General features: G+C 40.7%; 32 protein-coding genes and 1 pseudogene across 35 annotated transcripts; 10 read left to right on the top strand and 23 right to left on the bottom strand.

The window, feature by feature from the left end:
• The first annotated feature begins 8,342 nt into the window (after positions 1-8,342).
• LOC133022242 (uncharacterized protein C2orf80-like) lies at positions 8,343-11,124 on the top strand. The gene is made up of 8 exons (XM_061089277.1): positions 8,343-8,390; positions 8,471-8,552; positions 8,661-8,743; positions 9,040-9,130; positions 9,290-9,367; positions 10,271-10,358; positions 10,515-10,621; positions 10,924-11,124. Exons 1-8 carry the CDS (start codon positions 8,350-8,352, stop codon positions 10,990-10,992), a joined length of 639 nt encoding a protein of 212 aa, XP_060945260.1. The 5' UTR covers positions 8,343-8,349; the 3' UTR covers positions 10,993-11,124.
• Positions 11,125-11,611: 487 nt separating this feature from the next.
• Positions 11,612-13,259, top strand: LOC133021683 (gamma-crystallin M2-like). The gene is made up of 3 exons (XM_061088636.1): positions 11,612-11,623; positions 12,366-12,608; positions 12,984-13,259. The coding sequence occupies exons 1-3, from the start codon at positions 11,612-11,614 to the stop codon at positions 13,257-13,259; spliced, it is 531 nt and encodes a 176-aa protein (XP_060944619.1).
• Positions 13,260-14,603: 1,344 nt separating this feature from the next.
• Positions 14,604-16,023, top strand: LOC133022053 (gamma-crystallin M3-like). The gene is made up of 3 exons (XM_061089068.1): positions 14,604-14,612; positions 14,671-14,937; positions 15,751-16,023. Exons 1-3 carry the CDS (start codon positions 14,604-14,606, stop codon positions 16,021-16,023), a joined length of 549 nt encoding a protein of 182 aa, XP_060945051.1.
• A 1,053-nt stretch (positions 16,024-17,076) lies between these two features.
• LOC133021656 (gamma-crystallin M2-like) lies at positions 17,077-18,415 on the top strand. 3 transcript variants are annotated; one of them, XM_061088603.1, is made up of 3 exons: positions 17,077-17,085; positions 17,244-17,486; positions 18,146-18,415. In XM_061088603.1, exons 1-3 carry the CDS (start codon positions 17,077-17,079, stop codon positions 18,413-18,415), a joined length of 522 nt encoding a protein of 173 aa, XP_060944586.1. The 3 variants fall into 3 exon arrangements, with proteins under 3 accessions (XP_060944586.1, XP_060944584.1, XP_060944585.1); XM_061088601.1 differs by having other exon boundaries at positions 18,143-18,415; XM_061088602.1 differs by having other exon boundaries at positions 17,244-17,504; positions 18,161-18,415.
• Positions 18,416-19,100: 685 nt separating this feature from the next.
• LOC133021655 (gamma-crystallin S-1-like) lies at positions 19,101-20,043 on the top strand (annotated as a pseudogene).
• A 1,829-nt stretch (positions 20,044-21,872) lies between these two features.
• LOC133022133 (gamma-crystallin M2-like) lies at positions 21,873-22,597 on the top strand. Of its 2 annotated transcripts, none has more exons than XM_061089146.1 (3): positions 21,873-21,881; positions 21,997-22,236; positions 22,325-22,597. In XM_061089146.1, the coding sequence occupies exons 1-3, from the start codon at positions 21,873-21,875 to the stop codon at positions 22,595-22,597; spliced, it is 522 nt and encodes a 173-aa protein (XP_060945129.1). The 2 variants fall into 2 exon arrangements, with proteins under 2 accessions (XP_060945129.1, XP_060945128.1); XM_061089145.1 differs by having other exon boundaries at positions 21,997-22,239.
• Positions 22,598-25,152: 2,555 nt separating this feature from the next.
• LOC133022132 (gamma-crystallin M1-like) lies at positions 25,153-25,897 on the top strand. Its single transcript, XM_061089144.1, has 3 exons — positions 25,153-25,161; positions 25,267-25,515; positions 25,622-25,897. Exons 1-3 carry the CDS (start codon positions 25,153-25,155, stop codon positions 25,895-25,897), a joined length of 534 nt encoding a protein of 177 aa, XP_060945127.1.
• Positions 25,898-28,217: 2,320 nt separating this feature from the next.
• LOC133021958 (gamma-crystallin M3-like) lies at positions 28,218-28,978 on the bottom strand. Its single transcript, XM_061088970.1, has 3 exons — positions 28,952-28,978; positions 28,589-28,828; positions 28,218-28,496 (listed from the first exon to the last, which is right to left on the bottom strand). The coding sequence occupies exons 1-3, from the start codon at positions 28,961-28,963 to the stop codon at positions 28,218-28,220; spliced, it is 531 nt and encodes a 176-aa protein (XP_060944953.1). The 5' UTR covers positions 28,964-28,978.
• Positions 28,979-31,593: 2,615 nt separating this feature from the next.
• Positions 31,594-32,491, bottom strand: LOC133021957 (gamma-crystallin M3-like). Its single transcript, XM_061088969.1, has 3 exons — positions 32,480-32,491; positions 31,963-32,205; positions 31,594-31,869 (listed from the first exon to the last, which is right to left on the bottom strand). Exons 1-3 carry the CDS (start codon positions 32,489-32,491, stop codon positions 31,594-31,596), a joined length of 531 nt encoding a protein of 176 aa, XP_060944952.1.
• Positions 32,492-33,901: 1,410 nt separating this feature from the next.
• Positions 33,902-34,517, bottom strand: LOC133021645 (gamma-crystallin M3-like). Its single transcript, XM_061088578.1, has 2 exons — positions 34,263-34,517; positions 33,902-34,177 (listed from the first exon to the last, which is right to left on the bottom strand). The coding sequence occupies exons 1-2, from the start codon at positions 34,515-34,517 to the stop codon at positions 33,902-33,904; spliced, it is 531 nt and encodes a 176-aa protein (XP_060944561.1).
• A 1,848-nt stretch (positions 34,518-36,365) lies between these two features.
• On the bottom strand, positions 36,366-37,116 carry LOC133021902 (gamma-crystallin M2-like). Its single transcript, XM_061088907.1, has 3 exons — positions 37,072-37,116; positions 36,733-36,975; positions 36,366-36,644 (listed from the first exon to the last, which is right to left on the bottom strand). Exons 1-3 carry the CDS (start codon positions 37,102-37,104, stop codon positions 36,366-36,368), a joined length of 555 nt encoding a protein of 184 aa, XP_060944890.1. The 5' UTR covers positions 37,105-37,116.
• Positions 37,117-38,686: 1,570 nt separating this feature from the next.
• On the bottom strand, positions 38,687-39,442 carry LOC133021901 (gamma-crystallin M3-like). Its single transcript, XM_061088906.1, has 3 exons — positions 39,398-39,442; positions 39,054-39,296; positions 38,687-38,965 (listed from the first exon to the last, which is right to left on the bottom strand). Exons 1-3 carry the CDS (start codon positions 39,428-39,430, stop codon positions 38,687-38,689), a joined length of 555 nt encoding a protein of 184 aa, XP_060944889.1. The 5' UTR covers positions 39,431-39,442.
• Positions 39,443-43,270: 3,828 nt separating this feature from the next.
• LOC133021457 (gamma-crystallin M2-like) lies at positions 43,271-44,026 on the bottom strand. Its single transcript, XM_061088315.1, has 3 exons — positions 43,982-44,026; positions 43,637-43,879; positions 43,271-43,549 (listed from the first exon to the last, which is right to left on the bottom strand). Exons 1-3 carry the CDS (start codon positions 44,012-44,014, stop codon positions 43,271-43,273), a joined length of 555 nt encoding a protein of 184 aa, XP_060944298.1. The 5' UTR covers positions 44,015-44,026.
• Positions 44,027-46,235: 2,209 nt separating this feature from the next.
• LOC133021456 (gamma-crystallin M2-like) lies at positions 46,236-46,991 on the bottom strand. The gene is made up of 3 exons (XM_061088314.1): positions 46,947-46,991; positions 46,602-46,844; positions 46,236-46,514 (listed from the first exon to the last, which is right to left on the bottom strand). Exons 1-3 carry the CDS (start codon positions 46,977-46,979, stop codon positions 46,236-46,238), a joined length of 555 nt encoding a protein of 184 aa, XP_060944297.1. The 5' UTR covers positions 46,980-46,991.
• Positions 46,992-49,161: 2,170 nt separating this feature from the next.
• Positions 49,162-49,918, bottom strand: LOC133021455 (gamma-crystallin M3-like). Its single transcript, XM_061088313.1, has 3 exons — positions 49,874-49,918; positions 49,529-49,771; positions 49,162-49,440 (listed from the first exon to the last, which is right to left on the bottom strand). The coding sequence occupies exons 1-3, from the start codon at positions 49,904-49,906 to the stop codon at positions 49,162-49,164; spliced, it is 555 nt and encodes a 184-aa protein (XP_060944296.1). The 5' UTR covers positions 49,907-49,918.
• A 1,586-nt stretch (positions 49,919-51,504) lies between these two features.
• LOC133021458 (gamma-crystallin M2-like) lies at positions 51,505-52,260 on the bottom strand. The gene is made up of 3 exons (XM_061088317.1): positions 52,216-52,260; positions 51,871-52,113; positions 51,505-51,783 (listed from the first exon to the last, which is right to left on the bottom strand). The coding sequence occupies exons 1-3, from the start codon at positions 52,246-52,248 to the stop codon at positions 51,505-51,507; spliced, it is 555 nt and encodes a 184-aa protein (XP_060944300.1). The 5' UTR covers positions 52,249-52,260.
• A 2,204-nt stretch (positions 52,261-54,464) lies between these two features.
• On the bottom strand, positions 54,465-55,220 carry LOC133022013 (gamma-crystallin M3-like). The gene is made up of 3 exons (XM_061089027.1): positions 55,176-55,220; positions 54,831-55,073; positions 54,465-54,743 (listed from the first exon to the last, which is right to left on the bottom strand). The coding sequence occupies exons 1-3, from the start codon at positions 55,206-55,208 to the stop codon at positions 54,465-54,467; spliced, it is 555 nt and encodes a 184-aa protein (XP_060945010.1). The 5' UTR covers positions 55,209-55,220.
• Positions 55,221-57,456: 2,236 nt separating this feature from the next.
• On the bottom strand, positions 57,457-58,212 carry LOC133022014 (gamma-crystallin M3-like). The gene is made up of 3 exons (XM_061089028.1): positions 58,168-58,212; positions 57,823-58,065; positions 57,457-57,735 (listed from the first exon to the last, which is right to left on the bottom strand). The coding sequence occupies exons 1-3, from the start codon at positions 58,198-58,200 to the stop codon at positions 57,457-57,459; spliced, it is 555 nt and encodes a 184-aa protein (XP_060945011.1). The 5' UTR covers positions 58,201-58,212.
• A 1,597-nt stretch (positions 58,213-59,809) lies between these two features.
• LOC133022003 (gamma-crystallin M3-like) lies at positions 59,810-60,564 on the bottom strand. Its single transcript, XM_061089015.1, has 3 exons — positions 60,520-60,564; positions 60,176-60,418; positions 59,810-60,088 (listed from the first exon to the last, which is right to left on the bottom strand). Exons 1-3 carry the CDS (start codon positions 60,550-60,552, stop codon positions 59,810-59,812), a joined length of 555 nt encoding a protein of 184 aa, XP_060944998.1. The 5' UTR covers positions 60,553-60,564.
• Positions 60,565-62,146: 1,582 nt separating this feature from the next.
• LOC133022004 (gamma-crystallin M3-like) lies at positions 62,147-62,903 on the bottom strand. Its single transcript, XM_061089016.1, has 3 exons — positions 62,859-62,903; positions 62,514-62,756; positions 62,147-62,425 (listed from the first exon to the last, which is right to left on the bottom strand). Exons 1-3 carry the CDS (start codon positions 62,889-62,891, stop codon positions 62,147-62,149), a joined length of 555 nt encoding a protein of 184 aa, XP_060944999.1. The 5' UTR covers positions 62,892-62,903.
• Positions 62,904-79,922: 17,019 nt separating this feature from the next.
• LOC133022017 (gamma-crystallin M3-like) lies at positions 79,923-80,678 on the bottom strand. Its single transcript, XM_061089032.1, has 3 exons — positions 80,634-80,678; positions 80,289-80,531; positions 79,923-80,201 (listed from the first exon to the last, which is right to left on the bottom strand). The coding sequence occupies exons 1-3, from the start codon at positions 80,664-80,666 to the stop codon at positions 79,923-79,925; spliced, it is 555 nt and encodes a 184-aa protein (XP_060945015.1). The 5' UTR covers positions 80,667-80,678.
• Positions 80,679-82,234: 1,556 nt separating this feature from the next.
• On the bottom strand, positions 82,235-82,991 carry LOC133022018 (gamma-crystallin M3-like). Its single transcript, XM_061089033.1, has 3 exons — positions 82,947-82,991; positions 82,602-82,844; positions 82,235-82,513 (listed from the first exon to the last, which is right to left on the bottom strand). The coding sequence occupies exons 1-3, from the start codon at positions 82,977-82,979 to the stop codon at positions 82,235-82,237; spliced, it is 555 nt and encodes a 184-aa protein (XP_060945016.1). The 5' UTR covers positions 82,980-82,991.
• A 1,613-nt stretch (positions 82,992-84,604) lies between these two features.
• LOC133021876 (gamma-crystallin M3-like) lies at positions 84,605-85,361 on the bottom strand. The gene is made up of 3 exons (XM_061088880.1): positions 85,317-85,361; positions 84,972-85,214; positions 84,605-84,883 (listed from the first exon to the last, which is right to left on the bottom strand). The coding sequence occupies exons 1-3, from the start codon at positions 85,347-85,349 to the stop codon at positions 84,605-84,607; spliced, it is 555 nt and encodes a 184-aa protein (XP_060944863.1). The 5' UTR covers positions 85,350-85,361.
• A 1,613-nt stretch (positions 85,362-86,974) lies between these two features.
• On the bottom strand, positions 86,975-87,730 carry LOC133021877 (gamma-crystallin M3-like). The gene is made up of 3 exons (XM_061088881.1): positions 87,686-87,730; positions 87,342-87,584; positions 86,975-87,253 (listed from the first exon to the last, which is right to left on the bottom strand). Exons 1-3 carry the CDS (start codon positions 87,716-87,718, stop codon positions 86,975-86,977), a joined length of 555 nt encoding a protein of 184 aa, XP_060944864.1. The 5' UTR covers positions 87,719-87,730.
• Positions 87,731-89,452: 1,722 nt separating this feature from the next.
• LOC133021885 (gamma-crystallin M3-like) lies at positions 89,453-90,209 on the bottom strand. The gene is made up of 3 exons (XM_061088888.1): positions 90,165-90,209; positions 89,820-90,062; positions 89,453-89,731 (listed from the first exon to the last, which is right to left on the bottom strand). The coding sequence occupies exons 1-3, from the start codon at positions 90,195-90,197 to the stop codon at positions 89,453-89,455; spliced, it is 555 nt and encodes a 184-aa protein (XP_060944871.1). The 5' UTR covers positions 90,198-90,209.
• Positions 90,210-92,485: 2,276 nt separating this feature from the next.
• Positions 92,486-93,225, bottom strand: LOC133021886 (gamma-crystallin M2-like). The gene is made up of 3 exons (XM_061088890.1): positions 93,208-93,225; positions 92,856-93,098; positions 92,486-92,758 (listed from the first exon to the last, which is right to left on the bottom strand). Exons 1-3 carry the CDS (start codon positions 93,220-93,222, stop codon positions 92,486-92,488), a joined length of 531 nt encoding a protein of 176 aa, XP_060944873.1. The 5' UTR covers positions 93,223-93,225.
• Positions 93,226-95,803: 2,578 nt separating this feature from the next.
• Positions 95,804-96,525, bottom strand: LOC133021894 (gamma-crystallin M3-like). Its single transcript, XM_061088898.1, has 3 exons — positions 96,508-96,525; positions 96,168-96,410; positions 95,804-96,079 (listed from the first exon to the last, which is right to left on the bottom strand). Exons 1-3 carry the CDS (start codon positions 96,514-96,516, stop codon positions 95,804-95,806), a joined length of 528 nt encoding a protein of 175 aa, XP_060944881.1. The 5' UTR covers positions 96,517-96,525.
• A 2,544-nt stretch (positions 96,526-99,069) lies between these two features.
• LOC133021893 (gamma-crystallin M3-like) lies at positions 99,070-99,816 on the bottom strand. The gene is made up of 3 exons (XM_061088897.1): positions 99,802-99,816; positions 99,425-99,667; positions 99,070-99,348 (listed from the first exon to the last, which is right to left on the bottom strand). Exons 1-3 carry the CDS (start codon positions 99,814-99,816, stop codon positions 99,070-99,072), a joined length of 537 nt encoding a protein of 178 aa, XP_060944880.1.
• Positions 99,817-102,129: 2,313 nt separating this feature from the next.
• On the bottom strand, positions 102,130-102,895 carry LOC133022148 (gamma-crystallin M3-like). The gene is made up of 3 exons (XM_061089174.1): positions 102,887-102,895; positions 102,527-102,775; positions 102,130-102,411 (listed from the first exon to the last, which is right to left on the bottom strand). Exons 1-3 carry the CDS (start codon positions 102,893-102,895, stop codon positions 102,130-102,132), a joined length of 540 nt encoding a protein of 179 aa, XP_060945157.1.
• A 2,932-nt stretch (positions 102,896-105,827) lies between these two features.
• Positions 105,828-106,773, bottom strand: crygm3 (crystallin, gamma M3). Its single transcript, XM_061089175.1, has 3 exons — positions 106,765-106,773; positions 106,367-106,606; positions 105,828-106,103 (listed from the first exon to the last, which is right to left on the bottom strand). Exons 1-3 carry the CDS (start codon positions 106,771-106,773, stop codon positions 105,828-105,830), a joined length of 525 nt encoding a protein of 174 aa, XP_060945158.1.
• A 1,883-nt stretch (positions 106,774-108,656) lies between these two features.
• On the top strand, positions 108,657-109,795 carry LOC133021906 (gamma-crystallin M2-like). The gene is made up of 3 exons (XM_061088912.1): positions 108,657-108,665; positions 108,786-109,028; positions 109,520-109,795. Exons 1-3 carry the CDS (start codon positions 108,657-108,659, stop codon positions 109,793-109,795), a joined length of 528 nt encoding a protein of 175 aa, XP_060944895.1.
• Positions 109,796-112,790: 2,995 nt separating this feature from the next.
• On the top strand, positions 112,791-113,532 carry LOC133022051 (gamma-crystallin S-1-like). Its single transcript, XM_061089066.1, has 3 exons — positions 112,791-112,799; positions 112,931-113,179; positions 113,260-113,532. The coding sequence occupies exons 1-3, from the start codon at positions 112,791-112,793 to the stop codon at positions 113,530-113,532; spliced, it is 531 nt and encodes a 176-aa protein (XP_060945049.1).
• A 1,980-nt stretch (positions 113,533-115,512) lies between these two features.
• On the top strand, positions 115,513-116,557 carry LOC133021879 (gamma-crystallin M2-like). Its single transcript, XM_061088883.1, has 3 exons — positions 115,513-115,530; positions 115,626-115,868; positions 116,285-116,557. The coding sequence occupies exons 1-3, from the start codon at positions 115,513-115,515 to the stop codon at positions 116,555-116,557; spliced, it is 534 nt and encodes a 177-aa protein (XP_060944866.1).
• Positions 116,558-119,763: the final 3,206 nt, after the last annotated feature.

Here is a 119,763-nt window from a genome sequence, read left to right as displayed (position 1 = left end):
CCTAATAAGTATAAAACAAGTAAGTTACATGAGACAGTGCAACTTATAGTAAACAAAAGTGTCAGTAAGTCATATTGAGCATGATAGTGAAAATAATATGATTCAATTAAATATTATTATCGCACATAAGTAGTGATATTTAGCCCATGAAAAAATTTAAACTTTAATTATGTACTTTCACCTTCATGTAGTGTTTTCTGTTTGTGTCTTTGTGACTTTTTTACATTAACACACATAACAGTACATTGAACATTGCATATTGCACTTCCCATTTCTCCTGTTTTGCATTTTACTTTTTATTTTACTTTTTATATCTTGTGTATTTTTTATTTTATATATAATTTTTTTTCTTATGTGAAGTACTTATTGTGTTTTTTTGTTTTATGTTAATGTAGACACCTATATACCAAATCCAGGTATGTGTAAACCTACTTAGCAATAAGAACATTCTGATTCTGATTTAATCCTGTTTTGTTTAACACACGCCCCCTGTAGGCCACACCCCCTCGCACATGCGCAGATTCTCGGCGGACTTTTCAATTCTCTTTCAAACCTGGTGACGCGGATGCTCAGTGGAGTGATGTTGGTCTGTTAGAATCGAACCCGCGGTGTTTTCATCACAGAGGCACAGACCACAGACCGAGTCCCCCCCCCCCAGTGTGTCGGTAAGTTTGAGTCTGACTGGAGGAAGCTACGTGTTAGCATCATGCTACAGCGCCGGTTGCACCAGTTAGCATCAGATCCCAACAGTCAAAGACCTGAGCTAATGCTAACCGGGGCTAACTGGGGCTGACTCCAGTGAGAGCTACGTTTCTGGGATATTATTAAACATCCACACTCGGGATAAACTATTTATTTCAGCCATATATAGAGATTCAATTTCAATATGAATAATAATAAAGTCACATTTTATATAAATTATAGCAAACTGATGCTGTGTGTGTACTACATATTCCACACAAGTTGTTATTGTATTCTCAGTACGTGTATTGTGATTACACATTCAATTTCACATCACTATAAACTGATCCTCAATTAGTCTGTCTGTAAAATATGAGGAAATAGGGGAATATTTGAATATTTGCACTACTGCACAAATTGAACATTCATCTGTAAAGATATATATTTAGATGTATGTATTTTATTTTCTATTTAAAATTTTTGATATTCTATTTCATTGTTATTCTATTTTATTCTTTTTTATTCTATTTTATACTATTTCCATTTTATTTTTTTGGGTTGAAATAACTGAGCATTGCTTAAAGAGAGCCTGTGACCCAAGTATTTCATTGACAGTAACTACTTCATGTTATCTCTGTTCATTTGACAATAAAAAAATCTTGATTCTTGAATCTTAATCTTAAAAGTTGCATGCTTTTATTTTCCAAAGCCCAAAATGATGTATTCAAATCTGATGTTTGCCATAATTAAATCAGAAGATTGTTGCAGGTCCAACTCATGTTCAAGTTTTGTTACTCAAATCCAGACTTTGGTTGTATCAGAACTCGGTGGATCAATCTTCTCTTCATTAAGATGATTTATGTGACTTGCAGGACAAAAGCTAACAGGTGTTTTGTTTCTTAGGGTTCTTCATCTCTTCATCCGGGGCGACTCTTCATGTTCATCGATCATGTTCACTGCAATGCCGCCTTTGAAAGCGTCCAAGCAGACGTCAGCTGCAGCGTCAAAGATCAAGAACAAGATCCTCAGTGAGTCCACAGCAGTTTACAGAGATGAGATAAAGATGATTTTAGTATGTTCTGCCTCCTGCTGCTCGGCCCAGGTTCTGACCCGGAGAATGTCCTTCTGCTTCTTCATATGTGGAAGAAGAACTCTGGAAGACAAATGTTCCAGAAATCCTTCATTTGACCACATTTAAAAAAACAAACCATCTTTATGCAGATGACACAGTTCTGTATTGTAGTGCCTCCAACATTGACTCCGCTATAAATACACTGCAGCTCTCCTTCCACATGCTAGAGAAGCAATTAAGTGACTTGAAGCTAGTCCTGAATTGTGCCAAAACCAAATGGATTCTTTTTACTAAAGCTAGAAGCACTGATTTTAACAGTTTAAAAACTCTGCTCTAGAAATGGTACCACTCTGGAAAGGGTCACCAGCTATAAGTACCTAGGCATTTGGGTTGATGAGAAGCTCGATTTTAAACCACATGTGAGTCAACTCGTAAAAAAGCTAAAAACAAAAATGGGCTTTCTCTTTAGAAATAGGTTCTGTTTCACTTTCCAAGCCAGAAAACGCATTATTGAGTCTGTTTTTATATCAGTTTTAGATTATGGTGATGTTATTTATGGAAATACATCCCACAGCACACTGAAATCTCTGGATGCTGTATACCATTCTGCTCTGCGTTTTATCACAGGAGACCGCTATGGCACACACCACTGTACTCTCTATAACAAGGTTGGCTGGCCAGCCCTGTCTGAAAAAAGGGATGGTCATTGGAAGATTTATATTTACAAAACAATCATTGGGCTACTGCCACTCTATCTCTCCTCTCTCATCAGCTGGAATTGTAATACCCACAATACCCGCTCCCAGAGCTGGCTTTCATTACATCTGCCTCGTGTTAAGACCAACCTGGGGAAGACAGCTTTCTGCTATAAGGCACCCTACATTTGGAATGAGGTCCAAAAATCTTTAAAGTTGCACTCATTTGTTTCATTGACAGAGTTCTCGAGTCTGGTCTCATGTACAGCTGACTTCTCCTGCAGGGACTGTAACTGCTAGTTGACTTGGCCATAGAATTTTATTGACGAATTGTTTTATACCTTGTATTACTGTGTATATATATATATATATATATATATGCATATTTATTTCATTCCTATTTATTCAATGTATTAACTTTTAATGTATCAACTTTTTTATTGTACCCTCGGCACCATTGTAAATGAGGGTCTTATCCCTCAATGTGTCTTCCGAGGCTTAAATAAATATTCAATCAATCAATCAAAGATGAAGAATGTTTCATTATTCTCCGATTTAAGAACTGATTTTGTGATCCTTCTTCCTGACCACACCACCAGACACGTCGTCCTTCTTCAAGGTTTCTCTGAAGACCAACAACAAGGCCCTGGCTCTGGCTCTGGAGGCCCAGAAGGAGCGGAGCCGGCAGCTGGAGATGGAGATCGTGTATCTGCAGAAGCAAGTGGAGGCTCTGTGCTTCGAGTTGGCCACCAGGAAATACAAGGACAGGAAACTGGTGGGTTTGATAAGACGATTTAAGAAAAGCCAAACCATAGACTGACATAGGCTATAGAGAGAATACGTGAACAGGTTTGTTGTAGTTAACATAAAACCACCTCTGAGGGATCCAGGTGATGTTACAACACACAGACGGCCTGATAAATGTTCTGATTGTGTTCATCTTGTTTTCCTGTCACAGCTCCTCATCTTGAAAAACCTCCATACAAACACTCTGGAGCACTTCGACATGGTGTCCGACCTCTTCTCCGACAGTGTAAGGATTCCTCTCGATAAGTATTGAAATGTTCTTCTTCGCGTGACATGATCTGTGATTGTCTCTGTATTCACCGTCCACAGGATCTTCCCAGACTATCTCAGGAGAACAAGAACGGATTAAATGACGTCAACGAGGAAAATCCTGCAGTGGAAATGTGAGAATACTGAAAAATACTGTTGTACGAATAACCCTTTTGTGGTGTTTGCAGCTCTGTCTCGATTGTTTGCTTCACTCTTCTCCTCGTTCAGTCTCACAGATCAGTCTCCTCCTCGCCCGGAGATGGAAATGGATCTGTTGAGTCCCGGTGAAAACGTTACAGCGAATCTGCCGGAAAAAAGCATGCAGGAAAATCTCCACAACAAACCCAGAGAGTCCACAGACGCTAACAAAGGTAGAGGGATATTCATTTGAAAGCTTGAGTGGTTAATATTTTACAGTGATCTACCGTGTGATACTGACCAGAGTTTATTTTTAAAGACTGGGACTCTGATATTCTTTCACGTGTTTTCTGTGTTTTTACTGAACTTATCCATTTTTTCCCATCGATAATCCAGAAGCTGAGAAGAGGCGAGTGACTCAGCGTATTCAAGCCGTGGTGGCCGGAGCCTCCCGCCCGTCCAGCAGCCTGCGCGTGGAAGTCGAGCGGCTGTCGATGATGTTCTCTCAGTCGGCCTTCGACATGAAGTCCCTCCCGTGTCCTCAGAGCGGTCGAGCCTCCTCCTCACGTCCCAGCACATGTGAAGCATCCAAACCAGCCTCCACTGCCACGGCAACTGAACCAGAACGGAACCAGAGTAACAAACAAGAGAAAACCGTGCTCCTGAATGGGACCATGGAGATGACGCAGAGCGACGACCCGGAGATAGTCGTCGTGGAAACCAAGGCCAAGAAAAACCACGGCAGCTCCAGCAAAATGAAACGCAAGAAGAATAAGGAAGAAGCCTTTGGGTTGAGTGCGGCTGAAGATACTGGAGAGAAGAACTCTGCAGATTCTGGGATGAGTGAGGTTCAGCCTGTTTCCTCCGAGTTACACACCGACGACCACAGACCAGAGGAACTCAGAGTTCAGGGTGAGTCGCCCAAAAAGACAAGCACCTCTCGCATTCCCAAACTGAGCAAACTCGAAGCTGGCAGCTGTCGGAAAAAGTACAAATCAAAACCCTCACAAAACACAAAGTCCGGTGACACCGTCTCTTCGGATCTTGACGATTATTTCAGAGATCCCGACAACAAAGTGAGACACAGTGTAAAAGAACACGCAGAGAAAGATGCGGCAGAAAACACGGTGTCCAAAATCACGTGCAGGAGGTCGAGGACCAGAAGCAGGAGGGTGTCTTCCATCGTCAAGACGTCTTCCTCCGCTTTGCCTTTAGCGTCTCACACAGGTGAGAGCGGCTGGTCTGAATGGGAACAGCTTCATAAAGAAGTGGAGGACGTTCAGAGTGATGAAGAGCTTTGTGAAGATGAGGTCATTCTTCCTGTGTCGGACCCAAGCGTCGGGAAACCTCAGAGCAAAATCCAAACCCCGACAAACTCGGCACAGCGTGACAAATCGAAATGCAGAGGCACGTTTGTCGTCTCGATGGCGTCACCAGAAGCCGCTGAAGACGATGTCCTTCCTCCGACAGGATCCTTCACCCGCGAGGAAGAGGAACCGTCCACCGCCACAGACGCAGGCGTCGCTCGGCAACAGTCAGAATCAAATCCACCCGGGCACAGCGGCGAGGCCTTTGTGGAGGAAACACCAGGCTCCTGTAAGCGCCCCTGGTTGTCCACCCAGGAGTCTGAGAGCCATGGAGAGGACGTCAGCAGCGACGCCAACCACGATGCTTTGCTCCTGCACCAAGATGCTGCTCCAGACACGGCGTTTCAGAAACCTAAAAAAGCCAGGAGAGAAGAGGGGGGGCGATCCGGCAAGAAGAAGACCCCACGCAGGAAGGAGGGTGACGACCTTTTAAAGGAGAAGAGGAAGAAGAAGAAGAGGAAAAGCAGCCACAGCAACAAGGGATTCAGATCTGAGGACGAAGCGTTGGGTTTTCTCCCGGACGCCACCGACGACCCTGAGAGAAACAAAGAGCGATCAGAGCAAGAGGCCGACTCGCGTTGGAACATCAGCGAAGACGTGGACATCTTTGAACATTTCTATGGTTCAAAACCCACCGAGTCGAAGTCCAGGGCGGATTCCAAAATAAAAGAGCGCAGAGCGAAATCCAAGCTGCACGCGCTCACCGAAAATAGGAATCCAAGGGAGACGTTTGTCGTCTTCAGGCGGAAAACTAGAGACATCACGACCAAGTCTGACGTGTCGGACGCCAACGATCCCACGCTGGACGCCAGGGATGAGGCGGCTCGTCAGACTCTGGGAGACCTGCTGGTGGACGAGGTGCCGCCGTGGTTGGACATGGACGTCAGCACCCCAAACACTGAGGGGGGGTCTTTCCTGGATAGTCCGAAGAGGGAGACGCCAGGCGTGAGGGCGGAGTCGGCTGCTGTCATGATTGAAGCTCCTCCAGGTGTGGCATCAACTCTCCTCCTCATACAGTCATGTGCTTAGAGCTGCAATAAGTTGATTAATCAGTTTTATTTCAATAAGCGATGTGTTTTTATTAGGGCTGGGCAAGTTAACTAGTTAAAATCGAGTTAACTCATCACTTATTTAACTCAGACAATTATTTTAACTCGCATTAACTCAGGTTTGATTATTTATTGTTTTATTGTGAAAGTCAGGCTTTTATTTTATGAAAGTCTGTTGCTGACTGCTGCGGAACTGGAAAAAAGAAAATAATTGGCGGATAAACAACCATGGATAAGGGTACGGAGCTTTTACATGGCCATTTTCATTTTAAAGTTCTTCCAGACGGCGGAGTCGACAGAACCAAAGTTATTTGTAGCCACTGCCAAGGTGAATTTTCTTATCACCGGAGTACTTCCAGTCTAAAATATCACCTGAATGCAAAACACACAGTTGATATCAACAAATCACTCAACGAAACAGCGAGTGGAGTGAGGCTTCGGCAGACTACGTTAGACGCAGGGAGGAGTATACATTTTTCATAACGAAGAGGATAACATTAATGCCCTGGCAGTGGCATTGAGCTTTAATTTTGTATTTGCTTTGATAACATTGTTAAGTTGAGATTTACACTGAATATTTTATTTAACTGCTACTGTATTAAATGCTGATGTTAAAAGTGTTTGCACAACAAATGTTATGCGGTTTCGTTCATATGGCAGAACATTGAAAATAAAATTGCGCTATACACTACTTTTTCATTCATTATTGGATTTTGCGTATACAAATGCGATTAATCGTGATTAATCAGGGAAATAATGCGATTAATCGCGATTAAAACTTTTAATCGTTGCCCAGCCCTAGTTTTTATATGAACATTTCATATTTGCTGGTTCCATCTTCACAAATGTAAGAATTTGAGCCTTTTCCCTGTCGTAAATGAAAGTGAAATGAGAATCTTTGGATTTTAGACTGAAGGTTGAACCACTTTGCTCTGATTGATTGTGTGTTGCAGCAGGAAGAGTCTTATCATCTCTGATTAACACCATCATGACCCCAGACAGCGCAAACAGCGGCAGAACCAGGAGACGTCAGGGTGTCGTCAGCTACAAGGAGCCGTCCATCAACAGGTGAGGACGTCTGGAACCTCCTTTCACCCCCCCGATCACGACGGAAAACCACCGTGAGTAACTGTTAATGTTTATTCTTCAATTCTCAACAGCAAAATCCGACGTGGAGATAAATTCACCGACACCAAGTTTCTGAGTTCCCCGGTGTTTAAAGATGGAAAGAAGAAGAAGCAGAAGAGGACCACAGCAAAGCCGAAGCTAGAAGCATTAATCTTGGACGACTGATTATTTAATTTCTTTGATCTGGTTTCTTTTCTCATGAGAATTTTTAAACGCGTTTTTTAAAAGCGAGTTTCTTGGCAGCCGAACCCGATCCGTATCTGTGTCTCCACTTGCTCTCCAGTGTTGTGTGGTTGTTAGTGGGTCAGAGAGATTGACACGAGGTCGTTCATGAATGATTCAGCTGAGAAATCTGAGCCACGTCCCGGGGAAAGGCTCCAGTTCCTCAAACGTTTCCAGATTCACTTCTGCACGAGCGCAGCGTGTTCGGGGTTTTGTGTCGTCACGTGAGCTGAGGTATTGTTGTGCGTCGGTTTGTGGTCGTGCGGGACGGTGGTGAGTACAGACCGTTTGATTTGTTTTACATGATAATGTCTTTTCATCTAGAGTTGTTGTCCTGTTCTTTTCATTAAAGTTGTTCTTGCACAGAAGAGGAAGGATTCAGTTTTATTCTTTACTCAAGTGTTTTGTTGAGACTTCACTGACCAGTGTCAGGTTCACGTCTTGGCAACGTGACAACACAACCCAGCACTTAACTAACCCGTCTCACTGTTAACAATGTTGTGTTTAATGGCACCAACACACACACACACACATCAGTATCTGAGTCTATGTTTGCTGAAATAAAAACTTTAATTTGATCTAAATAAATGATGTAGAAAAGATGCACATTTATGTTGTGTTTATTTTCTTGTGGTGGTATTAATGTCTTCTTTTTTATTAATAGTAATTTTTAATAAAGTTTAGGGTTTACTGTAAAATATCAAACCTCAATTACATTTCTTCCACACAAGGGATTGATAACGACATCTCAGGAATCATTTTCATTTTCTAAATTAAATATAATCTAATGATTATGTACTGCACGATATTGTCTGGACTAGTTGTTTTCCACTTTCACATCCATTGTCTACTTAGTTATCACCATGGTAACGCGGAGGACTACATAGGTGAATCTTGTCCTGTCGTCTGCAGGAGTCACATGAAACGAGTTCATTCAGACAATGGGGGCTCGGCAGCTGAAGAGAGACGTTGAGGCTCTTATGTGAGTCGACAGAGGTTCAAGAAAAATAACATGAATCTTATTTCATAATAACAGGTTTTGATTTCCTCTGATTTGAACAGCGGTGATTACATCGGACAGAAACTCAGAGAGAAATCATTCGATCCCAAGGGGAAGGGCTCGTCCACCATGCTGGATGACCTGGTGGAAAACTGCACTCAGTTTAATTTAGTTAAACCAGCAATTATCTAATTAAAACAGATAATTCAACGTTTTACTCAAATCAACTTCTGTATTTTTTATTTGTTTCAGGCTCACTATGATCTTGCGATCAGTGTCGCCCTCTGGTGGTTGGACAAGGAAGAAGGAAGGGACGTGCTCCACAGTGACATCATGTAAACTGCTTTTGTTTTAAATTACTCTTAAAAACTAAAACTACTACTGCAGAATGAAGTTGTTTTTATTAAACCACAAAATTTGGCACAAATGTCCAGTTTTAATCAAAGATGAAATTTAAACTGCGCTTGTCAGAGGTTTATACCTGTTCATATGTTAAAACACAGCAGAAATGAACAAGGGTTTTATTCTCAGTTGTTTTAAGGCAGAAATATGAAAACGGTCTGTTATGATTCCAGCATCGAGTCTTTGATTTTTCCACTGATATGAACATTATATGACTTCTCTCTACCAGTGGAGCAACAAACAGCTCAGGAAGTTCCCAGTATCCTAATCGCTTGGAGCGCGAGGCCATGATCCTGTCGTCGTTTGCTGGCATTATTATGGTGAGTGTTTTTTATACATGAACGCAGTTTCTATTCAATCTTGACGTCCCAGTAAGGGTTCAATAATAAGAAATACATTTAAATGTCCCAAGAGGGAATGAGGAGGAAAGAAATGTGCAGATGTTTCTTCATCTTGAAGTTTCGAAACCTGTGTTTCAGAGCAGTTTGCCTGTGGAGGAAATCTTGGATCTGTACAAGTGTAAACCAGCAGCGTTGTATCCCAGCCAGCAATCCAAGGTACGAGTGTCACACATTATAAGAAACACACAAACTGTTTGTCTTATCGGCGTTGGACTTGTGGCAGAAACTTGGACTATGGGCAGAAAAGGTCTCTGGTTCGACTCCACGGAGAAACAACAAAAAGACGAACCTGGATTGATCTGTCCAAAAATCCAAGAGGATTCTCCCTACCCTGTCTAGTGCCCCTGAGCAAGGCACCTTACTCCCCCAACATCTGCTCCCGGGCGCCGTACATGGCTGCCCACTGCTCTGTGTGTCCTGCACCAGATGGGTTAAAAGCAGAGGTTAAATTTCCCTCCTTGCATGAGTGTGCCTGTGCATGTCTGTGCATGTGTTTGGGACAATTAATGTATCTTAATCTTAATCTTAAAGGGACTCTTACCTTTGTTGCATTTTTATGCACTTTTTTTGGATAAGGTTAAATTGGTATTAATAAGGTAATGACACTCTAAAATGCAAGACAGACCCACCAGGAGTAAAAACAAACAATTATTTCACTCTCATAATATTTAGTGAAAACTTCAACCAATAAAATTCTTCGGACCGAAGGACCTTATTGGCCGACAGACCTGTCTGTTTGCTGCATGGACATGCAGGTTTTCCGTCTGCTTCTTGTGGCGCATTCGGGCCCGTCATCATATGTGAATGTAAATGTATATAACTTACCGAATCCATTGCTTTGGTAAACAAAAACTCACGTGCGTGCGCGGAGGCAGTATATTGTAAGTCTGCTTGTAAATAAAGTTTCTTCAAAAAAACGCCGCGGATGGGAACGAGGGGGTGGGGCATTGGAGGAAGGCGGGATGATTTGAATGTGCTGTAATTCTCAAATGCAACAAAGGTAAGAGTCCCTTTAATCTAAACATTCGAGGAAGTGTTTCATATTTATTTTCCCCTCAGGGTTCGATCGTCTGTCCCTTCCCTCTCTCCTACCATCCCTTCGCCATGCTGGGTTCCTACAAGGCAGTGAACCACTCCAAGAAGCACAGTGAGTTTAAAGAAGGATTAGACACAGTTAATTAATACAGTGGAATGAAGTCTTTGTCAGCTTGTGCCCCCCTAGTGGCCAAACAGTGTCATACCACAACACTTCATCACAGTTTTATACTTAAAGTCTCATAGTTTTATACTCTACCTGTTGTAGACGAGAAGTTGAAACGATGGCTTTCTGAGAGGGCGAAGGCGAGCGCCACGCCTCGGCCAGTTTCAGCTCAGTCTTCCTCTTCCTCCTCGTCTCAGTCCTTCCTCAGTGTGAGTATCTTTGTCTTTTTATTATCTGTCTTCATTTCATCTGTCCATCCAGGGTCCGAGCCGAGATAAACCAAAGACAGTGATGAATGGATTGTCTGATTGATTAAATCCACAAACGATGGGAAAGCACTAGAGGATGTGGATCTAACGCCGCCTCCTCTTGTTTCCTCTCCTCTCCTCTCCTCTCCTCTCCTCTCCTCTCTTCCTCTCCTCCTCTCCTCCTCTTGTTTCTTCTCCTCTATTCTCCTCTCCTCCTCTCCTCCTCTTGTTTCTTCTCCTCTATTCTCCTCTCCTCCTCTCAGAACAGTAGTGATGGACCTGAGGAGGGGGCTGGGCCCTATGAGGGGTCACAGGAGTCCCTGCAGGATTGACCTCGCCCTCAGCAGCGCCTCCTGCAGTCTGGAAATCACATTTCACTTCTGAGGAAGTTTTCTCGGCTGTCTTGACTCTGAGTGTCTGATTTACACTGAAGTGACAAACTGGGATTTAAACCCTCAGATGCTTATTGACCAGTTGTTTCTTTGCTGTGATTGTGTTTGATAACCTGATAAATGATAATGATGTAAAATGTCATTGATCTCTCTCTTCTGTCGGGTTCTGCTTGTTGTCCAGTGCCCCCCCCCCCCCACCAGCTCCGGGCCGAGTTGTTTTGTGATGACCGCTGACATTCTGCTGCAAACTTTAATTCAGCTGATGATGGATTAGTGGATAAAAACGTGTGCATGTGACGTCCATATCAATAAAGAGGGCACGGCCGGTCAGTAATTTGCCTGGTTGGACTTTTGCTCTGATGACTCAGGGATTTTTGCTCTATGCCCAGGATCAAGACTTTTGGCAGCGATGCCAGAGATTTAAATCCCTGTTCATTGAAAAAACAGCTAAAGTGGGATCTGCTCAGCCTTTGATTGAGGTTTATATAGCGCGGCTCTGGTGCTGCTTTGTGAGACCACCGATATTCAGTAGGCGACTGGCTCCAGCACTCTTTGCATGATGAGTAGTAAGGTAAGAGACTCTCTCACTATAATCACTGGTCGTGATGGAGCATCGTCATGTTGAACCAGCACAGTGCAGCTTTTACTGCAGTTTCACTTAAGAACGAGGGAGATTTGCAAAGTTTCTGGAGTTTGGAATGAAACCTTTGTGGCTCTGGGCTTTAAAACGGCAACTTTAACTGGAATAACGTAACATAAACTGGTTCAAATGTAAGAGGAAGGATCAGCTAGTGGCTCAACCACAGTTTAAACTGTCTGTGATTCGTTTACCGGCTTCAAACAAATTCAATTCACCTCATTTCAATTTAATCAGAATCAGAAGGTATTTATTGCCAAGTAGGTTTACACCTACCTCGAATTTGCTCTGGTTATTGGTGCACACAATGAACAGAGAAACATAAAAACACAACAAATACAACACTCATAAGAAAAACTATGTATATTTACTCACTATTTACTTATAATTTACTCACTTTTTCTAACATTTATACAAAGTAACATTTATTTGGAAATAAACATATCCATATAAAAATATATAAAAGATATAAAAAGTGAAATGCAAAACAGTGAACAGTGTCAAATTGCAATATGCAATGTAATCCAGTATAATATATGTGTTAATATATATGTGTTAATATGTGTCCACAATGGCACTTGATGCTGCAGCAACTAAACTGTGGATTCAAATTGAAATGTTCATTGAACCGAGCTTTGAGTGTGAACCTGTGGTCCTCACTCCTCCCTGGACTCAGATCACCTTCTACGAGGACAGAAACTTCCAGGGCCGCTCCTATGAGTGCGACTCCGACTGCCCTGACATGCACCCCCACTTCAGCCGCTGCAACTCCATCAAGGTGGAGAGCGGCTGCTGGGTCCTGTACGAGAAGCCCAACTACACCGGCTACCAGTACGTCCTGACCAGAGGAGACTACCCTGACTACCAGCGCTGGATGGGCTACAACGACACCATCCGCTCCTGCCGCACCTTCTCTTATGTGAGTTCATGTTTGAGTTCATGATGAAGAGTGTGGACACTGATAGATGATGAAGAAGATGGAAGTGCCTCAATGTTATTCTGTATCTTTGTGTGTGCATGAGGCTGAGAATAATAAATATGTTCTTAGAAATTAAAGGAAAACTTTTACTTATCCTCCGACACAAACAATTGGAAAAGTATGATTAATTGTAAAATTTGCAAGAAATTTGACGTCTAAATGTGAAACTGTCACAAATGAATGAAGGATGATTGTTCGTAAATTTAGAACATAATAGAGCAGCCCTCACAGCCCCCCCTAGAGGGCGATGGAGGAGGGCTGCCTTTCTCTGATGGCGCCCAAATTTTTAAATTTTCCTCCGCCATGTTCCTGCAGACCAGCGAGGGGCCGTACCGCATGCGCATCTACGAGCGGCCCAACTTCCAGGGCCAGATGATGGAGTTCAGTGAGGACTGTGACTCGGTGCAGGATCACTTCCGCAGCCGCGACATCTACTCCTGCAACGTGATGGACGGCTACTGGACCCTGTACGAGCACCCCAACTTCCGCGGGCGCCAGTACTTCATGAGGCCCGGGGAGTACCGCAAGTTCAGTGACTGGGGCGCCACCTGCGCCGCCACCGGCTCCTTCCGCAGAATCACAGAGTTCTAATTTGATTTTATTTATATTTTAGATTCATTCAAAAAAACTACACCCAGTAACTTCTCTTAAGGTCTATTTGTGGAAACTGGTGATGAGATAATGTGGAGTGGGATGTTTCATTGAGATCAACATGATACTGTTTTAAAAAGCTGAATAAATGAATCTATTGTAAACTATTTGTTTCTGCTTGTGAATAAATATGTTGACTGATTTAACTCAAAGGTCGTTTTGGACGCAACATTTTATTATAGTTGATATTTTCTTTGGGTTTTTCATGACTTCACCAGAATGACTCAGTCGAGCTCATAATTCAAATGACTGAACACTTATAGATACAGAGACAAACAACCATTCACTCTCACATCACATCAATAGTCCAGTCTTAAATTAACCTGATTACAAACTGCATGTCTTTGGACAGTGGGAGGATTTTAATCTATTTAAATCCATGAGTTATTCTCTGGGGAAACAGTGAAAATGTCAAAAACTAAATATCCAATTTCCCAATGTTAAAGTAAAAGAAAATAAAATCCTGGATACGCCCCATGATACCAAAATGTAAAGACTTCTTTCCTGACACATCACAACCTTCCGCCAAGTTGTGTCTGTTACACAAACTATTTTATATAACATCAAATAAATAAAAACATGTGGCTGCTTATGTTTCATGCTCATCATACACCATGTGATCTTTTACTGAGTGAGACCAGTATCCAGGTCTTTAAGTTCCTCCATGAAGAAACTGGTTTGTCAGGCGATGAATGTTAAACCACAATTTGTGCTTTTCCTTATCAAACTCCTCCTCAGTAAAAAACACTTCTGTTGTTTGAATCAGATCATGAATCAGTCCTCATCTTTACTGCTGAACACAACCACACTTTCTAATAACAAGACGGATTCAGAATTTAGTGTTTAGGGAAATAAACAGTTTTGATGTATGAAATCCACATCGTGAGAATTCCACACATCATCACAGACTAGGTGTTTTACTACACACACACAATAAAAATCAGTTCTATATTCAGGAGGCATTTATCTGGAGTTATGAATTCATATATCTGTGTCAGGGTCTTGAATGAAGTGAATTGTCCCTTTGGAAAACCAGATGGAGAAAGAGTTGATTGGCTGATGGTTCCAGTTCCTGTCTGTGCGGTGGCTGTTGCTGGAAGCTGAGCTCAGACAGAGGACGTGACAAACAGGAGTAGGACGCCTCCTGTAGGGTCGGTGCTGACACCAGGCCTCGTCACAATAACAACACACACACACACAGCTCGCACACAGGGGAAGGTATATAAACATGGAGGCTGCGTTCAGAGGACAAAACCAGAGGATTGACCCACAGCAGCATCCAACATGGGGAAGGTTTGTGTTCTGATGTCCAACCGGTGTTTGTGTCTGTGGGACTCGTCGAGTGAGACAGATTCTCTTTCCTCTGCTCCACCAGATCATCTTCTACGAGGACAGGAACTTCGGAGGCCCTCACTATGAGTGCATGAGCGACTGCTCCGACCTGAACTCCATGTTCAGCCGCTGCCGCTCCATCCGGGTGGAGAGCGGCATGTTCATGATCTACGACCGCCAGGGCTTCACCGGGAACCAGTTCTTTATGAGGAGGGGCGACTACTCCGACTACCTGGGTACGAGCGGCATGAACGACTGTGTCAGGTCCTGTCGCATGATTCCCACGGTGAGGAGCTTGGTGACATAACATGCTTATTAAACATCTCAAATCTAAAATCATTACATGCATTTAACGTTTCAGACTGAATCCGATCACTGTACTTTAAGGTTTTAATAACTTCGAGTGACATAAGCTACAAGTAGAAGACGCCCACAAAGACGTCGACTTATAAAGACGACGAGATCTCTGGCTAATGTCTGCACATAGATATAATGTCTGAAAACGGATTATGGGTATTTATAACTGTACATAAAAATGTGTCATATATAAGAATATCCAGCCATAGCTGTGAAAGACGATCACACAGGAAGTTGAACTTCAGAATAAGTGTCGGGTCGGGGGTTGTGGTTTGAAAGGTCTCTACCGACTACTTAAACACACGTTTTTAGTTCCATCCAAGTTATAAAGAGTACACTTTGCCTAACTTGTATTAGCATGTTGGTTTAAAGAGTTTTAAATGTACACTTTCTAGTTTGGAGTTAGAGCAGCTAGTTAACTTAGCTTAGCATAACGACAACAAAACATGAGTCCCAGCACCTCTAAAGCTAATTTACAAGTTTACTTATTATTTTAACTAAACTAAGTGTGAAAATGTCCACTAACGAATAGATTCTAGGGGTTTTCAAGTATTTCAAGGTTTGGACACATTTATAACACTTAATTAGTTAATTAGTCTTAATTCTAAGCTAAGATAACCAGCCCCTCCATGTATGGAATCAATCTTCTTGCAAAATGTTGACCTATTTCTTAGGCACAAAGATCTTTTAGGGAACACTTTCCCGGGTTGTGACCCTTTGACCTCCCCCCCCCCCCCCACAGCACCGCGGCAGCTACAAGATGAAGCTGTACGAGCACTTCGACATGAGAGGTCAGATGATGGAGCTGACGGACGACTGCCCGAACCTCATGGACCGTTTCCGTCTGTCCAACTTCAACTCCTGCAACGTGATGGACGGCCACTGGCTGCTGTACGAGCACCCCCACTACAGGGGGCGCCACTACTACCTGAGTCCCGGCGAGTACAAGGGCTTCAGCGAGTGGAACGGCAACAGCTCCAGGATCAGCTCCGTCCGGCGCCTCGCGGATCTCTAAAGACGGAAAAACGGTTCTTGTGAAGTGTCTCCTCTTTGCCTTGTTTCACACGCTGAATAAAATGGCGTCAGTGCTCAAGTGTTTTCAGTTCTGTTCTTGCTCTCTGCGTCTGGAGGGCTTGTTTTCCCAGGAGGACGTGACGGGACCCGACGTCCTGACCCTCCTCAGCGGACTGAATAAAATACTCCAAGCACTGACACTCAGCCACAGTTCGACTCCAGCGTCATCTCTTCAGGGATGAAGCAAAGTCTCTCTGCACATTTCACTCAGTCACGTTCCACCGACACAAAGACAACAATCAGATCTTCAGGTTTATTCATAATCGTCCATTTAGTCGATGTCCCGGAGCTTTGATCACATCACATGATGAAAGCAACACAACAGAGATTCATTGGACGAAGGGTTTTAATTTGTTTCAACATAAGTGAGCAAATCAAAATGTATAAATTATTACTTTTTACATGCAAACATTCATATTGTGCAAATACTGTTTATTTACCTGGACAAAAGCATACATCTCCACCAGGGGGCAGTGGTTGAGAGTTGGAACACATAAGAGTGTTTGTACTACACTGTAAAACAAAGATTATATCTGCTATAACATGATAATAATAAAACAATACATAAGGTAAAGTCACTGTAAAATATGTTATTAACAAAAACATGATATATTAGACACATTTAAAACGATTATTTTGGAAATAAAAACAAAAATCACTGTAAAAATAAAACTGAAATTTTGAATTATTGAGTAAAAACAGTTAGAGGTGAATAATATCCAGTGATGCCAGTAACGTTGAAATTAAAAGTCCATGCTGTAATTTAAGAAGTGCGAAAAAAAAACACCAGCCATTGTTTCATAATTAAAAAAATCACAAGACCGAGCGACACACTCCGGCTCTCACTTGCACAAACATCGGTGGGTTCCTCCTCTTCAGGAACAACTCCCAGTTATTACAATATGAATGACACGTGCAGAGTCTGCACTACACATTCACTATATATGTGACAGGTGGGAGTCTTCAAAGAGCTGGATGATCACAGCACAGCAACATGGGGAAGGTAAACACCACAGCTCAGGATGGGAGGCAAACCGGGTTTCACTCTGCACAGTTTGACTGAAAGGAAGTGGAATAATTTGGCCCAGAGGAGAAGTCGATTAAGCTAAAAAATTATGAATTATTTCATCGCTCTCTTAACGTTATGATTTCCACGTCTAGATCATCTTCTATGAGGACGAGAACTTCTCCGGGCGTCAGTTCGAGTGCAGCGATGACTGCTCGGACCTGATGTGCCTCCTCAGCTGCTGCAGCTCGGTCCGGGTGGAGAGCGGCTGCTTCATGATCTACGAGGAACCCAACTACTCTGGAAACCAGTACTACCTGCGGAGGGGGGAGTATCCCGACTTCCATCACTGGATGGGCATCGGCGACTCCGTCAGCTCCTGTCGCCTCATCCTCATGGTGAGACACAGTTTCAACATAACCACAATAACGTACACGTATACGTTAGCTACTTACGCTAAGGAGATTACGTTTTCGTTAGCATTTGTTTGTTACTTAGCAGGATCACGCAAAAATGTTAAAAACAATATCACAACGTTTTGTGGAGAGGTGGCAAAATACACATATATCATATCATGCTGCCGTTGACGTGATGAAGATTCCCCTTCTCCAACCAGAATAATGATTGTAGTTATAAATCTAGTTTAGTACAATATATTACAAAATGTTGCATTATTAAATTATTAGAGTTTCTTACGACAATTGATGAGAGCTACCTCCGTGTTTGAGTCTGAGTTTCAGTGTCGGATGTTTCTTTATTTTTGGTGAAAAAACTGTTTTGATATGCTAAAGACAAAATACATTGGTAATTGTAACTCAATGCTTAAAGCTACAAGGTCGTCAACAATGCTGTATAACATCAGACTTAGGTGCTAACATCAGCGTTATGCTAACAATTCCGCTACTAGCAATGATTAGGTTCAACGTTTAATAAAATCTTCATCCTTCTTTCAGAAACTCAAATGACAGAAGACAGTTTATACGAAATAACATGTGATCGCATACAAATAAAATCCGATTGATTGGTTGATTAACTGATTCCCGTCTCTAACCAGGAGCCCTGCTTGTTCAACTTGCGCCTGTACGAGCGAATCGAGTTCGGAGGCCAGATGATGGACCTGGTGGACGACTGCCCGTGCGTCAGGGACCGATTCCACGTCAACAACATCTTCTCCTGCAACGTCGCCAACGGCAACTGGCTCTTCTACGAGCAGCCGCACTACAGGGGGCGGATGTACCTGATCCGGCCCGGGGACTACAAGAGGTTCAGCGAGTGGGGGGGCAGGAACGCCAGGGTCGGCTCCATCAGACGCATCATGGACTACTGATCCCAGATCTGTGTGGAGGCTTCTGAAATACCTCATGATCAGATAGTTGTGTCCAAGACGATAGGAAGTACAAAATACTGCAACTAACAGATGCAGTAATACTCTGTCTTTGTACTTTCAGGACTGAAACAACACTCCTGTGTCCTGAGAGACTTTCAAAATCAGAATGAGAACGATTGATATTAGGACGGACTCATGGAAAAGACTCATTGCAAAGAACTCACCTGAAACCAAGAGCAACAACAACAACAGCAGAACATTTCAGATACCTTCATAATAAAGAAATCAAAAGAGTTGTCATAATCAATTTAGATCTGAGAAAAAACTCAGTGGAAACGGTGGAAACCAAGATTGAAAATAATTTATATTATATGTCTGATGTGTTGGAAAATGTACGTTGTTCATCTGAAGTAAAATCACAACCTGTTCAAGTTGCTTCATGTCCGTTCCAGATTATTTTATAGAACGAGTTCTCTCTAATTGATGGTGCAGATGATCATGTGTCGGCCTTTGTTAAATATCAGTTTGATCTTGCTGATGCAGGTCGCCCTCCGTCCATCACTCTATTGTACGCTGGCATTTTCGGGATGAAATTGTGATGAACATGGAGGAAAGAACAAAAACTCATCACACTCCCCCCCCCCCCACCAGCCCGATTCATCATCACTGAGAGGGATATATTTGAATGACAATACTTTATGCTGTGCAATCACACGGCCACCCTTTCTTTCTTCTGTTTTTATAAAGCACGGTGGCTCGGCTCAGGCACAGCAGTCACCGGCGATGCAGTCTGATGCCAACACAGCCATGGGCAAGGTAGAGGGAATCAAACGCCGGGGCTTCACCCACGCCTTCTACTCGCTGCCTGGTTTATTGTGTTTATTCATCCTGTGCAACCGTTCCTTCCGCAGATCATCTTTTACGAGGACAGGAACTTTCAAGGTCGCTCTCACGAGTGCAGCAGCGACAGCGCCGACCTTCACTCCCTCTTCAACAAATGTAACTCCATCAGGGTGGAGAGCGGCTGCTTCATGGTCTACGAGCGTCCCAACTACATGGGCAACCAGTACTACCTGAGGAGAGGGGAGTACTCCGACAACCAGCGCACCATTGGCATCAACGACTGCGTCAGATCTTGCCGTATGATTCCCCAGGTAGGTCACAACTCTGGTTTTCAGGTTTTCTTTTGAAAGTTATGGTAGAATATAGATAAACGATTGATAAATGTAGTGTTTTTTAGGATGTTAAGAGCTTGTTCTTTGTAGATTAAGACTTTAAGTATGAGTCACGATTCCTGGACAACAATAAGAAACGTTTTTGTACCATTGTAACAGTTTTCTGTCCTGTGGCAGCACCGAGGTTCCTACAGGGTGAGGCTCTACGAACGCTTCGACATGTCCGGCCAGATGCACGAGCTGGTGGACGACTGCCCCAACGTGCAGGACCACCTCAGCATGTCCGACTTCAACTCCTGCAACGTGATGGACGGCCACTGGCTGCTGTACGATCAGCCCAACTACAAGGGCAGGACGCACTACCTGCGGCCCGGGGAGTACAGGAGATACAGCGACTGGGGGGGCGTCAGCCCGCGGGTCGGTTCCCTCAGAAGAATCACTGACTCCAACTGAACGTGTTTCAATGCATCTCTGACCCGAGTTCAACTGTCCTGTTCCCTCAATAAACTTTAGCTGCTTAATAAAACGTCAATGTTGTACTTTGGGTTTTTTGCCAGTTCTCAGCTTTGGTTTGTCGACTCTCGTCTGAACCTCAGATCACAAGAATTTACAGTGACCAGAATTATTATCTATCTTCTCCTCCTGAAAGCTGTTAATGCACATCCCTCCTATTCAGTCACAACACAGAGAATATCACTTTCACATGCATCTACCATGGCTTCTGTTTATCTGTAGTTTAATCTCCTCCACGTATTCATAAAGGAAACATTGACCTCTACATTTGCCCCCTGATGGGATTCAGCCTGTTTCTGTGGCGGAAGAATTTATCAGCACAATTAATGTTGAACACAAAACACAACAAAGAAAATGTGAGAGAGGAAAGTGAAATATAGAAATGAATATGAAGTAAATAGTAGAAGATGAGGATGATTTGTTGAGGACAGACACAGGTGAAGTAAGTAATAATACAACAAACAGTATGAGAATAATTATTGTCCTATCTTAAATATGTGAAAATAAAACTATGAAATATGAGAATCATACACATTCAGGTTATGGTTGTCCTTACAAAACATACATTTTAATCATAAAATGTTCAAAATTAATAAAGTAAATTAAAATTTTATGTTTGCAAATCAGCTTCTTTTAAATATCCTCCATTAAATGACAAATGTCAGTTATTTGTCATAAAATAAATGAAATACTGATTAAAAAACATTATTGACAACCTCAGTACCATTTAAACAGTGAAATGCATTTACATGTTAAGACTTTTATAACGTACAGTACTAATAAATTAAGTAGTTTAAAGTAAAACTAATACTTAGTGGCAGAATTGTAACATAATCGATGCTCATGCTACATAAACTAGCACAGAAATCATCCAGTTGAGATTTGCATTGTATATGTATATATCTATATCTCTATCTATTTTATTATATATATGTGTATTTATAATAAGACACAATAAAAAAACATTTCATTGTAAGTATATATGAGAAATTAAATATAGATAAGAGATGAGTTATATAACTAGTGGAGGATTCTAGTGGAATTAAACAAAATAAAAATGTAAAATAAAGTAAAATAGGGTTTAAGTTATAATGTATAATTATAATACTATATATAATAGCATATCTTGACCTGATATCGGGACAACATGCAGATTTCATAAAGTGTTTAAAAAGGGGAAAGATGCCTGAAGGAGTGAAACATGGCGGCTCAAGGAGAATTCAGAACTGTCACTTGACACTTAAACAAAAAAAACATGCAGCTCATCTGAGAATTAAAGGTCGTTAAATGAAATAAAAGTTGACACGAGCATCTGATAAACACGCAGATATCACAGAGTTCATCACAAGACTGTGCAGTGGATAATAAAAGCTTCATGTCCGGAGCAGCCCACGGAGGAACAGCACAGAACACACTTATTCATCAGCAGTGGAGCTGCTCAGGTAGAGCCGCGCCACACTGAATGGCTTCCTGTGCGGTTACGCAACATATTTAATGCCAGAGGGCTTTTCCATATTGTTCTGCAGCCATTGTTCACTGGATGTGTGGATACCATACTAGTCTTTTCCTTTGTCCATGCATGTCAAAACACTAAACCGCTTAATTATTTATCCCCCTTTTTTTTCCAATACAAATCCATATTTCTCACCCAATGTTGGGCTGCAACAAAAAGGTAAACATGTACCGGAGAATTTGAATAACAATACTTTGTTTGTGGAGAGGTGGTATAAAAAGCCCTGAAAACATGGGGAATCTCTCCAACGGAGACCATGGGCAAGGTGAGTCCTGTTTTTCCTCTCTGCTCAGATTATATGTCATATCATTTCACGTGGAACAAACGTCCTCATGTCATCAGACCCATTGCGTGACACTTGGAACTTCCTCTGCTCACAGATCATCTTTTACGAGGACAAGAACTTCCAGGGTCGGAGCTATGAGTGTGGCAACGACTGCACGGACCTTCACTCGTACTTCAGCCGATGTAACTCCATCAGGGTGGAGAGCGGCTGCTTCATGATCTACGAGCGACCCAACTTCATGGGCCACCAGTACTTCATGAGGAGGGGCGAGTATCCAGACTACCAGAGGTGGATGGGCTTCAGCAGCTGCATCCGCTCGTGCAGGATGATTCCAGTGGTGAGTCCGTCTACACGTTTTACGTTTGAACGTATTCTGAGTAAGTCTGTTGACCGCACGATCTCTCTCTCCCGTTGCGCCGCAGTATCGAGGCTCCTACAGATTGCGTATCTACGAGAAGCCGGACTTCAGCGGCCACATGATGGAGTTCATGGATGACTGTCCCTGTGTGTCTGACCGTTTCCACCACCGCCACGTCTACTCCTGTAATTTAATGAACGGCTACTGGATCTTCTACGAGTACCCCAACTACAGAGGCAGGCAGTACTTCCTCAGACAAGGGGAGTACAGGAGGTACCGCGACTGGTGCGCCACCTGCGCCATCGTCGGCTCCTTCAGGAGGGTCACCGAATTTTAGCCATCAAGCGAACACCTTGCTGTAAATATGAAACTCTTTGTTTATTAAAGATGTTGGAAATTTTTAAGCCTCCTTGTGAAAGTGTTTTTATTGGTTTCTCTCAAGCCGGCGCTGAACGGCCGGGGGGGATTTGGTTGCGGGGCCTGGAGTTGAGTAGAAGCAGCCTTGAACCAGCTGCTCACACTTTGTGGTTAGAACGTGTTGTATTAACTCTGTGATGAATGTGAATGCTAAAATGCACTTTAAAAAATGATTATGAATAAAAATAAATACCCAACAACGATCCAATCAATTCCTCTGTAGTACTTGTACCTCTGTTCTCTGTGGAGTATAAATCATTAATCATTATATAGATTTCTTTATTACACACTTACATACTATAAATAACTATAAATCCTTAAATAATTAGCGCCATATTTCCTCTCGATAAATCAGTGAGGTCCTTAATTTATTGCTAATAAGAAGAATACAATAATTGTTTTTTAATTCCTCTAAATTTTAAAATTTAAATACTTTTAACATGCTATTAAACTATGTTCATGTTTTTTTCGAACAAAAAGTCACATATTAACTGCAGTTTTCTGTTAACATTATATTGAAAATGTTCTACTATTGATATTCAATCAATTACAACAATATATTTGAATCCATTACAAAAGCACGAATCACAGTTTCAGTTCCCGATTCTTTTTCTTCTTGATTTCCAGTCACAGCAGATCTAAGTTTTCCTTTTCAATATGATTATTATATGATTGCATTAGTGTTTTGTTTCATTCATTCTTCATGAGCCACGAGTGTTTAGTGAAAGTGGAGTAAACAAGTTTCCATCAACAAAAAAGGAAAAATCTATTAATAAAATAAAATTGATGCATGTTTCCTCTCAGTAAATCTGAATATCATGTATTTGGTATATAAACATTAAATCAAACCTGAACCTGAATGATAGAAAAATCTATTGAAAAGATTTCATATATGTGGAATTTATATGTTTCATCTCCGCTCACAAACATGTTTGTTTGTTTCATGCACATGTTTTGAGCCACAGCTTTTTTTATACATGATTTCTCAATGGGTCACTTATTCAAATTAATAATGCATAATAAAATGTTTTTATGGACCATCACTAGCCTTCAGTGGTTTGTATTTATTTACAGGGACCTTTTTCAAGCCAGATTTCTCAGATAGATTTTACCAGCGAATTTGATATTTTTACCATTTCCTTTGTTTATATTTATTATGCTTTATATTCAATTTCCTGATGGATTTAATTAAAGCCAGAAGATGAAAGAACAAACCAACAAAAGATTTTAAACAAGCACTTAATGTAAATCTTTATCAACTCGTGTACAAAGTTCACAACCTGCAGCAGCTGCACAGCAATGACCAAAAGACACATGATCACATCCACATAATTTTTCATTTGAGTTCACATCCAATCTATCAGAACAATATTTGATGGATTTTTGTTTTCACATTCGATATTTTCATTAAATCTCTGCAGTCACATGCATCAGTTTTAATAAAGTAGAGTTCAGTGTATAGATCTGACAAACTCTGGTTTAGTTATAAACTTATAAAACAGCTCATATGTTCATGTTAATACATTTTTACTGTCACTTCACAGGCTCTCATGCAACTTGTTTTCACTCTCAATCAACATCAGTTAATAAATACACACATATTTATTATAAATATATAGAATTTCGATGTGATGCCAAAACATTTGGGATTAAGAGAGACACCTGATTTACTAAAACACAAAAAATGTACTTTAACTGAACTCATTGCAAACAGTACTATGACATATCTATAAATCCTCTTTCCCGACCTTTGTGCATCATCCATACTTAAAAAGTTGGTTTCTTTTTTTGGATTTGTATTGTTTTCACATAGTAAACAATAAAATCAACATATTTAAATCATTTAAAAAGCACATTGGACACATTAGCATTTAAATATATATATTGTCCAGTTACCAAAGACAGATATTCAGTTATTTAACATCATCAATGCAGTTTTGAGACAGTATCTTCAGCTGATGATCTTCATTCTGGGGAAACACAGATTCTCTAAACACATGTTGACCTGTTTACTATCAAATCTTTTAATCTGCAGGATTTAAAAGTTTTTTCTCACCGATAGAGGGAAACTTGTGAAAATGGAAAAATACAAAGTCAGTATATTTATTTCTTGGTACTAACTGGGTATCCGTGCAGGTTCTGGGTGTCTCATGGTTTGTCAGAGACGTGGCCCCGATGTCACCCCGATGGATCAGACGATACGTGCAGAACCTTCTGACTGAGAATGGACCACACATAAAGCTTTTGCTTATAATAGACAATGCACTTGGCCGCTGCCAGAAATGTATGGATGGAGCACAATTGACGCACATTCATAGGCCCCGTTCAGCAAAAGTCGTACTGCTAACTCAGCAGCTTTCTACATTTGAATAACAACACGTTGCGGGCCCTGGGACTTTGTATAAAAAGGCCCTGGAATCATGGAGTTAGCACAGCAAGTTGAACCATCCACCAGGAACAACCTAAACCACCATCATGGGCAAGGTAATGAGATGTTTACTAATCTTTTCACATATTTCTCAGTTTTCCTCCAGGGAAATCAAACTGAATCCTCATTTAAACCTTCACGATCCTTTCCCCGTGTTTCAGATCACTTTCTACGAGGAGAGGAACTTCCAGGGCCGCACCTATGAGTGCATGAGCGACTGCCCTGACATGACCTCCTACCTGAACAGGTGCCAGTCCTGCAGGGTGGAGAGCGGCTGCTTCATGGTCTACGAGCGTCCCAACTTCATGGGCATGCAGTACTTCATGAGGAGGGGCGAGTACACCGACATGCAGCGCATGATGAGCCAGGGGATGATCGACTCCATCAGATCCTGCAGAATGATTCCCTTCGTAAGAGACCTCACACACATTCCTTTGGTTTTCCTCATGATTCTAAACTTTGTGCGTTTCGGCTGCACCACAACCTCACTCACATTTCCCCTGTATCCTCCTACAGCACCGTGGACAGTTCAGGATGAAGATCTACGAGAGGGAGAACTTCGGCGGTCAGAGCAACGAGATGATGGAGGACTGCGAGAACATCCAGGAGCGTTACCGCATGTCCGAGTGCCAGTCCAGCAACGTGCAGGACGGCCACTGGCTGATGTACGAGCAGCCCAACTACAGAGGCAAGATGATGTACCTGAGGCCCGGAGAGTACAGGAGCTTCAGGGACATGGGCATGAGCGGCACCAGGTTCATGAGCATGAAGCGTATCACCGACATGTGCTAGACATCTGTATTTGACTTCAGTAAATAAAAATGATCTGTAATTCACAACCATGTTTGTCAAGAGCTTCTTTCTCCAAGTGGTTTATCTTAAAACATCGCAATAACTAGGCTTAGCCAAATAGTCTCTTAAATCCAATCAAGCTGCACCAAATTGCACAAACGCAAAGAAATCAGCTCCCTAAATATGCCTGGTTAAAAAAAATCATCAAGATCCATGAATTAAACTCCAGATTATTAGTAAAAAACATCAAAACACCCTACTTTAGAAATTTTAATAAAAGTGTAAAAAGGAAATTCCTAAATTCAGCCTCTCATCTGAATCCTCAGTAAAATGTAATGAGCTCTTTCCTGGACCAAAAAGCTCCTTCTAAAATGTTTGGTAGTAATTTGTCCAGGAGTTTTTACTGATAAACAACAAACAAACAACCAAACACTGTTTTAAACAGAACCTTCTTGGTGGAGTACACTACCAACACTGAGGAAAAATACAAATTCTAATTCAAAACATTGAAATGTACAATATATTGTATAGATGTACACGATACATATCATCAACAATATGAAATCTAATATACAATTTAGATAAAATATTGAATTGACATATTAAATTGTAAAAAGAAGGTTCGTTCGTCCGTTCGTCCAGTTCCCCGTTCTCATAGTTCCTCCATGGAGAAGATGGTTTGTTATAACAGTTCTTAATATTAGATTTGTTAGAGTTGTAATGTCATGTGACTGTTGCAGTTTAACAGTATTCCATTTGTAGTATTTTTTTCAGTTAACCTGCAGTTGACATTTGTGGTATCTCAACGTTAAATCAGAACTTTCCTCATGACGACTGCATAATTTGATTAAATTCTAAATATTCCTCGTTCTGAACTTGGCTCCAGGATGTTTGCTTGTTGGTACCAATGGTTTATAGACAAACTCAACCTTTGTTAAACCTTAGCAAAGATATTAGAATTCATCCAGCAGCTTCTTTCCACTTCGATATTCTACATTAATAAAAAGAAAAATATCATGTTAAATATTTAGCTCTGTAACAAAACCACAACAGCAAAGGTTTTTTCTACAACAGCAAATGGTTCAGAAGATTCTTGTGACTCCAACTGAAAGTTCATTGTTCTATTGACAGAAGGACAAAAGATAAAATGCTGTATGTTTCTCTTTGTGACTCACAAAGTGTTTCAGGTTCATTCTGATGGAAATTAGTTGTTTTTCAATGTCTTTTTGAGAAGCTTTTAAATAATACTTAATATGTTTTAAACTTACAAAAAGAGAGACAGACTTTAAACTATTATATTGATTGAGTTGCAGAGTTTACAGAGTATTAGTTTAATTAATTGTGATTCAACAGTATAACTAAAGCCTTTCGTTGAATCAGAACAAAGGTTATAATTTAATAATAATGTGATAAATACTTGTGAACTATCCAAAGAGTTAAAGACTAAATCGAACAAAATATATTTGTATATATAACACATTTATATACTGTATAGAGTACACAGCATTTACATGTATAAATATGTAATCTGAATAAATGCAACTATATTTAGTTTATATATATCTTTGAAATCTTAAATATTATTTCTGTTTAATTGGCTGATCAGTGATTTCTCCTCTGTGGTCCACCTGAAACTTAAATATTTTACCAATAGGAACATGTTTTGTTTTTCTGTTTGTCATATAAACGTAATATGTACATTAAAGTGCATTTTTAAGTCTTTGCTCAACTGTTTGTACTAAGATTTGAAGCCTTTCTTTATTTTTCCAAATTTTCTAATGATTCATTGATTCATTGGATTCTCTCTTGACATACTCTGGTTTTCACAACACAAACATGTGTAGTCTCAGTGCACAGGAGACTGTTGTTTGTCTCTGTACATGTTTCATTAAGGAAAAGCACCATGTTCAATGAACTCTTTCTTTCTACCTGGTCTATTATATTGATGCACGAATAAAATGCAGCTATTGCATTAATCATATTTGTTCCTAAACATGGAACAAATAAACGATTTCTTCTGAAGTATCATTGCCTCAATAGCTAAAAACTGAATTAATCAGTATATGTATAAAACTAATAACTAAGTCAACATACTATTTGTACAAATCATTTAAAAGACAGGTCAGGTTTATGGGATGTTGCTGCCATGATGGTTTGAGCTTCATGTTCCGATGTTAAGTTTCTGTTGCGTTAGATTCTCCCTCTTGTGTTTCCAGTGAGTTCAGGTTGTAAACTATCGTTGTTAAGTAACAGATTCATGCAAAAGAGAATTTTTCTTTTTTAGATTTTATTTAAAACCTTGCTTTTATGCACGGGTGCTTCAATAACAGGAATCCATGATGCGCTTCATGCTCATGAACTTGGTGCCGCTCATGCCCATGTCCCTGAAGCTCCTGTACTCTCCGGGCCTCATGTACATCATCTTGCCTCTGTAGTTGGGCTGCTCGTACATCAGCCAGTGGCCGTCCTGCACCTGGCAGGACTGGCACTCGGACATGCGGTAACGCTCCTGCATGTTCTCGCAGTCCTCCATCAGCTCGTTGCTCTGACCGCCGAAGTTCTCCCTCTCGTAGATCTTCATCCTGAACTGGCCACGGTGCTGAGAACGAAAACGAGTGCAAATTAGAAATCACAGAAATCATTCTTCAAAAACAAGCTTCCTCTGGTCAAGTTATTTTAAAGTGTCAGTACCATGGGGATCATGCGGCAGGACCTGATGCAGTCGCTCATGCCCATGCGCTGGTAGTCGGAGTACTCGCCCCTCCTCACAAAGAACTGGTTTCCTGTGTAGTTGGTGCGGTCGTAGACCATGAAGCAGCCGCTCTCCACCCTGCAGGAGTGACACCTGTTCAGGTAGGAGGACATGTCACTCATGTCGCTGCTGGACTCATAGGAACGACCCTGGAAGTTCCTGTCCTCGTAGAAGATGATCTGGAGGGGAATAAAAAACAAACAAGAAACCATTAGACCCAGCTCGCTGAAAAAATACAAATATCACAATTTGTTTTTATTTAGATAAATGTCAAATTCTAAGAAGTGAGGAGCCGTTCACACCTTTCCCATCATGGTTACAGTTTGTGATGTTTTGGCTCTAATGGACTGCACGCTCTTCTCCACGTCCCCCTGCTGCTTTTATATCCGACCTCACAGCCGAGAGAATACACAACTCTATTGTCCAAACTCCTGACAGAGCAGCATGGAGCAGAGGCTCACGTGCACGCCGCCGTTCAAAGTGATTTTCGACATGCGCTGATTTGCGGTGGTTGCAGGTTGTGAGAAGAGGCCCCGCTGTGCATTGTCCACCGCTGCTGGACAACAGAGCAGGTTCTCCACAAACTTACCTTTATTTCAACGGATGCGTTAAACATGTTACCTCTGATCTAATGCTTTAAATCTGTAAAAACAATAAACCATGAACATTCCTTTAATATAAATCAGATGGTTTCCTGCATGTGAGCGTTTTAATTTATAAATGTGAACACTGGGAACAATAAAGCATCGAAAAAGCAGTAAACAAATAAATTCACACAATAAATTAAATAACTCAAGGACATTAAACTTTGTAATAGACTTTTAATAATTAAAATTATAAACAAATAATGTGTTGCTGTCTTTTTCCAAATCTTTCGTATCTAATTTGTTCACATAAGCACATTCAAAATCTGACTACATTTAGTTTTACAAATCTTTTGTGTCTCAGTCTGTTTCTGAATTTCATGGATATGAACAAACTATATTCTTTCTCAACTCAATCTTCAATCAATTGATGAATTTTATTGATATAAATAGCTGAAAGCTGAAGTTGTTTAAGCTGCATTTAAAAAGCTGAATAATAATAAACTCATAAAGAGTGGAAAGACCTTTATAGACATGATAATGTGAAATATTATCAATTTTACAAACTATTTAAAGTCAAACAAGCTCTTTATGGTTGTTAATAAATGTGTTATTGTTTAATTCTTTCTTTCAAATCTGTGCCATAGTATTAAGTCAATTGGTTTGGATTTTAGCTGGAAACATGTTCATATTTACTCACAACCACAAGTCATGTGATCCTAAACAATTCAACACATTTTTGTAAGTATCTACATAAAATTTTATTCTTCATAACACGCTTGATTTCACTGTAAAACCAGTTAATAATTGAGCAACAACAAAACAGTCAGATACAGCATCTTTTATTAAACACATACAAATCAATGTCAAAATTATAAGTTGAGATGCATTTTTCCATAAAACATTGAATTTCCTGACCTTAAAATGTCATGAATGTAACTTAACGCCTGAATTGACTCAGTAAACATATAGACCTCTGTTGTTTGTTTTGCTTCTGTACGATAACTGTATGATACCTATACGATAACTGTATAATACCTGTACGATAACTGTATGATAACTGTATGACACCTGTACGATAACTCTGGGATACCTGTACAATAACCGTAAGATAACTGTATGATACTTATACGATAACTGTTTCGTTTCTGTACGATAACTGTACAAGAACTGTACGATAACTGTATGATAACTTTATGATAACTGTACGATAACTACAAGAACTGTACGATATTTGTATGATAATTGTAGGATAACCATACGAGAATTAAAGTGGAGCGTACTGGCCTACGAGTCGATGTATCACAACCACAATTTTACGTATAGCTATATTAGAAAAAGTAACAATGTAATCAAACAGCTCTTCGTGTTGCTAACATTAGATTAATTTTGGAACCGATCCAACGTAGCTTCCTCAGCTGCTCTACTGACAGAAACGAGTCGTATCTGTAAGTCGACAGGATTGTTTTTTGGTTTCCAACACTTTTGACACCTTCAGTGTTTGTGTGGGTTTGTGTTGTATCATATTAAATACGGGGTTAAAAACGTGATATTCAGATGTTAAAGAAACACAATGTAGCTACTGAGCAGCAGCGCCCCCTGCAGCCACATATGGTGACTGATTCTGTTGGGCTGTGTCTGAGCGATGAAGTGGTTTATATGCAGATAAAAAACAGAGTTTATCAACATGTTGAGCTCTGACTGAGTCGTCCCAGTGAACTGAAACACAACTGAACACTGGATATAACCCATGATCCTCTGCTTCCTGAACAAATCCACCAATATCTGGTAAGAATTCTTCATATTTTTAAAGTTTCATGGTTAATATTGGAGATAAACTCTGGTTTTTAACGACTTACAGTATTTTTAGCTGATCTACAGTTCAGCTTCACTCTTCAAATTGCTTATTATTTTCTTTAACCTGGTACAATATGTGATATTTATCTATGTGTATCTCAACCTTTCGTTTTTACACTCAAAGCTCAGAGCTACTATTCAAATGTTTGCAATAACCTTCACTAGGTTACTTCATCTTCAACTTAAAGTATAAAAATACTTATTTGATCATTTACAATAACTTTTACTTCTTAAAAATATGAAAGACCTGTTTGTCCATTTGTATCTTTAAATACCTGCGTACTTTATAAATAATGTTAGAGAAAATTACACTATGAGAATTTACGGGCCTAACGTAGGTGCTGCTGTCGAAGATAAAACCAGCAGCAAGTGTGTTTCTAATGATACAATATACAAACAATAAAATCAAATTAATAAAAGCCCAGCATTCGATATTGTGTATGCATGTTAAATTTGGAAAAAAAACCATTTTATTTGTTTAAAAAAAAGATGAATGTTTGAAGTTAACAGGAGTCATTGATGCGTCTGATGGAGCTGAACTTCATTCCATCGTATCCCATGTCCCTGAAGCTCCTGTACTCTCCGGGCCTCAGGTACATCATCCTGCCTTTGTAGCGTGGCTGCTCGTACATCAGCCAGTGGCCGTCCATCACGTTGCAGGACTGGCAGTCGGACATGCGGTAGCGGTCCTGGAAGTTGTCGCAGTCTTCCTGCATCTCGTTCTTCTGGCCTCCGAAGTTCTCCATCTCGTAGAGCCTAATTTTGTAGGAGCCCTTGTGCTGTTGCAAAACAAAAACAACGTACAAGTGGGTTAGTGGTTTCGACTGGAACCTGTGGACGTGTAGTTCTTTGTGTGTCTTTTAGCGTCGCACCATCGGGATCATGCGACAGGACCTGACGCAGTCGCCGAAGCCCATCATGCGCTGGTAGTCGGAGTACTCGCCCCTCCTCAGGAAGTACTGCTGGCCCATGTAGTTGGGACGGTCGTAGACCATGAAGCAGCCGCTCTCCACCTTGCAGGAGTGACACCTGCTCAGGTGGGAGGACATGTCGGCGCAGTCGCTGCTGGTCTCATAGGAGCGACCCTGGAAGTTCTTGTCCTCGTAGAAGATGATCTGAAAAACAGGACCATTGTGTATTTAGTTTATTCATCTAAACTGAAATCTAAATACTGCAGAGAGACTGCGTAAGTCCTGGGTTCTCTGGATTCTGTAGACCAAAGCTATCGTTCAATTCTTTATCTCATGCTTATAAAAGTGTGTAAATCCATCGACAGGTGCTGATCTAAACGTACAGGAAAACTGTTGATTCTAATTTCAAGAACATAACCTGAACGTGTTTAAAGATCGTAAAATAACCAGAAACATGAGGTATTGATGAAGAACTCACCTTGCCGTGCATGATGGCTGGTGCTTTGACTGATGCTATAGCAATCCTATCAAGGATTTAAGCCTTTTTTATACTAAACGCTTCACCCGAACAATTGATGGACGGATTACATAGAAGCCATGAGTCAGCAGCGTGCGGTGCAGGTCCCTGTGTTTGTGAATGCTGATGGGAGAAGCTCATTATGCCTCCTCTCACATGCTCCACCGTTCTAGATTGAACTGTTTCCGTCATTTGCAATTTTTCATTCGCATTAATATCTAGATTCTGTCTCAAATAGAGGCTGAAATATATCTGAAACATGTTTGCAGATATGCCAGAGAAAAAAGACAAAAGTACACGTGTACATCGTTAGTTTTCAAAAATTTTATTGCTGGAGTGACATTAGAAACTTTCACAGTGAACGTATGTTATCTTTATACAAAAGTGTTGACAAATTCTGTGAAGGTTACTACAAATACATGTGTTAATCTTAAATTCAAAAAGTACTTGCTTTATTAAATATTCAGACAAACAATATCTCTATTGTCAGATCATTTATTTGCACAATTACAATATTTGACAATGTGTTCAAAGTTTCTTACAATTAAAAATGTAAACCAATGAGGTTTTCACATCATTGTTATTTACATTGTGAAAAAAACTTGAGTGTATTATAGATTATAGTCATTTTCAGGGAGGTCAATGCCACAGAAAAACAGATTGAGAAGACGTGAACTTTATTTTTGAAATGTATTAACATATGTCTCATTTCATGATGCCTTCTTGTCCAGGTCTGTTTGGGCAAAATGGTTTTAAACCACAATGATCAAATGACATGAAAATGAAAAAGTTCATATTGAAAAGTATTGAACGTCACTTGAATCAAAACATTGCAGTTTTTGGCAGCGACTTCATGAACATGATTTATATGAGATGATGGTATATTATCTGTCTCACACGTTTTATATATATATATTTGTTTTCATTCATAAATTGAAGACTATATTGGCTGGAAAGGTCTATTCCAGTTGTATGTTACAAGTCATTAGACTTTATGTCATTTATCTGATGCTTTTATTCAAAGTGACTTACATTTAGTTTATCAACATCCATGAGAGGCCATGTGTGCATTTACTAAAACAGCTTCATGATCATAATTGTATTACTTGATGTAATATATATGATTATTATTCATTATTGTATTCATGTTGCACAGGAATAATTATTATTATTCATATTTTATCTCAATGTGTCAATGTGCTTGATTTACACTGAATTGGTTTTGGTATTTGTTTTCATATGTTGGGAACATGCTTGTTTTCACAGCTCTTGATCAATGTTCAGAATCCTCATTGCATTGATTCAATGTGTAAAATCAAACCACAGTAAAATAGCAGAAACAAGTGTTTATCGTTCAGTTTTTTTATTTCAAGATGGAAATGTCTAGCACATGTCGTTGATGCGCTTCATGCTCATGAACTTGCTGCTGCTCATGCCCATGTCCCTGAAGCTCCTGTACTCTCCGGGCCTCAGGTACATCATCTTGCCTCTGTAGTTGGGCTGCTCGTACATCAGCCAGTGGCCGTCCTGCACCTGGCTGGACATGCAGTCAGACATGCGGTAACGCTCCATGATGTTCTCACAGTCGTCCTGCAGGTCGTTGCTCTGACCACCGAAGTTCTCCCTCTCGTAGATCTTCATCCTGAACTGGCCACGGTGCTGTTGAAGTCACAGAATCATTAATTTAGTTCAAAAACTTTATCAATCGGATATCAGAAGTTTTATTGCTGTGAGTGGAACCTACCATGGGGATCATACGGCAAGACTTGATACCACCGCTCATTCCCATCATGCTCATGTAGTCGGCGTACTCGCCCCTCCTCATGTAGTACTGGTTTCCCATGTAGTTGGTGCGGTCGTAGACCATGAAGCAGCCGCTCTCCACCCTGCAGGACTGGCACTTGTTCAGGTAGGAGGACATGTCGGAGCAGTCGCTCATGCACTCATAGGTGCGGCCCTGGAAGTTCCTCTCCTCGTAGAAGATGATCTGTAGCAACATGAATTTGGATTCAGAATTGAGTTTGATAATCCTGCATGAGCTGTTGTTATTTCTCCTACAAAAACCCAGAAGCTTACCTTGCCCATGCTCATGTCGGTGGTGGTCATGCTTGTAGGTGAGCTGCTGCTATTGCTTCGGCTACTGCTGCACTGCTGTCCTCTTTGGTTTAACCCTTGCTTTTATACAGGAAGCAGACCACCGGTGTCAGTGGGCCCCCTTTGTTAAAAGCCCTGACCCAGCAGCCTGCACCAGAGAACTGTACAGGCCTGTGTTGCTGTGTGTTGGAGGATCACATGACCAGGCCCTCGAAGACTTTAGAAACTCTCTCTTTTGATGAAATGACACAAAGCTTTTTTACAATTCTGAGTTCATTGTGTCCGAAGGCATCACGAACGTCAGACGCAGTTCATGGACGGTTACTGCAAAAATCTGTGTTGAGCTCAACAAAGCCATTTTGTCCTTTAGTTCATCTTCAGCTCGTTGTTCCTGAAAAGGAATTATCATAGTTTTAGCCTTTTAATCTTTGAGAGTTCTCAGCTAGACAATGAGGTGAAATGATAACATTTATTGTCTAAAATGTTGATGGTCGTATTGACAGCAAACATCAGCTCACTTCACAGTAGCTCCCGTTAGCTTCCATCAGAGACACAGTGAATGCTGTCAACAAAAAGAGCTCAGATAAATGGAGCTTTAATGCCTTTTACTTCATCTTTAGCTTGCGCTCGCTGTGCCTGGAAATTAATTTTAATAGTTTTATACTTTTTATGGCACAAATTATCAGCCGGACAAGAATAAATCAGAGTAATGTTTATTGTTTAAAATCTTGATGAGTCGCTTCAAAAGCTCCCACTAGCTCACTTCATTAGCGGCTCATATTAGCTTCCGTCAGATGCACGATTTACGCATCACTGTTGGTAAATAGCTCATTAATACGCTTATTCGTCTCTTAGTTCAAATATGTGCTCAATGTTCAAGGAGCATGAAACTGAATTTTCGCAGTTTTCGCTTCATCATCTTACAAACGCACATGTTTACACATGTAATATTTATACATTTGCATGTTTACCGATATTTTATTTATACATTTAAATCTTTACATAATTACAACGGGAAAACAGTTGTAATGATTTGTTGAATCTGCCTCTCGGGCCTTTCTGGCTTCTTATTGGTCAGTTCAGTCACATGAGTCAGAAGCAGGAAGTGAGTGCTTGTTTGGAGAAAAGTGAGTTCGGCCAAAAGACGTCATCTGTCTTCATCCTGTTGTTTATTCAGGTGAAGAGTGATCCAACCACCCAGCATCGAACCCTCTTGTCAAACCGACAACAGCTAGTTTCGTAAGTGGCTCCCTTTTGCTTCAGTGTTTTGTGTTGTAGTTCATCTTTGATCATTGTTTCTGAAACAGAATTTTTATGGTTTCCGCTTTTTAATCGTACAAATCATCAGGTAGATCTAATGAGAGTAATGTTTATTGTCTATGATGCATCGACACCAAACTAACATCAGCATCATGCTTCCATTGGCTCGAGAACAAAAGTTCAACAGGGTAAGTTAAGCCATTTTATCTTTTAGTTTATGTTTATATATGTATTATATTTATCATGTCCTTTCTATTAATGTTGTGTGAACCTGTAGTTGTAGCTTGTTAATCGTATAAATTGTAAAGACAAATGTGTCATGGAATTTAAAACACAGCACAATAAATATGTTGAGTTCAATGACCCATCATTTATTACTGTGTGGTAGTGAACATTCTTGTGACAAGGCAGTAAGCTCCATACGAAACCATTTAGTGCAGCAATTTCTTTATTTAGTGGCATTTGCTACAGACATTGAACATTGAGTGAACTTTTAGTACCAGGAATCCCCGATGCGCCTCATGCTCATGAACCTGGTGCCGCTCATGCCCATGTCCCTGAAGCTCCTGTACTCTCCGGGCCTCATGTACATCATCTTGCCTCTGTAGTTGGGCTGCTCGTACATCAGCCAGTGGCCGTCCTGCACCTGGCAGGACTGGCACTCGGACATGCGGTAGCGGTCCTGGATGTTGTCGCAGTCGTCCATCAGCTCGTTGCTCTGACCGCTGAAGTTCTCCCTCTCGTAGATCTTCATCCTGAACTGGCCACGGTGCTGGAGAGCCGAAAGAAAGATGCGCGTCAGAAAAATGTCAGAGCTGTTGAAGTTCTAGTTAGTAATATTCAGTGGACGGAGTAGGTACCATGGGGATCATGCGACAAGACTTGATGCAGTCCCTCATTCCCATCATGCTCATGTAGTCGGAGTACTCGCCCCTCTTCATGAAGAACTGGTTTCCCATGTAGTTGGTGCGGTCGTAGACCATGAAGCAGCCGCTCTCCACCCTGCAGGAGTTGGACCTGTTCAGGTAGGAGGTCATGTCGGAGGAGTCGCTCATGCACTCGTAGTTGCGACCCTGGAAGTTCTTCTCCTCGTAGAAGATGATCTGGAAAAAAAGAAGTCATAAAAGTTAGATGGTAAAAAACAGGAGATAGGTGAAATTAAAATAAGTAATTTTCAGCTAAAAGCTGATCAGAATCACCTTTCCCCTCATGTTCATGCCGGTGTTGCTCATGTTGGCTGTGGATGTGTTCACTCTGCGCTACTGACTGACTACCATGGTTTAACCCTTTCCTTTTATACCTGACTGGATGGACAGAACAAGTGGCCCCCCTCAGAGAACCCCTTACTCATCAACTCATTATTGAAGCCTCTAGAACACAGGTTTGAGTAAAAAGCGGGTGAAAGGGCTCATATTAGCTTCCGTCAGATGCACGACTTACGCATCACGGTCATTAAATAGCTCATTAATACACTTATTTGTCTCTTAGTTCAAATATGTGCTCGATGTTCAAGGAGCGTGAAACTGAATTTTTTTAGTTTTCGCTTCATCATCTTACAAACGCAGAAAGACAAGAAGTAATGAGAGAAATGTTTATTGGATAATAGTTGCATCGACAACAAACATGAGTTAATGAAACTTAACAGTGAGGTTATTTACATATGTATGTTTACACATATATTATTTATATATTTACATGTTTACATCAAAACAACAGTTGTAATGATTTGTTGAATCTGCCTCTGGGGCCTTTCTGTCTTCTTATTAGTCAGTTCAGTCACATGAGAGTCAGAAGCAGGAAGTGAGTGCTTGTGTGGAGAAAAGTGATGTTCAGCCGAAAGGCGTCATCTGTCTTCATCCTGTTGTTTATTCAGGTTCAGAGTGATCCAACCGCCCGGCATCGAACCGTCACATTCGATCGACAATAGCTAGTTTCGTTAGTGTCTCTCTTTTGCTTTAGTGTATTATCTTGAAGTTCATCTTTGCTTATTGTTTCCGAAACAGAATTTTTATAGTTTCCGCTTTTTAATCGTACAAATCGTCAGATAGATCTAATGAGAGTAATGTTTATTGTCTATGATGCATCGACACCATACTAACATCAGCTTGCTTCATGCTTCCATTGGCTTGAGAACAAAAGCTCAACAGAGTAAGGTAAGCCATTTTCTTTTTTAGTTTATGTTTATATATGTATATATATTCATCATGTCCTTTCTATTAATGTTGTGTAAACCTGTAGTTGTAGCTTGTTAATCGTATAAATGACTAAAAGGCTCCTCCTGTTCACAGCTCAACCACAATGTCGCCTCTGAAATCACAGTTTTCCAAAGTGTCTCAGATGCTGTAGATGTTCATCCAGGTTTTGAAACCAGGAACAAGACGTCACTAGCTTGAACCAATATATTGTAGCATGTTTGTCAAAGCTAGCTGTGTATTCATTCGCTATTTGTGCTATTAATTTGTACAACTAATAATTTAGATGCCCCACACTAAAGCAGTCAATTGTGTCAGACTTGTACTTTGACAAATTAAAAGCCTTTCTCTCTGATAATCAGAATCTTGCCAATTCCAAAAATATCATATGAAGGTTTATGGTTCCTTTGTCTCTTGAGTTGATCTTTAAATTGTAAAGACAAATGTGTCATGGAATCAAAAACAGCACAATGAATATGTTGAGTTCAATGACCCATCATTTATTACTGTGTGGTAGTGAACAATCTTGTGACAAGGCAGTAAGCTCCATAGGAAATCATTTAGTGCAGCAATTTCTTTATTTAGTGGCATTTGCTACAGACATTGAACATTGAGTGAACTTTTAGTTGCAGGAATCCGTGATGCGCCTCATGCTCATGAACCTGGTGCCACTCATGCCCATGTCCCTGAAGCTCCTGTACTCTCCGGGCCTCATGTACATCATCTTGCCTCTGTAGTTGGGCTGCTCGTACATCAGCCAGTGGCCGTCCTGCACCTGGCAGGACTGGCACTCGGACATGCGGTAGCGATCCTGGATGTTGTCGCAGTCGTCCATCATCTCGTTGCTCTGACCGCTGAAGTTCTCCCTCTCGTAGATCTTCATCCTGAACTGGCCACGGTGCTGGAGAGCCAAAAGAAAGATGCGCGTCAGAAAAATGTCAGAGCTGTAGAAGTACTAGTTAATTATATTCAGTGGACGGAGTAGTTACCATGGGGATCATGCGACAAGACTTGATGCAGTCCCTCATTCCCATCATGCTCATGTAGTCGGAGTACTCGCCCCTCCTCATGAAGTACTGGTTTCCCATGTAGTTGGTGCGGTCGTAGACCATGAAGCAGCCGCTCTCCACCCTGCAGGACTGGCACCTGTTCAGGTAGGAGGTCATGTCGGAGCAGTCGCTCATGCACTCGTAGGTGCGACCCTGGAAGTTCTTCTCCTCGTAGAAGATGATCTGGAAAAAAATAAGTCATAAAAGTTAGATCGTAAAAACAGTAGATAGGTTATATTAAAATAAGTAATTTTTAGCTGATTAAAAAAGCTGATCAGAAGCACCTTTCCCCTCATGTTCATGCCGGTGTTGGTCATGTTGGCTGTGGATGTGTTCACTCTGCGCTACTGACTGACTACCATGGTTTAACCCTTTCCTTTTATACTTGACTGGATGGACAGAACAGGTGGCCCCCCTCAGAGAACCCCTTACTCATCAACTCATTATTGAAGCCTCTAGAACACAGGTTTGAGTAAAAAGCGGGTGAAAGGGCTCATATTTATGGGGTGCCGTTTGTCAAGCAGCTCACGCTGAAAATAACAGCAACATTTTGTCACATTTAGCTTCAAACCATGTTTAAAAAACTGGTGTGAATTTTTGAGTCACTTTTTTTGCACATTTACAGCAATATTTGTCAACTTAGAGATATTTTAAATATTTAAATCCAAATGTTAAATGTTACAATTAAATGTTAAATCTAAATGCTAAATCTAAATGTTAAATTTAAATCTAAATTTTAAATCTGAATTTAAATCTAAATGTTAAATCTAAATGTTAAATCTAAATGTTAAATTTAAATCTAATTGTTAAATTTAAATCTAAATGTTAAATCTGAATCTAAATATAAATGTTAAATCTAAATGTTAAATCTAAATATAAATGTTAAATCTAAATGTTTAATCTAAATGTTAAATTTAAATCTAAATGTTAAATCTAAATCTAAATGTTAAATCTAAATGTTTCGGGTGAAACTAAATATTTAGCTAATATGCAAATTCAAATGCCGGTTACGGGAAGTAGTAACAAAATTAAAGCTCGAGGAAGTCAGAGTGTGTTTATTACGGAGCCCCCCAGGGGACACGGGGGAAATGAGGACAGCAAAATGACTTTTGCCAGATCCCGAGAAAGTTTAGGACAATGTACATCCGGGTATCTCATAATAATGACATATTAAGTCATTATTATGAGATACGGGTTGTGGGCGGGGCGCCACAGAGCAGGGAAGCCGAGGCTGAGTGGCTGCGGGGACAGTCGCTGAAGTGGGCGACTGTGCATCGATACAGAGACATAACAGGATCGATCCATGTTTTCTGCTCCGTTCATTGTCTTAGCGAAGTCCTGCGTGTGTCTGTGTCTGCTTCCGCCTCACTTCCCTCTGTCCCGCGCTCGCTTTACACTTTAACAATAAACACCAGCGCTGATCACAAGTTATTAGGACACCTACAGGACTGATGTTATGATCTCATACTATCTAATAATAATGAGATACTGACTGCAGGGTCTGTCATGGGAGACTGTGTGTGTGGGCTGTGTGCGTGTGTGTGTGTGTGTGTGTTGGGGGGTGTATGCTTGTCTCTGTTCCTCTTCACTAAAACTGATAATCACATGTATTTTTTAGTTATTATCCGATGATGACCGATCATGACTTCGGATCGCTCCGTCACTTTAACGCTGACAGTCCTGACTGTGCGCGTCACGTTCTGCTCGTGTTGTGTGGAGCGGGGGACTACGTGCACACGGTGTTTAAACATGTGTTTCGTGAGCTCAAACAAACACAAAGTAAACATCAGTCCTGTAGGTGTCCTAATAACTTGTGATCAGCGCTGGTGTTTATTGTTAAAGTGTAAAGCGAGCGCGGGACAGAGGGAAGTGAGGCGGAAGCAGACACAGACACACACAGGGCGACCGGACTTTTAATGAGCGTCTGTTCTGATGCTGGAGCAGCGCTGGTTATAATGATTCAGCGGCAGCACATCGCTAAGACAATGAACGGAGCAGAAAACATGGATCGATCCTGTTATGTCTCTGTATCGAGGCACAGTCGCCCACTTCCACGAGTAGGGCTCTGTGGCGCCCTGCCCACAACCCGTATCTCATAATAATGACTTAATATGTCATTATTATGAGATACCCGGATGTACATTGTCCTAAACTTTCTCGGGATCTCGCAAAAGTCATTTTGCTGTCCTCATTTTCCCCCGTGTCCCCTGGGGGGCTCCGTAATAAACACACTCTGACTTCCTCGAGCTTTTATTTTGTTACTACTTCCTGTAACCGGCATTTGAATTTGCATATTAGCTAAATATTTAGTTTCACCCGAAACATTTAGATTTAACATTTAGATTTAACATTTAGATTTAAATTTAACATTTAGATTAAACATTTAGATTTAAATTTAAATTTAACAATTAGATTTAAATTTAACATTTAGATTTAACATTTAGATTTAAATTTAACATTTAGATTTAGATTTAACATTTAGATTTAAATTTAACATTTAGATTTAAATTTAACATTTAGCATTTAGATTTAACATTTAACATTTAAGTGTTACATTTAACATTTGGATTTAAATATTTAAAATATCTCCAAGTTGACAAATATTGTTGTAAATGTGCAAAAAAGTGACTCAAAAATTCACACCAGTTTTTTAAACATGGTTTGAAGCTAAATGTGACAAAATGTTGCTGTTATTTTCAGCGTGAGCTGCTTGACAAACGGCACCCCATACATATTAACTTCCGTCAGATGCACAACTTACGCATCACGGTTGGTAAATAGCTCATTAATACGCTTATTCGTCTCTTAGTTAAAGTATGTGCTCGATGTTCAAGGAGCGTGAACCTGAATTTTCGTAGTTTTCGATTCATCTTACAAACGCAGAAAGACAAGAAGTAATGAGAGAAATGTTTATTGAATAAAATGTTGCATTGACAACAAACATGAGTTAATGAAACTTTACAGTGAAGTTATTTACATATGTTTGTTTACATGTATTATTTATACATTTACATGTTTACAAATATATCATTTATACATTTACATGTTTACATCAAAACAACAGTTGTAATGATTTGTTGAATCTGCCTCTGTGGCCTTTCTGGCTTCTTATTGGTCAGTTCAGTCACATGAGAGTCAGAAGCAGGAAGTAAGTGCTTGTGTGGAGAAAGGTGATGTTTGGCCAAAAGACGTCATCTGTCTTCATCGTGTTGTTTATTCAGGTTCAGAGTGACCCAACTGCCCGGCATTGAACCTTCACATTCAACTGACAATAGCTAGTTTCCTAGGTGGCTCTCGTTTGCTTCAGTGTATTATCTTGTAGTTCATCTTTGCTTATTGTTTTCGAAACAGAATTGTTATAGTTTCAGCTTTTAAATGGTACAAATCGTCAGATAGATCGAATGAGAGTAATGTTTATTGTCTATGATGCATCGACACCATACTAACATCAGATTGCTTCATGCTTCCATTGGCTCAAGAACAAAAGCTCAACAGGGTAAGTTAAGCCATTTTATCTTTTAGTTTATGTTTATATATGTATTTATATTTATCATGTCATTTCTATTAATGTTGTATTAAACTGTAGTTGTAGCCTGTTAATCATATAATAGACTTAAAGGCTCCTCCTGTTCAAGGCTCAACCACAACGTCAGCTCTGAAATCACAGTTTTCCAAAGTGTCTCAGAAACTGTAGATGTCCATCCAGGTTTTGAAACCAGAAACAAGACGTCACTAGCTTGAACCAATATATTGTAGCATAGTTGTCAAAGCTTACTGTGTATTCATTCACGATTTGTGATATTAATTTGTACAACTAATAGTTTAGATGCCTCACATTAAAGCAGTCAAATGTGTCAGACATGTAAACTTTTTTTTTACTTCGACAAATTAAAAGCCTACATTTCACTTAATTTTTCATTTCTGAAGGTTTATGGTTTCTTTGGCTGTTGAGTTGATCTTTAAATTGTAAAGACAAATGTGTCATGGATTTTAAAACACAGCACAATGAATATGTTGAGTTCAATGAGCCATCATTTATTACTGTGTGGTAGTGAACAATCTTGTGACAAGGCAGTAAGCTCCATACGAAATCATTTAGTGCAGCAATTTCTTTATTTAGTGGCATTTGCTACAGACATTGAACATTGAGTGAACTTTTAGTACCAGGAATCCCCAATGCGCCTCATGCTCATGAACCTGGTGCCGCTCATGCCCATGTCCCTGAAGCTCCTGTACTCTCCGGGCCTCATGTACATCATCTTGCCTCTGTAGTTGGGCTGCTCGTACATCAGCCAGTGGCCATCCTGCACCTGGCAGGACTGGCACTCGGACATGCGGTAGCGGCCCTGGATGTTGTCGCAGTCGTCCATCAGCTCGTTGCTCTGACCGCTGAAGTTCTCCCTCTCGTAGATCTTCATCCTGAACTGGCCACGGTGCTGGAGAGCCGAAAGAAAGATGCGCGTCAGAAAATGTCAGAGCTGTAGAAGTACTAGTTAATTATATTCAGTGGACGGAGTAGTTACCATGGGGATCATGCGACAAGACTTGATGCAGTCCCTCATTCCCATCATGCTCATGTAGTCGGAGTACTCGCCCCTCCTCATGAAGTGCTGGTTTCCCATGTAGTTGGTGCGGTCGTAAACCATGAAGCAGCCGCTCTCCACCCTGCAGGACTGGCACCTGTTCAGGTAGGAGGTCATGTCGGAGGAGTCGCTCATGCACTCATAGGTGCGACCCTGGAAGTTCTTCTCCTCGTAGAAGATGATCTGGAAAAAAATGAGTCATAAAAGTTAGATTGTAAAAAACCGGAGATAGGTGAAATCAAAATAAGTAATTTTCAGCTTTAAAAAAAAGCTTATCGGAAGCACCTTTCCCCTCATGTTCATGCCGGTGTTGCTCATGTTGGCTGTGGATGTGTTCACTCTGTGCTACTGACTGACTACCATGGTTTAACCCTTTCCTTTTATACCTGACTGGATGGACAGAACAAGTGGCCCCCCTCAGAGAACCCCTTACTCATCAACTCATTATTGAAGCCTCTAGAACCGAGGTCTTCAACGTTTTTCAGGCCAAGGACCCACAAACTGATGGAGAGATGGAGCAGAGACCCCATACTATATATAGTGTTAAAATTGTGTTTAATATTGACTTGGGCCTAGTGCCATGTATAAACATAGCTACCCTGTTATTGTACATTCAATACTAAACTATTCAAATATTACAGTTTCATATATTCATGTTTTTAATTTAAACATGTGGAAGGTACAGGGTGGCCATGCCACTGCCTTTTATAAACCTACGTCTTGCATACAACACTGAGGTATTACAATAATTCACAGATTAATGTTTTTATTTTAAACCTACATGCAGAAGAGACAGTGAATCATCAAACAATCTGTGGATGGCACACATACTCTCACATTAGTTAGATGTCGGACCTTGATGGGTAACACACAACTTATCTAACCTTGGACGGATGGCAGTTGTCAGGCAGAGGGTCAAATCAGCCTCACAATGTGTTGGATGCATGTGATTGTGTATTTTAAGACATTGAAATTTGTGGGAAAAAAATAAAAAATAATTTAAAAAAAAATAAAAATTGTCTCAACCAAAAATTTCGCCACCCCCCTGCAGTACTTCCTGTTGAAGAACTCTGCTCTAGAACAGAGATATGTGTAAAAAGCGGGTGAAAGGGCTCATATTAGCTTCCCTCAGATGCACGATTTACGCATCACGGTCAGTAAATAGCTCATAAATACGCTTATTCTTCTCTTAGTTCAAATATGTGCTCGATGTTCAAGGAGTGTGAAACTGAATTTTCGTAGTTTTCGCTTCATCATCTTACAAACGCAGAAAGACAAGAAGTAATGAGAGAAATGTTTATTGGATAAAATGTTGCATCGACAACAAACATGAGTTAATGAAACTTTACAGTGAAGTTATTTACGTAAGAATGTTTACACGTATTATTTATACATTTACATGTTTACAAATATATTATTTATACATTTTCATATTTACATCAGGACAACAGTTGTAATGATCTGTTGAATCTGCCTCTGTGGCCTTTCTGGCTTCTTATTGGTCAGTTCAGTCACATGAGAGTCAGAAGCAGGAAGTGAGTGCTTGTGTGGAGAAAGGTGACGTTCGGCCAAAAGACGTCATCTGTCTTCATCGTGTTGTTTATTCAGGTTCAGAGTGACCCAACCGCCCGGCATTGAACCGTCACATTCAACTGACAATAGCTAGTTTCGTAAGTGGCTCTCTTTTGCTTCAGTGTATTATCTTGAAGTTCATCTTTGCTTATTGTTTTCGAAACAGAATTTTTATAGTTTCAGCTTTTAAATGGTACAAATCGTCAGATAGATCGAATGAGAGTAATGTTTATTGTCTATGATGCATCGACACCATACTAACATCAGCTTGCTTCATGCTTCCATTGGCTTGAGAACAAAAGCTCAACAGGGTAAGTTAAGCCATTTTATCTTTTAGTTTATGTTTAAATATGTATTTATATTTATCATGTCATTTCTATTAATGTTGTATTAAACTGTAGTTGTAGCCTGTTAATCATATAATAGACTTAAAGGCTCCTGTTCAAGGCTCAACCACAACGTCGCCTCTGAAATCACAGTTTTCCAAAGTGTCTCAGATGCTGTAGATGTTCATCCAGGTTTTGAAACCAGAAACAAGACGTCACTAGCTTGAACCAATATATTGTAGTGTGTTTGTCAAAGCTTACTGTGTATTCATTCACGATTTGTGATATTAATTTGTACAACCAATAGTTTAGATGCCTCACATTAAAGCAGTCAAATTTGTCAGACATGTAAACTTTTTTTACTTCGACAAATTAAAAGCCTACATTTCACTTAATTTTTCATTTCTGAAGGTTTATGGTTTCTTTGGCTGTTGAGTTGATCTTTAAATTGTAAAGACAAATGTGTCATGGAATTAAAAACACAGCACAATGAATATGTTGAGTTCAATGAGCCATCATTTATTACTGTGTGGTAGTGAACAATCTTGTGACAAGGCAGTAAGCTCCATACGAAATCATTTAGTGCAGCAATTTCTTTATTTAGTGGCATTTGCTACAGACATTGAACATTGAGTGAACTTTTAGTACCAGGAATCCCCGATGCGCCTCATGCTCATGAACCTGGTGCCGCTCATGCCCATGTCCCTGAAGCTCCTGTACTCTCCGGGCCTCATGTACATCATCTTGCCTCTGTAGTTGGGCTGCTCGTACATCAGCCAGTGGCCGTCCTGCACCTGGCAGGACTGGCACTCGGACATGCGGTAGCGGTCCTGGATGTTGTCGCAGTCGTCCATCAGCTCGTTGCTCTGACCGCCGAAGTTCTCCCTCTCGTAGATCTTCATCCTGAACTGGCCACGGTGCTGGAGAGCCGAAAGAAAGATGCGCGTCAGAAAATGTCAGAGCTGTAGAAGTACTAGTTAATTATATTCAGTGGACGGAGTAGTTACCATGGGGATCATGCGACAAGACTTGATGCAGTCCCTCATTCCCATCATGCTCATGTAGTCGGAGTACTCGCCCCTCCTCATGAAGTGCTGGTTTCCCATGTAGTTGGTGCGGTCGTAGACCATGAAGCAGCCGCTCTCCACCCTGCAGGACTGGCACCTGTTCAGGTAGGAGGTCATGTCGGAGGAGTCGCTCATGCACTCATAGGTGCGACCCTGGAAGTTCTTCTCCTCGTAGAAGATGATCTGGAAAAAAATGAGTCATAAAAGTTAGATGGTAAAAAAACGGAGATAGGTGAAATTAAAATAAGTAATTTTCAGCTGATTAAAAAAGCTGATCAGAAGTACCTTTCCCCTCATGTTCATGTCGGTGTTGCTCATGTTGGCTGTGGATGTGTTCACTCTGTGCTACTGACTGACTACCATGGTTTAACCCTTTCCTTTTATACCTGACTGGATGGACAGAACAAGTGGCCTCCCTCAGAGAACCCCTTACTCATCAACTCATTATTGAAGCCTCTAGAACAGAGGTCTTCAACGTTTTTCAGGCCAAGGACCCACAAACTGATGGAGAGATGGAGCAGGGTCCCCATACTATATATAGTGTTAAAATTGTGTTTAATATTGACTTGGGCCTAGTGCCATGTATAAACATAGCTACCCTGTTATTGTACATTCAATACTAAACTATTCAAATATTACAGTTTCATATATTCATGTTTTTATTTTAAACATGTGGAAGGTACAGGGTGGCCATGCCACTGCCTTTTATAAACCTACGTCTTGCATACAACACTGAGGTATTACAATAATTCACAGATTAATGTTTTTATTTTAAACATACATGCAGAAGAGACAGTGAATCATCAAACAATCTGTGGATGGCACACATACTCTCACATTAGTGAGATGTCGGACCTTGATGGGTAACACACAACTTATCTAACCTTGGACGGATGGCAGTTGTCAGGCAGAGGGTCAAATCAGCCTCACAATGTGTTGGATGCATGTTAATGTGTATTTTAAGACATTTAAATTTGTGGGAAAAAAATAAAAAATTGTCTCAACCAAACATTTTGCCACCCCCCTGCAGTACTTCCTGTTGAAGAACTCTGCTCTAGAACAGAGATATGAGTAAAAAGCGGGTGAAAGGGCTCATATTAGCTTCCGTCAGATGCAAGACTTACGCATCACGGTCAGTAAATAGCTCATTAATACACTTATTTGTCTCTTAGTTCAAATATGTGCTCGATGTTCAAGGAGCGTGAAACTGAATTTTTGTAGTTTTCGTTTTATCATCTTACAAACGCAGAAAGACAAGAAGTAATGAGAGAAATGTTTATTGGATAAAATGTTGCATCGACAACAAACATGAGTTAATGAAACTTTACAGTGAAGTTATTTACATATGTATGTTTACACATATATTATTTATATATTTACATGTTTACATCGAAACAACAGTTGTAATGATTTGTTGAATCTGCCTCTGGGGCCGTTCTGTCTTCTTATTAGTCAGTTCAGTCACATGAGAGTCAGAAGCAGGAAGTGAGTGCTTGTGTGGAGAAAACTGATGTTCAGCCGAAAGACGTCATCTGTCTTCATCCTGTTGTTTATTCAGGTTCAGAGTGATCCAACCGCCCGGCATCGAACCGTCACATTCGATCGACAATAGCTAGTTTCGTTAGTGTCTCTCTTTTGCTTTAGTGTATTATCTTGAAGTTCATCTTTGCTTATTGTTTCCGAAACAGAATTTTTATAGTTTCAGCTTTTTAATCGTACAAATCTTCAGATAGATCTAATGAGAGTAATGTTTATTGTCTATGATGCATCGACGCCAAACTAACATCAGCTTGCTTCATGCTTCCATTGGCTCGAGAACAAAAGCTCAACCGAGTAAGTTAAGCCATTTTATCTTTTAGTTTATGTTTATATATGTATTATATTTATCATGTCCTTTCTATTAATGTTGTGTGAACCTGTAGATGTAGCTTGTTAATCGTATAAATGACTAAAAGGCTCCTCCTGTTCACAGCTCAACCACAACGCCGCCTCTGAAATCACAGTTTTCCAAAGTGTCTCCGATGCTGTAGATGTTCATCCAGGATTTGAAACCAGGAACAAGACGTCACTAGCTTGAACCAATATATTGTAGCATGTTTGTCAAAGCTAGCTGTGTATTCTTTCACTATTTGTGCTATTAATTTGTACAACTAATAATTTAGATGCCCCACACTAAAGCAGTCAATTGTGTCAGACTTGTACTTTGACAAATTAAAAGCCTTTCTCTCTGATAATCATAATCTTGCCAATTCCAAAAATATCATATAAAGGTTTATGGTTCCTTTGTCTGTTGAGTTGATCTGTAAATTGTAAAGACAAATGTGTCATGGAATTAAAAACACAGCACATTGAATATGTTAAGTTCAATGACCCATCATTTATTACTGTGTGGTAGTGAACAATCTTGTGACAAGGCAGTAAGCTCCATACAAAATCATTGAGTGCAGCAATTTCTTTATTTAGTGGCATTTGCTACAGACATTGAACATTGAGTGAACTTTTAGTTGCAGGAATCCGTGATGCGCCTCATGCTCATGAACCTGGTGCCGCTCATGCCCATGTCCCTGAAGCTCCTGTACTCTCCGGGCCTCATGTACATCATCTGGCCTCTGTAATGGGGCTGCTCGTACATCAGCCAGTGGCCGTCCTGCACCTGGCAGGACTGGCACTCGGACATGCGGTAGCGATCCTGGATGTTCTCACAGTCGTCCATCAGCTCGTTGCTCTGACCGCCGAAGTTCTCCCTCTCGTAGATCTTCATCCTGAACTGGCCACGGTGCTGGAGAGCCGAAAAAAAGATGCGCGTCAGAAAAATTTCAGAGCTGTAGAAGTACTAGTTAATTATATTCAGTGGACGGAGTAGTTACCATGGGGATCATGCGACAAGACTTGATGCAGTCCCTCATTCCCATCATGCTCATGTAGTCGGAGTACTCGCCCCTCCTCATGAAGAACTGGTTTCCCATGTAGTTGGTGCGGTCGTAGACCATGAAGCAGCCGCTCTCCACCCTGCAGGACTGGCACCTGTTCAGGTAGGAGGTCATGTCGGAGCAGTCGCTCATGCACTCGTAGGTGCGACCCTGGAAGTTCTTCTCCTCGTAGAAGATGATCTGGAAAAAAATAAGTCATAAAAGTTAGATCGTAAAAAACAGTAGATAGGTTAAATTAAAATAAGTAATTTTCAGCTGATTAAAAAAGCTGATCAGAATCACCTTTCCCCTCATGTTCATGCCGGTGTTGCTCATGTTGGCTGTGGATGTGTTCACTCTGTGCTACTGACTGAATACCATGGTTTAACCCTTTCCTTTTATACCTGACTGGATGGACAGAACAGGTGGCCCCCCTCAGAGAACCCCTTACTCATCAACTCATTATTGAAGCCTCTAGAACACAGGTTTGAGTAAAAAGCGGGTGAAAGGGCTCATATTAGCTTACGTCAGATGCACAACTTACGCATCACGGTCAGTTAATAGCTCATTAATATGCTTATTTGTCTCTTAGTTCAAATATGTGCTCGATGTTCAAGGAGCGTGAACCTGAATTTTCGTAGTTTTCGCTTCATCTTACAAACGCAGAAAGACAAGAAGTAATGAGAGAAACGTTGATTGAATAAAATGTTGCATTGACAACAAACATGAGTTAATGAAACTTTACAGTGAAGTTATTTACATATGTTTGTTTACATGTATTATTTATACATTTACATGTTTACAAATATATTATTTATACGTTTACATCAAAACAACAGTTGTAATGATTTGTTGAATCTGCCTCTGTGGCCTTTCTGGCTTCTTATTGGTCAGTTCAGTCACATGAGAGTCAGAAGCAGGAAGTGAGTGCTTGTGTGGAGAAAAGTGATGTTTGGCCGAAAGACGTCATCTGTCTTCATCGTGTTGTTTATTCAGGTTCAGAGTGACCCAACCGCCCGGCATTGAACCTTCACATTCAACTGACAATAGCTAGTTTCGTAAGTGGCTCTCTTTTGCTTCAGTGTATTATCTTGTAGTTCATCTTTGCTTATTGTTTTCGAAACAGAATTTTTATAGTTTCAGCTTTTAAATGGTACAAATCGTCAGATAGATCTAATGAGAGTAATATTTATTGTCTATGATGCATCGACACCATACTAACATCAGCTTGCTTCATGCTTCCATTGGCTCAAGAACAAAAGCTCAACAGGGTAAGTTAAGCCATTTTATCTTTTAGTTTATGTTTATATATGTATTTATATTTATCATGTCATTTCTATTAATGTTGTATTAAACTGTAGTTGTAGCCTGTTAATCATATAATAGACTTAAAGGCTCCTCCTGTTCAAGGCTCAACCACAACGTCGCCTCTGAAATCACAGTTTTCCAAAGTGTCTCAGATGCTGTAGATGTCCATCCATGTTTTGAAACCAGAAACAAGACGTCACTAGCTTGAACCAATAAATTGTAGCATAGTTGTCAAAGCTAGCTGTGTAATCATTCACTATTTGTGCTATTAATTTGTACAAATAATAGTTTAGATGCCTCACATTAAAGCAGTAAAATGTGTCAGACACGTTATATATTTTTTTTTACTTCGACAAATTAAAAGCCTACATTTCACTAAATTTTTCATTTCTGAAGGTTTATGGTTTCTTTGGCTGTTGAGTTGATCTTTAAATTGTAAAGACAAATGTGTCATGGAATTAAAAACACAGCACAATGAATATGTTGAGTTCAATGACCCATCATTTATTACTGTGTGGTAGTGAACAATCTTGTGATAAGGCAGTAAGCTCCATACGAAACCATTTAGTGCAGCAATTTCTTTATTTAGTGGCATTTGCTACAGACATTGAACATTGAGTGAACTTTTAGTACCAGGAATCCCCAATGCGCCTCATGCTCATGAACCTGGTGCCGCTCATGCCCATGTCCCTGAAGCTCCTGTACTCTCCGGGCCTCATGTACATCATCTTGCCTCTGTAGTTGGGCTGCTCATACATCAGCCAGTGGCCGTCCTGCACCTGGCAGGACTGGCACTCGGACATGCGGTAGCGGTCCTGGATGTTGTCGCAGTCGTCCATAAACTCGTTGCTCTGACCGCCGAAGTTCTCCCTCTCGTAGATCTTCATCCTGAACTGGCCACGGTGCTGGAGAGCCGAAAAAAAGATGCGCGTCAGAAAATGTCAGAGCTGTAGAAGTACTAGTTAGTAATATTCGGTGGACGGAGTAGTTACCATGGGGATCATGCGACAAGACTTGATGCAGTCCCTCATTCCCATCATGCTCATGTAGTCGGAGTACTCGCCCCTCCTCATGAAGTACTGGTTTCCCATGTAGTTGGTGCGGTCGTAGACCATGAAGCAGCCGCTCTCCACCCTGCAGGACTGGCACCTGTTCAGGTAGGAGGTCATGTCGGAGCAGTCGCTCATGCACTCGTAGGTGCGACCCTGGAAGTTCTTCTCCTCGTAGAAGATGATCTGGAAAAAAATGAGTCATAAAAGTTAGATGGTAAAAAACAGGAGATAGGTGAAATTAAAATAAGAAATTTTCAGCTGATTAAAAAAGCTGATCAGAAGTACCTTTCCCCTCATGTTCATGCCGGTGTTGCTCATGTTGGCTGTGGATGTGTTCACTCTGTGCTACTGACTGACTACCATGGTTTAACCCTTTCCTTTTATACCTGACTGGATGGACAGAACAGGTGGCCCCCCTCAGAGAACCCCTTACTCATCAACTCATTATTGAAGCCTCTAGAACAGAGGTCTTCAACGTTTTTCAGGCCAAAGACCCACAAACTGATGGAGAGATGGAGCAGGGACCCCATACTATATATAGTGTTAAAATTGTGTTTAATATTGACTTGGGCCTAGTGCCATGTATAAACATAGCTACCCTGTTATTGTACATTCAATACTAAACTATTCAAATATTACACAGTTTCATATATTCATGTTTTTATTTTAAACATGTGGAAGGTACAGGGTGGCCATGCCACTGCCTTTTATAAACCTACGTCTTGCATACAACACTGAGGTATTACAATAATTCACAGATTAATGTTTTTATTTTAAACCTACATGCAGAAGAGACAGTGAATCATCAAACAATCTGTGGATGGCACACATACTCTCACATTAGTGAGATGTCGGACCTTGATGGGTAACACACAACTTATCTAACCTTGGACGGATGGCAGTTGTCAGGCAGAGGGTCAAATCAGCCTCACAATGTGTTGGATGCATGTGAATGTGTATTTTAAGACATTGAAATTTGTGGAAAAAAAATAATTAAAAAAAAAAAAAAAATTGTCTCAACCAAAAATTTCGCCACCCCCCTGCAGTACTTCCTGTTGAAGAACTCTGCTCTAGAGATATGAGTAAAAAGCGGGTGAAAGGGCTCATATTAGCTTCCGTCAGATGCACAACTTACGCATCACGGTCAGTAAATAGCTCATAAATACGCTTATTCTTCTCTTAGTTCAAATATGTGCTCGATGTTCAAGTAGCGTGAAACTGAATTTTCGTAGTTTTCGCTTCATCTTACAAACGCAGAAAGACAAGAAGTAATGAGAGAAATGTTTATTGGATTAAATGTTGCATCGACAACAAACATGAGTTAATGAAACTTTACAGTGAAGTTATTTACATATGAATGTTTACACGTATTATTTATACATTTACATGTTTACAAATATATTATTCATACATTTTCATTTTAACATCAGTACAACAGTTAATGATTTGTTGAATCTTCCTCTGTGGCCTTTCTGGCTTCTTATTGGTCAGTTCAGTCACATGAGAGACAGAAGCAGGAAGTGAGCGCTTGTGTGGAGAAAAGTGAGTTCGGCCGAAAGACGTCATCTGTCTTCATCGTGTTGTTTATTCAGGTTCAGAGTGATCCATCCACCCGGCATCGAACCTTCACATTCAACCGACAATAGCTAGTTTTGTAAGTGGCTCTCTTTTGCTTCAGTGTTTTGTCTTGTAGTTCATCTTTGCTTATTGTTTCTGAAACAGAATTTTTATAGTGTCAGCTTTTAAATGGTACAAATTGTCAGGTATACCTAATGAGAGTAATGTTTATTGTCTATGATGCATCGACACCAAACTAACATCAGCTTGCTTCATGCTTCCATTGGCTTGAGAACAAAAGCTCAACAGGGTAAGTTAAGCCATTTTCTTTTTTATTTTATGTTTATATATGTATATATATTTATCATGTCCTTTCTATTAATGTTGTGTGAACCTGTAGTTGTAGCTTGTTAATCGTATAAATGACTAAAAGGCTCCTCCTGTTCACGGCTCAACCACAACGCCGCCTCTGAAATCACAGTTTTCCAAAGTGTCTCAGATGCTGTAGATGTTCATCCAGGTTTTGAAACCAGGAACAAGACGTCACTAGCTTGAACCAATATATTGTAGTATGTTTGACAAAGCTAGCTGTGTAATCATTCACTATTTGTGCTATTAATTTGTACAACTAATAATTTAGATGCCCCACACTAAAGCAGTCAAATGTGTCAGACTTTAATTTGACAAATTAAAAGCCTTTCTCTCTGATAATCAGAATCTTGCCAATTCCAAAAATATCATATGAAGGTTTATGGTTCCTTTGTGAGTTGATTTGATTTTTAAATTTTACAGACAAATGTGTCATGGAATTAAAAACACAGCACATTGAATATGTTGAGTTCAATCACCCATAATTTATTACTGTGTGGTAGTGAACAATCTTGTGACAAGGCAGTAAGCTCCATACGAAATCATTTAGTGCAGCAATTTCTTTATTTAGTGGCATTTGCTACAGACATTGAACATTGAGTGAACTTTTAGTTGCAGGAATCCGTGATGCGCCTCATGCTCATGAACCTGGTGCCGCTCATGCCCATGTCCCTGAAGCTCCTGTACTCTCCGGGCCTCATGTACATCATCTTGCCTCTGTAGTTGGGCTGCTCGTACATCAGCCAGTGGCCGTCCTGCACCTGGCAGGACTGGCACTCGGACATGCGGTAGCGGTCCTGGATGTTGTCGCAGTCGTCCATCAGCTCGTTGCTCTGACCGCTGAAGTTCTCCCTCTCGTAGATCTTCATCCTGAACTGGCCACGGTGCTGGAGAGCCGAAAGAAAGATGCGCGTCAGAAAATGTCAGAGCTGTTGAAGTTCTAGTTAGTAATATTCAGTGGACGGAGTAGTTACCATGGGGATCATGCGACAAGACTTGATGCAGTCCCTCATTCCCATCATGCTCATGTAGTCGGAGTACTCGCCCCTCCTCATGAAGTACTGGTTTCCCATGTAGTTGGTGCGGTCGTAGACCATGAAGCAGCCGCTCTCCACCCTGCAGGACTGGCACCTGTTCAGGTAGGAGGTCATGTCGGAGCAGTCGCTCATGCACTCGTAGGTGCGACCCTGGAAGTTCTTCTCCTCGTAGAAGATGATCTGGAAAAAAATTTGTTATAAAAGTTATATGGTAAAAAACAGGAGATAGGTGAAATCAAAATAAGTAATTTTCAGCTTTAAAAAAAAGCTTATCGGAAGCACCTTTCCCCTCATGTTCATGCCGGTGTTGCTCATGTTGACTGTGGATGTGTTCACTCTGCGCTACTGACTGACTACCATGGTTTAACCCTTTCCTTTTATACCTGACTGGATGGACAGAACAGGTGGCCCCCCTCAGAGAACCCCTTACTCATCAACTCATTATTGAAGCCTCTAGAACAGGGGTCTTCAACGTTTTTTCAGGCCAAGGACCCACAAACTAATGGAGAGATGGAGCAGGGACCCCATACTATATATAGTGTTAAAATTGTGTTTAATATTGACTTGGGCCTAGTGCCATGTATAAACATAGCTACCCTGTTATTGTACATTCAATACTAAACTATTCAAATATTACCGTTTCATATATTCATGTTTTTATTTTAAACATGTGGAAGGTACAGGGTGGCCATGCCACTGCCTTTTATAAACCTACGTCTTGCATACAACACTGAGGTATAACAATAATTCACAGATTAATGTTTTTATTTTAAACATACATGCAGAAGAGACAGTGAATGATCAAACAATCTGTGGATGGCACACATACTCTCACATTAGTGAGATGTCGGACCTTGATGGGTAACACACAACTTATCTAACCTTGGACGGATGGCAGTTGTCAGGCAGAGGGTCAAATCAGCCTCACAATGTGTTGGATGCATGTGAATGTGTATTTTAAGACATTTAAATTTGTGGGAAAAAAATTCCAAAAAAATTCAAAATTGTCTCAACCAAAAATTTCGCGACCCCCTGCAGTACTTCCACAGACCCCCTAGGGGTCGCGGACCCCCTGTTGAAGAACTCTGCTCTAGAGATATGAGTAAAAAGCGGGTGAAAGGGCTCATATTAGCTTCCCTCAGATGCACAACTTACGCATCACGGTCAGTAAATAGCTCGTTAATATGCTTATTCGTCTCTTAGTTCAAATATGTGCTTGATGTTCAAGGAGCGTGAAACTGAATTTTTCGTAGTTTTCGCTTCATCATCTTACAAACGCAGAAAGACAAGAAGTAATGATAGAAATGTTTATTGGATAAAATGTTGCATCGACAACAAACATGAGTTAATGAAACTTTATAGTGAAGTTATTTACGTAAGAATGTTTACAGATATTATTTATACATTTACATGTTTACAAATATATTATTTATACATTTTCATATTTACATCAGGACAACAGTTGTAATGATTTGTTGAATCTGCCTCTGTGGCCTTTCTGGCTTCTTATTGGTCAGTTCAGACACATAAGAGACAGAAGCAGGAAGTGAGTGCTTGTGTGGAGAAAAGTGACGTTTGGCCGAAAGACGTCATCTGTCTTCATCGTCTTGTTTATTCATGTTAAGAGTGATCCATCCACCCGGCATCGAACCTTCACATTCAACCGACAATAGCTAGTTTCGTAAGTGGCTCTCTTTTGCTTCAGTGTTTTGTCTTGTAGTTCATCTTTGCTTATTATTTCTGAAACAGAATTTTTATAGTGTCAGCTTTTTAATCGTACAAATCGTCAGGTAGATCTAATGAGAGTAATGTTTATTGTCTATGATGCATCGACACCAAACTAACATCAGCTTGCTTCATGCTTCCATTGGCTTGAGAACAAAGAAGCTGAACCGGGTAAGTTAAGCCATTTTCTTTTTTAGTTTATGTTTCTATATGTATTTATATTGATCATGTCCTTTCTATTAATGTTGTGTGAACCTGTAGTTGTAGCTTGTTAATCGTATAAATGACTAAAATGCTCCTCCTGTTCACGGCTCAACCACAACGCCGCCTCTGAAATCACAGTTTTCCAAAGTGTCTCAGATGCTGTAGATGTTCATCCAGGTTCTGAAACCAGGAACAAGACGTCACTAGCTTGAACCAATATATTATAGCATGTTTGTCAAAGCTAGCTGTGTATTCATTCACAATTTGTGATATTAATTTGTACAACTAATAATTCAGATGCCCCACACTAAAGCAGTCAAATGTGTCAGACTTGTATTTTGACAAATTAAAAGCCTTTCTCTCTGATAATCAGAATCTTGCAAATTCCAAAAATATCATATGAAGGTTTATGGTTCATTTGTCTGTTGAGTTGATCTGTAAATTGTAAAGACAAATGTTTCATGGAATTAAAAACACAGCACAATAAATATGTTGAGTTCAATGACCCATCATTTATTACTGTGTGGTAGTGAACAATCTTGTGACAAGGCAGTAAGCTCCATACGAAATCATTTAGTGCAGCAATTTCTTTATTTAGTGGCATTTGCTACAGACATTGACATTGAGTGAACTTTTAGTTGCAGGAATCCGTGATGCGCCTCATGCTCATGAACCTGGTGCCGCTCATGCCCATGTCCCTGAAGCTCCTGTACTCTCCGGGCCTCATGTACATCATCTTGCCTCTGTAGTTGGGCTGCTCGTACATCAGCCAGTGGCCGTCCTGCACCTGGCAGGACTGGCACTCGGACATGCGGTAGCGATCCTGGATGTTGTCGCAGTCGTCCATCAGCTCGTTGCTCTGACCGCCGAAGTTCTCCCTCTCATAGATCTTCATCCTGAACTGGCCACGGTGCTGGAGCGCCGAAAGAAAGATGCGCGTCAGAAAATGTCAGAGCTGTTGAAGTTCTAGTTAGTAATATTCAGTGGACGGAGTAGTTACCATGGGGATCATGCGACAAGACTTGATGCAGTCCCTCATTCCCATCATGCTCATGTAGTCGGAGTACTCGCCCCTCCTCATGAAGTACTGGTTTCCCATGTAGTTGGTGCGGTCGTAGACCATGAAGCAGCCGCTCTCCACCCTGCAGGACTGGCACCTGTTCAGGTAGGAGGTCATGTCGGAGCAGTCGCTCATGCACTCGTAGGTGCGACCCTGGAAGTTCTTCTCCTCGTAGAAGATGATCTGGAAAAAAATGAGTCATAAAAGTTAGATGGTAAAAAACAGAAGATAGGTGAAATTAAAATACGTAATTTTCAGCTGATTAAAAAAGCTGATCAGAAGCACCTTTCCCCTCATGTTCATGCCGGTGTTGCTCATGTTGGCTGTGGATGTGTTCACTCTGCGCTACTGACTGACTACCATGGTTTAACCCTTTCCTTTTATACCTGACTGGATGGACAGAACAAGTGGCCCCCCTCAGAGAACCCCTTACTCATCAACTCATTATTGAAGCCTCTAGAACACAGATTTGAGTAAAAAGCGGGTGAAAGGGCTCATATTAGCTTCGGTCAGATGCACGACTTGAGCATCACGGTTGGTAAATAGCTCATTAATACGCTTATTTGTCTCTTAGTTCAAGTATGTGCTCGATGTTCAAGGAGCGTGAACCTGAATTTTCGTAGTTTTCGCTTCATCATCTTACAAACACAGAAAGACAAGAAGTAATGAGTGAAATGTTTATTGGATAAAATGTTGCATCGACAACAAACATGAGTTAATGAAACTTTATAGTGAAGTTATTTACGTAAGAATGTTTACAGATATTATTTATACATTTACATGTTTACAAATATATTATTTATACATTTTCATATTTACATCAGGACAACAGTTGTAATGATTTGTTGAATCTGCCTCTGTGGCCTTTCTGGCTTCTTATTGGTCAGTTCAGACAAATGAGAGACAGAAGCAGGAAGTGAGTGCTTGTGTGGAGAAAAGTGACATTCGGCCAAAAGAAGTCATCTTTCTTCATCCTGTTGTTTATTCATGTTAAGAGTGATCCAACCGCCCGGCATCGAACAGTCACATTCGATCGACAATAGCTAGTTTTGTAAGTGGCTCTCTTTTGCTTCAGTGTTTTGTCTTGTAGTTCATCTTTGCTTATTGTTTCCGAAACAGAATTTTTATAGTTTCCGCTTTTAGATCGTACAATTCGTCAGGTGGACCTAATGAGAGTAAAATTTATTGTCTGTGATGCATCGACACCAAACTAACATCAGCTTGCTTCATGCTTCCATTGGCTTGAGAACAAAGAAGCTGAACCGGGTAAGTTAAGCCATTTTCTTTTTTAGTTTATGTTTCTATATGTATTTATATTGATCATGTCCTTTCTATTAATGTTGTGTGAACCTGTAGTTGTAGCTTGTTAATCGTATAAATGACTAAAATGCTCCTCCTGTTCACGGCTCAACCACAACGCCGCCTCTGAAATCACAGTTTTCCAAAGTGTCTCAGATGCTGTAGATGTTCATCCAGGTTCTGAAACCAGGAACAAGACGTCACTAGCTTGAACCAATATATTATAGCATGTTTGTCAAAGCTAGCTGTGTATTCATTCACAATTTGTGATATTAATTTGTACAACTAATAGTTTAGATGCCTCACACTAAAGCAGTAAAATGTGTCAGACACGTAAACTTTTTTTTTATTTTGACAAATTAAAATCCTACATTTCACTTAATTTTTAATTTCTGAAGGTTTATAGTTTCTTTGGCTGTTGAGTTGCTCTTTAAATTGTAAAGACAAATGTGTCATGGAATTAAAAACACAGCACAATGAATATGTTGAGTTCAATGACCCATCATTTATTTCTGTGTGGTAGTGAACAATCTTGTGACAAGGCAGTAAGCTCCATACGAAATCATTGAGTGCAGCAATTTCTTTATTTAGTGGCATTTGCTACAGACATTGGACATTGAGTGAACTTTTAGTTGCAGGAATCCGTGATGCGCCTCATGCTCATGAACCTGGTGCCGCTCATGCCCATGTCCCTGAAGCTCCTGTACTCTCCGGGCCTCATGTACATCATCTTGCCTCTGTAGTGGGGCTGCTCGTACATCAGCCAGTGGCCGTCCTGCACCTGGCAGGACTGGCACTCGGACATGCGGTAGCGGTCCTGGATGTTGTCGCAGTCGTCCATCAGCTCGTTGCTCTGACCGCCGAAGTTCTCCCTCTCGTAGATCTTCATCCTGAACTGGCCACGGTGCTGGAGAGACGAAAGAAAGATGCGCGTCAGAAAATGTCAGAGCTGTAGAAGTACTAGTTAGTAATATTCCGTGGACGGAGTAGTTACCATGGGGATCATGCGACAAGACTTGATGCAGTCCCTCATTCCCATCATGCTCATGTAGTCGGAGTACTCGCCCCTCCTCATGAAGTACTGGTTTCCCATGTAGTTGGTGCGGTCGTAGACCATGAAGCAGCCGCTCTCCACCCTGCAGGACTGGCACCTGTTCAGGTAGGAGGTCATGTCGGAGCAGTCGCTCATGCACTCGTAGGTGCGACCCTGGAAGTTCTTCTCCTCGTAGAAGATGATCTGGAAAAAAATAAGTCATAAAAGTTAGATCGTAAAAACAGTAGATAGGTTAAATTAAAATAAGTAATTTTCAGCTGATTAAAAAAGCTGATCAGAAGCACCTTTCCCCTCATGTTCATGCCGGTGTTGCTCATGTTGGCTGTGGATGTGTTCACTCTGTGCTACTGACTGACTACCAGGGTTTAACCCTTTCCTTTTATACCTGACTGGATGGACAGAGCAAGTGGCCCCCCTCAGAGAACCCCTTACTCATCAACTCATTATTGAAGGCTCGAGAACACAGATTAGAGTAAAAAGCGGGTGAAAGGGCTCATATTAGCTTCCATCAGATGCACAACTTACGAATCACGGTCAGTAAATAGCTCGTTAATATGCTTATTTGTCTCTTAGTTCAAATATGTGCCCGAAGTTCAAGGAGCGTGAATCTGAATTTTCTTAGTTTTCGCTTCATCATCTTTCAAAAGCAGAAAGACAAGAATTAATGAGAGAAATGTTTATTGGATAAATTGTTGCATCGACAACAAACATGAGTTAATGAAACTTTACAGTGAAGTTATTTACATATGTTTGTTAACACATTATTTTTACATTTTCATGTTTACAAATATATTATTAATACATTTACATTGAAACAACTGTTTGAATGATTTGTTGAATCTGCCTCTGTGGCCTTTATGGCTTATTATTGGTCAGTTTAGTCACATGAGAGACAGAGGCAGGAAGTGAGTGCTTGTGTGGAGAAAAGTGACGTTCGGCCAAAAGAAGTCATCTTTCTTCATCCTGTTGTTTATTCAGGTTCAGAGTGATCCAACCGCCCGGCATCGAACCGTCACATTCAACTGACAATTGCTAGTTTCCTAAGTGGCTCTCTTTTGCTTCAGTGTTTTGTCTTATAGTTGGTCTTTGATAATTTTTTCCGAAACAGAACTTTTATAGTTTTCGCTTTTAGATCATACAATTCGTCAGGTGGACCTAATGAGAGTTATGTTTATTGTCTGTGATGCATCGACACCAAACTAACATCAGATTGCTTCATGCTTCCATTGGCTCGAGAACATAGAAGCTCAACAGGGTAATTTGAGCCATTTTCATTTTTAGTTTATGTTTATATATGTATTTATATTTATCATGTCCTTTCTATTAATATTGTGTGAACCTGTAGTTGTAGCCTGTTAATTGTATAAATTACTAAAAGGCTCCTCCTGTTCAAGGCTCAACCACAACGTCGCCTCTGAAATCATAGTTTTCCAAAGTGTCACAGATGCTGTAGATGTTCATCCAGGTTTTGAAACCAGAAACAAGACGTCACTAGCTTGAACCAATATATTGTAGCATAGTTGTCAAAGCTGTGTATTCATTCACGATTTGTGCTATTAATTTGTACAACTAATAATTTAGATGCCTCACATTAAAGCAGTAAAATGTGTCAGACACGTAAACTTTTTTGTACTTTGACAAATTAAAAGCCTACATTTCACTTAAATTTCCATTTCTGAAGGTTTATGGTTTCTTTGGCTGTTGAGTTGATCTTTAAATTGTAAAGAAAAATGTATCATGGAATTAAAAACAAAGCACAATGAATATGTTGAGTTCAATGACCCATCATTTATTACTGTGTGGTAGTGAACAATCTTGTGACAAGGCAGTAAGCTCCATACGAAATCATCTAGTGCAGCAAATTCTTTATTTAGTGACATATGCTACAGACATTGAACATTGAGTGAACTTTTAGTAGCAGGAATCCCCGATGCGCTTCATGCTCATGAACCTGGTGCCGCTCATGCCCATGTCCCTGAAGCTCCTGTACTCTCCGGGCCTCATGTACATCATCTTGCCTCTGTAGTTGGGTTGTTCGTACATCAGCCAGTGGCCATCCTGCACCTGGCAGGACTGGCACTCGGACATGCGGTAGCGGCCCTGGATGTTGTCGCAGTCGTCCATCAGCTCGTTGCTCTGACCGCCGAAGTTCTCCCTCTCGTAGATCTTCATCCTGAACTGGCCACGGTGCTGGAGAGCCGGAAGAAAGATGAGCGTCAGAAAAATGTCAGAGCTGTAGAAGTACTAGTTAGTAATTATCAGTGGACGGAGTAGTTACCATGGGGATCATGCGACAAGACTTGATGCAGTCCCTCATTCCCATCATGCTCATGTAGTCGGAGTACTCGCCCCTCCTCATGAAGAACTGGTTTCCCATGTAGTTGGTGCGGTCGTAGACCATGAAGCAGCCGCTCTCCACCCTGCAGGACTGGCACCTGTTCAGGTAGGAGGTCATGTCGGAGGAGTCGCTCATGCACTCATAGTTGCGACCCTGGAAGTTCTTCTCCTCGTAGAAGATGATCTGGAAAAAAATGAGTCATAAAAGTTAGATGGTAAAAAACAGGAGATAGGTGAAATTAAAATAAGTAATTTTCAGCTGATTAAAAAAGCTGATCAGAAATACCTTTCCCCTCATGTTCATGCCGGTGTTGCTCATGTTGGCTGTGGATGTGTTCACTCTGCGCTACTGACTGACTACCATGGTTTAACCCTTTCCTTTTATACCTGACTGGTTGGACAGAACAAGTGGCCCCCCTCAGAGAACCCCTTACTCATCAACTCATTATTGAAGCATCTAGTCTAGAACACAGATTTGAGTAAAAAGCGGGTGAAAGGGCTCATATTTTCTTCCGTCAGAAGCACAACTTACGCTCATGGTCGGTAAATAGCTCAATAATACGCTTATTTGTCTCTTAGTTCAAGTATGTGCTCGATGTTCAAGGAGCGTGAAACTAAATTTTCTTAGTTTTCGCCTCATCACCTAACAAACGCATAAAGACAAGAAGTAATGAGAGAAATGTTTATTGGATAAAATGTTGCATCAACAACAAACATGAGTTAATGAAACTTTACAGTGAAATTATTTACATATGTATGTTTTCACATATTATTTATACATTGACATGTTTACACATATTTATACATCTACATAATTTGTTGAATCTGCCTCTGGGGCCTTTCTGGCTTCTTATTGTTCAGTTCAGTCACATGAGAGTCAGAAGCAGGAAGTGAGTGCTTGTGTGGAGACAAGTGGCGTTCGGCCAAAAGATGTTATCTGTCTTCATCCTGTTGTTTATTCAGGTGAAGAGTGATCCAACCGTGATCCGACCCCCCTTCGAGACTAAACAAAGTCTCGAGATAACCAAAAGAATAAAACATACAGGTATATGATCATGACAAAAATAACAATCCGTCTACAGCATAATTTTAACAACATAGCAACAGTTATGGATTTTGAGGAGAGTGAAAAACCTGTCAGGCAGCTATCTTTCCTGAAGTATCCATCAAACAAACTAGACAGGAAAATTCTCACAGCCCCTCTGCCCAGGCGACAATAAATTGTAATCCGTTCCACTGAAATGAGGCATTTAAGCAAAGTGTGTAAGGAAATTACTTTAAAGGGGACATATTATGAAAATTCCACTTTTGTAGTGCTTCTACACGTTAATTTGGTATCTGGCATGTCCTAAAAACTCTGGAAAAAAACAACTCCCGCGATTTGTTGTGGTCCCTCTGTCAGAAACTATACTCTAGATGGCGTCGAATGGGATTACCCCAAACTAATACGTAATAGATAAAAATGCCCAGTTAGTACGCCCCCCAACACCACTCGACCCACCCACTTTTTCAGTCCATCGGAGTCCGGCCGGCAGCCATTAAATTCTTGCAAGCGTTGGAAGCAGCTGGATGAGCAAGCTAGCAGCATGAGTCGATTTCCACACCCAACATGCTCAGTGCTCGGCTGCACAAATCAGCACAAATGTCTTCATGTGACTCCAGCTTGAGACACAAGAATGAGATAGATCGAGTTCATATATGATGGCAACGTTGTTAAATAATGTAATAGTCGAACATGAAAACTCCTGTAAAGTCTCATCCCTGTCCCCAACCACTACATACTAGCCCCCAACCCCCCTTACACACACGCCACAACATAAACGTCAATAGCCTCCACACAAAATGTCTAAAAGAAGCAAATACCAGAATTATTTTTAAAAAATACTTACATTTCCCTCGTCTTCAGTATTGCGACGGAAAGATGCCAACCTTTCCACGAATTTAGTGTTATATGGTAAAACTTTCTGAGTTACCTTTGTGCTCCCCATCCCTTTATAAATAAACTCCTAAGTAAAATTCACCACAACCCCTGCTTTCGACTGCTCTTCTCCAGTTTGTGTACCCACTGTTTACCCTTGCAAGGCCAGGCTCCCACAGAGTAGGGATGTCACGAGAACCGATACTTACGATACCTGTCGATACTAAGATAACAAAACACAGACGATGCCCATTTTTTGAAGCACCGTAGGCACCGTGAGCTTCGATGCCAGCAGCTGTTAGCAACTTAGCATTAGCATCGGTGCTGCGCCAGTCAACGTTTACATTCAGAAAACCAGGACGGCAACTGTGGCTGCAGCGATCTCCCCACCTCGACTTGTTTATTAAAAAGGCACAAAGAGTCGTGTATGGAAGTACTTTGCGTTTGACGCCGGGTTTACACCGGACACGGAAGCAACGCCGCCGCGCTAATCCTTAGCACGCCGGCACTTGGTTATTTACTTGGTTATTAACACTTAAAGTTTAGTGCAGTGTAATTGTTTGCCGTGATAATTAAATGCCAGTGTGATAATAAATGACAATTTCAAACCATACAAACTGTCATGTTGTACTGTACTTAATAGAGGTTTACTTTACTGTAAAGTAAGTGTAAATGTAAAGTGAAAATAACAAAACCAGTCATTATGAATATAATTCACGTCTTTCTATACTTAAAACACAGAGTGTTCATTTCTCCGGGAGACAGTGAACTTCCCTCGCATCTCCAGCGCTCCTCTACTGAGCCAATGCAGGTCTCGTGAGAAATGATCCAAAGACTCGTACCCGAAGACCCAGTCGGGAAATTAACGAATCATTTCTGCTTCCTTGACTGAGCCTATGGAACAGTCCCGATGTGCAGTGAACCTGAGTGACTGAGAGACAGAGATCTGTTCTGTGAGTGAGTGAGCAGAGCCGTGTGTGACGGGAGGACCGCTGTGACGCTGTGTGAGGATTTTCATTCAGTCCGAGCACAGATAATGACTCCGATTACTCGTATAATAATCGTACTCGGCAAAAGTACTTTATCCGTACCGGATACTCGTTTCAGCCGAGTATCCGGCTCATCTCTAGTGGATAGCATAGAAATATTGCACGGACTCGAAAAGTGATTGAAGTTATGAGAGCCGTGCTGCTTTCAGCAGGGGACGAAGCGGGGGCAGCAGAAAAAGCAGCTTAATAAAGACAGCAGTCAATTGATATGTTATTTATGTTTCACATATTGTTTGTTCATAGTTTGACTTTGTGGAATTTTAAATAAAGCCTGTGAGACTCACGGAAGGTTGCATCTGCTTTCACCGGCTTTGCTGTGCACTCGCCCTTCTTATCTTTTGGGAAGCTCACTCTAAATAGCGGCTCACCAGTTGAACTTGTTGCTTGGGGACGGCCAGCATTTTCATTGTAATGCAGGGCTGCCAGGTAGAGTCTTTGGGGAGAAAATGAAGAAAAGGAATGACGACATTTTTGGGTGCAAAACGCAGAATGACGCTATAGAAAGACTCCAACGACGAGGTCTGGTAGTGAGGGCTCAGCTTCCCCACATCTTTCAGAACCCTCTTGTTAGTCAACACCTTCTCCAATCTGCAGAAGGCTGGTGTCCCTGAAAAAAAAAGGGGAAAAACAGTACAGTATAAATTCAAAGTGATTATGGCATTTGTTATGTGGTTTGTTTTATATAAACACAAGCGTTACATTTTCAATGCAAATTTGGTGAACATACCTGCTGTCAACCATTTGCTCTTGTCCCTAGAAGTGTGTTGCGGGTGCAAACACTGGGGGGAAAACAGGGTCTTCATGGGAGTGGATGTCTTGGACATGGTTGAGGATGGAGGTCCACTCTGCCACTCTCTCTGGCCCTGATGTTGACATAGCGGCTGTCCAGTAGATGTGGTTTTTTATGCTGCGAAGCCACTTCTTCAGTTTCACACAATCTTTGTCCTGGGAAATCTTCACCAGTTTCTTGTACAGTCCTAAAAATAAAAATAAAATTTTAGTCATGCACAGACACATTATCATCATCATCCTTATTTATTCAGGGAGAATTGACTGAGCACACGGCTCTTTTGCAGCTGTGCACGATTGCAGGCTCGATGTACGACCGGGCGTGCCTTCGAATGTGTCATAATGAAACATCCTCAACTGCATTGCCCGGAAGATCTGAGTTCAAAAAAGACACAGGACTCTTTGCTTTAGTACTGCTTTTCGGATTGTGTGTGTATATACTAATGAACTAATATATATAATTTCCCTCCACAAATTCAGATGATAATATTCTATGTTCAATTAATTACTTCAAGTGAATTAAGTTGTGAATTAAGGTAAAGTCAATTAACAATTACCTTTTCCAGTTTGAAGAAAGATGCACCAGTGGCATACGCTGCAGCTGACAGTTGGATGTTCCCAACAGGAGTGCTACCAAGAAGAGGCTGACTATTCCATTTTCTGTAGAACTCAGTGTGGGCACTTTTGTTCTACAGAGAGGAATGTCCCAACCCTTCTTGTTTGCACATCTGTCCCCCGCCGACACACAGGACACACCTCAAACAGTCCAAACTTGAAAAACTTGGGTTGTCCTCTTCCTCCTCCAAGCGAGGTCTTTTACCAGGCCTCTTCATTGTGGTCGATGTTAGGAATGGCTGTGATGCTTTGAAGGCCACAGATGAGGTCCCAACACCGACATCAGTGCAGGGCACAGATTTCTGTGTGGCTATGATAAAACAGACATTCAGTATTCGTGGAGTCACAACAAATTAAAAAATGAGATGCTGTTACAACTTTAACACGGAGACACAATCAATGACATGACGAAGTAACTTGAGGGTAAACAAACCTGTACTTTTGCTGTGAGGTCCCAGTGTTTTCACAGAAAGCTGCGTGCCAACTGTGCACATCTTTGGTGGGTCCGTCTGGCAAGCTACGTGACGTACCCTAGCACCGTGAACAGATGTGCTTGCCTAAACACCAAAAACAGCAATGTTATTCATGTTTGTACTACTCTCATGCATACAGGGAATGCAATAATCGTTCTAGTCCCGTGCATTATGAGAACAACATCCTCCGGTATCTTGCGCGAGCGCGACTTCCTACAGCAGATGAGTGTAACGGGTGCTAAGTCCCCATAGCAGTAGCTGTAGCTTGAAGTTAGCTACAGCTGTGTAGCGAACTTCAAGCCCAGTGACGCCGTGGAGAAAGTTAGCGGCACAGTACAGATACACAGCGATGCCATGGAGAAAGTTAGCGGCACAGTACAGATACACAGCAAACTTCAAGCACAGCAACACCGTGGAGAAAGTTCTCAGTTGTAGTATCAATGACGTTTTGAATCTGGATATTGTATCGTTGTTCAGAATTCTTCAGTCCATTCATATCGTTCATGTTTGAAGTGTCTGAATCCATTCAACACATCGGAGTCCCTGAACAATCAATCTCCTTCACAGTGATCTTCCCCCAATATGTTCTTGATCAGACTGGAGATAGGAGCTGCGCATGCAGATGTCAGCAAGCCTCAGTCCATGTGATGCACCTGCCAGTTGCCTTCTCGTCTGTCCACCTCAATTCCCACTCATCGTAAGGGAAAAGAAAACAGACAATGATTTAGTATCTTATGAACCCATTAGGTCCTTTTAACAGCATCAAAGGCGATTCAATATGATTATCAGTCTTACGCCGGGTTTACACCGGGCGCTGAAGCGTCGCGTAAGCGCAGCGCCCTAGGGCCGGCGCTGGGCTGGACACACAGGACGCTGAAGCCTCGCGTAAGCGCCGCGTAGATCCCTAGTGCGCAGGCGCCAGGCTGGTCACAAGAGACACGCTTTTCTCCGCGGCGGTCATCCTGCGATTCCTCTCCGTGATCACACATACAGCTGATATTTGTCATTAACTGCAACGGCGTCCCAGCATTTGTCCTTTTTAATGTTGTCTTTATACAACATGTGCCGAGGATCATACAGCTCACTGTACTACTTCTCCACTTCAATTATTAATTTAATGTCATCCATCTTCAAGAACTTCTCCGCTGTTTGCTCCGTTCAATGTCGGGTGTCGAGTGTAAATTACGTATTCTCCACTCAAGCCTGTGTGGAGAGTACGTAGACACGAACACACACACACACACCCCTCTCTCTTTTTATCTTTATGACTGCTTATGTGTCTGTATGGATGGGCAGAGGGGGACATTTAATAATGTGATCGGTAAAATTGGTAAACTTAAAACTCCAGGACAACAGAAGGGGAATACAAACCATGGGATGCATATTTGATCATTTATATCATATAAAATATGTCATCAATATCGTTTAAAATCATTTTTCAGTGTGTTTCCTGCAGCGATACGCTCGCGTCAAGCGCAAAAAATAGACTCGACGCCGAAACGATCGCTGCACGGCGCGAGGCAGCCTTGGCGCAGCGCTGCACTTCAGCGTCCTGTGCGACCGGCACAAAGGATTAACATGGGGGTGGATGGGAGTCAGCTGTTATTTAAGGCATGGCGCTGCGCTTACGCGACGCTTCAGCGCCCGGTGTAAACCCGGCGTTAGTGTCGTATTAGGTCCTTCACATGCAGTGCTTATTAGGACTATTCAGATCAGTTCCATTGTCAAAATCTTATATTTTTAATTTACTTATCTAAAGAAATTCTTAATTTTAAGCAATAAAAAAAATAAAACATTAATATTTAAAATATTAATAATAAATCATAACTTTAGTTTGACTAAGTTCTCGCGGGGCACCACCCTTCACAGAAGGGAAAAGATAGCCAATTTATTGATTAAGATCAGTCTCATTTAGATCTAGTTCAATTAGAAATCTTAATATTTACTATTAAAGATTATATAATGAACAGTTAAGGTTTGTAGAGTTCTTGATAGTGTAACGGTTGGCAAACTTCACTTATGCAACATTAATGACAGGACAAGGTTAAAAGAAAACATTTATTATGAACATAATAAGAATGAAAACACCAATTACTAACGATATACTAACTAACAAAGATGTGTATGTGAGTGTGAGAGGGGATCTCTGGTAGTTAAACAAAGGGAGTCACACCTTCCTGTGATCTTTTAAGATGGCCTCCAAGAGAGCAAACCCCCCCCCCTCCTTCTGGTCGGGGGACGTAGTTAAGTAGGTGAAGAGATATGCGGGGTCTGTGAAAATGCTAATCAGAAAATGGCAGGGTCTGTGTTGAGCCCAACTTACATTAACCTTGATTTAACTTGTAACACAATATCACCACATATATCAAACTTATAAACACCACACAGAATCAAATAAACACTCTTGCTTAGCCTAGAAAAAATATTAAGCCCAGATTATGTTACCAGTCCAAGGACAGGGAGAAAGTTGCTGTGCAGTTCGGTTAGCAGTTCTGGCTTTTGAAGTCTCTGGTTCTTGTGGTCTCTGCTTCCGCGGTTCTGTTGAGCTGTGCAGTTCAGGTGCTTATTGAATCTATAGTTCTTACCTGCAGGACACCGAGTCACTGCAAGGAGTTTAGAAGAAGCTTGAGATGCGGGGAGGTTTTCTTCAGAAGATGAGCTGGAAGCTCGACCTTTGCCCTCCGGTTGTTGGATAGAGAAGATTTGAGCAGGAGGAATCCGGTTCCTCCACTCGCCGATGCAGGAGGAAAGGCCGGCTGCCTGCTGTCCTCAGTGGGGATGAGGAAAGAGAAAGACTCTGGAGGAGGCCTGCTCTTAAATAGGACCAGTGGCCTCCAGGTCATGTGGCCAGATTGACCATAAGTATTCAATCAATTTCCAAAACGCTATCGTAAGGAGCAAAATAGGAAACTTAGTAATATAAACATCATCAAAATAATGTAATAGCCCCTATCTAATAATCCATTCAGTTCTTTGGAGGGAGAATAAGCAATAAAAAGGATCTAACAGCTTTCAGGTCATACACAGCTCAGACCATTAAAACAGTCCGGGTCATAAACTATTTGGACAATTTGTATATGGATACAGATCATAAAACCTACTTTTCAACTACGACATAGGTTTCAACTATACTCAGTTAATTTTTCTATAAGAATTCCCCCCTTTTGTCATTAATTGACAACTTAGGGGAATACACTACAGTAAAATACATCAAGTCACATGTATTAAAAAATTAAAAAAACTATAATACTGTAGGATATATCTGCTGTTGTGGACACAGGTATGCGTCTTTGTTAACCAGCGCCGTAAAATTTCAGCCAACATCCTTTCTAAACATGATTAATCCCATGCATTAACTTTTATTATCAGAGAATGTGTGAGACAGATAGTGGCTGGCGAGTTGCTCTGGGCCATTATTAAAAGTGTGAGCATCACACGTTATCTGCCAGCACTCAGGTCAACAGATGTTTTTCTTAAAAAGTCCCTGCTTAAAATTTGGTTTATTTCACTCTAATAATATCTTTAAAGTTCTCAATAGTTTATTTATTCATGGCTGTATTAATAACTCAACAGTCCTTTCGTAAACAAATATATATTTATGATTCTCCGTCTGTGCATCGCACGTGTCACTCCCAGTGAGGAAAAACAGACTTGTTTTTCTTATTTATATCAACCCTTAGTGAAGATATGGACACTCTAAATAAAAGCATATTGGTAGTCTAATCAATGCAAACAATCTCCTCACATTATCAACTTAAAAAAAAATTCTGACTATCTCTCCTTCTATCAAAATTATCTTTATCAATTATTTAAAGTCCAAAATGTCAAATTAAACTCTTAACTAAGTATTGTTGAATTCAGTGAAAACCAAATTAAACAAAAAAGTTCCAGCAGTGAAAGATTTGTCTAGAACTACAGACATATCCAATCTAGCTGAATTAAACAAGCAATTTTATTTCCTAATACTGTCAGCACAGTCTCGCTTTACCACAAAGAAATAAACAAACAAATTGTCTATTTTAGCTTAAACTAAAACCCCATTAAAGAATTGTTTTTAAAAACTATGTGAGCCTGTCCCTGTTTCTCACAGAAGGTTTGTTAATTACAGTGCAAATCCCCCTCACGTTTCTAAACTCCCCTCCCTGCTCCTAACAGGAGCGGTGCAGAGGAATGTTCATTCACGAGAGTCACAGACACACCAAAAAGATGGGGGCTTGTGGAGACAAAGGAATACAGATTCATGCAATAGTCCCCCAAATCGGGCCGTTTGCTTTGTAATACAGAGAACAAAATATCTGTCCTTATAAGTTATCAAATTTCCCATCCACAAGCCCAATATATATATTTAATCATCATAAAACCTTTTGTTATTAACTTTAGGTCACACAAACCTGCTGCATTTCCCCCCCCCTTTTTTCTCACACAGCAATGTCCACATTCATCATACACGCACACCAGCACATGGAGAAAATCGGAACCAGTGGAGGGAATTAGTGGTATATGTATTAAGTCCTCCTAAGGAGATTCATTGTTTCATTACATCTGCGTTATAAGAGCAGCTCATGGCATTAGTCCCCTTAAATAGGGGCTTATAATATTATAACGAGGCTTATATTTAGTAGGGATGAGCGAGTACAGCATGTTGTGCAAAAGGACTTGACGTTGGCTAATTATTAATAATCATGAAATATGATTATTAAAATAATAAAAGATTATTTATTAAAAACAATTAAAAAATTTATAAGGCCATAACTTATCGTAGAGGGGCACCACCCTGGTTACAGGGACCAACGAGTCAAACTATAATTATCAGTCTCATAATGATAAATGTCAAATTAATAATCTCAATATTTTAATATTAACGATTACTTAATAAACAGTGAAGGCTTCTAAGTTCGAGCACAGGCAATCATAATCCAGCTGTATTCACACACTTATGCACAAATAATCACAGACTACAGATACTTTAATTACAAAAGCATTTATTAAAAAGGGGAAATACCGTTAATGTTATTTAATGATTCATCGTTTTAACAGACTCCAATATTTCAAAGATAAACACAGCAGCAGCACTTATCACAATTCAGAAAATACATGTAAAACTGCGGTCTACCTATGTATGTCTGTCTCTGTGTGTGTGTGTCTGTGTCAAAGTGTCTCTGTGTGTGTGTGTGTCTATGTGTGTGCATGTGAAATAAAGTTAGTGTTATTTAATGATTCATCTTTTTAACAAACTCCGATATTTCAAAGATAACAACAGCAACTTATCACCATTTAGAAAACACATGTATTCATCTATGTGTATCTGTGTGTGTGTATCTGTCTGTGTCTATCAATGTGTCTGTGTGGGTGTGTGTGTGTGTGAGAGAGAGCGAGAGAAAAAGAAGGGGGCGTGGCGATGACGCAGTCACGTCGTGACGTCACATCTAAGATGGCGGCCGATCATGATTCGTGGAATCAAGGCCTAAAAACTCTCAAAATGGTTGTGACTACAAAACAAGATGGCTGAACCGTTATGAATTTAGAGCCAGAATGGAGGGCGGGTCTAGAGATGAATTATCTCCAATGGCCGCCGGACCACGTGTGAGACACAAGGAGGAGGCAGAACAAAAGGGTTCTTTGTTCTAGCTTAGTTTTGGCTTCAAAATGGCGGCCAGATGCGTTCAGGCCCTTTAAATATAGATTTAACTATGTTACGTGAACTGTATTCTAAATACAGATCGGAACGGGTGTATAGGTCGGCTAAGAAGGAGAGAGAGAGAGCGCATGCAAGGAGAGAACAAAGCTCTTAAAAATATGCCATAGATAAGTTAACAGTGGTTCACCCCTCAGCCCTCAAGCAAACGTTGTGGGCTGAGGTTCTGATCGGTAAAATCACTGCAGACTCACACAGACGTTAACAGCGCGGCCGGAGGCTTTTCTCGCGGCGCTTATGCACTGTAACACAAAACATTGCCGTGAAACCGGAAACCGGAAGTAGCGGCTCGGAGTAGCCGGCTCGTCACGGCTAAAACAATGAAGAAACACGGAGGTTCCGCAAGCAAATAACAAAACGCTACGTATTAAAACTAACATCTGCCCAGACAGTTTAAGCCTCTCTTACTGTAACCATAGTTTCGTGGGGTGCATGCGCGTTCCGCGCCAATATCCCGGAAGTCCAGTGAACAGCTTGTGGTCTCTCAGGCGGGCTCCCGTGAGCACCGCAGCTGGGCAGGAGCGGATCAGTCATGCTCCGTGACGGGATAAAGCGTGGTCTTCTTCTTCAGGGATGTGCGGCTGCGTGGAGCCGGTTGAAGATCGTGTTGGAAAAAGAAAGTCTGTGGAAAGTGCCGGAGTCCGTCCCGCGGGTGCACTTTCCTGTTTCGGTCCTTCAAGTTAAAACAGCAAAAAGTCCTATCAGAATAAAACTTTGACTGAGATAAAAGAAATAAATGAAATGAGTTAAAATAAACGTCTTATCGCCTCCATTAGATTGCTGGGTTAATTAGGAAGACCCCCGGGGGGGGGTCTAGTACAACGTCAGCATCGGAGTAGAAGAGAATGATTTCTGTGAGTTCAGCACCTTTTGTACCTTCTCAAAGAGTACCGGCCCCCTGGAGGAGGGGTCAAGGGTTAGTGTGGCCCTCGGCCAATTGAAAGGTCAGAAGTCAAGTCTCAGGGAGCGGCTTACTTCGAAGGATCCAGGAAGTGATTTGCTTCCACATGGAGATAAGATCTCCATGCTGGAATTTTATGTGAGGGGTACCCGAGGCTGGTCTCAAGTTTTATGACCCATTGTCTGATGGTCAGCACACTGGGAGTCTCCCCCAACAAGCATTATCTGTATCTGTATCTGTTAACCATATGAATTATCCGTATCCGTACTCTGAGTGGGCGGGGCCCAACCCGGAAGTGGGTGTGATTTAACCCGGAAGTGGGCTGGTTCAACATAACTTTCTTTTTAACTTTGAAATTTTTTTATGATTTTTTTATTTTTATTTTTTTAAATTTATTTCCACACCAGGTGTGTGTGTGTGTGGGTGTTTGTGTGTGTGTGTGAGTGAGATGCGAGGGACGCTGTCTTCCGGAGAGATGAGCACTCTGTGTTTTTGGTGTGGAAAGACGTGAATTGTATTCGTTCGCAAGTCATACAGACTGGTTTTGTTATTTTCACTTTACATTAACACTTAAAGTTTAGTGCAGTGTAATTGTTTGCCGTGATAATTAAATGCCAGTGTAATAATAAATGACAATTTCAAACCATACAAACTGTCGTGTTGTACTGTATTTAATAGAGGTTTACTTTACTGTAAAGTAGGTGTGAATGTAAAGTGAAAATAACGGGGCCAGTCATTGTGACTTGTGGACGGATGTGGTTCGCGTCTTTCTGTGCTGGAAACACGGAGTGTTAATTTCTCCGGGAGACAGTGAACGTCCCTCGCTACATCTGCAGCGCTCCTCTACTGAGCCAATGCAGGTCTCGTGAAAAATTTTCCAAAGACTCGTACCCGAAGACCCAGTCGGGAAATGAACGAATCATTTCTGCTGCCTTGACTGAGCCTATGGAACAGTCCCGATGCGCAGTGAACCTGAGTGACTGAGAGACAGAGAGCTGTTCTGTGAGTGAATGAGCAGAGCCGTGTGTGAATGGGAGCGCTGTGACGCTGTGTGAGGATTTTCATTCAGTCCGAGCACAGATAATGACTCTGATTACTCGTATAATAATCGTACTCGGCAAAAGTGCTTTATCCGTACCGGATACTCGTTTCAGCCGAGTATCCGGCTCATCTCTAATATTTAGTCCTCTCATATGTTTTTATTCAGTTATATTGATTCAATCCTGGCACACACATCCATAAAACAGTGCAGATTCAACTCAAGAACATAAACAGCACTCCCAAAAACCACTCATTCATATCACAGTCACACAGCATGCCTCTCGCCGCTTTTTCGCTCTATTTCTATTTTAAAATTTCTACTACCGCATGAGATTTAGATATAATTCAATGAGAGGCTTCATCAGACACTTGTTCGTCGACAAATGTTCACAGTGGGACCATGCAATCAAATTTTTTTTAAATTCTACAATCTTGGGGGATTTACTATTGTTGCGGGTGGAAATCAAAGGCAGGAGGCGTCGTTCTCAAGTTAAAATTAAGCAGGTTTATTCAGAGGTCACAGGTCAGGAAACTGCGGTGTCTAGCAAATGATCATGCATGGTCCACTGATCCTGTACAGGAAAAAATGGCGTTTAGTCAGAGTGCGTACAAAGCTTATATATCGATACTGGGCTTGACAGAGGTTCTTCTTGGATTGGGATTGGTCGGATCTCGTCGGGTCGTCCTCCTGGCGTCGTTTGGTCCTCCTCCTGGCGTTGCGTGATGACGTGCAAGCGGTGTCGGTTACTAGAGTTCATGATCATATTGCCTCGCGTGTGTGCTTATTTTATGTGTGTGTGAAGTGAAGTGAGGTCATAGAAAACTGTGAGAAAGGCATGAAAACCTCTAGTCTAATCTGTCCGCTGTGTGTGTGTGAGGGAGTCTCAGAACTAATATAATGAAGTGATTCATGAAGCCAGAGGTTTGAAAACCTGTTATCTGTCCGCTAAGGCAGACTCCCTTTTTAAGGAGTATGAACCATTCTGAGGTTGAGAAGCAGGAGAAGAACTATGTGTTATGTTTGTGTGTTTACGCTATGTGTATCTGACTACACGTTAAAGTGTGTGTATGTGTGTGAACAGTGGTGTATTGTCAATACTATCGAAATTCTACGTCTTATTCCATGATCATTTCACTTAATCTTATTTTTCTCTCTTATTATTCTGTCACTTAACACTTTACATGTATTTATTTATTCAAATTCCCTGGATCCAGGTTTTCCCCAATTTGTTACCTTAGCAAACTGAAATGCAGTGACTAATACACACATGTCTTACTGTTAAGAAATTGAGGTACCATTTTCTTAATCTTGCACAATATCATTTAACTCACCTTATCATTGAAATTAAGCTATTCTAAACTATGTCCTGTACCTTTAGTACTTTTCTTTCCTTTTCCCTTTGTATACCTTTTCTATAATATGCCCCTTTTGTATTTGCGATGTGCACTTCGCAAATAAAATCCAATTTAGCACGGAGCTTCACTTCAAACACCAACACAACAAGACATGTCCCCCAAAACAGGTACTTAAACGGTGTGACCTTGCAGCAAACACAGAACCGCCTAGAGAGAAATGCTCACCATGGTCGAAGTTGTCTGAAGATGCCGCAGGCCACAGCTCGACCAAGTTCGTGACGCCAAGTTCTATGGTATATTCTGGGCAGCCGAGATGTTGATGTTGTTGTTGAAGTTGATGATGATGAAGGAATCTCAGCAGACCCCATTCTTGTTTGTATAATATGTTTATTATACAGAAGATTTGCAGGTCAGGACGGGCACCATGGTTATATCCGGAGAAATCACACGCTAATAGTGAAGTCTGCTTTGCCTCTGCCAGACGTAGACTCTTATAGGGGAGGTGTTGACAACAAAAATATAGATAAAATGACGTGGCACATAGAGTGCCACTTCATTTTAGTCCTCATTTGTTTTTATTCAGTTAAATTGATTCAATCCTGGCACACACATCCAAAAAACACTGCAAATTTAACTCAAGAACATAAACAGCACTCCCAAAAACCACTCATTCAAATCACGGTCACACAGCATGCCTCTCGCCGCTTTTTCGCTCTATTTCTATTTAAAAATGTCTACTACCGTATGAGATTTAGATATTATTCGATGAGAGGCTTCATCAGACACTTGTTCGTCAACAAATGTTCACAGTTAAAACATGTAATCGAATTTTTATTAAATTTTACAATCTTCAGTTATTAAACTGACCTGTGGTGAGGTCTCACGGCCCAATCTAACAGCTCCTCTCTGAGGGCTTTACTATCGAAATTCTCCGGCTTATTCCAAGATCATTTCCCTTAATCTTATATTTCTCTCTTATTACTCTGTCACTTATCACTTTACATGTATTTATTTATTCAAAATCCCTGGATCCAGGTTTTCCCCAATTTGTTACCTTAGCAAACTGACACGCAGTGACTAATACACACATGTCTTACTGTTAAGAAATTGAGGTACCATTTTCTTAATCTTGCACAATGTCATTTAACACACCTTATCGTTAAAATTAAGCTACTCTAAACTATGTCCTGTACCTTTAGTACTTTTCTTTCCTTTTCCCTTTGTATACCTTTTCTATAATATGCCCCTTTTGTATTTGCGATGTGCACTTCGCAACTAAAATCAAATTTAGCACGGAGCTTCACTTCAAACACCAACACAACAAGACATGTCCCCCAAAACAGGTACGTAAACGGTGTGACCTTGCACCAAACACTGAACCGCCTAGAGAGAAATGCTCACCATGGTCGAAGTTGTCTGAAGATGCCGCAGGCCACAGCTCGACCAAGTTCGTGACGCCAAGTTCTATGGTATATTCTGGGCAGCCGAGATGTCGATGTTGTTGTTGAAGTTGATGATGATGAAGGAATCTCAGCAGACCACATTCTTGTTTGTATAATATGTTTATTATACAGACGATTTACAGGTCAGGACGGGCACCATGGTTATACCCGGAGAAATCACACGCCAATAGTAAATTCTGCTTTGCCTCTGCAAGACGAAGACTCTTATAGAGGAGGTGTTGACAACAAAACTATAGATAAAATTACGTGACACATAGGGTCTCTTCCTAATTATGGACATGTTTTGGTACCTTAAGTTGAAGTTGCCTGCTAAATCTTTACCCATCCCTTAGCAGGTCAGAGACTATTCCCTTGGTCAAAGATCATTCCAAGAAGGGGGATAACTAACCTAAACATATGGAATAGTACTTAAAAAGCCTGAGAATTTCAGAATCAACACACCTAAAATGGTAACATGTCATCATGGTTTAAAACCATGTTAGAAAGATCCATTAACTGGTCCTTCCAAAAAGGTAGAGAACTTCTAAAACAAACATCTATTGTCTATGATGCATCGACACCAAACTAAGCTTGCTTCATGCTTCCATTGGCTCGAGGACAAAGAAGCTCAACCGGGTAAGTTAAGTGTTGCGGGTGGAAATCAAAGGCAGGAGTCGTCGTTCTCAAGTTAAAATTAAGCAGGTTTATTCAGAGGTCACAGGTCAGGAAACTGCTGTGTCCAGCAAATGATGATGCATGGACCACTGATCCTACACAGTAAGCTGCAAAGGAAAAATGGCGCTTACACAAAGTCCGTACATAGCTTATATATTGATATACTGAGCGTGACAGAGGTTCTTGTACGCGCGGCACTGCCTCGTTGGCTGGTTCACAAGGCAGTCCTGCCCTCCTGGCTCGTTGGTCCTCCTCCTGGCGTTGCGTGTTGATGATGCTGTAGGTGCGCGCCATTGCTATGGTTACCAGAGGTCATAGTGTTCTGGCCTCAAAGCATTCTAAGACTGATGATCTCACAGGAGAGAGGACGTCTTAGAAATTAATATAATGAAGTGATTCATGGAAAACTGAGAAAGGCATGAAAACCTCTAGTCTAATCTGTCCGCTGTGTGTGTGTGAGGGAGGGTTTTGGCCTTGTCTGCTCATTATCTGCCTCACCTCCCTCAGATGTTGGCCTTGTGTGTGTGTGTCTGTGTGTGTGTGTGTGTGAACATGATGTGTAGCTGACCACATGTTAAAGTGTGTGTATGTCAATATAAGTCATTTGTTAAGCCGATGTGTGAGTGGTCTCAAGTCCTGTTCACTGACGGAGATTAGCCTGTTAGCTCAGGTGAAGCCAAGCAGGCAGCAGGATAGGAAGCGGCAGTCGGCGCTCAGACTGTGACGTCACATGAATTTCAAACCTCTATATCGCTTAAATGAGGGAGTTACAAAAAGATTCATCCTAAATTGAAACTAAAACCAATTTTTTAACCAGGCTGTAAACTGGTTTAAGTCTGCTCTTAAGTCGGGCATTTAAACATGGGAGTCAATGGGGATTTGCTCCCTCTTGGAGCCAGGCAAAGCAGTCACCCAGTGAACGGCAGCTTTTTACACTTCCGTATCGGCCTCATCAGCCAAGGATGTTGCCCCTTGGCTTGAACCAATATATTGTAGCATGGTTGTCAAAGCTAGCTGTGTATTCATTCACGATTTGTGATATTCATTTGTACAACTAATAGTTTAGATGCCTCACACTAAAGCAGTCAAATGTGTCAGAAACGTGAACTTTTTTTTACTTTGACAAATTAAAAGCCTACATTTTATTTAATTTTTTATTTCTGAAGGTTTATGGTTTCTTTGGCTGTTGAGTTGATCTTTAAATTGTAAAGACAAATGTGTCACGGAATTAAAAACACAGCACAATGAATATGTTGAGTTCAATGACCCATCATTTATTACTGTGTGGTAGTGAACAATCTTGTGACAAGGCAGTAAGCTCCATACGAAATCATTTAGTGCAGCAATTTCTTTATTTAGTGGCATTTGCTACAGACATTGAACATTGAGTGAACTTTTAGTTGCAGGAATCTGTGATGCGCCTCATGCTCATGAACCTGGTGCCGCTCATGCCCATGTCCCTGAAGCTCCTGTACTCTCCGGGCCTCATGTACATCATCTTGCCTCTGTAGTTGGGCTGCTCGTACATCAGCCAGTGGCCGTCCTGCACCTGGCAGGACTGGCACTCGGACATGCGGTAGCGATCCTGGATGTTGTCGCAGTCGTCCATCAGCTCGTTGCTCTGACCGCTGAAGTTCTCCCTCTCGTAGATCTTCATCCTGAACTGGCCACGGTGCTGGAGAGCCAAAAGAAAGATGCGCGTCAGAAAATGTCAGAGCTGTAGAAGTACTAGTTAGTAATATTCAGTGGACGGAGTAGTTACCATGGGGATCATGCGACAAGACTTGATGCAGTCCCTCATTCCCATCATGCTCATGTAGTCGGAGTACTCGCCCCTCCTCATGAAGTACTGGTTTCCCATGTAGTTGGTGCGGTCGTAGACCATGAAGCAGCCGCTCTCCACCCTGCAGGACTGGCACCTGTTCAGGTAGGAGGTCATATCGGAGCAGTCGCTCATGCACTCGTAGGTGCGACCCTGGAAGTTCTTCTCCTCATAGAAGATGATCTGGAAAAAAATGAGTCATAAAAGTTAGATGGTAAAAAACAGGAGATAGTTGAAATTAAAATATGTAATTTTCAGCTGATTAAAAAAGCTGATCAGAAGCACCTTTCCCCTCATGTTCATGCCGGTGTTGCTCATGTTGGCTGTGGATGTGTTCACTCTGTGCTACTGACTGACTACCATGGTTTGACCCTTTCCTTTTATACCTGACTGGATGGACAGAGCTAGTGGCCCCCCTCAGAGAACCCCTTACTCATCAACTCATTATTGAAGCCTCTAGAACACAGATTTGAGTAAAAAGCGGGTGAAAGGGCTCATATTAGCTTCCGTCAGATGCACAACTTACGCATCACAGTTGGTAAATAGCTCAATAATATGCTTATTCGTCTCTTAGTTCAAATATGTGCTCGATGTTCAAGGAGCGTGAAACTGAATTTCTGTAGTTTTCGCTTCATCATCTTACAAACGCAGAAGGACAAGAAGTAATGAGGGAAATGTTTATTGGATAAAATGTTGCATCGACAACAAACATGAGACAATGAAACTTTACAGTGAAGTTATTACATATGTATGTTTACACATTATTTATACATTTACATGTTTACATCGGGACAACAGTTGTAGTGATTTGTTGAATCTGCCTCTTGGGCCTTTCTGGCTTCTAATTGGTCAGCTCAGTCACATGAGAGTCAGAAGCAGGAAGTAAGTGCTTGTGTGGAGAAAAGTGATATTCGGCCGAAAGACGTCATCTGTCTTCATCCTGTTGTTCTTTCAGGTTCAGAGTGATCCAACCGCCCGGCATCGAACCGTCACGTTCAACGGACAACAGCTAGTTTCGTAAGTGGCTCCCTTTTGCTTCAGTTTTTTGTCTTATAGCTGGTCTTTGATCATTTTTTCCAAAACAGAATTTTAATAGTTTTAGCTTTTTAATCGTAGAAATCGTCAGGTAGACCTAATGAGAGTTATGTTTATTGTCTATGATGCATCGACACCAAACTAACATCAGCTTGCTTCATGCTTCCATTGGCTCAAGAGCAAAGAAGCTCAACAGGGCCAAGCCATTTTATCTTTTAGTTTATGTTTATATATGTATATATATTTATCATGTTCTTTCTATTAATGTTGTGTGATACTGTAGTTGTAGCTTGTTAATCGTATAAATGACTAAAAGGCTCCTCCTGTTCACGGCTCAACCACAACGCCGCCTCTGAAATCACAGTTTTCCAAAGTGTCTCAGATGCTGTAGATGTTCATCCAGGTTTTGAAACCCGGAACAAGACGTCACTAGCTTGAACCAATATATTGTAGCATGGTTGTCAAAGCTAGCTGTGTATTCATTCACGATTTGTGATATTAATTTGTACGACTTATAACTTAGATACCTCACCTTAAAGAAGTCAAATTTGTCAGACACGTTAATTTTTTTACTTTGACAAATTAAAAACCTACGTTTTAATTAATTTTTCATTTCTGAAGGTCTATGGTTCCTTTGTCTGTTGAGTTGATCTTTAAATTGTAAAGACAAATGTGTCATGGAATTAAAAACACAGCACATTGAATATGTTGAGTTCAATGACCCATCATTTATTTCTGTGTGGTAGTGAACAATCTTGTGATAAGGCAGTAAGCTCCATACAAAATCATTTAGTGCAGCAATTTCTTTATTTAGTGGCATTTGCTACAGACATTGGACATTGAGTGAACTTTTAGTTGCAGGAATCCGTGATGCGCCTCATGCTCATGAACCTGGTGCCGCTCATGCCCATGTCCCTGAAGCTCCTGTACTCTCCGGGCCTCATGTACATCATCTTGCCTCTGTAGTGGGGCTGCTCGTACATCAGCCAGTGGCCGTCCTGCACCTGGCAGGACTGGCACTCGGACATGCGGTAGCGGTCCTGGATGTTCTCACAATCGTCCATCAGCTCGTTGCTCTGACCGCTGAAGTTCTCCCTCTCGTAGATCTTCATCCTGAACTGGCCACGGTGCTGGAGCGCCGAATAAAAGATGCACGTCAGAAAAATTTCAGAGCTGTAGAAGTACTAGTTAATTATATTCAGCGGACAGAGTAGTTACCATGGGGATCATGCGACAAGACTTGATGCAGTCCCTCATTCCCATCATGCTCATGTAGTCAGAGTACTCGCCCCTCCTCATGAAGTACTGGTTTCCCATGTAGTTGGTGCGGTCGTAGACCATGAAGCAGCCGCTCTCCACCCTGCAGGAGTTGGACCTGTTCAGGTAGGAGGTCATGTCGGAGGAGTCGCTCATGCACTCGTAGTTGCGACCCTGGAAGTTCTTCTCCTCGTAGAAGATGATCTGGAAAAAAAGAAGTCATATATGATAGATGGTGAAAGACAGAAGATAGGTGAAATTAAAATAAGTAATTTTCTGCTTATTAAAAAAGCTGATCAGAATCACCTTTCCCCTCATGTTCATGCCGGTGTTGCTCATGTTGGCTGTGGATGTGTTCACTCTGCGCTACTGACTGACTACCATGGTTTAACCCTTTCCTTTTATACCTGACTGGATGGACAAAACAAGTGGCCCCCCTCAGAGAACCCCTTACTCATCAACTCATTATTGAAGCCTCTAGAACACAGGTTTGAGTAAAAAGCGGGTGAAAGGGATCATATTAGCTTCCGTCAGATGCACAACTTACGCATCACGGTCATTAAATAGCTCATTAATACGCTTATTTGTCTCTTAGTTCAAATATGTGCTCGATGTTCAAGGAGCGTGAAACTGAATTTTCGTAGTTTTTGCTTCGTCATCTTACAAATGCAGAAAGACAAGAAGTAATGAGAGAAATGTTTATTGGATAAAATGTTGCATCGACAACAAACATGAGTTAATGAAACTTTACAGTGAAGTTATTGACATATATATGTTCACTCATATAATATTTATACATTTAAATGTTTAGAATTAATTATTATACATTTAAATGTTTACACTTAATATTTATACATTTACATGTTTACATCGGAACAACAGTTAATGATTTGTTGAATCTGCCTCCGGGGTTTTTCTGGCTTCTTATTGGTCAGTTCAGTCACGTGAGAGTCAGAAGCAGGAAGTGAGTGCTTGTGTGGTGAAAAGTGACGTTCGGCCGAAAGACGTCATCTGTCTTCATCCTGTTGTTTATTCAGGTTCAGAGTGATCAAACCGCCCGGCATCGAACCTTCACATTCAACTGACAATAGCTAGTTTTGTAAGTGGCTCTCTTTTGCTTCAGTGTTTTGTCTTGTAGTTCATCTTTGATCATTGTTTCCGAATGGAATTTTTATATTTTCAGCTTTTTAATCATACAAATCGTCAGCTAGACCTAATGAGAGTAATGTTTATTGTCTAGGATGCATCAACACCAAACTAGCATTAGCTTGCTTCATGCTTCCATTGGCTCGAGAGCAAAGAAGCTCAACAGGGTAAGTAAGCCATTTTCATTTTTCGTTTATATTTATATATGTATTTATATTTATCATGTCCTTTCTATTAATATTGTGTGAACCTGTAGTTGTAGCCTGTTAATTGTATAAATTACTAAAAGGCTCCTCCTGTTCAAGGCTCAACCACAACGCCCCCTCTGAAATCACAGTTTTCCAAAGTGTCTCAGATGCTGTAGATGTTCATCCAGGTTTTGAAACCAGGAACAAAATGTCACTAGCTTGAACCAATATATTGTGGCATAGTTGTCAAAGCTGTCTGTTCATTTACGATTTGTGATATTAATTTGTACGACTTATAATTTAGATGCCTCACTTTAAAGCAGTCAAATGTGTCAGACTTGTAAATTTTTTTCTTTGACAAATTAAAAGCCTACATTTCATTTAATTTTTCATTTTGAAGGTTTATGGTTCCTCTGTCTGTTGAGTTGATCTTTAAATTGTAAAGACAAATGTGTCATGGAATTTAAAACACAGCACATTGAATATGTTGAGTTCAATGACCCATCATTTATTACTGTGTGGTAGTGAACAATCTTGTGACAAGGCAGTAAGCTCCATAGGAAATCATTGAGTGCAGCAAATTCTTTATTTAGTGGCATTTGCTACAGACATTGGACATTGAGTGAACTTTTAGTTGCAGGATTCCCCGATGCGCCTCATGCTCATGAACCTGGTGCCGCTCATGCCCATGTCCCTGAAGCTCCTGTACTCTCCGGGCCTCATGTACATCATCTTGCCTCTGTAGTTGGGCTGCTCGTACATCAGCCAGTGGCCGTCCTGCACCTGGCAGGACTGGCACTCGGACATGCGGTAGCGGTCCTGGATGTTGTCGCAGTCGTCCATCAGCTCGTTGCTCTGACCGCCGAAGTTCTCCCTCTCGTAGATCTTCATCCTGAACTGGCCACGGTGCTGGAGAGCCGAAAGAAAGATGCGCGTCAGAAAAATGTCAGAACTGTAGAAGTACTACTTAGTAATATTCAGTGGACGGAGAAGTTACCATGGGGATCATGCGACAAGACTTAATGCAGTCCCTCATTCCCATCATGCTCATGTAGTCGGAGTACTCGCCCCTCCTCATGTAGAACTGGTTTCCCATGTAGTTGGTGCGGTCGTAGACCATGAAGCAGCCGCTCTCCACCCTGCAGGACTGGCACCTGTTCAGGTAGGAGGTCATGTCGGAGCAGTCGCTCATGCACTCGTAGGTGCGACCCTGGAAGTTCTTCTCCTCGTAGAAGATGATCTGGAAAAAAATGAGTCATAAAAGTTAGATGGTAAAAAACAGAAGATAGGTGAAATTAAAATACGTAATTTTCAGCTGATTAAAAAAGCTGATCAGAAGCACCTTTCCCCTCATGTTCATGCCGGTGTTGCTCATGTTGGCTGTGGATGTGTTCACTCTGCGCTACTGACTGAATACCATGGTTTAACCCTTTCCTTTTATACCTGACTGGATGGACAGAACAGGTGGCCCCCCTCAGAGAACCCCTTACTCATCAACTCATTATTGAAGCCTCTAGAACACAGGTTTGAGTAAAGAGCGGGTGAAAGGGCTCATATTAGCTTCCGTCAGATGCACGACTTACGCATCACGGTCAGTAAATAGCTCATTAATACCCTTATTCATCTCTTAGTTCAAATATGTGCTTGATGTTCAAGGAGCATGAAACTGAATTTTCGTAGTTTTGCTTCATCATCTTACAAAAGCAGAAAGACAATAAGTAATGAGGGAAATGTTTATTGGATAAAATGTTGCATTGACAACAAACATGAGTCAATGAAACTTTACAGTGAAGTTATTTACATATGTATGTTCACTCATATAATATTTATACATTTAAATGTTTACACATAATATTTAGACATGTACTTGTTTACACCTAATATTTATACATATACATGTTTTCATCGAAACAACAGTTGTAATGATTTGTTGAATCTGCCTCTGGGGCCTTTCTGGCTTCTTATTGGTCAGTTCAGACACATAAGAGTCAGAAGCAGGAAGTGAGTGCTTGTGTGGCGAAAAGTGACGTTTGGCCGAAAGACGTCATCTGTCTTCATCCTGTTGTTTATTCATGTTAAGAGTGATCCAACCGCCCGGCATCGAACCTTCACGTTCAACCAACAATAGCTAGTTTTGTAAGTGGCTCCCTTTTGCTTCAGTTTTTTGTCTTGTAGTTCATCTTTGATCATTGTTTCCTAATGGAATTTTTAAATTCTTAGCTTTTTAATCGTACAAATCGTCAGCTAGTCGTAATGAGAGTAATGTTTATTGTCTATGATGCATCGACACCAAACTAACATCAGCTTGCTTCATGCTTCCATTGGCTTGAGAACAAAGAAGCTCAACAGGGTAAGTTAAGCCATTTTAATTTTTAGTTTATATTTATATATGTATTTATATTCATCATGTCCTTTCTATTAATGTTGTGTGAACCTGTAGTTGTAGCCTGTTAATTGTATAAATTACTAAAAGGCTCCTCCTGTTCAAGGCTCAACCACAACGTCGCCTCTGAAATCACAGTTTTCCAAAGTGTCTCAGATGCTGTAGATGTTCATCCAGGTTTTGAAACCAGGAACAAGACGTCACAAGCTTGAACCAATATATTGTAGCATAGATGTCAAAGCTGTGTATTCATTCACGAATTGTGATATTAATTTGTACGACTTATAATTTAGATGCCTTACATTAAAGCAGTCAAATGTGTCAGACACGTTAATTTTTTTACTTTGACAAATATGCCTACATTTCATTTAATTTTTCATTTTGAAGGTTTATGGTTCCTTTGTCTGTTGAGTTGATCTTTAAATTGTAAAGACAAATGTGTCATGGAATTTAAAACACAGCACATTGAATATGTTGAGTTCAATGACCCATCATTTATTACTGTGTGGTAGTGAACAATCTTGTGACAAGGCAGTAAGCTCCATAGGAAATCATTGAGTGCAGCAATTTCTTTATTTAGTGGCATTTGCTACAGACATTGAACATTGAGTGAACTTTTAGTTGCAGGACTCCCCGATGCGCCTCATGCTCATGAACCTGGTGCCGCTCATGCCCATGTCCCTGAAGCTCCTGTACTCTCCGGGCCTCATGTACATCATCTTGCCTCTGTAGTTGGGTTGTTCGTACATCAGCCAGTGGCCATCCTGCACCTGGCAGGACTGGCACTCGGACATGCGGTAGCGGTCCTGGATGTTGTCGCAGTCGTCCATCAGCTCGTTGCTCTGACCGCTGAAGTTCTCCCTCTCGTAGATCTTCATCCTGAACTGGCCACGGTGCTGGAGAGCCGAATAAGAGATGCACGTCAGAAAAATGTCAGAGCTGTTGAAGTTCTAGTAAGTAATATTCAGTGGGCGGAGTAGTTACCATGGGGATCATGCGACAAGACTTGATGCAGTCCCTCATTCCCATCATGCTCATGTAGTCGGAGTACTCGCCCCTCCTCATGAAGTACTGGTTTCCCATGTAGTTGGTGCGGTCGTAGACCATGAAGCAGCCGCTCTCCACCCTGCAGGACTGGCACCTGTTCAGGTAGGAGGTCATGTCAGAGCAGTCGCTCATGCACTCGTAGGTGCGACCCTGGAAGTTCTTCTCCTCGTAGAAGATGATCTGGAAAAAAATAAGTCATAAAAGTTAAATCGTAAAAACAGTAGATAGGTTAAATTAAAATAAGTAATTTTCAGCTTATTAAAAAAGCTGATCAGAAGCACCTTTCCCCTCATGTTCATGCCGGTGTTGCTCATGTTGGCTGTGGATGTGTTCACTCTGTGCTACTGACTGACTACCATGGTTTAACCCTTTCCTTTTATACCTGACTGGATGGACAGAACAAGTGGCCCCCCTCAGAGAACCCCTTACTCATCAACTCATTATTGAAGCCTCTAGAACACAGGTTTGAGTAAAAACGGGTGAATGGGCTCATATTAGCTTCCGTCAGATGCACGACTTACGAATCACGGTCATTTAATAGCTCATTAATACGCTTATTTGTCTCTTAGTTCAAATATGTGCTCAATGTTCAAGGAGTGTGAAACTTAATTTTCGTAGTTTTGCTTCGTCATCTTACAAACGCAGAAAGACAAGAAGTATTGAGAGAATTATTTATTGGATAAAATGTTGCATTGGCACCAAACTAAACTTTACAATGAAGTTATTGACATTTATGTTCACGCATATAACATTTATACATTTAAATGTTTCCACATAATATTAATACATTTAAATGTTTACACATATAATATTTATACATTTAAATGTTAACACATGTAATATTTATACAGTTAAATGTTTCCACATAATTTTTATACATTTACATTTTTAAACATTTTTTATACATTTACATGTTTACACATGTATTATTTATACATTTACATTGGAACAAGAGTTAATGGTTTGTTGAATCTGCCTCTGTGGCCTTTCTGGCTTCTTATTGATCAGTTCAGTCACATGAGAGTCAGAAGCAGGAAGTGAGTGCTTGTGTGGAGAAAAGTGACGTTTGGCCGAAAGACGTCATCTGTCTTCATCCTGTTGTTTACTCATGTTAAGAGTGATCCAACCGCCCGGCATCGAACCTTCACGTTCAACCAACAATAGCTAGTTTCGTAAGTGGCTCCCTTTTGCGTCAGTTTTTTGTCTTGTAGTCCATCTTTGATCATTGTTTCCTAATGGAATTTTTATATTTTCAGCTTTTTAATCGTACTAATCGTCAGCTAGACCTAATGAGAGTTATGTTTATTGTCTATGATGCATCGACACCAAACTTACATCAGCTTGCTTCATGCTTCCATTGGCTCGAGAGCAAAGAAGCTCAACAGGGTAAGTTAGCCTTTTTCTTTTTTTGTTTATGTTTATATATGTATTTATATTCATCATGTCCGTTCTATTAATGTTGTGTGAACCTGTAGTTGTAGCTTGTTAATCGTATAAATAACTAAAAGGCTCCTCCTGTTCACGGCTCAACCACAACGTCGCCTCTGAAATCACAGTTTTCCAAAGTGTCTCAGATGCTGTAGATGTTCATCCAGGTTTTGAAACCAGAAACAAGACGTCACTAGCTTGAACCAATATATTGTAGCATAGTTGTCAAAGCTAACTGTGTATTCATTCACGATTTGTGATATTAATTTGTACAACTAATAGTTTAGATGCCCCACACTAAAGCAGTCAAATGTGTCAGACACGTAAACATTTTTTTTTACTTTGACAAATTAAAAACCATACTTTTCTCTTAAATTTTCATTTCTGAAGGTTTATGGTTCCTTTGTCTGTTGAGTTGATCTTCAAATTGTAAAGACAAATGTGTCATGGAATTAAAAACACAGCACAATGAATATGTTGAGTTCAATGACCCATCATTTATTACTGTGTGGTAGTGAACAATCTTGTGACAAGGCAGTAAGCTCCATACAAAATCATTGAGTGCAGCAATTTCTTTATTTAGTGGCATTTGCTACAGACATTGAACATTGAGTGAACTTTTAGTTGCAGGAATCTGTGATGCGCCTCATGCTCATGAACCTGGTGCCGCTCATGCCCATGTCCCTGAAGCTCCTGTACTCTCCGGGCCTCATGTACATCATCTTGCCTCTGTAATGGGGCTGCTCGTACATCAGCCAGTGGCCGTCCTGCACCTGGCAGGACTGGCACTCGGACATGCGGTAGCGGTCCTGGATGTTCTCACAGTCGTCCATCAGCTCGTTGCTCTGACCGCCGAAGTTCTCCCTCTCGTAGATCTTCATCCTGAACTGGCCACGGTGCTGGAGAGCCGAAAGAAAGATGCGCGTCAGAAAAATGTCAGAGCTGTAGAAGTACTAGTTAATTATATACAGTGGACGGAGTAGTTACCATGGGGATCATGCGACAAGACTTGATGCACTCCCTCATTCCCATCATGCTCATGTAGTCGGAGTACTCGCCCCTCCTCATGAAGTACTGGTTTCCCATGTAGTTGGTGCGGTCGTAGACCATGAAGCAGCCGCTCTCCACCCTGCAGGACTGGCACCTGTTCAGGTAGGAGGTCATGTCGGAGCAGTCGCTCATGCACTCGTAGGTGCGACCCTGGAAGTTCTTCTCCTCGTAGAAGATGATCTGGAAAAAAATGAGTCATAAAAGTTAGATGGTAAAAAACAGTAGATAGGTGAAATTAAAATAAGTAATTTTCAGCTGATTAAAAAAGCTGATCGGAAGCACCTTTCCCCTCATGTTCATGCCGGTGTTGCTCATGTTGGCTGTGGATGTGTTCACTCTGTGCTACTGACTGACTACCATGGTTTAACCCTTTCCTTTTATACCTGACTGGATGGACAGAACAAGTGGCCCCCCTCAGAGAACCCCTTACTCATCAACTCATTATTGAAGCCTCTAGAACACAGGTTTGAGTAAAAAGCCCTTTCACCCATAACAGAAAGCTATTTATAAACGTGTTTGTAATATTTGAATGGGCTGAGGCAGGTGACAATTCAGAGAACGACCCGTGTGGGCTTTCATTTCAATGTATTTGGTTATTTGAATTACGATTTAGTGTTTTTATTATGTTCTAATACATGATTTAGAGCAAGTGTGTTATACAGTTTGTATGTTTCTTTCAGATGTTTTCTGTTGTATTCAATTGATTGTGTTTTATGTATTGTGTGTATTTGATTTGCCCAAATAGATATTGCTCAAAGTGAATTAACAGATACACAAATCACAGACTGTAAATAAAGATGGAAGAAGTATGTGCTCTTTCTCCTGTTGTACAATACACGGGCTCGACCAATCGTGACTCAGTCTCAGCTGTCAATCATGACCTTTTTATCAATTAAGTGAAACGTGAACAAACATCAGTGTGATTAAAAAAAAACTAAAATGAGTGAAACCAACAATGGAAACATTTTATTCACTTGTACTTTGACTTTTTGGTCAATATCCCACCTGGAAGAGGCAGGATTTATGACCTGTACCGCAGCCTGCCACCAGGGGGCGGTCAAGATATTTTGGTTTCACTTTTGAGGAGCTGATTTGCCCCTGAACGGCCCTTTCCTGTCGGTAGTCTTTCATTATTCTTTTAATTAAAGGTCCGGTGTGTAAGATTTAGTTGAAAGGATCTTTTGGCAGAATCTAGACTAATCCTAGTGATGTTTTCACTTGTGTGTTTCATCTAAATTGTACAAATTGTTGTTTTCTTTACCCTAGAATGAGCCCTTTAAATTTAAATACCTCATATTTAAATACTTTATATTTAAATACTTTACATTTACATCAGGAGTGGCTCCTCTCTACGGAGGCAGCCATGTTTTTTGATAGTAGCCCAGACTGGACAAACTAAACACTTTTGAGTTTTTATGACAACTGAAGCTGCCACAGGTTCTTTAATGTTTGTAAAAGTGGAGGGTGAGGTGAGGGGTGTTCAGCTGCAACGTGCAACTTCACCACTAGAGGTTTCTAAATTCTACATACGGATCCTTTAAGTGGTCACTTACTTATAATAAATATGACAGTTTGTAACAAGGAACTATTTTAATAGTATTTTCAATGATTTGTGACTTTGCTGAAAGCTGTAGTAGGCCCCTTCATGGCCCCTGGTTTATGAAAACCCTAGCTCTGCCACTGCAGAGGTTCATCATCTGGGCTCATCCTCTCAGCCAGATAGATTTTAATATTTTTTTTGGACTGATGGTGGTGCCAGAGAAAAGGTCAGTGGAGGTCATGCGCAACAACAAAAGCTTTTGGGTTCATACAATGCAGATGAAATGTCAGTGAGGTGCAACTTTGAACTGACAATGGCAGTCGAGTGAAGGTCAAGAGGTCATGAAAATCATCCGACTCTCAGGAAGATCACGAATATTCCTGCTCATGAAAATATGGTCACTGGAGTTTATAGATACATCAGCTAATGACTGAGAGTGGATTCAAACCCAAACCAATGTGTTCTCTAAAAAGCATAATTATGTGTATTGTATATGTATCTGACTACTACTCTAGTAGTTTTAAGGATAACATCTGTTGAGATGTTAACAACGTTTCCTGGGTTTTATTCCACATTGTTTTATTGTCATTATCAACTGATTTATTTGGTAAATGTAATACTGTCATTTAAACAGAAATGATCAACAGTCATATTATCATTTAATCTTTACTCTTAACTCATTTTTGGGAGAAACAAGCTACACTTTATTACAATTAGACACTTTGTTAAAACCAGTGTTTGTTTTCTGATGTGTTTAAATTATATGAATGTGATTATTAATCTGTAAATCAGTTGAAATTGTTGGTGAGACTTTCAAAACCAACACATCCCACGATAATCTGGGAATGAACTGGTTCTGTTTCATCATCTGTAGAGTTTTTGTGACGTAAAAAGATGTTTTAACTATTGAGGGTATGTGATGATACCACTGGAGTCGTCTCCTCACATTAAAACTCAACGGCTGCTCAACAAATCAACATGAAGTTATGAAACAGGTAGCAATTTTTAGTCCAAAAAGTGTTTATTCTTTCGGCTTATTCAGACACATTGTATACAACAGTTTTTACATGTCGGTGATGCGCTTCATGCTCATGAACCTGGTGCCGCTCATGCCCATGTCCCTGAAGCTCCTGTACTCTCCGGGCCTCATGTACATCATCTTGCCTCTGTAGTTGGGCTGCTCGTACATCAGCCAGTGGCCGTCCTGCACCTGGCAGGACTGGCACTCGGACATGCGGTAGCGGTCCTGGATGTTGTCGCAGTCGTCCATCAGCTCGTTGCTCTGACCGCCGAAGTTCTCCCTCTCGTAGATCTTCATCCTGAACTGGCCACGGTGCTGGAAAGCAAAATCAAGAGTTTACTTTGTGTCAGAGAAACGTCAAAATGATGTGATATCAGCAGACGCTGCTGCCTGTGCACAACTTCATGCTCACCATGGGGATCATGCGGCAAGACTTGATGCAGTCCCTCATTCCCATCATGCTCATGGAGTCAGAGTACTCGCCCCTCCTCATGAAGTACTGGTTTCCCATGAAGTTGGTGCGGTCGTAGACCATGAAGCAGCCGCTCTCCACCCTGCAGGAGTGGCACCTGTTCAGGTAGGAGGTCATGTCGGAGCAGTCGCTCATGCACTCATAGGAGCGACCCTGGAAGTTCTTCTCCTCGTAGAAAGTGATCTGGAGAAAAAGGACAGAATGCAAAGTGTAGGAATGTAAAGCTTGTTCAAATTGAAATAATGTCAGAAGATCCAATGAGAAAGAGTGTGTGAGGTGTGTGTCTGCTTACCTTGCCCATGGTCATGGTGGTAGTGGGAGTTAGTCAGAGAATAGAGAAGCTGCTGCACTGATGTCTGTCCTGTTTTAACCGTTACTTTTATACCTGACCAAACCTAAAGAATCTGCGGCTCCCATTGTGTGAAGCCCTGACTCAGCAACATGGTATAGAGGCCTGTGGAGGGTCGAGGGGTGTGTGTCACGTTTCAATGTGACTCGAACCCGAGAAGACTTTAGAATGGATTTTTCCACAGAGAAGTAAAAACAATGAGCGTTTTCACAATACAAACAATCGCCTCTTTTACACAATTCACAACAACAGGCTGGGTGGCTCACTCATTCATAAGTGAACAATTTAAAGGCATGAGTGTCCTATTGCCTGACATGTCAATAAGGTATAAAATGCAGATAAAAATAAAACATGCAAAGTGTATTTACAGCCAATGATTTTATTAGAAAAATTACAGAATTTCTGGTCCATAAATACAGTTATAGTAATAATCAGCTTTATTCAAACGGCACTTTTCTTCTCTAGGATGTCAAGTGATCGACGAGGAAGAAATAAAACCAGACAGGCAGATAAAATGGATAAATACAAATAAATAAATAGATGATATAGTTGATAATTCATTAAATAAGTAGAAAGTCAATAAATAGGATTATTTATTAAAAATAACTGACACATTTATAAAAAGAGCTAGAGTAATAGTCGTGTGGGACTCCCCTTTTAAAATTGTGTCCATTAATTAATAGTTGAATTACCTCCATTTAACATTTAATGACAGTTATCGCTTAATAACATGCTATAACACACTTTGCTGTTGTTGTTTGCAGCTATAAGCACTTTTTAAGTGGTTATTACTCAATAAAATGAGTCAACAATTAAAATTTCTTCAATGAAGACGTATGTTATATTATCACAACTGTGTTTTACTATATTTGCCGCAATATGTTTGTGTCCACAGGAGAAGATAATGTTTGGAGTTCATGTATAAATGTTTTAATACTAATATCTGCTTACAAGCATATTGTAATGTGCAGTAAACTATTTATAAAACGTGAATACACTATTTCTTATTATGTATTGTTATGAATTAGATCTACCTCATACACTTTGTCTGAATGTCTTCTATTCTATAAATTATTTCAATTTAATATTTTGGGTCAGTGGATCAATATCGATGTGAAGGTCCATAAATTAAATATGTTCTTCATATTGTTTTTTAATAAAAGTTCAACAACAAAAAGAATCGTTTAAAGAGTCAAGAAATAAAACACACACAAAATGTTTCATGTAGACAATGATTGGAATTTTTATTTTAATCCCTCAAGCAACATAAAAACAGATTCAATGTCCACGTAACCTGAATTAACCATTCAATGATGGTTTCACTGGATCATAAAGGGCTTGAAGATGTCCAGTTTCTTCAAACACAAAACACAAGAAGAAATTACAAAGCCAAACATTAACTTCCAACTTAAGAAGTCGATACCTGCTTTGATAATGATTTGTGATTTGAACGTCAGGGCTTCCGTACCTCAGAGTAGAGATATACTATTATCAGAAAACAGAAAATAACCGAATTTAATCTGCATTCATGGGACAATTTGCAAAAATATATAAATGTTCTGTATTTCACTGTGTGTATTGCGTTTATTTATTTTTCTTGAATGTACTTTACTTTTATGCCTGAAACGTATTGATAAATCTATAATGAGGGTTAAACTGGATTTCATTAGGACATTTTCATTTGTTTCCTCTAATTTTGACAGAAACATGTATAAATATCACAAGCCAAGAAGTAATTCCAGGAGTAAATTCAGATTCCCAGGGTTTGACTCGTGATTCAACGTGAAGACACAACACTAATCCTCAGACAGGACTCAGAATGAAACCCTGCAGGTTTTAGAGAGAATCTTTTTTCAAAGTATTTCTGGGTTATTTCTCCCATTTCATTTATTTTTTTGAAAAAACAGTTCAAACCTGATTGTCGCAGAAAAGTGCCAAGTCAGAAATGAACCTGCAGCCTGTGGAGAGGGATTCAAACCCATTGTGAGGGTGGCACCAACGCTACCAGGTGACCATAGGACATTTCTTCAAATTGATTGTACTGCAGCAATCAAAGATCGCGGATAGTGGATTCATACGAGTACAAGGTTTTTATGCCCTCGTAGGTTTATTATAACTTATGAGGTCACAGGAAGTCAAGGAATCACCAGAGCAATAAGAAGTTGGTGACATATTCTCAGTCTGGACCAAAGTTGCGAGCCAACTAACATCACAACGTCTATCGGTGACGTCTTTATCCGTCCTGATGTGTCATGTATTTAAATTGTTATAAATAAGCCAACATGTTGCTCAATATACAGTTTAGTTTTGTGTTATCAGGAGATATTGAGTCATATTATTGAAGTTTTTATTTTCTTGTAATTTTCCAGGAGAGACGATGCAGAAATAAAACTGAACAAAGTGATTTAGTAGAATTCTTACTGCAGACATGTGTAATTAGAAAGAGCAAAAATCTTTTTTTGGAAGATTATAGTTATATTAAATACCACAAAGCCAGAGTTTAGAAAGTTATATCATTTATTGAAGTCAGAATGTACAACTAGCACATGTCGTTGATGCGCCTCATGCTCATGAACCTGGTGCCGCTCATGCCCATGTCCCTGAAGCTCCTGTACTCTCCGGGCCTCATGTACATCATCTTGCCTCTGTAGTTGGGCTGCTCGTACATCAGCCAGTGGCCGTCCTGCACCTGGCAGGACTGGCACTCGGACATGCGGTAACGCTCCATGATGTTCTCACAGTCGTCCATCAGCTCGTTGCTCTGACCGCTGAAGTTCTCCCTCTCGTAGATCTTCATCCTGAACTGGCCACGGTGCTGTTGAAGTCACAGAATCATTCATTTAGTGAAAACACATTATCATTCGGTGGATGTCAGAAGTTTTGTTGCTGTGTGTGAATCCTACCATGGGGATCATACGGCAAGACTTGATACCACTGCTCATTCCCATCATGCTCATGTAGTCGGAGTACTCGCCCCTCCTCATGTAGTACTGGTTTCCCATGTAGTTGGTGCGGTCGTAGACCATGAAGCAGCCGCTCTCCACCCTGCAGGACTGGCACCTGTTCAGGTAGGAGGACATGTCGGAGCAGTCGCTCATGCACTCATAGGTGCGGCCCTGGAAGTTCTTCTCCTCGTAAAAAATGATCTGCAGAAAAGAAAAACAAATTAAAGGGACTCGATGACACTAACGCATTGAAATATTCCTTCTATTTTGATTTGATAATTCTCTTTTAGTTTCCTACCTTGCCCATGTTGACTGCGGTGGTTTGCTCAGACCTCTCAGAGAACTGTTGGTGAACTGATACCCTGCTGGTCTGGACATGTCTCATTTATACCTGGACACAGACAAAGACCCTGTGTCCCCTCTATTGTTCAAAGTCCTGACACAGCAACCTACTATAGAAGCCTATGGAGTTGTTTACCCATATACCAACAGGGTCATAACCCCTTAGCAGAACTTTCTTTCAAAAAAGAGATGCAGCAGGTTTTTGCTGTCATATGCATATTTTATTTAGAGCATTGAAATTGTTGCAGGAAGCTGCACGATACAAATTTTGACTGAAGCAGACGACTACTCAAAATGTTAATTAGCTTAATTATAGGTTCATTTTTTCATTCATTTATTTCCCAGTTTTACAAACTAACATTTAATCACAGATGAAAGATTCAGTCGACAAATAACAGATAATTATCACAATTACAGTTTTCAGGCCTTGAACAGGAAATTAATGTGAAATATTCTCAATATTTGTAGGGATTTATTCATGTAGATTATTTTATTTTTCTGAGTTTTATGTTTGAGAATTCACACAATTTGATTAATGCTGATGCATGTGATATTCTGCCACTTTGGTCGGTGGTAGTTTCGTTGTGGATTTGGACATTAAATGCATTTATGTTACACGTGCACTGATCAGCCTTTACCCACAGCTCTATTCATACCATGTTGTGTGTGTGTGTGTTTGTGTTCATGTCACTAGTTGTGTCAAGCTCTTAAAGTGTGGCTGTATAAAACAATCTGTTGCAGGGAGCATCTTCCCATCATTGCATTCAGATAATTAGTTTGCCAGTTATTTTCAAGAATACTAACTTAAAAAATGTGATTGTTTGAAATATAATAGTTTTTTGACACATCAACAATTCTGAGGCAAACGCTACGACTCCATTCACATTCTAATCCAATCAGAGGAGACTTATAGAAAAGACATGGGAACCAGTGACTTAGGATGAAGTGAATTTATTATTAAGGCGACTTTGATGCTTTTAGTGGAAACAAGGAAACAGTTGTATGAAGAAGAAACTTCTCCTCAGAGGCTCCACCCAGGAGGAGGTGATGAGGAGGAGGGAACTGAAGATGAAACGTCTCATGGGGGCTTCTGATTGGACGGTTTGAAGAGTTGAGGGGGTTCATGGGCGGAGCTAAATGACAGGACAGAGAGAACAATTTAAACTTTGTCTGCTCACAGGTGATTGGTTCAAAGCGAGTGTGTCAGGTTGTGATTGGATGAAAAGAGGAGAGATGAGAGAAGAGAAGTGTGCAAGTGACTTAGGTCACTTAGTATTTGTTTTTATGTACAATCTTTATATTTGCATTTGGGTAATAACCCCTGAGTTTCGTGTGTTTGCCTCCGAGCTGCAAACACTAACGAGAGTTGTTTATCACGGCTGTTGTTTATCAAGTGTTTATTTCTAAGACCAAGTGCTTGGCATGATGCCTCATACCACCTTAGTTGTAGTTTAAGATTTGTATTGGTGTATTATGGGATATGCAGCTGCCCTGACCTTAGCTGAGAGACAGCGAGTTCAACCAGGACCAGTGTGAACACTCCCAACCAGTTAACTTCTTAAAGTGTTTGGACTTGACCTTCAAACTAGTTTCTGAACAGTAGGTCCAGACCAACAGACCCAAGGCTCCCCAGACCGGGAGAGGTGTTCTGGTTCTGGATCAAACTGAACGTGGTTCTGTTGGTTTGCAGTGAAAACACTTTGTTGGATAGTTTGGACTTTTGGACCAATCACAGTAAGTAGAGACAGAATTAAACAGTAGAAGAAGAAGAAGAAGAAGAGGAAGCAGCTGCAGTCTTCACCTCCGACGATCTAGTGTGTAGTACTATAGTAGTGTAGAACTGCTGAGTACTGTACTGTAACACTGTGGAATACTGTAGTACTGTTGAGTATTGTAGTACTGCGGAGTACTGTGGAGTGCTGTAATACTATAGTACTGTAGTACTGAAGTACTGCGCCTGAAGGTGCTGATTGGAGTAATACCATAACTATTTACCGTAGCAACCAAATAAACTGGTTCATTAATTGTATCCATTCAAACAGAGAGACTGCTTCACCCCAACATACCTCACGCTGATGTCTACAATCCAATCAGAGTCAAGTATAGGTAGACTCCGCCCACGTAGGTAGACTCCGCCCACATGACGTCTGTATGTCAGACAAAATTCTTTAGTTCCTAAAATACAATGTGAAACCAAAACTAACTATAATATATTTGCTACTTTATTTATGATGAACTCTGCACCAGTACTAAAATATATGTTAACCATCTGTTTTCAATTCTCCAAACAAAACAGGACTAAATACGTCAGAAGTGAATTAAATTGCAAAGACACAGCAAGACACTTGAAACAATTTTTACAAATTAAAATCTTTATTTGGTTTTATCATGACGTTCTTATATGCATCTCTGACAAGTTTTCTCGAGGTGTTAAAGGAAATAACCAGTAAAACAAAGAGTGCGAATAGATTTAGAAAATAGAGCGTTTTAATTTATTCAGTGGAATTAAGGAAAACATTTAGTTGCAGGAATCCATGATGCGCTTCATGCTCATGAACTTGCTGCTGCTCATGCCCATGTCCCTGAAGCTCCTGTACTCTCCGGGCCTCATGTACATCATCTTGCCTCTGTAGTTGGGCTGCTCGTACATCAGCCAGTGGCCGTCCTGCACCTGGCAGGACATGCAGTCGGACATGCGGTAGCGGTCCTGGATGTTGTCGCAGTCGTCCATCAGCTCGTTGCTCTGACCGCCGAAGTTCTCCTTCTCAAAGATCTTCATCTTGTAGGATCCTCGGTGCTGGAAACCAGAGAACCAGAGGATCAGACAACCGTTCAAAGATAAATCAAACAACGTCCAGAGAAGTAAATCTTACCGCAGGGATCGTACGGCAGGACCTGATGCAGTCTGACATTCCCATCATGCTCATGTAGTCGGAGTACTCGCCCTTCCTCATCAGGTGCTGGTTTCCCATGAAGTTGGGGCGGTCGTAGACCATGAAGCAGCCGCTCTCCACCCTGCAGGAGTGACACCTGCTCAGGTAGGACGTCAGCTCAGGGCAGTCGCTGCTGGTCTCATAGTGACGACCCTGGAAGTTCCTGTCCTCGTAGAAGATGATCTGAAAAACAAAGGCCTAATCAGCAACAGTAACATTCTCCTTAAAAGCAACCGTCCACCATGTTGATTCTTTGAAAGCTTCATACATATTTTCCATTATTAAATGGTTTTGCACGGATCATTCCCAGTACCTACCTTGCCCATGGTCATGGTTCTTACGGTGGTTTAGTCAGGACTGGATCGAAGCTGCTGTGAATCCCTGTTGCTGCTATCCGTTACTTTTATACCTGCTCAATGTGAAAAAAGTAATTAGGGCTTCTATTGTGCAACAATCCCTGAGTCAGCAGAAGCCTGCCGGGCAGCCAGGGCGCTAGTGCTTTACTATCTGGCACGGTGCCACTCTGGTGGAAATGCATGTACTGTATACGTGCAGCATTGTGATCCAGCATAAAGAAAATAAAGAGAAGCTTCCAAACATAGTGGCGTGTGTCTCCCACAGTGAGCTGGGGAATCCACTCACTGAATGAGAAGGAGACTGTTGCATTTAGAATGTGATTAAATATTCTTTCATATAAACAAATTAGATTCAATGTTTTTCGTGTAGACATGTTATAACTTTACAGAATTCACCAGAAACAAATGATGAACAAGGGATTCTTAAAAAAAAGCCATCTTGACTCATACAGTATATGTTATATATTTTTAAAATATTAATTTTTGCACCAGTATAAGTCAAAAACATCTATTATATGATATGTGTATAATATAATATTTAAGAAATGATATGATTTATTGATATATGTATGTATTTTTACATACCTATTATTTTCTATTTAACGTATGATTACTACATAAAAAATGTGATTTATAAAGAGCAGACCTTATAAGTCATCACTTCTTCTCGTGAAATATTCTGTTATTCACACAGCCCAATATTAAAAATGATTAATTTCCTTAACAAGAGGTTTTTATTATCAGAACATTATGTGATGAACTCAAACTCATTCCAAAAATACAATTAAATATAAAAATCCACACTGTGAGAAAAAGGACAGGATAACTTCTTAGATGTGAATATACTTGTTTATTTTTTTCTTTGGCTTCAGGAAGGATTACCAATCAAATCAGTTTACTTTTGAATTCAAAATCAAAGGAAGGTTTGCACATCAAAAGTAATTAAATGATAATAAAGATGTTGTAGATCAATAAACTTGAATCAGCTCGGTTTCTGCTGGTGTTTCACTTTATGATCACATAAAAACCAGAGGATGAATTCCACTCACTTCTCCTTTTTTCTTGTTTCGGGGATAAACTTCAGCCGCTCCTGCATTTTCAGACGATATCAATGTCGTCACCTGACGTTCAACGTACCTGACATTTCTTCAATCTTCTCAGTGAATCTAAAAACTAGAATCACGAGGTGGATAAACGTGTCTTTAAGGAACAGTGGGCTTGAAAATAAGATGTTCATGAGTCTGAAGCGAGCACAAATTGGCATTATCCTTCCTCATCTTGATTTACAGCCTTATTATTATTTTTCCCTGCAGAGACGTCTCAGTTCATTTGAAACCCTTCTGCAGTCTTTACTGGTTAAAACTTTTACTTTAAAATCACCTTTTAGCAGAGTGGTAAAAGTTTGATCTTAAAAAACACGACCACACAAATTATTTTTTTTATCAATTTTTATTTGGAAACTACTACTACTAACAACAGTTTATTGCTCTGGCTGCTCTTAATGTGTCATTTCTAACAATATGGAATAAATCAGATGAACATTTTTTAACATTTATCACAGTTCCTCCATCAGATGAATAAACACTTAATATAGATGATATTTATGAGAGATGTCTCCTTCAAACCCTTATTTCTAAGGACTGATGATTAATAAAGTTTTTGGTCTCTTACACCACCTTCAATCTTACTTAATAAATCCATCTTTAAACCACATTCACTTGCTCAATATAATAATCAGTCATCCTTTATTATCATTCATCATCATCATCCTTTCACAATTTATTTTACAGTGTGAGTGAAAAAATAAAATCCAAAGTCTGTGTTTATCCAAAGTTAATTTGAGGGGTCAGTCTCTTTCACCTGCACAACATCAGAGCCTCACAGCCATAGTTGTTCATTAATTAAAGTAAAATAAACTTAATAGATGTTTAGTGTAAATAACATTAATATCAGGTGCAGCTGGAATCCAAACACTTAAGGATTAAACAGTGACAAGCTAGAAATTATTTATTCCCTTAAATTTATGTATTTGCTGTATTGTTCCTTTGAAAACTCAAATTTTAATGTATTTAACAACTTTTACTGCAGAAATTTCAAGAAACTTCTGGAAAATCAAGCTCAGTCTCACAATTCTCCTCCTTTCAAATTCATATTTAATGTGCCACGCATCATGTGACGTATATATTTGAAAGAATTTCAAACTTTTACAAAGACAAACCCACAAAATGTATGATATGAAACATTTATTAATATTTATTGATCACATTTTTCAAGCTGGTTCAGTTGGGTCTAACAGGACTCCATGATGCGTCTGATGGATCCGATCCTCATGTCCATGGGACCCGTGCCCATGTCCCTCATGCTCCTGTACTCCCCGGGCCTCAGGTACAGCATGCGGCCTCTGAAGTGCGGCTGCTCGTACATCAGCCAGTGGCCGTCCATCACGTGAGCGGACTGGCACTCGGACATGCGGTGACGCTCCTGTACGGAGTCGCAGTCGTCCTGCAGCTCGTTCATCTGACCGCCAAAGTTCTCCCTCTCGTAGATCTTCATCCTGAACTGGCCACGGTGCTGTAGAAAGACATGAACATTACCTCGGGATAGAAAATACTGTTTCTTTACATGAGTTTGTTGACTTTTTTCATCCTTTTATATTTAAATCACAGGTCCTATGGAAGCTTGGTACCATGGGGATCATGCGGCAGGACCGGATGCAATCGCTCATGGTCATCCCCATCATGCGCTGGTTGTCGGGGTACTCGCCCCTCCGCACCAGCATCTGGTGGCCCATGAAGTTGGGGCGCTCGTAGACCATGAAGCAGCCGCTCTCCACCCGGCAGGAGTTGCAGCGGCTCAGGTAGGAGGTCAGCTCGGCACAGTCGCTGCTGGTCTCATAGGAGCGACCCTGGAAGTTCTTGTCCTCGTAGAAGATGATCTGAAAACAAAAGATTGATTTAAAATCCTTCATCCTTTGTTCAATTTCACACATCTGTCATTCAATTTGATTTATAATCTTAAATTACAGCATAATAAAACGTCCTCTTACTCTGCCCATGTTGCTGCTCGGTCCTGCCCCTGATTGCTCTGGTACCTGCAGACCCCCCGTCACTTTTATACCCGTCATGATGTCAAATGACCTGTGGAGCCATTGTCTTGAACGTCTTACTCAGCAGAGCAGCGTGCACGGCCATGATGTTTGTTGAATCGCTCCGTAAATGGTTATTATTCCAGAGTGCATGAATCTGGTGTGGTGCCAAGTGCAGCGGCTCCGGTGGGCTACAGGTGGGCAACGCTCTGGGACTCTTTGTGTTGTGTTGTGTTACAGTTACAAAAACACTTTGTTCTATTCACAGGTTACTTCATGGCGACATTCAATTCAATATTTATCATTTCTATTGACAATACACCACTGTTCACACACATACACACACTTTAACGTGTAGTCAGATACGCATAGCGTAAACACACAAACATAACACATAGTTCTTCTCCTGCTTCTCAACCTCAGAATGGTTCATACTCCTTAAAAAGGGAGTCTGCCTTAGCGGACAGATAACAGGTTTTCAAACCTCTGGCTTCATGAATCACTTCATTATATTAGTTCTGAGACTCCCTCACACACACACAGCGGACAGATTAGACTAGAGGTTTTCATGCCTTTCTCACAGTTTTCTATGACCTCACTTCACTTCACACACACATAAAATAAGCACACACGCGAGGCATTATGCTCATGAACTCTAGTAACCGACACCGCTTGCACGTCATCACGCAACGCCAGGAGGAGGACCAAACGACGCCAGGAGGACAACCCGACGAGATCCGACCAATCCCAATCCAAGAAGAACCTCTGTCAAGCCCAGTATCGATATATAAGCTTTGTACGCACTCTGACTAAACGCCATTTTTTCCTGTACAGGATCAGTGGACCATGCATGATCATTTGCTAGACACCGCAGTTTCCTGACCTGTGACCTCTGAATAAACCTGCTTAATTTGAACTTGAGAACGACGCCTCCTGCCTTTGATTTCCAACCGCAACATTTCCTATATTTATTTATTATTTTTACTTATAAAACCAGTTATTACCAGTTAATTAACACCTACAATCACTTTACCAATATAACGAACAAAACACCATTAACTTGCGACATAATAATAATATTGGAGTAACTTATTTTTTTACTGTTGTATTCATTTTAAAATACACATACTTTTCCCTTTGATATTCTAAGCAAACATATATCCTACTTATATACATTTTAAATGTGGTAACTTTTACTTGTATTTTTACTTGGGTATGTTGTTACTTATGTTATTTCAAATAGTACACCAGTAAAATAAGCACTATACAACATACTATCTGAAAATGTACTGAGCAAATATACTGAAATATTATGATCATCAGACGTAGAAAGAAAAGAAAAACTAGAGTCACTATGTCACATGATTGACAGCTAAGACTGCATTGTAATTGGTCAAGCATGTGTATGGGTGGGACCTTGATACCGTGGCTCCACCCCCTGGCTGCTACCGTGCAGACCCTGGATCTGTATGACATCACTAGATAAGATGGCTGCGCCGGGATATTTTGGCTTCATTTCTGGAGAGTGGGAGGAAGTGGAGATACGTCGTCCATCTTTATTTACTGTCTCTGAATATGAGTTGTAACAGGGACGTGTGTTAAGTTTATACATTTTAAATAATTTTATTGTTGTGGGAGATTAACAAGTAGCCATTGAGGAAAAATCGATATTGCACATTTTTTTTAATTTTGTGATCTGTGATCCCAAGATTATCTCATGATGTTTTATCGTCACATTTCCACACTTGATGAAACGTCTCTGGGGCCCAGAGGAGCGTCTGCAGCAGTTTGTTCCTCATCTTCATCACCATCTTCATCACCATCATCTTCATCATCTTCATCATCATCTTCATATAAAACCAATCGATGGAAGCTTGGTCTTTCATTTCCGCAGTGTAAAGTGAAGCACTCAAACTTTTACCTTCTTTAATCCTTATATTCCATCTAACTATGTTCAGTGTCTTTTGATAATGTTTGTTGAGATTGTACAAATAAATTTGAATTGAATCATTTATGACAGTGTTACAAATCCATGTATTTATAGGTTGTTTTAACAAGTGAATATGAAAATGTGTTGATATAATTAACCTCAAATTTCTCGTTTAGGGACAAATAAACAAATTCAAATTGAACCAGAATTGCTCAACCCTGGATAATACCAACTATAAAATACAATTTCTAAAATTTCTAGGGCTGCAAAGCAGCACTGGGCGGGCCCGAGCACATGCATTTTGAAGCGTTGCATACGTTTTGCCTGAAAAAAATTGACACATAGAGCTGTTCAGGCTTGGACTCTGATCATGAGACAGAAGATTGGTGGTGATAGGACAATACACAGTGGAGTTATGCCAACATCGACCCTTTGGCGAAGGATGAACCTTCGCCGCACCTCAATATTTACACGGTTTGAGGAAATGTCCCAATTCTGAGAGAGAGAGAGACGTCAGCTTTGCAAGACATAAAGATTCCTTTGAATTATGACCACTCATGCTCGGGCCCTAATTAGATGTGTGAAATCAAACAGATCGCAGCGTGATGTTTGAATGGAGAATATAGTAATATGATATAAAATAAAGCTATTATTAAGTGTATGATCTGTTGGATTTACTGCATGATCATTGCAGATATATATATATATAGTGAACTGAAGGATTTGGTTTGTATACAGTGGAGAACATCATGATATATATACTTGTCTATAGTTTCCTGCATGTAATCTAGTCCATGTGATTAAAAGTTGTAATTCTGCCTCATGAGTGTGTGAACATGATGCAGTAACTATCTTTGAAGACCTTCAGAGTTCTGCAGATTTAATCTCCTGTTTGATATAAGACGACACAGTCACAAGGTGGTGTTGGATTTGTCTCTCACTTTATTCAACAGCACATTTTTGTTCTCTGCTTCAGCAGGAATCCATTATACGCCTGACGGAGCTGAGCCTCATGCCGCTGTATCCCACCTCCCTCATGCTCCGGTACTCCCCGGGAGTCATGTACATCATGCGGCCTCTGTAGTGCGGCTGCTCGTACATCAGCCACTGGCCGTCCTGCACGTTGCAGGACTGGCAGTCGGACATGCGGTAGCGGTCCTGGATGTTGTCGCAGTCGTCCTGCAGCTCGTGACTCTGGCCCTGGAAGTTCTCCCTCTCGAAGATCCTCATCCTGTACGAGCCTCGGTGCTGTTGAGCAAGGCACAGAGGTGGAACAGCTCAGCGTGGCACCAAACCATTTAGCTGCTGCTCGTAAAACAGCTTCTTTGCAAAATGTGGCAAAACCAGAGCTGCAGTTACAATTTCCCTTTTCTCTCATTAAATATTTACTTTCTAACCAACATTTTAAAAGCAGGAAATATGAAACCAACTAGCAGCTATATTCACATTTCACATTATTTAGACATTGAAGTGGTTTCTCCGTTATCGCTTATTCCCAAATCTCTGCATACCTGAGGAATTAAACGGCAGGATCGGATAGAGTCACTCATGCCAAAAGTCCCGTAGTCGGAGTACTCCCCTCTCCTCAGGAAGAACTGGTTTCCTGTGTAGTTGGGCCGGTCGTAGACCATGAAGCAGCCGCTCTCCACCCTGCAGGAGCTGCACTTGCTCAGGTAGGTGGTCATGTCCGAGCAGTCGCTCATGCACTCATAGGAGCGACCCTGGAAGTTCTTCTCCTCGTAGAAGGTGATCTGTAGAAAAGAAGAGCAACAAGAAAAATATTGATTTTAAAATTTAACTTCTCTTTTGGAAGCTGACACTGTTTTGTGTCCCTCTCATTCATTTCTGGGTTGATTTTTGCACATTTATTTTCTAACTGTGCTTGTTTTCTGCTCCACACTCTACATACCTTGCCCATGGTTGACGATCTGTGTTTGTGGGAATCTGTCCAACAACCTGTGGCTGCCAGGCGGCTTTTATACTTTATGCGCGGTGTAACAGGGTTTTGTTATTCAAATTATCTAGAAGCTGATGAATAAGCAGCTCTGCGATCGCTGTTAATTTCATTTGTGCCATCATGATCCAGAACGAAGGGAGGGGAAATGGGTGGAAGATACAAGGCGGGAGAGGAGGGAGGAATACTGAGCTGCAGCTTTTACTCAGACTGGGGAAGAGGAGTAGAAGCTGTGGTTTGACTTGTCTCAGATCACGGGGGTTTTAAGAAAAACCAAACATGTTGCGAATGCCTGAAGGTTTGGCTGCAGTTAGTCCATATTTTCAATTTGTTTCATTTGCGAAACCCCGAAAAGCACCACAGCATAATTAGTCGTGACTTTCACAGGGACGTTCCAGATTAGAGGCCGATTATCTGTCCGAATGATCCTGAAGAGTGAAGCGTTTACAATTAATCTTAATGCTACTGATTGTGTGGGAACCCCCCCGCTAATCCGCTCAGACGGAATACTGATCAATCCCCGGGAAGCGTCACCTACTGGATGTTTTTGTGTACTTTTGTGTACAGCTGCGACTAAAAACATCAACACATTTCCTCCTTCTCAGCCATGACTTCATCCAGGTTTATTTTACACTTTTTTACACGTTTTTTTTGCTGCAAATCCGAACGCACACAAGTGAACCAAGTAGCTGACAACATCACATTTAATCCAGCAAGTGTCTGTGAAATTCATACTCTCTGCAATTGCGTGGTTTCTTGTGAGCATTCTGACAATTATAAAATGTGTGGAATCTGTCATTCTCTCTTTGGTCCTTCACATTTTAAAAATCAGTTAAGAGCTGAAAATCCTCTAAATTGCACAGAATTGAACGTATAGAACATTGTAGATTCATTCATTATTTTCTCTAGCTGCAGTAGTATAGCAAAAATGGCTGACTGCAGGTACTGTAATACTTACTGTAATACTTGCTGTACTTGCAATAAGCCTCATGTATATATCCCACGAGTTCCCAGTGAGTACTACATACCACCACTATCTTACAGTACGTGACACACTCAAGCACAGGACGTCTTCGCTCACCTGCATTTCTCCACACTCGTCTTTTACAAGAATACAGATGATTAATAACACTGCCATTTATGTTATTCCTATTTCCGTGCTGTGATGAATGTTTTCTAAAAGATCTGGATTCAGGATTGAACTCATGTCCACATTTTACACTTGATAATCTTGTTCTTGCCAGAATTGCATCACAGGACTAGTTGTTGTCTATTTAGATCTTATAGATTTATGACTTTAAAGCCAAAATACATGATGGAGGATCTTCATAGTTGAAAAGATCATTTATCTATTTCATAGATAGTGATTTCTATGAAGAAGTGAACATTCAAGTGAACTTCCTTTTCCATGTAAACAGTGTTTTTTAAAGAATGCAAGGATGAAGTAGTGTGTTGCTGCACTGGCGCCAAGGAAAAAATACAGAAATGTGAATAATTGACATTAAATATCATGATGTTTCCACATTTGGCTGCAGCTAGACACCAAATAAGACCTAAATAATCCTTCTCAGGGCAGAGTTTGATGGAAACAAGTCACACAAACACACAATAATCATTACATGAGGCTGTTGGCTTTAGGAAGTTTTACGTCTCACTTTTTGGCACTTCTTTGATACGAGGCCATCACATGTGGACAAAGGGAAATCAAACTTGACCAAACCATTTTGCTGATATGCAAATCAGCCTAATTTAGATGACAAAAGCTTTCCCTCGTCTGCACATTCTGCTTTTCGATATAAACCACGACACAGCTGCAGCAGGCTGGGAGACGAGCAACACCAGCAACAATGGGGAAGGTAAGGAGCAAAGGAGCAAATGATCTTCCAGGAAACAACTGTCATGCACCTAAAATGTCTTTAACTGCGAATTTATTCATCACAATGTTTCACATCTATCTCGTGTTTGCTTCCGCGCAGGTCGAATTCTTCGAGGATAAGAACTTCCAAGGACGGAAGTACGAGTGCAGCACCGACTGCGCCGACCTGCGCTCGTACTTCAGCCACTGCAACTCCATCAAGGTGGAGAGCGGCTGCTGGATCCTGTACGAGCTCCCCAACTTCACCGGCTACCAGTATGTCGTGAGCCCCGGGGAATATCCCGACCACCAGCAGTGGATGGGATTCAACGACAGCATCAACTCCTGTCGCTGTATCAAAAACGTAAGCTCGACCCGTGGAAGCTTTTGAACGTCATCGTTAAGCATTGAGCATCTGGTTCTTTTAATAATATTGTGATGCACTTGTTTCCTCGACCTAGGGACCAAATGTCCAGATAAGGTAAAGCATAATAACGTGGATGGTAGATGCACGATACGGAGGATGCAGTTTACTTATTGAACATTTCTGGGTTATTAAGTGTCGGAGAGTGTCCAGCTGCAGTGAAATACCACAGAGTGCACCAGCCAAACAGTAATCAGTCAAAGGCCAACGGACAAAAAGGAGAGATAAAGGGCTCATGATTTGGCAGCAGGCTGCTTTCTGTCCGTGTCTGTGCACATCAATTGTGGAAGGAAACCAGGAAAACAGCCAAGAAACCCATTTGTAGAGCTGAGCTCCAAGTGAACGAGGACTTGGAAATAGGTCAAATGATTCAGACACTAAACACAAGCGTGATTTCATTAATTTCAATTCTCCCATGTGACCATTTGAAGGTGTATGGAAAGTCCTGGAAGATCCGATTCTACGACAAGCAGGAGTTTGGAGGTCAGGCCGCGGAGTGCGTTGAAGACTGCCCGTCCGTCTACGAGTCCTTCAAGCTGCGGGAGTTCCACTCCTGCGTGGTGACGGATGGAGCGTGGATCCTCTACGAGCTGCCCAACTACCGCGGGCACCAGTACTTCCTGGAACGTGGCGAGTACCCCAACTATGCAGACTGGGGCGCCACCTCCCCCACGGTGGGATCGTTCCGCATGATCAAACAGTTCTAGAGCAGCAGAGACCTCTGACATAAATCTCCCGCCTGCTTTCTTCCACTCGGACGTTTGGTCCTTCTCCCATCATTCCTGTGCTCACATGAATTAAAGTGTTTCAAACTCATGGAGATGTCGAGTCGTCCTTACATGAAGTCACCTGACACCTGCAGCCTTGTCTGTGAAGGTGCTGAACACAGTGAACGTCTCAAAACAGACGTCAATCATAATGTGATAATAAATAATCAATCAATCAATCAAGTTTTATTTGTATAGCCCACATTCACAAATAACAATTCGTCTCATGGAGCTTTAACATTGTGTGACATCCTCTGTCCTTAACCCTCAACAAGAGTAAGGAAAAACTACTAAAAACCCTTTTCACAGGTAAAAATATGTAGAAACCTCAGAGAGAGCCACATGTGAGGGATCCCTCTCTCAGGACGGACAGAAGTGCAATAGATGTCAGGTGTAAGAAAACATCATCAGGATTTTTAGCAGCATCCATGAGGCTAAACATTTTTCAATACTATGTGTCAGGCAGTCCCGCTGCAATCACAGTCTCTGGCCAGCAGCCAGCAAGACCACGATCCAGCATCAGGATGAGATCCACTGTAATCCACATGAACTCACCATTAATTTCTTACAACTCATTCATCAAATCTGATTTATTGGCCAGTGGCTGGTTAATGAGCCACAAAGACGTCTGCACAGATCACAAAACCAGGTTCAAAATGTAATATAATATTTGATGAAAGAATACTCAACAGACAATATCCTGTAAATGAGCTAGATTTATTGTCCCAGGCCACTTGTTACAAGGCAACATGAAATAAAATAAAATGACCAATATTATAAAATAAAGTAAAAATAAAATGAACCTGTCTTATAAAATGAAATGAAATAAAGTGACTTGTCTTATAAAATAATTAGGGCTGGGCAACGATTAAAAGTTTTAATCGCGATTAATTGCATGATTTCCCTGATTAATCACGATTAATCGCATTTGTATACGTAAAATCCAATAATGAATTAAAAAGTAGTGTATAGCGCAATTTTATTTTCAATGTTCTGCCATATGAACGAAAGTGCCATAACATTTGTTGTGCAAACACTTTTAACATCAGCATTTAATACAGTAGCAGTTAAATAAAATATTCAGTGTAAATCTCAACTTAACAATGTTATCAAAGCAAATACAAAATTAAAGCTCAATGCCACTGCCAGGGCATTAATGTTATCCTCTTCGTTATGAAAAATGTATACTCCTCCCTGCGTCTAACGTAGTCGGCCGAAGCCTCGCTCCACTCGCTGTTTCGTTGAGTGATTTGCTGATATCAACTGTGTGTTTTGCATTCAGGTGATATTTTAGACTGGAAGTGCTCCGGTGATAAGAAAATTCACCTTGGCAGTGGCTACAAATAACTTTGGTTCTGTCGACTCCGCCGTCTGGAAGAACTTTAAAATGAAAATGGCCATGTAAAAGCTCCGTACCCTTATCCATGGCTGTTTATCCGCCAATTATTTTCTTTTTTCCGGTTCCGCAGCAGTCAGCAACAGACATTTACAAAATAAAAGCCTGACTTTCACAATAAAACAATAAATAATCAAACCTGAGTTAATGCGAGATAAAATAATTGTCTGAGTTAAATAAGTGATGAGTTAACTCGAAATTAACTAGTTAACTTGCCCAGCCCTAAAAATAATACAAATTACATTTATTATATAGAAATTAAATCAAGTGATTTAGCTTTTAAAATACAATAGAGGACCTATATCATATAACAAAGTAAAATAAAATGTACTTTATTACATAATGAGACGACCTATCTTATATAAGTTCATGAGCATTTGAATATATACTAAACAAACTAATAGCACAACAAACCCATGAGAACAACAAAACAGCCGATAAAAAAAATAAACCACATGTAAATAAGCCTTTTAAAAATTACGAGTACAATAAATAAAATTATACATCAGAAAAAAACACATGCAAACTGATTCACATGAGATCAAGTTTGTTTTACTTTCAGCCACATCGGACGTTATTGTACAACAGAAACATTTAAATTTACTTTTTTTGAATCCATGATTGTTAATTCTAAATATGTTAAATCTAGGTTGAATAGCAGTGTTGCTTTATTCATCAATATGTTATGTGTGATTATTGATTAATATTTTGCATCACAAAAATACCAGCAACATTTAGAGGTTTTTTGCATTTATATCTGTGCAATGAGTTTATGATGCATCACTATAAATTTGTACTGGCACGTTCAAAAGCTGCTTAAATACTTAAATACAAGATCAGTGATAAAGAACATGGATAAATAATACAAATATCTGTCTATTAAACCATAAGTGTTGTATTTAGCTTTGTATCACATTGCATAATAATTGTGAAAAGTAGTTTGAGGGAATAACAGACGACGAAAACAATCTTAATCTGAACAGCTCCATGACTTTACAAAAATAATTCAGATATTTGATGTTAAATCACTTTTACTCAAACGTGTTTTTTAAAGTTCTTTCGTATAATGAATTGTTCTGCAAATAATATTTTTTTAAATCACTGCAAATAAAGACAAAGTGGAATCTATTGTTTGTCTAGTTACTTTTACCACTGTCATCAGATTTTTGTTTGTAATTGTTATCATAAAGTTCTGACCCCACATTAACTTTATCTGAACTCGTCACCTTTCATATATAAAGCATTATATATCTCATATATCTCTTATATATTTTTATCTTTCCATAAACGCAGAGCAAACAAAAGTGAGTGTGTTGGTCCCGAGCAGCGACGCAGGGTTTGGATACTTGGCACTGCTAAACCATCATTGTGTGTGTGACTGTGATTCAGTGAGTAAGAACAATCAGCAGAGTCTAGATGAGTATTTGAATTGTAATTACTGTTACATGCGCTGCTAACCATGGAATTGGCAGTATTGTTTCTGCCTTGTATAAAGAGTGCTGAGCTGGTCACTGGCTGAGAGTATTTTAAACTCCAATGATGGAGAAGGTGAGAATGTTCACTTTTCTGAAAGTGCTGCAGCTGGTGCAGGAATCCCAGGAGTTGAAATGGTGCAGTGATGGACAAAGGTGAATCCCTCTGTTTTCTCATGAATCTATAATCGTGTCCCGACTTCTCTTTCACAGATTCTGTTCTTCGAGGACCGGGACTTCCAGGGAAAGTCCTACGACTGCAAAGGCGACTCGGTCGACCTGCACGGCTTCATTCGCCGGTGCAACTCGGTCAAGGTGGAAGGAGGCTGGTGGGTTCTGTACGAGCGCAACAACTACACAGGCTACCAGTATGTCATCGGTCCCGGGGAATACAACGAGTACCGTCGCTGGATGGGCTTCAACGACTGCGTCAGGTCCTGCAGGATCATCAAGAACGTAAGTTACCTACAACAAGCTTTTCAGAATAAGTCCGTCGCCCTTCAAACCCAACACGCGCTTGATTCTGTTGCTTTCAGGCGAAAGGGCCGTACAAACTGAAGCTGTTCGACCAGCCGAGCTTCGACGGTCAGAGTCTGGAGCTGACGGAGAACATGAAGGCGATGCAGGAGAAGTGGATGCGGCAAGAAGTCCAGTCCTGTAAAGTCCTGGACGGCTCCTGGGTTTTCTTTGAACATCCCAACTTCTGTGGTCGTCAGTACCTGCTGGAGAAAGGCGAGTACAAACACCACTCGGAGTGGGGGGCTCTGAAGGCTGCTGTGGGCTCCATCAGAAGAATGACGGAGAAATGAAGCTTATTGTGATGCCATGAAATAAATGTCTTTGATGCAACACTCATTTGTGCCTGTGTGATGTTTAATCCAGATTTTCTTGACGATAATATTCAATCAATAAATTATGTATTTTGGCAAATGAGAGTCAATATAGAGTTTCAATTGTGTGATTAACATGTAGCGTAAATAATCTTTTCAAAGTGGCTCTTAACAACAAAAACAGAAACATACATTCAGAAACACTGAATATAACGCTAATAAATAAAAATGAACAGGTTTGAAGGTTTGTGTTGAGGCAGAAATGTGCTGATTGTCTTAATGGTCTTTTGGACGATGCAGTTTTGAGGCGTCTTTCTATTAAATGGTTATTCGTCACTGATAATAACATATTTACAGATCAGCATCGTTACTACTCCTTAGAGGCTCTTCCGTGTTCAAAGGGACAGTTCTTCGTTTAGTCTCAGGGCTACAAACGACCTCGGCACATAAACCACACGTACGTTCCTGCACAGGAAAACGAGAATGCTGATATCTCGGCTATGTGACTCCACAGTTGCAAGTCAAGGTTTAAAAGACAAATCATTATTTCAGAAGATGCAACTAAGTATCAGCTGTTTTCATCTCAACCCTGCAAGTTCAAAAACAGAAGAATTCAAGGAAACACATTCATCTGATGTTTGAGGCATATCTTCTTACTTGAAAAGTTGTGTGAACTTATTATCTTTTGTTCAGATGATTTATCTTGCACAATTATAAAAGCGTCTGATTTTGAGTTATGCAAAGAATTCCAAACAACTGTAATCATTTGATTACTGGCATTCAGTTACTGGGTTTATACAGATAAGGCAGATTTACTACGTATATATGGACTGGACTGGGAGAGCCGGGGATAGAACCATCAACCCGCTGGTTATTGGACATCCCAGTTTGCCTCCTGAGCCACAGTTGCCCTTTTTTTTTGTATCTGAGTTAATTGACTAGAAAATAATTCATAACATGTGATGTAATAGCTGTAAAATTACAAACAAAGTCACTTTTGTTAAGACTTTATTAATTTGAAGAGATTAGGAGAGATGGTTTAACGTAGAGTTCCCTGCAGACTTGTTCGGTAGACCCTGTTTTTACAGAAACCCCAAAACTGCTGGGACACCCTGTCCTGAACTTTGCCTTATAATGCCATCAAATATATTTTATTAAATTTATTAAATAAAACAAATTCAAGCATTACTTTTTACAGTGAACAAATTCACTGATGTGTAATTTTATCCGGCTGATCAATAGTTATTTACTTAAGTGTTTAAGTTATATATATTATTACTTTTTTGTTCTGCTCAAAGTTACAGATTCAAGTTGCTTTATTAAACTAAACAACAACCTCTCGTTTACGAGCATCACATGATCTTCTCCTTCTGTTAAAACGGTTCACCGACGAATCTCATTCTGCAAATGGATTCACTTCCTGTCACCTGTCGGACTTTTGACTGACAAGAACAAAGCCTCCATTTCCTTCCGCAGATGTTGGAGTAATGAACCGTGCTGTGACACAAACACAGAATCATGACGCTCTCTCTCTATTCGAGCTGGTCAGGTGACAGTGCGGTGGCTGCACACAGAAGGCGGAGCTTGACGGCCTGAACACACCTGTCCCCTCCAACACGGACGTTAAAGCCTGCCCCGCCGCGTGCTACGTGGCCACACGCCAACCTCACTGCTCCGGCCTCAGCAGCAGCTGCAGAGGAGAAAGTTTGTGTAGATCAATTAGTGTTTCTGGTATCAGGCGTTGACGGATGCAAAGCTCAGCCGGAGCAGCAGCGGGTAAACACTGAGCAGACTTTTCAGACAGTTGCAGCATCAGCCGTTAAATGCAGAGGCAATTAAAATAACAATGATGCCGCTGGCAGCGCAGAGCCACATACACTGTATATATAAATCTGCAGCAGGCCTGGAGGTGATGTTGTGTAAAAGCAAACCGGTATCAAACTGGTGTGAGGCCCAAACATGGACCGTGCAGGAAAGGTAGGCCAGCGAGGAGACGATGCTCGTGACCATTCATCGTTTGTTTTGACAGAGGAGCTCAAAACTTTGTTGGTGTTAAATTTCCACTTCCGCAGATCGTGTTTTACGAAGACAGAAACTTCCAAGGCCGATATTATGAATGCAACAGCGACTGTCCTGAGCTCAACACCCACTTCAGCCGCTGCAACTCTGCCCGCGTGGAGAGCGGCGCCTGGGTCCTGTATGAGAGGCCCAACTACCTGGGCTACCAGTACGTCCTGACCCGGGGCGAGTACTCTGACTACAAGCGCTGGATGGGCTACAACGACAGCGTCAGGTCGTGCAGGATCATAAGAAATGTGAGTTTCTTCATAAGAGATATGACAAGTACGATTAACTTCATGCTACTTTACGAAAAAACGTTATCGTTGTTATTCTATTGACAAGTTTGCTGATTGTAAATCATGTCCTTATCAATCTGAGAGTCGTAATTCTGACTGGAAAACTCTCAAATGACGAACTCTGCAGTCACGCAACTGTCATGTGAGCCATTGCAAGTCGTAAACATCTGGGAACACATGAAATCCGACCGTCACATGCACCTCCTTTCATTTTCCATTCAGAAGACAAATTAGTGGAATACAAATATAGTTTTTTTCAGACATTATAGAAGATATTGTAGAGTAAATGATCATTTCCTCACGAGAGCCTCTGCTCAATGAGCCAACCAGCAGTTTTCATTTGTCCGAGCTGAACCCTGCTCTTTGTGTCGCAGTCCTCTGGTGTGTTCAGGATCCGTGTCTACGAGCGTCCGGACTTCAGCGGTCAGATGCTGGAGGCCACAGAGGACAGGAGCAACCTGCCCGACCACTGGCCCCTGCGGGAGGTTCACTCCGCCCACGTGGAGGACGGCGCCTGGGTCTTCTACGAGCTGCCCAACTACCGCGGACGTCAGTACCTGCTGGAGAGAGGACAGTACCGGCGCTTCAACGAGTGGGCCGCCATGAGCCCCAACGTGGGCTCCTTCCGCTGCATCCACGACTTTTAGAACGTGTTTCTCTTTGTGTTCACGTTTTTTCCGTAATTGTTATTTGCTCATCGAATAAAAAAGGAATGCGCCCCTTGTCCGACGCTCCACGTTCTGTTTCTGTATTCAAACGAGGGGCCTGACTGAATCGTGAGTGGTGGAATTCAGTCATTCTGAGGCAAAGAATCACCACATGGGCCACTTTAGGTTCACGTCCAGATTACACTTTATCTTGAGAACCACATGTTTGCCAAGAAAGGCTCACATCCCTTTAGGTAGAAGTGCTGCAGCAAAACCACTTGTTTCTGTTTCTGTAGCTGAATGTCGCCAAAGAAATTACAACATGTTCCGTTAGAACACAGTTTATTCCCAATCACTAATTATGAATGATTTTTTATTAAGGATTGTTGCTACTGCTGATCATAAAATTCATATAATATAATTCCTGCTCGATTTTCTTTCATTCTAGACACAAACCAATAAAATCAATAGATCAAAATAACGTTTCTGTCCCTGCAGGCGGTCCGTACGTACAGATTGATATATTAAATATAATGTGAGACACACTGGGGGTCAATACCAATAATATCACTGATGCTAAATACTGTTTGTGGGCAGATTCATATTTAATCATAATTCTCTTAATTAATCAGGACATTTTAGGAGATATTTAGACTTTATCACAATTTAAAGTTCAAAAAGAAGAAAATATGCATTTTGACACTATATTTCTTTATGTAATATTTTACAATAACTATTTTTTTATTGAACTAAACAAAACATTTATACCTCAAATAAGGTTTTGAGGTATTGATGTGATTCTTGCATCAATATTTAATGGCACAAATATACAAAATTAAAACTTATAAAGAGCAGAACTCATCAATATGCAAAAATATGCAAAAAAATTATAGATAGATTCATACATAGATGCGTGCATGTCTCCCTGTGTGTGTGTGACACACACAGGGGTGATGCTGGTGTGGTGGGGGGGTCACAGAGATCAGCTAAACCTGTGGACAAAGACCTGCGGCCTGCTGATGACTCAGTGGGATTTTTCCAGTAAGAGCCTGGAGCACAGCAGCTGCTGTTAGTGCTGACGCTCGACTCACTGGAACAACGCCGCGACCCAGAGACACACAAAGGGCGTCCAGCCAGCACGTTCTCCTGGCTGCAGTTATTCACACCTAAAGCCTCTTTGTTCACTTTGACCTCTGAGAGAGAGCGAGAGAGAGCGAGAGAGAGATAGAGAGAGAGAGAGAGAGACAGTGTGCACCCTCTAGTGGAGAATCTCTGCAGCTGCAGTCCAGATATTTCCGTCTTGTGCACGGATTTTAGTGCAGATTTGGGAAAAGGCAATCTGACATTCCTTTCTCCTGTATGTATTATTTTTATTTTTCTTCTGTAGTTTTCATTTATTTATTCAATATCTCGACTTTCTTCCATTTGATTTTCTTAATGTATAAATCATATGTGGCAGTTTTTGACAATCCTATCCTTCTGTTTTAATGCTGTATGTTGACAGTCTTAAATTAAATACATGTATTAGTTAAAAGTTTCTGCTTTTAACGAGTGTTAGAACCAACTTCCGCTGCTACGATTGGATCATTTCCTGTCAAGTGCAGCGATGTCTGCTGTGCGTGCACCTACGGAGTTGGCTGTTGCACATGTGCTCGCAGAGGTCCGCCATCTTTTCTGCAGGCAGGTACTAGAAATTCATCTCAAATCCAAGTCTCACACTTGAACTGAGCAAATGGTGCCAACGGTTATGACCCTGGTTGGACGTGTGCATCTCACACTTGTTTTTATCATAGAGGTGGAAACCAAAGAGCTAATCTCATCCAGACACCTGAATAAATCCACACACTGGATCTGCTGAGGAAGTTTAAAGATTTAACGTGGTTTCATGAAACGGTCTGTAAGATATCTTACGAAAGGTCATGTCCAAATTTCCATAGAGAATCCTCAGAAATGCTCCAAATGACAAGTGCGCCTGCGCAGACCTCTTCCGTGCTCTGATCAGGCAAATTGGCAGAGGTTGCTGTATTCTTATACCTTATATCTTCTGATATTTATGGCGAGATATCTGTGTTTCAGTTTCAATATTTTCATTCATGGTTAAAAAAAACGAACCGCCAATATGTTTTCTAATCCTGGATGAACCAGACAAAGAACTCCAAATTGAACGATGTGAAACATTGAAGCAACACGACAAACTCGTTGTGAGGTTTCATCCTCCTGAAAATCCAAGATAAACAGAATGACCTCAAGTCCACAACATCACAAATCTCCAATATGTGGCTTGTGTGTCAGGACTCAACTCAACGTCTTCACTCTGAAAATTCACCAAACCGTTTTTTTCTCCACTTCTTTAAATCTGTGTGACGAACTCTCTTCATCCACTGAGATCACAAACAAGATGTGGGGTTCGAAAATCAGCGAGTGGAAGAAAACTTTGTTCATTTCTTTGGATGAAGCTGATTTAGCAAAGACAGAGATTGAATGTGAAAACTGAGGTTTGTGGAGTTTCAGGATGAAACTGCCTCAGTTCTTCTCTCACAGGAGTTTCACTTTGTCTCCATCAGCTTTAAATGAGATCCTGGAATGAAGTCAAAAGAATAGACTGGATTTATTCTTTATTTCAACTTTCAGCTTCTTCACTCATTCGATTTGTATTGCTTTTATACATCTGCTTTATACATCTGTTGGACATTTTGATGCTCTGAGTACAAATAATCAGCTCATTGAGGAGTATCAGGATCAACACAGGTTCTAAAACATCACACAACCTTATTTCTACTTTGATTTAGAAAACAACAACATTAGTTCTTTCAAACACAATGTCAGCGTAATTATAGATTTCTGTCTTTACAAAGTGAGAACTAAATATGTGTGATAAAGGAAGGTCAGTGTTTGATTGACAGCTGATATCTGTGTGGAGCAGAAACGTCACCGCGACGAACTTTGATCAACAAACTTGGAGACAAATGAAGTTAAAGATTTAAACACAAAATCTAAAACTCTGCTTTTAATGTCTCGAGTCTTTGTGAGTTTACAGAACTCAACTGTTTCACCAGAACCAACAATAACTCCAGCATAGAGAGGCTGAGTGAATGTGGTCTGGACTCTGTGGAGGAGAGTCATGTCAGAGACGCTGTAGAAGGACAGAACACCTGCACTGTGATCCAGGTACACTCCTACTCTGGAGGACACAGGACTGAACAATG

This window comes from Limanda limanda, chromosome 16 (genome assembly GCF_963576545.1).
Source record: "Limanda limanda chromosome 16, fLimLim1.1, whole genome shotgun sequence".
Taxonomy (NCBI): Eukaryota; Metazoa; Chordata; class Actinopteri; order Pleuronectiformes; family Pleuronectidae; genus Limanda; species Limanda limanda.
The sequence above is the reverse complement of the archived record's forward strand: the minus strand, read 5'-3'. Positions and strand labels throughout refer to the sequence as shown.

Bases quoted from the DNA above. Each gene is read 5' to 3' on its own strand.
- LOC133021901 (XM_061088906.1), bottom strand. From the start codon at position 39,430: ATGACCAACACCGGCATGAACATGAGGGGAAAG. The intron at 39,297-39,397 runs GTGCTTCTGATC...ATTTTTTTCCAG, and splicing joins GCATGAACATGAGGGGAAAG to ATCATCTTCTACGAGGAGAA. The intron at 38,966-39,053 runs GTAACTACTCCG...TTGGCTCTCCAG, and splicing joins CTTGTCGCATGATCCCCATG to CACCGTGGCCAGTTCAGGAT.
- LOC133021894 (XM_061088898.1), bottom strand. The intron at 96,080-96,167 runs GTAGGATTCACA...TGACTTCAACAG, and splicing joins CTTGCCGTATGATCCCCATG to CACCGTGGCCAGTTCAGGAT.
- LOC133021457 (XM_061088315.1), bottom strand. From the start codon at position 44,014: ATGAGCAACACCGGCATGAACATGAGGGGAAAG. The intron at 43,880-43,981 runs GTGCTTCCGATA...ATTTTTTTCCAG, and splicing joins GCATGAACATGAGGGGAAAG to ATCATCTTCTACGAGGAGAA. The intron at 43,550-43,636 runs GTAACTACTCCG...TCGGCTCTCCAG, and splicing joins CTTGTCGCATGATCCCCATG to CACCGTGGCCAGTTCAGGAT.
- LOC133022053 (XM_061089068.1), top strand. The intron at 14,938-15,750 runs GTGAGGAGCTTG...CCCCCCCCACAG, and splicing joins CCTGTCGCATGATTCCCACG to CACCGCGGCAGCTACAAGAT.
- LOC133022133 (XM_061089145.1), top strand. The intron at 22,240-22,324 runs GTGAGTCCGTCT...GTTGCGCCGCAG, and splicing joins CGTGCAGGATGATTCCAGTG to TATCGAGGCTCCTACAGATT.
- LOC133021885 (XM_061088888.1), bottom strand. From the start codon at position 90,197: ATGAGCAACACCGGCATGAACATGAGGGGAAAG. The intron at 90,063-90,164 runs GTGCTTCCGATC...ATTTTTTTCCAG, and splicing joins GCATGAACATGAGGGGAAAG to ATCATCTTCTACGAGGAGAA. The intron at 89,732-89,819 runs GTAACTACTCCG...TCGGCTCTCCAG, and splicing joins CTTGTCGCATGATCCCCATG to CACCGTGGCCAGTTCAGGAT.
- LOC133022003 (XM_061089015.1), bottom strand. From the start codon at position 60,552: ATGAGCAACACCGGCATGAACATGAGGGGAAAG. The intron at 60,419-60,519 runs GTGCTTCTGATC...ATTTTTTTCCAG, and splicing joins GCATGAACATGAGGGGAAAG to ATCATCTTCTACGAGGAGAA. The intron at 60,089-60,175 runs GTAACTACTCCG...TCGTCTCTCCAG, and splicing joins CTTGTCGCATGATCCCCATG to CACCGTGGCCAGTTCAGGAT.
- LOC133021877 (XM_061088881.1), bottom strand. From the start codon at position 87,718: ATGAGCAACACCGGCATGAACATGAGGGGAAAG. The intron at 87,585-87,685 runs GTGCTTCTGATC...ATTTTTTTCCAG, and splicing joins GCATGAACATGAGGGGAAAG to ATCATCTTCTACGAGGAGAA. The intron at 87,254-87,341 runs GTAACTACTCCG...TCGGCTCTCCAG, and splicing joins CTTGTCGCATGATCCCCATG to CACCGTGGCCAGTTCAGGAT.
- LOC133022148 (XM_061089174.1), bottom strand. The intron at 102,412-102,526 runs GTACCAAGCTTC...GTCTTTCTACAG, and splicing joins CCTGCCGCATGATCCCCATG to CACCGTGGCCAGTTCAGGAT.
- LOC133022013 (XM_061089027.1), bottom strand. From the start codon at position 55,208: ATGAGCAACACCGGCATGAACATGAGGGGAAAG. The intron at 55,074-55,175 runs GTGCTTCCGATA...ATTTTTTTCCAG, and splicing joins GCATGAACATGAGGGGAAAG to ATCATCTTCTACGAGGAGAA. The intron at 54,744-54,830 runs GTAACTACTCCG...TCGGCTCTCCAG, and splicing joins CTTGTCGCATGATCCCCATG to CACCGTGGCCAGTTCAGGAT.
- LOC133021902 (XM_061088907.1), bottom strand. From the start codon at position 37,104: ATGAGCAACACCGGCATGAACATGAGGGGAAAG. The intron at 36,976-37,071 runs GTGATTCTGATC...CTTTTTTTCCAG, and splicing joins GCATGAACATGAGGGGAAAG to ATCATCTTCTACGAGGAGAA. The intron at 36,645-36,732 runs GTACCTACTCCG...TCGGCTCTCCAG, and splicing joins CTTGTCGCATGATCCCCATG to CACCGTGGCCAGTTCAGGAT.
- LOC133022051 (XM_061089066.1), top strand. The intron at 113,180-113,259 runs GTAAGTTACCTA...TGTTGCTTTCAG, and splicing joins CCTGCAGGATCATCAAGAAC to GCGAAAGGGCCGTACAAACT.
- LOC133021893 (XM_061088897.1), bottom strand. The intron at 99,349-99,424 runs GTAAGATTTACT...TCTGGTTTCCAG, and splicing joins CCTGCCGTACGATCCCTGCG to CACCGAGGATCCTACAAGAT.
- LOC133021886 (XM_061088890.1), bottom strand. The intron at 92,759-92,855 runs GTGAGCATGAAG...TTTGCTTTCCAG, and splicing joins CTTGCCGCATGATCCCCATG to CACCGTGGCCAGTTCAGGAT.
- LOC133021455 (XM_061088313.1), bottom strand. From the start codon at position 49,906: ATGAGCAACACCGGCATGAACATGAGGGGAAAG. The intron at 49,772-49,873 runs GTGATTCTGATC...ATTTTTTTCCAG, and splicing joins GCATGAACATGAGGGGAAAG to ATCATCTTCTACGAGGAGAA. The intron at 49,441-49,528 runs GTAACTACTCCG...TCGGCTCTCCAG, and splicing joins CTTGTCGCATGATCCCCATG to CACCGTGGCCAGTTCAGGAT.
- LOC133022132 (XM_061089144.1), top strand. The intron at 25,516-25,621 runs GTAAGAGACCTC...ATCCTCCTACAG, and splicing joins CCTGCAGAATGATTCCCTTC to CACCGTGGACAGTTCAGGAT.
- LOC133021645 (XM_061088578.1), bottom strand. From the start codon at position 34,517: ATGTTGCTACAGATCATCTTCTACGAGGAGAGGAACTTCCAGGGCCGC. The intron at 34,178-34,262 runs GTAGGTTCCACT...TGACTTCAACAG, and splicing joins CTTGCCGTATGATCCCCATG to CACCGTGGCCAGTTCAGGAT.
- LOC133022242 (XM_061089277.1), top strand. From the start codon at position 8,350: ATGGGGGCTCGGCAGCTGAAGAGAGACGTTGAGGCTCTTAT. The intron at 8,391-8,470 runs GTGAGTCGACAG...TGATTTGAACAG, and splicing joins AGAGACGTTGAGGCTCTTAT to CGGTGATTACATCGGACAGA. The intron at 8,553-8,660 runs GTGGAAAACTGC...TATTTGTTTCAG, and splicing joins CCACCATGCTGGATGACCTG to GCTCACTATGATCTTGCGAT.
- LOC133022014 (XM_061089028.1), bottom strand. From the start codon at position 58,200: ATGAGCAACACCGGCATGAACATGAGGGGAAAG. The intron at 58,066-58,167 runs GTGCTTCTGATC...ATTTTTTTCCAG, and splicing joins GCATGAACATGAGGGGAAAG to ATCATCTTCTACGAGGAGAA. The intron at 57,736-57,822 runs GTAACTACTCCG...TCGGCGCTCCAG, and splicing joins CTTGTCGCATGATCCCCATG to CACCGTGGCCAGTTCAGGAT.
- crygm3 (XM_061089175.1), bottom strand. The intron at 106,104-106,366 runs GTATGCAGAGAT...CTTGCTCAACAG, and splicing joins CCTGCCGTTTAATTCCTCAG to CACCGAGGCTCGTACAGGAT.
- LOC133022018 (XM_061089033.1), bottom strand. From the start codon at position 82,979: ATGAGCAACACCGGCATGAACATGAGGGGAAAG. The intron at 82,845-82,946 runs GTGATTCTGATC...CTTTTTTTCCAG, and splicing joins GCATGAACATGAGGGGAAAG to ATCATCTTCTACGAGGAGAA. The intron at 82,514-82,601 runs GTAACTACTCTG...TCGGCGCTCCAG, and splicing joins CTTGTCGCATGATCCCCATG to CACCGTGGCCAGTTCAGGAT.
- LOC133021456 (XM_061088314.1), bottom strand. From the start codon at position 46,979: ATGAGCAACACCGACATGAACATGAGGGGAAAG. The intron at 46,845-46,946 runs GTACTTCTGATC...ATTTTTTTCCAG, and splicing joins ACATGAACATGAGGGGAAAG to ATCATCTTCTACGAGGAGAA. The intron at 46,515-46,601 runs GTAACTACTCCG...TCGGCTCTCCAG, and splicing joins CTTGTCGCATGATCCCCATG to CACCGTGGCCAGTTCAGGAT.
- LOC133021957 (XM_061088969.1), bottom strand. The intron at 31,870-31,962 runs GTGCGACGCTAA...GTTTTGCAACAG, and splicing joins CCTGTCGCATGATCCCGATG to CACAAGGGCTCCTACAAAAT.
- LOC133021458 (XM_061088317.1), bottom strand. From the start codon at position 52,248: ATGAGCAACACCGGCATGAACATGAGGGGAAAG. The intron at 52,114-52,215 runs GTACTTCTGATC...ATTTTTTTCCAG, and splicing joins GCATGAACATGAGGGGAAAG to ATCATCTTCTACGAGGAGAA. The intron at 51,784-51,870 runs GTAACTACTCCG...TCGGCTCTCCAG, and splicing joins CTTGTCGCATGATCCCCATG to CACCGTGGCCAGTTCAGGAT.
- LOC133021879 (XM_061088883.1), top strand. The intron at 115,869-116,284 runs GTGAGTTTCTTC...TTTGTGTCGCAG, and splicing joins CGTGCAGGATCATAAGAAAT to TCCTCTGGTGTGTTCAGGAT.
- LOC133021683 (XM_061088636.1), top strand. The intron at 12,609-12,983 runs GTGAGTTCATGT...ATGTTCCTGCAG, and splicing joins CCTGCCGCACCTTCTCTTAT to ACCAGCGAGGGGCCGTACCG.
- LOC133021876 (XM_061088880.1), bottom strand. From the start codon at position 85,349: ATGAGCAACACCGGCATGAACATGAGGGGAAAG. The intron at 85,215-85,316 runs GTGCTTCTGATC...ATTTTTTTCCAG, and splicing joins GCATGAACATGAGGGGAAAG to ATCATCTTCTACGAGGAGAA. The intron at 84,884-84,971 runs GTAACTTCTCCG...TCGGCTCTCCAG, and splicing joins CTTGTCGCATGATCCCCATG to CACCGTGGCCAGTTCAGGAT.
- LOC133021656 (XM_061088601.1), top strand. The intron at 17,487-18,142 runs GTGAGACACAGT...GTCTCTAACCAG, and splicing joins CCTGTCGCCTCATCCTCATG to GAGCCCTGCTTGTTCAACTT.
- LOC133021958 (XM_061088970.1), bottom strand. The intron at 28,497-28,588 runs GTACTGACACTT...TTTCGTTCTCAG, and splicing joins CCTGCCGCATGATCCCCATG to CACCGTGGCCAGTTCAGGAT.
- LOC133022017 (XM_061089032.1), bottom strand. From the start codon at position 80,666: ATGAGCAACACCGGCATGAACATGAGGGGAAAG. The intron at 80,532-80,633 runs GTGCTTCTGATC...ATTTTTTTCCAG, and splicing joins GCATGAACATGAGGGGAAAG to ATCATCTTCTATGAGGAGAA. The intron at 80,202-80,288 runs GTAACTACTCCG...TTGGCTCTCCAG, and splicing joins CTTGTCGCATGATCCCCATG to CACCGTGGCCAGTTCAGGAT.
- LOC133021906 (XM_061088912.1), top strand. The intron at 109,029-109,519 runs GTAAGCTCGACC...GACCATTTGAAG, and splicing joins CCTGTCGCTGTATCAAAAAC to GTGTATGGAAAGTCCTGGAA.
- LOC133022004 (XM_061089016.1), bottom strand. From the start codon at position 62,891: ATGAGCAACACCGGCATGAACATGAGGGGAAAG. The intron at 62,757-62,858 runs GTATTTCTGATC...ATTTTTTTCCAG, and splicing joins GCATGAACATGAGGGGAAAG to ATCATCTTCTACGAGGAGAA. The intron at 62,426-62,513 runs GTAACTACTCCG...CCGGCTCTCCAG, and splicing joins CTTGTCGCATGATCCCCATG to CACCGTGGCCAGTTCAGGAT.